General features: G+C 45.9%; 1 protein-coding gene across 4 annotated transcripts; it reads left to right on the forward strand.

The window, feature by feature from the left end:
* Positions 1–1,432: 1,432 nt before the first annotated feature.
* Positions 1,433–89,418, forward strand: CORO2A (coronin 2A). 4 transcript variants are annotated; one of them, XR_010309123.1, is made up of 13 exons: positions 1,433–1,495; positions 57,961–58,161; positions 65,373–65,489; positions 69,357–69,506; positions 70,043–70,222; positions 70,885–71,001; positions 72,681–72,785; positions 73,170–73,266; positions 81,871–81,983; positions 83,666–83,756; positions 84,046–84,317; positions 86,017–86,507; positions 88,434–88,515. XR_010309123.1 is itself a non-coding variant. In XM_064176702.1 (12 exons), exons 2-12 carry the CDS (start codon positions 57,961–57,963, stop codon positions 86,146–86,148), a joined length of 1,575 nt encoding a protein of 524 aa, XP_064032772.1. In that variant the 5' UTR covers positions 1,433–1,495; the 3' UTR covers positions 86,149–89,418. The 4 variants fall into 4 exon arrangements, 3 of the variants coding, with proteins under 3 accessions (XP_064032772.1, XP_064032773.1, XP_064032774.1); XM_064176702.1 differs by having other exon boundaries at positions 86,017–89,418; XM_064176703.1 differs by lacking the exon at positions 86,017–86,507 and having other exon boundaries at positions 88,434–89,412.
* The last annotated feature ends 40,959 nt before the right edge of the window (positions 89,419–130,377 follow it).

Genomic DNA, 130,377 nt, shown 5'->3' on the forward strand with positions numbered 1-130,377 from the left:
TACTGGAATGGGCTGCCTGGGGTGGTGGTGGAGTCGCCGTCCCTGGAGCTGTTCAAGGCAGGATTGGACGTGGCACTTGGTGCCATGGTCTAGCCTTGAGCTCTGTGGTAAAGGGTTGGACTCGATGATCTATGAGGTCTCTTCCAACCTTGGTGATACTGTGATACTGTGATTAAATCAAAGAGAAGGGAGCCAAGGTTGGCAACAATCCAAAGGTACAGGTACCATAGTCCTAATGGTTAAAAAATATTACACACTAACCAGATAAGCTTCAGCTTAACTTCCAGACTTAATTAGTAATCAATCAAGTTGAATTTGCCCCATATTTGTCACCGAAAATAAGATGTGATGGTTTGGGAGTTACCTCTCCTCTCCTCCCCTCCCCCCTACCAGTGAATTCACCCCAACTGGACTCAGCCAGCTGGAAGTTAAGGAATGAAGCTATATGTACAGCTTAGCACAATTACACAAGCAAATACTTGCAATATCAGAAATCAGAAACTCTGACAGATAGAGACTGTCTTATCTTGGATAATGGGTTTAAACTGGAAGAAGGGAGATTCAAATTAGATGTTAGGAAAGTTTCTTTACATTGAGGATGGCGAGACACTGGAACAGGTTGCCCATGGAGATTGTGGATGCTCCCTCCTTGTAGGTGTGCAAGGCTGGGTTGGATGAGGCCTTCAGTGAGCTGTTCTAATGGGAGGTGTCCTTCCCTATGTCAGGGGGTTAGAACTGGATGATCTTTGATGTCACTTCCAGCATAAACCATTCTATGATTCCATGATTCTATCTATGCTTATGTCCCTGCTTTTATGCATCTCAGCAAACCTGTGACTGAAGTAAACACCATCATTGTTTTATTTTCACACCCTACAATCTATTTTTTCTCATTAAAATATTCCAGTTAGCCTCAAACCAGCACAGGAGTAGCTAAGGGACCTGGGTTGTGCCTGGAGAAAAAGGGGGCTGAAGGCTCTCTAGAATCCCCTGAAAAGAGATCAGAGCCAAGGAGGTTAGAGCCAAGGAGGTGCTGATCTCTTCTTCCAAATAATAAGTGACAGACAAGAGTAAATGGATTCAAGTTGCACCAGCAAAAGTTTAAGTTGGACACTAGGAAAAAAAAATATTTATGGAAGGAGTGGTCAGGCACTGGAGCAGGCTGCCCAGGGGCGTGGTGGAATCACCATCCCTGAAGGTGTTCAAACAACGTGTAGTCATGTCACTTCGGGGCATGGTTTAGTGGCCGTGGTAGTGTGACGTTGATGGTTAGACTCCATGATCTTGGAGGTCTCTTCCAATAGAAACAATTCTGTGATTCACCCAGGGCACAGCGAGCATCCTTCGACTCTTCCTGGCTACGGGGAGCGGCGTGGGGGGCGGGCCGGGGCTGGGTTGGGCTGGGCTGGGTTATGCTGTGCTGTGCTAGCGCGGCACGGCACGGCTCCCATGCACACGCCCTCCGCGCTGCCGGATCCCCGCGGCCAGCGGCACGGTAAGAGACGGGGACCGCTGGTGGTGGGACGTGGTGGTGGTGATGTCGTGGGATCGGGACACGCGTGGGCAGGACTGGCCGAGGTGGGGGCACCTGCTACAGCCTGGGGCCTGTGGAGCCCGCCGGTGGCGGGAAGCGGACCGGGGCCGCGGGGGAACACTCTTGCCTTAGCCCTGCGCCTGAGGTGCCGCAGCCCCCTCCCTGGCCCCACCCAGCTTTGTGCAGAGCCGCCGCATCCATCCGCAGCCGCGGAGGCACAGGGAGCCAGTTCGCGGCGGCGGAGGCAGGTGGTGGAGCGCTCCCTGGGCGGGGTTCTCCTCGGGCTCCGCGGGCTGCTCCTGCGGGTAACTGCAGTGGGGTTTCCCGGTGCGGAGCGCGGCCAGAGCTCGATAGATCACCGGTCCGGCGGGGCTGGGTGGAGTAGGTGTGTGTCTTGCAGCTTGTCCGGGTCCTCCGGAGCAACAGGGCTTGTGGCCGGGGTGGAAGGCAGCATCACGGCTTCCTGCCAAGCCTGTTTGCCGGTGCGACGGGTGGCACAGGCTGGCATCTGTGTAATTTGGCTCAGAGTGCAGGGAGTAACCTTCTCAAGTGGCTCTTTGAGTTCGTGAGAGTGGTTGAACTTGTCCCCTTTGTGCTGGATTCACGGTGATTTTGGGTTCAGGACAGGTCACATCTTGAGCAAAGCATGATGACAACCTCGTAAATAGCATCCTCTGGTGTCTCTTGGTGCCAGTTCCCCTTTGAGGGCAAGCCCTTGACGGGATCTTACTTTCCACCAGCAGCCCAGCTTTAGAGGACTGCTTCTTCCTGTGGGTCTGGCTTTGATGCCACAGCTCTGTCAGGGGCGAAGGCAGGCTGCTGCCGAGGGATCTGTAGTGATGACAGCTCTTTGCAAACAGGTCCTCGGTGGCCTGGGGAGGCCAGCTTATGTGCAGTGTCTTGCTAAGCATACATTGTTCACCCTGCAGGGAGTGGTGCCCTCCTTGTTTTACACTCGGGAGTGTGGAAAAACAGCTCTGCAGCATCCTGGCTGTTCCTGATCCTCCATTTACACCTCCTAAGAAAGCGCTGTGTTTGCTACAGTCCCAGCAAAGAGAATTCACCTCGACAAGCTTAACCTCATCTGGCCTCTTGAGTGCTCGAGGGAGATGACCAGCAGAGGATTCAGAGAATGCTTAGGGGGAGACTTGATGTTAGTCGCCTTTTAAAGCTTCCCAACGCAGACTCACAGTGAGTTAACAAAGGATCAGGCTGTGTAGCCCTGTTGTTCCCTTTGTTCTCCCACTGGCTGTGCCCGCTTTGGAGAGCTCTGTTCTCTCCTGGTTTGATAAGAGATAGGGAGGGACTGATGGAGACAGGGAGGCAGTGCATGTTTTGGGAAACTCTAGAGCAAAGCTTTGAGGGGTGTGTGGGAGAGGGGGAGGACAGAGAGCAGCTGTTTGCTTTGTAGAGGCAAGGCAGAAAGGCGATGTTTTCATGTGTGCTGGGTGGTGTTGGGTGAATTGTCATTACTGCAGGCAAGCTATAACTCCATCAATAAGAAGTGATTCAAATTAATTCAATCCATTAGGCCATAGCAACAAATCAAACCCTGTCATCTCTGTAGAGCTAAAGTACACCTGGTGTAGTGGTTTGGGTGTTATCCCCCTCTTCCCCCCAACTTTGGAAATCACCCAGACTAGACTCAGTGGCTCTGGAAATTGAATGAAGCTTATTATTTACAGCTTAGCACAATATACAAGCAGATTTTTACAATATATATGCAGTCATATACAGAAATATACGAGTTAAAAGGTACTACAGAAACACAACAGTCCTCCCAGAAACCTGAGTCCCCAGGAGGGGCTCCCAATGATCCCACCCCTCAACCTTACCCCAGATGTTGCCTTGTGCCCAAGAAAGAATGGAGGGTTGGCCAGGGGGGTTAGGAAGCAAGTGAGTTAATCAGAGAGATGGTAGGTGAGGTTAGAGAGAAATGCAGCCCAGAGCACAGGCAGTGCCCAAATGCCTTATCTATGTTTGGATTCTTGCTCTTACACATCTCAGCAAGCCTATGAGTGAAGTGGACATCACCATTGTTTCCTTTTCACAGCCTGTAATCTAATTCTTCTCACCAAAACATTTAGCTAAGCTCAAACTAGTGCAATCCACCGTTATCTATTGCACTCAGAGTATTGCTGAGAACTATTCTGTCTAATCTAAAACAATATTTACACTAATGAATATTATAAGTTCCGTTCACACTTTGTTCCAGCTATCTCAGATGTAGGTGCTTCAAAAGCTTAGAAAACAGCAAACAGTTTGTCTCCTCACAGATGAGAAAAAAAAGGACTCCCAGGTGATGTTGGGTTTGTGCTTACATACTGTAGATTCTCTGGTAGAATCTATCTTTGGACACCAGGTAGTACCTAGAACAGAATAATCCTAAGAGCTTTGATTACACACTCTGAATTTAAACTCCCTCATTAAAGTTAAATTTTTCTGTAGAATACACTGGATTTCACCATTCTCTTGTTCATACCCATTAGGTATGAACAAGACCTTCAGCAGAAACCACCCCCTGGACAGCTTTCCCTTTGCAAAAAGGAGAAAATACCCAAACAGTTTTTCTTAACAGATTCTTTTCACATACAACAGGAACTTTATAATCAACTACTGTTGGTATCAAATTGGATTGTGCAGGTCCTGCTCTGTTTACTGAACCTCTACTATTTACCAACCAGGTTGCTTGTGCTAAATGCTTATCCCAGTTTTCCAGAGTCCCACCCCCCGCCATGGCTTTTGGGATGGTTTTCAGCAAATGGTTATAGTGCTCAATCTCCCCTGAAGCTGGAGCATAGTAGGGTATGTGGTAGATCCACTCAATACTGTGCTCTTGGCCCAGTTTTTCACCACATTGTTCTTGAAATGAGAGCTGTCGTCTGACTTGATTCTTTCTGGAGTTCCATGTCTCCACGTGATTTGTCTCCCCAAGCCAAGAATGGTGTTACGTGCAGTAGCATGTGGAACTGGATAGGTTTCCAGCCACCTGGTGCTTGCCTCTACCATCGTTAGCACATACTGCTTGCCAGAAGGAGATTGAGGTAAAGTGATGTAGTCAATCTGCCAGGCTTCACCATACTGGTATTTGACCATCTCTCACCATACCATAAGGGCTTGATTCACTTAGCCTGCTTAATAGCAGCACAAATGTCACAGTCATGAATGACTTGGGTGATAGCATCCATGGATAAGTCCATTGACCTATTGATTGTCCATCAGTAGGTTGCATCTCTGCCTTGATGTCCAGATGAATCATGGGCCCACCGAGCTAAGAACAGTTCACTGCAGTGTTTCCAATCAAGGTCAGGACCACAGTTTGTATCAACTTGAGAAATTTTAGCAGCTTGGTCTGCCTGCTGGTTGTGTTGGTGTTCCACGGTAGCTCTGCTCTTGGGCATGTGCAAGTCTACATGCTGTGCCTTCACTGGAATTCTCTTCAGTCGTGCATCAATGTCCTGCCATAGATCAGCACACCAAATAGGCTTTCCTTTCCTCTGCCAACCATTCTTTTTTCAGTCCTTTAGCCAACCCCATAGAGCATTGGCTGCCATCCATGAGTTAGTGTAGACGTAAAGGATAGGCCAATTTTCACATTCAGCCACATCAAGAGCAAGTTGGACAGTTTTTACCTCAGCGAAGTGACTTGATTCACCTTCACCATCTTTCACTTCGGTAACTCTCCTGGTAGGACTCCAGAGCGCTGACTTCCATCTCCGCTTGTTCCCAACAAGACAACAGGAACCATCTGTGAACAATGCATGGTTCTTTTCCTGATTAGAGAGATCACCATAAGGTGGATCTTCTTCATCACAGATTATTTTATCTTCTGGAGGTTTAGTACAGTTTGTGCCTTCTGGCCAGTTGGTGATCACCTCCACCAGACCAGGTAGATCAAGATTATCCATTCATGCTTGTTGGGTTATCAAAGCCATCCATTTAGACCAGGCATGTTGCGGTGATGAACATCCAGTTTAGAACAGGCAATCTAAGAGCTGAAAGCAATTGTGGTTCAGTTCCAATCACTTCAGAAGTGCTTTCACTCCTCCATAGGCTGCTAGTATCTCTTTCTCTGTTGGAGTGTAATTTGCCTCTGAACCTCTGTAGCCATGTCCCCAGAAACCAAGTGGACAACCACGTGTCTCATTTGGAGCTCTCTGCCAAAGGCTCCAAGTTGGACCATTGTCACTGGCAGCCATGTACAGAATGTTCTTAATGTCCGGACCAGATCGCACAGGTCCCAATCCCACTGCATGGACTACTTCTCATTTGATCTGATTAAAAGCTGCTTGTTGTTCAGGTCCCCACTCAAAATTGTTTCTCTTATGAGCCACATCATGCAGAGGTTTGCTGATTTGACTGAATCCAGGAATGTGTTGTCTCCAAAATCCCACTGCACCCAAGAAAGATAGAATTTCCTTCTTACTGGTGGGAACTGCCATGATAGAGACTTTCTGGATCACATCCTGTGGATCCTGCCACCACACTCCCAGAAACTGAATTTCTCTAGCAGGTCCTTTGACCTTGTCTCTCATTAATGGCAAAACCTGCTTGCAACAGAATGTCAGTGAATTTATTACCTTTCTCAAGGACTTCCTCAGCAGTTTGCCCCCACACAAAGGTGTTGTCGATGAACTGGATGTGCTCTGGAGCTTTACCTTTCTCCAGTGCATTGTGGATGACTGAGTGACAGATGGTTGAGCTGTGGTTCCACCCCTGAGGCAAACGGTTGAACTAGTACTGGATTCCTCTCCAGGTGAATGCAAACTGAGGCCTGCACTCCTTTGCTATGGGAATAGAGAAGAAAGCATTAGCAATGTCTATGGTTGCATACCATTTAGCCTCCTTCGATTCCAGCTCATACTGCAGTTCCAGCATGTCCAGCACAGCTGCACTCATGGGTGGCGTCACCTCGTTGAGGGCACAACAATCTATTGTCAGATGCCAATCTCTGTTAGGTTTATGCACAGGCCGGATGGGACTGCTGAAAGGTGAATGAGCTTTCTTGATGACAGCCTGACTCTCCAGTTGATAAATCAGCTGATGGATGGGCAACAAAGAGTCACAATACAGAAGTACTGCTTGTGATGCACAGTTTGAGTAGCAATTGGCACTTTGAGATCCTCTATGTCATGATGTCCCACAACTGCAGATTCATCTGAAAGTTCAGGTCTGATGGACGACTTCAATTTACCATCCTCATTCTCTATAGATGCTATTCCAAAAGCCCATTTGTGACCCTTAGGATCTTTGAAACAACCTTGTCTCAAAAAGTCAATTCCCAGAATGCAAGATGCATCAGGACCAGTTACGATAGTATGTGTCTTCCACTCTTTACCAGTTAAACTGATCTCAGCCTGCAACTTAGTTAACTCTTGAGATCTACCAATGATTCCAGAAATAGTTATGGACTCTGTCCCTTTACAATTAGATGGCAACAAAGTACACTGATCACCTGTGTCAACTAAAGCCCTGTATTTCCAAACTTTTGAACTGCCAGGACACCTAATGACTACATTCAAATATGTTCAGTTTTCTCCATTATCCTTTTCCTCCTCCTGCTGGCTGGAGGCAGGGCACCCCTAATGCTGAACATGGCATGTGGGGTGTGCAGAATGATTGGTGGTGTTGTGAGAGAAACTGCAATTGTTGGAATAATTGCAGTTGCTCTGGGGAGCTGAAAAAGTGAGAGCTACTTTTCTGGCATTGTTGCCTCTGTTTCTGCCACTCTGCTCACACAGGATTATCCACAGTGATGCACATGATTGGTGATGTCTAGGTGAAATTTGTCTCCTCCTGGGCTGGAATTACCTTGTAGGAGGCGGGTGTCTGTTCCTGATTGTAGAAACATGCTCCCATTCAGATGATGAAGGAATGGTATCCTTTCATAGATTGGAGATGAAGGTTTTAAATTCCTCCTTCAGTTCTTTCATGCTGTTCTTAATGCCATTCTCAATGCCATCTTTTATCTCTGTAGTCATAGTGTTTATGGCAGAGACTAGGGCAGAATGTGACAAGCTGTTCTCTATCTGCCTGAGGTGGTCAGTGAATTCACCAACAGTGAAAGACCTTCCAATGTCATTCCTTGATATAAACCTGCTAGCCCAGATGTTAGCATATGGTGAAGGAGCAAGCTTAATAAGCTTCCTCATGAGACCTGTTTGAAGTGGAATGTCATCAGGCTCATGTGTGCCATGATCACCATAGAGCACTTCCTTCACAGCAAACTCCTTCAGAAGCTTATTCCCTGCTCAATGGTGTTTCACTTCTTGGCTGCCCATGACAGATCATCTCGGGAAGGACATCTCATTGCCACAGCCAATAGCAGGCGTGTCCACAAGCTAACCTTACCAAGAGGACTTGGCTAGGTATTTGTGTACTCCACTCTCCTTTTTGAGTGGCCCTAGCTGCTTGGCATTCTTGTCTCCTACCTGTAGGGCATTGTCACCAACAACACAGCATGTCACCAGCCAGCTTAGGATTGGCTCTCCTGATTCTCTTGAGTATTCCTTTCTAACCTCCCTCACCTCTCTGAGGGGATCATTGGAATCCTGGATATCATCCTTCTCTTCTTCCTTGTGTCATTCTGGTTGTCCCTGGCCTAGAAACAGAACTTTCCTAAGAGCAGTCTTAAACTCCTCGGAACCATCCTCTTTCTTGGCAGCCAGTCTCACAGTGGTCCTCTTGTCAGAGTACTGAGATCTGAGTATGTTGGCCAAATCTCGAAGACTATACATCTCCTCTTCCTCCTGTTGTGCACCAGAGGTCCCCTCCCCTACATCCTCTTTTGAATTACTCTTTGTTAGATGTTTAATTTTAGCCTTTGCTTTGGCTGGCGTCTGGAAAAACTGGGCTGAGGCTCCCTCTAGCGGGTCTGAATTATTTGGGGTCTGCCCTGAGGCCTGTGAGTTCAAATCTGGCTTAGGGCTAGGGGTCTTTGCTGCCTGAGGAGTTGAATTAGCTGAAGAAACATCTTGGGCCTGAGCAGTTATCTCTGTTCCTGGGCTTTGTGCCATGTTATTGTTATTACCCAGGACATTGGCATCTTTCCCATAATCTATGGGAGGAGGTTCAGTGGTGGCCCCCTCTTGTTCTCCCTCTGAACTAGTACTGTTTACATTCTCTTGTTTATCTCTAGACAGAGATCACTGCCCCTTCTTTTGGCTTCTTAAAGACATCACACTCAAGTTTCTCATACATAATGTCAGAATTATTATAAAATCAAAATTATAAGACCTAAGTTCACAAACAACAGAAATACCACAGTCTCATGTGACTAAAATTCAGAGCAAGGGTTAGGCATCTGGGTCTTAGGCAAAATTACTCTTATTAAAGCTGTGGACAAAGCAGTATAATTTCCTGTAATGTTACTGGTAAAAGACTCAGTAATGTTAAATCCAACATACCCAAAAATACATCCCTAAAATTCTAAAAAATAGATGTAATTTTTTGTTTTATCTTCTTCAAAATTAGATTAAACAAAAGATAACCAATTTGGGCTTTGATACAGTTATAAACAAGAATCATAGAATCATAGAATCATAGAATCATAGAATCATAGAATCAACCAGGTTGGAAGAGACCTCCAAGATCATCCAGTCCAACCTAGCACCTAGCCCTAACCAATCAACTAGACCATGGCACTAAGTGCCTCATCCAGTCTTTTCTTGAAGACCCCCAGGGACGGTGCCTCCACCACCTCCCTGGGCAGCCCATTCCAATGGGAAATCACTCTCTCTGTGAAGAACTTCTTCCTAATATCCAGCCTATACCTACCCTGGCACAACTTGAGACTGTGTCCCCTTGTTCTATTGCTGGTTGCCTGGGAGAAGAGGCCACCCCCCACCTGGCTACAATGCCCCTTCAGGTAGTTGTAGAGAGTAATAAGATTACCCCTGAGCCTCCTCTTCTCCAGGCTAAACAGGCCCAGCTCCCTCAACCTCTATTCATAGGATTTGTGCTTCAGGCCCCTCACCAGCTTCGTTGCCCTTCTCTGGACATGTTCCAGCACCTCAACATCTTTCTTGAATTGAGGGGCCCAGAACTGGACACAGTACTCAAGGTGTGGCCTGACCAGTGTTGAGTACAGGGGAAGAATAACCTCCCTTGTCCTACTGGCCACACTGTTCCTGATGCAGGCCAGGATGCCATTGGCTCTCTTGGCCACCTGGGCACACTGCTGGCTCATCTTCAGCTTACTATCTATCAGTACCCCCAGGTCCCTTTCCTCCTGGCTGCTCTCCAGCCACTCAGTCCCCAGCCTATGGCGCTGCTTGGGGTTGTTGTGGCCAAAGTGCAGAACCCTGCAGAACATAAGCCACACAATAGCCCCCACTAAGTAAAATAGCTTCGTTAGCTTCATTCTGATTCCAGGGTTAATTAACAGTCACTCAAATTTAATTTGCCCCATGTTGGGCACCAAGATAAAAGGATGTAGTTGTTTGGATGTTACCCCCGCCCCACACAGACACACTTTGGAAGTCACCCAGACTAGACTCAGTGGCTCTGGAAATTGAACAAACAGTATATTTACAGCTGAACACAACATACAAGCAGATATTTACAATATATACACAGTTATATATAGAAATATTTTAGTTAAAAGGTAATACAGAAACACAACAGTCCTCCCAGAAACCTGAGTCCCCAGGAGGGGCTCACAACCACCCTTCCATCTTCTTTCCACCCCTCAACCTTATCCCAGAGTCTGTCTTACATGCAAGGTGATCTGGAAGGATCAGCAAGGGGGGTTAGAAGCAGAATGATTAGTTGAGTTGCACAGATCCAAGCAGAACAGCAGAAGCCCAGGGAGAAAACACAGACACCCAACTCAAAGAAATAGAGACTGTCTTATCTATGATTGTGTCCTTGCTTTTATACATCTAAGCAAAACTATGAGTAATGTAGACATCACCATTGTTTTCTTTTCACAGACTATAAGCTAATTCTTCTCAATAAAATATTCCAATTAGAATCAAACCAGCACAATTCACCCCTGTCTATTTCACTCAGAGTTTTGCTGAAAACTATATGTCTAATCTAAAACAATATTTACAATAATGAATATTCTAAGTTCAGTTCACACTTCATTCCAACTATCTCAGATGCAGGTGATTCAAAAAGCTCAGAAAACAGCAACCAGTTAGTCTCCTCACAGATGAGACAAAAATATATGAGTTAAAAGGTACTACAGAAACACAACAGTCCTCCCAGAAACCTGAGTCCCCAGGAGGGGCTCCCAATGATCCCACCCCTCAACCTTACCCCAGATGTTGCCTTGTGCCCAAGAAAGAATGGAGGGTTGGCCAGGGGGGTTAGGAAGCAAGTGAGTTAATCAGAGAGATGGTAGGTGAGGTTAGAGAGAAATGCAGCCCAGAGCACAGGCAGTGCCCAAATGCCTTATCTATGTTTGGATTCTTGCTCTTACACATCTCAGCAAGCCTATGAGTGAAGTGGACATCACCATTGTTTCCTTTTCACAGCCTGTAATCTAATTCTTCTCACCAAAACATTCTAGCTAGCTTCAAACTAGCACACCTGGGAAACATGAGAGTAGAACAAGTTACAGGATGGTTCCTCTGTGGGGACTCAGGAGCTAAGATGAGGGGCTAGATGGTTCAGGAAAAAAAAATGGAAGGGAGCAGTCTGTTCAAAACAAGGCTGTACATAATTTGTATTATTTTAATGCTCTGTCCATACTATAGTGTAGAAGTAGCTCTGGCTGCAAAGAAGGGGATTCTGCATGCCCTGGTAGGGTGCAGCCATGCTTTTCTACATGGCTAAGAGCTGGGAACCTAGTGCTGACTCTCATCTGGCTCTGAGCAGTCTGCAGAAGTTGCTGGAGCCTGAAGACTTTATTTGGTACAGAAAATCCCTATACACAGGTGTAATTTCATGAAGACATATAAGACAGTCAGAGAAAACTGCATATTCACTCAGGTGCAGTGTGGCTCAATGTGTCCTACTTAGTGCCTTTCTCTTCACTTTTTTTTTTTCATACAGTCTTTGTTTTTGCTGCCTAAGGCATGGAAACGGCATCCCAGGCTGCCTGGGCGGTATTATGTCAGGGGTTCAAATGCTGCTCTGACTCACAACTAGACTTCAAGGATTGTGCTACCTTTCCTTATTCTTCTTCTTTTAAAAATTATTTTATATTTTAATATTTTTCCTTTTATTAATTTCCTCCCTTTACACTGGTCTTGTGAAAAGATAAATATTGTCTGTATACATCTACAGTGTAGGTCTGTTCTTGAATACCTCATGCAAATCCAGCTTTCTGCAGCTCACTGAAGAGCTGGTAGTGCAGAGAAAGTAGAGAGGGAAAACTTGGAAAAGGTATGCCTGAAAAGGGACATGACATAGGCTCTTTGACATACAGTGGGATGATGGTATAGAGAGTTCACGTAAGGAGTGACTGTCCCTCTGTTTATCACTGCCCGGGAACTACAGGATGCTAATAAACAGTGGAACTCATTGGCACGGGATGTTTGGGATGTGGTTCAAGGAAAGTCATTAAATGATTCTGCAGGCAGAAAATCCATTATGGCTATATAAAGAGGCAGATGTCTGACTCAAAAAGTCCCTGAGGCACAGATGCCCAGGGCCAAGTCACAGAGAAAAGGTCAGCTTGTGGGCGAGGATATCAGGTCTGCTGGAGAAATAGGCTGGCAATGGTAGAAGGAGTGAGCCTGCAGCAGGGACCTTAGACGCGACTTGGAGGTTTTGTCAGGAGTGCTCCACAGCTGGAAAGGTTGGAGAGAGGGATGGTGCAGGAGAAGAAAGATGACCAGAACTCAAACTAGAGGAGACAGGCAAAAAGGCTGGCATAAATGAAGTATCTAGGAAATTACTACATGTGAGGAGAGGCTGATCTTCACCACTGATAGAAGGGAAGTGTGAAGACTGGGCCTGGTCACAGAGGAGAGTTGAACATCAGAGAGGGAGATGATCAGATGATCAGAGATGGAGAACACTCAATATCAGTGTAAGATAGCAGTAAATGGGAGAGGGGAGGTAAAGAAAATAGTCAATCTGAAGACAGGCAAGGCTGAAGGTCAAACAGAGAGGGATGTCTATGGAAAAGTGTCTGTGCAGTGATTGACCTCACCCCTCTGTTAACTGCAGTCACATTAACTGTGCAAGAGGAGTAGACCTCTGGAGCGAAAGAGGTGGTACCAGCACTTAATATCCACAGGCGTGTTGAGTGTCTTAATTTGGCTCAGCTAGTCCCATTTGCAGATGGAGTACACTGGAATGATTTTAGTTTCATAGAATCATAGAATCATAGAATCAACCAGGTTGGAAGAGACCTCCAAGATCATCAAGTCCAACCTAGCACCCAGCCCTAGCCAGTCAACTAGACCATGGCACTGAGTGCCTCATCCAGTCTTTTCTTGAAGACCCCCAGGGACGGTGCCTCCACCACCTCCCTGGGCAGCCCATTCCAATGGGAAATCACTCTCTCTGTGAAGAACTTCTTCCTAACATCCAGCCTATACCTACCCTGGCACAACTTGAGACTGTGTCCCCTTGTTCTATTGCTGGTTACCTGGGAGAAGAGGCCAACCCCCACCTGGCTACAATGCCCCTTCAGGTAGTTGTAGAGAGTAATAAGATCACCCCTGAGCCTCCTCTTCTCCAGGCTAAACAGGCCCAGCTCCCTCAACCTCTCCTCATAGGATTTGTGTTCCAGGCCCCTCACCAGCTTCGTTGCCCTTCTCTGGACATGTTCCAGCACCTCAATATCTTTCTTGAATTGAGGGGCCCAGAACTGGACACAGTACTCAAGGTGTGGCCTGACCAGTGTTGAGTACAGGGGAAGAATAACCTCCCTTGTCCTACTGGCCACACTGTTCCTGATGCAGGCCAGGATGCCATTGGCTCTCTTGGCCACCTGGGCACACTGCTGGCTCATCTTCAGCTTACTATCTATCAGTACCCCCAGGTCCCTTTCCTCCTGGCTGCTCTCCAGCCACTCAGTCCCCAGCCTATAGCGCTGCTTGGGGTTATTGTGGCCGAAGTGCAGAACCCTGCACTTGGCCTTGTTAAATCTCATCCCATTGGCCTCTGCCCACCCATCCAGCCTGTCCAGGTCCCTCTGCAGGGCTCTCCTACCCTCCAACAGATCAACACCTGCTCCTAGCTTGGTGTCATCTGCAAACTTACTGATGCTGGACTCAATGCCCTCGTCCAGATCATCAATAAAGATATTGAACAGGACTGGGCCCAGCACTGATCCTTGGGGAACACCACTTGTGACTGGCTGCCAACTGGATGTGGCACCATTCACCACCACTCTCTGAGCTCTGCCATCCAGCCAGTTCTTGATCCAGCACAGAGTGAATCTGTCCAAACCATGAGCTGCCAGCTTAGCTAGGAGCTTCTTGTGGCAGACAGTGTCAAAGGCTTTTCTGAAGTCCAAGTAGACTACATCCACAGCCTTCCTCACATTCACCAGGCGGGTAACCTGATCATAAAAGGAGATCAGGTTGGTGAGGCAGGACCTGCCCTTCCTAAACCCATGCTGGCTGGGCCTGATCCCTTGGCTATCCTGTAGGTGCTTTGTGATGGCACCCAAGATGACCTGTTCCATGACCTTGCCTGGAACTGAGGTCAGGCTCACAGGTCTGTAGTTTTCTGGCTCCTCCTTACGACCCTTCTTGTGTATGGGAATCACATTGGCCAGCTTCCAGTCTTCAGGGACCTCTCCAGTGAGCCAGGACTGCTGATAAATGATGGAGAGTGGCTTGGCCAGCTCAGCTGCCAGCTCTCTCAACACCCTAGGGTGGATCCCATCCGGTCCCATGGACTTGTGAGGATCCAAGTGACTTAGCAGATCCCTTACTGCTTCCTCATGGATTAGAGGGGGACTGTACTGGTCCCTGACTCCATCCACCACTTCAGGAGTCCAGCTGTCCTGGAGACAACCTGTCCCACTAGTGAAGATTGAGGCAAAGAAGGTGTTAAGCACCTCTGCCTTTTCCTCATCCTTTGTCACTATGTTCCCATCTCTATCTAGTAAGGACTGGAGGTTGTCCTTGGCCCTTCTCTTGCCATTCATATATTTAAAGAAACACTTTTTATTTTCTTTGGCAGCCGTGGCCAGCCTGAGCTCCAAGTGGGCTTTTGCCTCTCTAATTTTTCCTCTACAAGACCTAGCAACCTCCTTGAACTTCTCCTGGGACACCTCCCCTCTTTTCCAAAGGTGATACACTCTCTTTTTAATCTTTAATTCCTTCAGCAGCTCCCTGCCCATCCAGCCTGGCTGCCTCCCTCGTCGGCTCATCTTCCGGCTCAGTGGCACTGCCTGCTCCTGTGCCTTCAGGAGTTCTTTCTTGAAGCAGGTCCAACCTTCCTGGACCCCTTTGTTTCTAAGGGCTATTTCCCAAGGAACTTCCTGAATTAGTTCCTTAAATAGGCTGAAGTCTGCCCTTCGGAAGTCCAGCGTGGAGGTTCTGTTGATGCCCCTCCTGGTTTCTCCATGTATTGAAAACTCTATAATTTCATGGTCACTGGACCCCAGGCAGCCTCCAACCACCACATCCCCTACCAGCCCCTCTCTATTTGTGAGCAGCAGGTCAAGCAGGGCTGCCCCCCTGGTAGGCTCACGTAACAGCTGGGATAGGAAGTTGTCTTCCACACATTGCAGAAACCTTCTAGACTGCTTCTTCTCTGCAGTGTTTAAGTCCCAGCAGATGTCTGGTAGGTTAAAGTCGCCCACCAGAACAAGGGCAGGTGATCTTGAGGCAGCCTCCAGTTGCTTAAAGAGTAATGAATCAACCTCTTCTTCCTGGTTGGGTGGTCTGTAACAGACTCCAACCAGGATATCAGCCTTGTTGGCCTTCGCCTTAAGTCTCACCCATAATGACTCAACTTGAACATCTTTGATTTCTACCTCCACAACATCCAGAGCATCCCTAATATACAGAGCCACTCCCCCGCCCTTTCTCCCTTGCCTGTCTCTCCTGAAGAGTCTGTAGCCATTGATTACAGCACACCAATCATGTGAGCTATCCCACCACGTTTCAGTGATGGCGACAATATCATAGTTTTCCTCCAGCACCAGAGCTTCCAGCTCCTCTTGTTTGTTACCCATACTGCGTGCATTAGTGTACATGCACTTCAGCTGGGCTGCTGCTTTTACTCCTAGCTCTAGCCTACCATCCTCAATTCCCTTTGATTTATCTCTGGTGCTGTCATGTTTAACCCCCTCCCCCTGGAAGGAGTTCTTTCTGCATACTCCTGCATGTCTTTGCAATGCAATAAGGAGATCTGATTCAAAACTATGCTCCCAGCCTGCCTGAAAGACTACCTCTGCCTCTGCACCTATGGATTTGGTACAGAGGGATGTCACTGGCTTTCCAAAGACTCTGCATTTGCCAAGCCCAGGGAGTGAATGAATGAGCAGAGCATCTCATCACCCTGGCAGGGAAGGCACAGGTAGCCCTCCCACTTAGTCAGCATCAATTAAAGACACACTAAGAACCCAAAAGAGGAAAACTAAGCATGCTGTCTCTGCTCCAAATGGTGAATCAATCTTAGAATTCGTATAGCAGCAGAAGAAGGCATGGGCTGTTGTAACGCTTTGCCATGCTCTCCTGCTGGGTTGTTGAGCATCAGGTAAGTGGAACCTGCTGTTAAAGATCGCAGAGATGTGTTAGGAGTTTTCTGAAGAACAGAGAGATGTCAATGCTGATTTAACCAGACAGTCAAAAACAAAAGTTTGAAACTGGAGCCATGAAGCAATTCCACAGATCCTGCGTGGATGTGGGGCAGCTCCTCACACTCCTTGTTTCTGTGGGTCCAGTAAATGTTTTCTGTGTGCAGGTGATGCTGCCAAGGGAGGTGAAAGAAATTCACAGTCTGGGATTCAGAGGAGACCTCTGGTGCTGCCCACCACTATTCAAAGAACAAGGTCCTGCTGTTACTGTTCCCAGAAGGAATGGGACCTTTTGCCTTTGTTCCTGGCTCTTGACTACAAAACCCATATCTGGTCCTTCTCTAGTTCATGGCAGGAGGTACCTGTGTCTTTCACTGCCAATTCAATGTACTAACAGCAGGATACAACTCCTGGATGGACAGCCACAGAGCCAGATTCTTCTTGGCAGTGACCAGTAATGTAACAAGGAGAAAAGGATGCAGGCTGCAGCTAGAGAAAGCCTCATCCCCAGAAGGGAGATACAGCCCTTAGGACCAGGCAGGTGGAGCCTTTCATCACTGGGGAGTTTTGAAGGGTCCACATTTGTCCTGATTTAGAGATATGAGCAGGTTCACTGTGAGGCTGGACTGAAGGCCACCAGAGGTGAGTTGCCCTAAACTCAGTGGCCAGAATCTCATTATGCCCTGCAGCCATTCTAGCCTGTGGGCTGACTGGTGCACCAACCTTCAGTCATGGAGGAATGGGGTGCATTTGCTGCAAGTTCTGTATCTTCAGACCTTCAGGTGAGACATGTGGCCTCCAAATCTTCACAGAACTCAGGAAAAACACCTGCAGTTGGTGTATTTACACACCTTCATCATTCTGCTGCCCCCTCCCTGTAGGTGTTCAAGGTGAAGTTGGATGAGGCTTTGAGCAGCCTGGTCTAGTGGGAGGTGTCCCTGCCTGTGTTGGGGGGTGGGTGGAACTGGATGATCTTTGGAGTCCTTTCCACTCCAAACCATTCTGTGATTCTGTGATTCAGTTTTTCTCATGTAACTATGTTCTGCAGCTACAACTTCCAAGCCAAGGAGGCTCAGAAAGAACTCTGGCTTGCTCAGTGGGCTCCACTTGGGCTCTTGTGGACAACTTTCCAAGGTCTTTGAATTTCCTGAAAGTGGCCAAATCCTCCAAACCAGTGATGCTCAGCTTTTCTGCAAGGAAAGCTTTTTATACAGTAGCTGTTAGCAGAGATAACCCTGTCTGCCACAGTGGAACTAAGTGTATGAGAATCATAGAATGGTCCGAGTTGGAAGGGACCTTAAAGATCATCTAGTTCCAGCTCCTCTGCCCTGGGCAGGAACACCCTCCTCTAGACCAGGTTGATCCAGGCTTTGTTCATCCTGCCTTTGAGCACCTCCAGAGAGAGGGCAACATAGGATGTCCTTATCTTCCCAAACAACATGGTAGGATGCTAAGACCCAGATGCACCTTTTCAGCAGAGAGCTGAACTCTGGTTCCTGAAACTTAGAAGCCAGCTTGTCCTTGAACAGCAGGAATCCTCTTCATGTGAAATAGGAGGGTTGAAATCCTGGTACTCTGGTTTCAGGAAAAAATGTTGAGCTTGCAGAGGTTCAGATGATGATTTTTTTTCCCCCAAGGCTGCCTTCTGACAAGAAATATGGCAACATCTCTTAAACTTTGTGCGTTTCACCACCTCCTTTTTGTAATGATTTTTTTTCCTGGGAGTGTGTTTGCAGATGAGGCTTCCAGCTTTTATTGTTCGTTCAACTGGGATTGTTGTGTTTGCTCTAGGGTAGAACAACTCTGCAAGGTGGAATTTGCCCTCTCACTGAATTCAGAAGCACATTAGTACTCACAAGGAAGTTGATAAGCAATAATATTTTCTTTGCTGCCCAGGTAACCAGTGGAGTGAAAGAGGGTATTGTCTCCGGACAATGCATGCAAGCCAGCTTTATCTCTCTGCCAGAGTACATAGGTTATCTTGGAAAGCTGGAGGTGAACTGGGGGAAGGAGGGGCCCACCCCCAAAAAGGGCTGGGATGGCCCCATTACCTGCCTTGGTCATACTGCCTCCTGCCCTTCCTGGGAGCTCTGATAAACTGAATGAAACTGAGTTGAGTTTCAGGGTTATTTTGGGTTTTGCCAGCCTTTCACAGTCCCCCAGCCCACCAAGCTGTTGCTTAAAGGCCATGTTGACTGAAGTCAGTTGTGCCCTCACTGCTTCATCTTTATTTCTGTCAGAGCTTGTACAGTAGGGGCATCACATGAAGCAGAACATGTGGGGAAGGGGAAGGTTGATCTGCCAGAAAATGATGTTGTTAACAAGTGTGAGGTCATCCCTGGAGGATTCTCCTGTCCCTCCCGGGATGCACAAATTGCCTTTGCATTGTCAGAGCACAAGTTTCTTCACACTTGTGGGTGGGCGGACTGTGCTCTTCAGTTTGATTTCTAGGTGTCTGTTCACTTGAAAATATTCATGAAACAACTTCTTTTGTGGCCTTGGGGAATTCACATGCCATAAGGTGATGTTTCGCTCCATGATTGAGAGGTGTGAACTTTCAGTAAGTGTAGCTCCAGGCACCCTTGGCACAGTGTGCAGTGTTGCCCCAGGCTGCTTTGCTCCTGGGGGATCACTGGTTTCTCATGGGAAGAGTGATACTATTCTGGGCACTGCAGGGAGGTCTAGTCTGGCAACAGACTCTCCACGGGCCCTTCCTCAGCCTCTGAGCTTCCTAAGCAATCTTGAGGTTCCTAGGTTGCTTTAAGCTATTCATGAAGGGAAAAATATCATGAGCCCACTCATGAACTTTAGTAAAGATGAATGTCAACTTCTGCCCCTGATTAACAGCAGCTCTCTTTGATGGTGTCAGGCTGGCAAGAGAGCAAATCTTCAGTGAAGGCCATGAGGCTCCTGGTGGGTGGCAATTTTGACCAGAGATATTTGGGTTAACTTTGTAAGCCCTGCAGGCCAACTGCAGCCTGAGATCTTCCACAAGCCTGTGGGCAAGTGGAATTCCCAAGGAGGATGTGGGATTTCCATCCTTGAAGATCTTTCAGACATAACTGGACAATCCAAACAACATGGCCTGCCTTCATAGTGAGCTTTACTGAGGGCTGACAGGACTTGGGGCCTTTCTTGGGGCATTTCTAGTGCCTTCTGGCCCATGTTTTACTGTGTTTCTGTATGGTTTACTATTATAATTTCATTTTACTTCTCTCGCTTGCCCCAGGTATGGCTCAAGTACACATTTGGTATCATACTTGCAAGTGTCTCTAGCAGTAAAAATAGGAGAATGAGTGACCATTAAGGAAAATGGGCTTCCTATCTGGTCAGCTAATAGGAGAATGTGAGCTTCTTGGGAGCTGCCTGAGACTGTGATCTCTGCCAGATGGTCCCTTTGCTTTCTTTGCTGCTCCTTGGCTGCTGCTGCTGGCTGTGCTGGGCTGACACAGTTGAAAATAATCTGGCTGAGCTATTTTTGTGCTGCCTTGTCTGTCGTGCTGTGCTGGTGTGACAGAAGAACACAGCCATGGGGCATTATTGGATAGTGGAGATGTGGTATTACCATGAACAGGCGTCACCTGATTGGGGGAGTTTTTATGCTGGACCTCCTTGGGCCTCAAAGATTGCATTGTGATTTTAATTTTGAATACCAATGTAGGTGGGAAACCATCTGGGATGGCAATTGGATGTTTTCTGTCTTAGCCATGTCTTGTGATCTTGTTGCCCTCCTGGCAGCCCTAGCCTGCCCCAAATGTGCATGTGTTTGAAATTATTTTGAGGTTCACAACACTTGGTGTATCTTATAACATCAACAAAATTTACAGTGTGTGTTTTGACAAATCTGAGGCTTTAGCATGTGCTTGGCCCTTGATGGGCTGATTGCGGTTGGGGGGTGGGTGTCACTCATTAGAAAGATGCTCAGGGATGATGTGGTAGCAGCTGGTGGTGATGTCTGTGGAGGTGCAGTGGACTGCTGGAGTCCTGATGGTCAGCAGGGACGAGGTCTCTCTGCAATGTTTGTCTTTCCCAGCCCAGGTGCATATCTGAGAGAGACAAGGTATTTGAACTCTCTTTTTATTGTGGTCCAAGCAACTAATCTGTATTAGCAGAGAAGCTACTATCTCACTTCTTCTGGGCTTGTCTCCACCTACTATCCTCTGCCTAAGCACTGAGCTGCCAACATGGGGAGCCTGACACATCTCCTCCCAGGGACACATGAAAGAGCTCACTATCTGCTCTGGCCAGCACAGACCAAAAGCAAGAGGCAGGAGTAGATTACTGTACCTCTCCAGAGCAAGATTTTGGCCTCGTGGCTTTCTGGATGAAAAAATCAACTCAATTTAATCTTGAGCGATTCCTTCATTCCATGCTTCACATTCTTTGTGCTTGTGCAATGTTTACAGGCAGAGATGTATTTTCTCAACCACCTCTCTATCTTTGACGTGTTGGAGAACTGCAAATGTTGTGGAGTGTTATTGAGAGCTGGATTTTCTGATGAAAGGCAACGTCTCTACATCATCCTCTGAGATCTTGCTGAGGGACAATGTTTAGCACCATGTAGGGTTAGATAATGGCTGGGCTTGATGAAATCAAAGGTCCTTTCAACATAAATGATTCTTTGATTCTGTGATTCTTGCTCGCATTTTGGTCCCATATCAACTCTGCAGATTATAATCCATCTTTACCAGCCAGTGTCAAGCAGCTTGTGTTGCTAAACACAAGCTCCCACGGCTCTCAGTAGGCTGTCAAGGAGAAGAGACCTTTATGCTTCTGCAGAGAACTAATATTCAAACTGGTTGCTAGTGATGGGCAAACCACCACCATCACCTGCTTTGCCTGAGAAAATGCAGAGGTATGCCTGATGAAAGGTCTTTGCCGATACGCCCACACTGGGGAAGGGTGCTTGGATGGTGAGGCTGCTTTATGCCACAGGAGAGCCACGCAGCAGCATGTGGCTGCTGGGACTCCCTCATCCACCTCAGTAAGGAAAGAGTAGCTGGGCAGGCTGTGAGCTGCTGCTTTTTGAGGGGTGACACGTGTCTGTCTCCAAAAGTGGACTGAAATCTTAGGTTGAGCTCCCTTAATCTGAGCTGGTGAGAGTGGATCCTCCAGAAGCAAAAGACAAATAAAGGTGATTGATTAAAAATCATGGCTATTTCTAAAAAAGCTGTTCCCAACTGGCCAATTTAGAAGGCTTCCAGCTCTGGTAAATAATTGTGTTGTTTTTCCAAAGATATGCCTTTGAGCAGCTGTAAAAACATCCTGCTGTCTACTAGAAAAGCCTTGCTGAAAGACTTTTTTTTTGTTTAGTTGCTTTGGTTTGATTTTTTTTTTTTTTGGCTGCTGTGAATTGACTGGGGTACAGATGCTCTGGAAGACCAGCTGCATTATTAATGTGGTAGATACCTCTGCAAAAAGCTAATGCAGAGCCTGGAGCACTGTGAGAAGTGGTACAGTCCTTTGTGTGGTTTTGGTGATTCATTGGAGAGCGTCGATTGCTCATGTTTTTTTCTTTTATTTTTTTTCCCTGAATACTGAGGCTGATAAAGCAAATTGAGGAATGTGAGAACGCCTAGCTAATGGCTTTCCACCTCCTTTCCTGTTTGCCAACTTGCCTTTTTTTTTTTTTTTTTTTTTTTTGGTGATACATTATTCGTGGGAAACTGCTTGCTAGACAGGTCCTCTTTGTGAGATCTCACCAGTTTGTTATGTGGCACCAACTTCAGCTGCTTCTCTTCTGATGGACCTTAAGTGTCTGAGCTGCAGATGCACACCAACACATGGTTTGAACACCAAGCAGCCATCATGTCCCACCTCCATTCTCATTTAATGCATATTCAGTAGTCTTTCCCTTGAAGATTTGCACTGCTGAACATAGATGTTTGGACACCCACCACCAGCAGCTGGGCTGTGACAGACAGCTCCTGCAGTTCTGCCTGCTGGCAGTGGTTGGAGGACCTCATGCAGGGTTCAGGGTGCCATTTTCTGAGAGCAGGACTATCTTTTTGTGAGAAGAGGCACAACTGCAGCATGTGTGCTTGTGCCTGGACTACCTGAGCTCCCAGAGACCCCCCTAACAGCTGGCAGTGTGTGCTGCTGGCAGAGACAGTGTTCAATTATGCTGCAGACCCAAGAGCCAAGGTGGGAAATGCTTCTTCTGCTTCTGCATCACACGTGGTGAGGAGAAGATCTTGATGGACTCATCAAGGGCAGACTTTGTGTCCTGGTTGTGGCCCCTGACTGTAATGGCACTGTCGGCCAAATGCACAAGAAGCCATCATGGGAATGTGTTTCCTTCTGCAGCTCCTTTCCCTGTCTTTTAGCAACTGACTGTCAAGTGACACTGTCAAGGCCATGGTCCAATGGTCAGATTGTCCATATAGTGACTCTGAACTGACAAACCTCACCTACAAGCCAACATCCTTGTAGGCAGGATTTTTGCTTCTCAGTCTACAGTAGTGAAAGACACACCTGCCTCTGTTTGCCCTGCATTAGGTGGAACCAGGCTGTGAGCCAAGAGGTGGAAACCACCTTATCTGTGCAGTTTATTATTCCTGTAACAATAAATGTGTAGGCTCTGAGCTTGTGGTGTGATTTGAAATGACACAGGCAGATGGTATTTAAAGCTCTGGGTTACTGCATAACCATATTGCCTGGTCGACTTTGGATCCAGAGAAATTTATTACTGATAACTTCTCCTTGATGGTGTTATTACACAGCAGAAGTGGAATTTGGATGATGAGATCTGTCCCGGAGTGTATGACCCACTCTTTTGCAGGTGAACCTGGGGAAGTGTCCTCAGATTGGAGGGGTGTGAGACAGCAGAGAGTTGCCAGGATGCACAGCACTGTGAGCTTCCACAGTAGGAGCAGCAAGACTTTGTGCCGGCTCTGAAGATGTGCTGTGATGGCAAGTGTCCTGTGCTCACTGACTTTCAATTTGGACTTCTGGTTGTTGCTCCAGATTTCCAGTCACAGGTGAGACAAGAGCTCTCCTCTCACTGCAGATAAGACACTCTTCAGGTGCCCCACTCATAATACAGATTGTGTGCTGGACCTGGAGATCAATCTTCTGCAATGGGAAAACCTGCGTCCAAAGACCCCTGAGAACAAAACCTTGGAGATCCTGAAGAATTTGCCATCCTGGTAGGCTGTTATGAACAGAAAGCATTTTTCTGTCCCACATGCAGTCCAGTTCCCAGACCCTAGTGAGTACCAGGGTACTGATTGCTTGAGCACTGACTTGCCACCTAGAAGGCTTGGCATGCCCTATGATCATCCCAGCAGCACTGTCCTGGCTGGCAGGGCTCACAGCTTCCATATTGGTTTCATGAAGGGACAAATGCAGAGCGCTACTCAAATCCAGCCAAATTAATTCTTCTGCAAGAGCCAGAAGGAGTGAGCGGTATTTTGGGTTGCTGTGGTGAGGGTAGTCAGTGCTCATGGCAGATGTGTGGGGGCCTCAGCCAGCGTGGACTGGAGGACGCATGAACAACTGTCAGAAATTAACTTGAAGCAATTAACAGGTTGTCTCTGAGGACTCTGCAGAGAGTGGAGGATATTTCTGGTGGAGGAATAGCTTGAGCATTTCCATAAGAAGACTATGAGAACAAGTGGAACATGTGGCAGAAATAATGAGCTGAAAGAAGCAGAATGAGCATGGCAGAACCAATCATGTCAGCACATTCTGAATTCTTACTGCAAAGGAGCAGAAAGCCTGCAGAAGGACAGTGCTCTGGTTTGGAATTTCCTTGATGAGCTGAAGAAATGGCATGAGAAAACTAGAATGCAGTTCAGCAAGGAGAGGTAATGATACGGTACCATTAAAACCAGTGCAGTTCTTCAGAGAAGCATTTTGTGGCTACAGTTTGTTCCAGGCTGAACATGACCCAGTGATGTGCTGTGGCAAGAAAATGACAAATCTGAACAGGAGAGTGTCTGGTAAATTACAAAAGAAGCATGTGTTCATCCATTAGCAAATTAGATGGATGCCAGTTTTAGGCACAACTGCTCAGGTGCAACTACTCTGGAAAAATATAGATCTGCCAAAGAGAGGAGAAGTGAAGAGGACAAATTAATCAGCTGCTGAGAAAATATAGATGCCAGACGGAGACTGAGAAGAATTGGGAAGTTATGTGTCAGCTGTGGAGGAAATCTTGCTTAAAATGAAAGAAGCAAGGGATGTTGATTGCACTGAAGGAGATTCAAGTTTGAAAACATAGAACCAGTTCCAACCCTCCACCATAGGCAGGGACACCTCCCACTAGAACAGATTGCTCAAGGCCTCATCCAACCTGGCCTTGAACACCTCCAGAGAGAGAGCATCAACAACCTCCCTGGGCAACCTGTTCCAGTGTCACACCACCCTCACTGTAAAGAACCTTTTCCTAACACCTAGTTTGAGTTTCTCCTCTTCTAGTCTAAACCCTTTGCCCCTTGTCCTATTATTACAAGACCTTGTCAACAGTGCCTCCCCAGCCCTCCTGTAGGCCCCCTTCAGATACTGGAAGGCCACTATAAGGTCTCCTCTATGCCTTCTCTTCTCCAGCATGAAGAGCCCCAACTCTTGTAGCCTGTCCTCATAGCAGAGGAGCTCCAGCGCTCTGATCATCTTTGTGGCCCTCCTCTGGACTCGATCTAAGAGTTCAATGTCCTTCTTGTGTTGGGGGCTCCAGAACTGTACACAGTATCAGGGAACAGTTTTTGGCTGTAAAGGCAGCTGAATGCTGGGAGAAGTTTCACAGGAAGATGATGGTCGATCCATTACCAGAGAATGTTAGGAAGAGAACCTTAGAATCATAGAATGGTTTGGATTGGAAGAGACCTCCTTCAAGTACTGGGAGGCTGCTATTAGGTCTCCCTGGAACCTTCTCCAGCCTGAACAAGTGCAGCTCCCTCAGCCTGTCTTCACAGGAGAGGTGTTCCAGCCCTCTGATCACTTTTGTGGACCTCCTCTGGATCTACTTCATCAGATTGTGGTGACTGTTATATGATGGAAACATAAAATGGTTTGGGTTAGAAAGCATCTTAAAGATCATCATGTTCCACCCCCCCTGCCACAGGCAGGGTCACTTTCCACTTAGACTATGTTACTTAAGGCCATAGAATCATAGAATGGTCTAGGTTGGAAGGAGGAGATAGATGCATCTCCAGCCTCCCACCATATCTCACTTTTATCTGTGTATCTGCTAACTTTGTTCCATTTTTTAAAATCTTCTTTGATGTATTTTTCCTTGCCTTAGCCTTCTCTGGAAACCTTTCTTGCTTTCCTCATGTGGTTGGACTTTAAATGAGAGAGTGCTTACCTGTCTCAGGTTAAGAATTATAGGGTTAAAAATCATCTGGGGACTAAAAGACTGTTATTCAATCCCATAATTCTGCTATCTCTTTATAAACTCATGGCAAGGCCAGCTTGTTCTCCTTTCCTTCCTCACCTGCCCTGTGTGGAGTGGGAGCCGCTTTATTGTAAGCAGTAAGCAGTAGGCCTGTTTTGGGGCCTCCAGAGGCTTGTGTTTAGGCCTATGAATGGCAGAGGCATGGAGGGAGGAGGACTGGAGCACTAGGGATTATGGATTTAATTTTGGGCTGGGGGAAAATTCAAGGGGGTTTGCCATGACTCTTGCATCTGCTTCTGTAATTTATTTTCCATATCTCTGCAAATATAATTCTGTGCTTTTTCTCCAATTCATTTGAGAGCTTCATTTCTGTTTGCCCTCTTTAAAAAGCACAACAATACCATAGTGCTATGTTTGTTGCTTTCAGTTAGCTGGATAAATTGCTGCTCATTTTCTTTCCCCTGAGCATGGCTGGTCTAATGATTTCCTGGCAAGCAGTGCTGTGTAATGGGAACTTCTCTCATCTTCTTCATCCTGAATACACACAGAAAGTTCTGGTCTGCTTAGGCTGCTCTCCTTGGAGATTACTGTCCAGAATTTGAAGGGTCATAATTTGGCTGAGAGTGGAGAAGCCTCTGCAGGCTGTCTAGTTTGACTACCAGATCAAAGCCAGTTCACCTGCAGTAGAGTGCTCAGGACCTTGTTTGCTTTTAAGTATCTCTAAGGATGGAGACTCCTCAATCTCTTTCAGTGGCCTATACCAGTGTTTGACCACCCTGAAAGAAAGATGAAGCTGCCTGATCAAGCTCAGGTTGAACTTTTGTGCTTTTCTAGATCTTTTGTCTTGACCATATTGAAGATAAGGATGACATTTGCTTTCTTCCAGTTCTCAGGGCCATGCCCCAGCTACAATGACCTTCCAGAGAAAACCAAGAATAACCTTGCATCAACATGGGTCAGCTTCCTGGGCTCCTGTGGGCAATGCCATCAGACTCTTGTTCACGTCCAGTCTGTTTAAATGTTCCCTGGCTCAATCCTCCTCCACCAAGGGTGAGCCTTCCTTGCTGTGAACTTTCTACAGGTCTCAAGGTTCCAGGATAGCTATTCTTTCCAGTAAAGACCTAGGTGAAGAAGGCCTACAGTGCCTCAGCCTTTTTGTTGTCCTTTCTCACCAAGTCCCCATTCTTCCTCCTCAGCAGGTCCACATTTTCCATAGTTGTCCTTTTTCTGATGATGGACTGGTAGAAACCTGTCTTCTTGTCCTTCACATCCCTGTTCAGGTTCAGCTTCACTTGGGCTTTAGCTTTCCAGCTCTGTATCTTCGGACAGTGTCTCTCTATTCCTTCCAGGACACTTGTCCCTCCTTCCACATCCTATGTATATCCTTTTTATGGCTGAATTTTATGACAATATCCTGGTTTGTCCATACAGGTCTCATGCTTCCTCTGCTTGTTTAATTGCATTTTGGGATGGACCATTATGAGCTTGGAACAGGGGAACCTTGAAAGTTCTGCTGCATTTGTGCTCCAGAAACAATTTAGTGGCTTTTGTGCCATTTAGAAATTCTTCCTCATCCACTGGTTGTGAATTTTATGTTAAATCTGCTTAAATTCATGACCTCCTTTCTGTTGTCTTCATCTGACTGCAGGTCTAACCTGTCTTGTTCCCAGTGCAGTGCTCTTGAATATTTCCATGCCACCTGCAAAGAGTTAAACTATTTTATTTGCTTCTTCTATTGCTCCTTTGCAATAAGCTTCCTTATATGTGCTTGGAACAAGCTTCCTTATCTGTACTGGGCCAAAACAGAGTTGAAGTTAATGTTTGGGCTTTCTGCCTTCTCTGGGCAAAAGAAAAAGTTTCTATTTCCTTTAAGAAAGGATTGGAAATTCTGAAGATTTGTTATAATGCCTGTGTCTTCCTAGTGTGCCAGCAAGCCTTCTTAGGTACCAGAGGACTGAAGATGGCCTTGTGTCATACCACTGCCTGCTGTTGTTGGTGATTGTTTGGGATAGGACAACCTGTTAAATGGTCATCTCCTTGCCAGTTGTAAGCAGTATTTCCTCCACAGTGACCACAATGTGTTTCACACAGCCCTATCAGAACCCTTTCACACTGCAAGACAAGGAATACTTAAAATGGGAAAGAACAGCATAACCCTTTCAGCACAAGGTTTGGATGGCTGTGTGAGGGCTTGTTTTTTATTTCTTGATGTAAACTCTCTTGGGAAGAATTTGTTATGAATGAGGTATCACCATGCTGGAGAGGACAGGAGAGAAGAGCATTTGCCTTTGTGATAGAGCATGTCATCATGAGGAAGCAAATGCTGCTAAGAGGATGAGATGAGGATGGTCTCAAATCAGTGGAGCAGAAGAGTGTCTTGGCAAAGCCTCCGCCTTCTCTTGCAACAGTCTCACAGCTCAGTAATTCTGCTGGTGTTTGGGGGAGTCTCTTGTAGTTTTTTTGCAGGCTACAAACCCGAGGACCTCCTCTCTGTCTGCCTGGTGATGCATAGAACTTTGTGGTTATGAGTACACCAGTATCATTACTGACTCTGCCATAAAGAGTCTTACAAGACCAAGCCAGCAGGCCTGCCCCAGGCTGATGGCAATCCCTGAGAGCAGGAGGTGAGTGTCTCTGAAAGTACTCCCTGCTTAACTGGCTCTTCAGGCTGTGCATGTGGAGCCACAAGCAGAAGTGTCTAGGAGTAGTTCAACCTAGAGAGGGTGGTGAAGGACACCAGGAGAGTAATTGGGTCTCCCTCCTGGGGCTTTGCAAGGTACAACTGGTGAAAGCTGCAGCTATACTGATGTGTCAGTGGGGGTGGCTTTGCTCTAAGCCAGAAGATTGTTCGCTAACATCTGTGACAAACCTGTTCCTTGCTGCTCCTTCTGATGAAAGGGGAAGGAGGGGGATGGGAACAGGCTAAGGTGTGAAGAGGTAAAATGAAGTGGGAGTGATAGTTGTGTGTGGTGGGATCTGGCTGGACCACACCGTGCTGCAGTAGGCTGACTCCTCATGCTGAAGTCTGATTCATATTAGCATGATAGAATGTGTCCCCTCTGTTGTAGTCACTGTGTTCCCACCAGGGCTGCAGCCACCAGCCTTTTCTTTGTATAAGGCAGGAGGAAAGGATGAGAAATGCATGTGTAGTGATGTGGGTTGAAAGCTTTAAAGCCACCTGAAAATGAGAGGCTCCTCTGCAGACTCTTTTCAGTGCCTGTCTCTTTGAGTTGTTTAACTGCAAGAGCAGGATGTACTGATCTTGGAAAAAAGAGATCTTTCACTGTGGGAGAAAATATAATGATATAATTGTCTGTGCCAAAACTGCCCCAGCTTGGCTGAGTGTAACTGGGACTTGGCTAGTCAAGTGCTAAGAGCAGCCATTTCCATGGGGAGGCATTTGCATGTGAGTATTGTTGGTGTATGAGTTATGGGTGACATGTCTTCAGCTCAAGGTGTAAGAAACTCTGACTTTGCTGACTTGATACATATATTGAGCAGCTTCACAGCTATACCCTCCTACTAGCTGGATCGGAGGAGAAAGGCTTTAGTGCAGCCTGCTGCTCCGTAGTGCTGACATTCTGCAAGATAGAGCGAGAGACAAGCTGCAATCTGATCAGAAGAGGGGCTAACAGACAGCTTGAAGTGGAAACATTGAAACCAAGACGTTATGCCTGTATAAAGACTGGACAAGCCTAGGATGAGAGCAGGTAGCAATGACTTCTCCATAGTGACACTGTGTACTTCACGTAGCCCCACCATAAGACAGGGAATGCTTAAAATGAGAGTACGACATGCCCCTTTCAACACAAGGCTTGGATGGCAGTTGGAGTCTCTCAGTTTTTCTAACTCAACATGAATTTATTGTTGGCACAGCAGGGTGAGAAGAGGGGAAATATTGTTTATGCAGCTGTTCTCTACAGTCTGCTTTGTATGAAGACTTGTAATGAAATTTACAGCACGTGCAATTGTCTTCCAGGAAAAAAAAACCCAAGCAGTATTTAATGATATATTAGTTGCCTTATTTAAAATCATAGAATCATTTAGGCTGGAAAGGACCTTTAAGATCACTGTTTCCACAAGTCCTGAGGTACAGCGAATGGGAATGTCTCTCCTATTTTCCATGAACAGCTTGGTAGGGCAGTGCTGAAGGTGACTTCATGCACATCTTGCTTCTCATCGTCGCTAGCTCTAGGCATTAATCTAATTGCCTCTGTCAGAAACAAGATAGCTGAAAGGGCTCTTTGAGTTTCCCAGTTCTTCTCTTTTGTCAGCTAGTTACATTACTCATTTTGGATGGAGAGAGGTGATTTTTTTTCCCTGTTGGTCACTCTGCTTTTCCAGTGATTGCTAACTTTCATGAGGTTGCAACCTCAGAAATGTCCTTCAGAACTATATATTCTCTTGATTCCTTGCCAGTAAGAACAAGGGAGGAAGATAGTTCAATTACCTGGTGGGATCACCCACCATCTGAAGAGTTTTTCAGAGTGGCAGGTGTGCAGAGGTTGGAAACCTGCCTATGAACAACAGATTAAAATACAGGCATGCACAAGGATGAGGTCTCCAGGGGCATGGCTGGATTTCAGTCCATGCTTCCCAATATCAGGGCAGCTTTCACACAGGAGTGCAATGCATGCCACATGGAGAATGGGTTTCAGGGAAAAGAGAGGCTTCTTGCACAGAACTGAGGAAGGATAAAACTCATGTAACTATTATTAATTCACTGACATGTATTTGTGCCCTGCTCAGAGGTGAGAAGCACAATAGAATAGAAGACAATTGTCTAGTGGGGGGCATGAACCACCCATATTGCTGGTGATGAACTGGAAGGCTCTTAGCCCAGGCATGGGATAGAGGAGTGCTAGCATCATAGTACATACTTTGAAGATGAGAGAATGCAAGTCTGTCCCTTCAGGAGATGCTATTCCAGATGTGAGCTAAAGAACTCTGTGCTTTGTTCACTTGCAATAGTCCTGAGACCAGGGGCAGAGACAGACATTCTGCTCTCCCCTTGCTTACCTGAAGGCTGGAGAGCTTACTACTAGAGCTCACAAATTGTTACTTGCTCTAGAAATTCTGCATTGTCTGAACTGGGTGGAGCTTCTACAGACGCCGTGTTTCAATACCAGAATTGTAATAAAGAGGCCCATATCTAAAGGCAGTGACTTTCTGCTTGAACAGGCTTAGTTTGGATGAAACTTGTAAGAAAAGCTTTGAATAAGGGTGATCTTACAGCTGGTGGACTAGGAGGTCTGTTTGTGTCACTGGAGTCAGCCTCCTCCCTCTGCGGCCCTGACTCAGTGAAATGCTAACATGTGTTGGCACATCAGGACAGAAGGGGCCAAGGACTTGTGCGTCAGTGGATGTATGTTGGGTATATGCATGCTGGATGCTGCCAGGCTTCCACATGTGCTGTGCACAAAGAAGGAGAAAGGAGCTTAGATCATCTCTGGAGCCTGGTCCCACCAGGGAGAGGTGTTGGGATGGCAGTTCTGGGCATTTAGAGCCCCAGCTCTCTACAAACAGTGAGGTGGCTTCTAGCCTGGTTAGCTTTCTGAAAAACTTTCTAAAGCCTGAAACCTCAGACATCTCCCCTTTAGGAACTCCAGATGGCTTAGCCAAGAGATGTTTCTTATGCCCACCACTGGGCTTGTTCAACTCCTGTGTTCTCCAGAAACTGTTTTGTGTGCTTTGACTGTTTTCATGCCTTGGTTTTCTTTTTCATCTTCCATGAAGTTGTGTTACCTCTGCTTCTGATGGTCCCACAGTTTTGCTTGCCATCACCTTCAGCTCTGCACCTGGGTAGGATGGCTTCTTCCCTCTACAAGTCCTGTCTGCAGTTCCATAGAGTTGTGAAGCTTAATCTCAGGAGCCTACTTATTTACAGAAAGGCAGCTGCTTCATTAAACAAACTGAAATTGAACTTTTTGCTTTTGTATATCATTACATCTCTCTTAGTGGTGATCCTGAACAGTGGTGACACTCAGAAAGAGCCACTTTGACCTGTTAATGGCAGGAATGATACCCATTGCTCAGCAGCTTGGCTTGCAGCATGGTACCATCATTACATTGATTGTTTTGCAGTAGCTGTATCCAAATCAGCTGCTTTGCTCTGGATATTAAGAATTTTAATCCTGACATTAAGTATACAGCTTAAAATTGCTTCAAATGGAGATACTGGGCACCTTGCTTAGTGCAGCTGAGATGAGCAGGCATAGACCTGCTTTGCTCCAGATACAACAGGCTGGCTGCACATGAGTCCTCTGCTCCATCTCAGTGAGTCTGTATCCTGTCCAAGTCAGGGTCAGCTGTAGCTCTGTCATCATTGCTAGGCTGTTACCAAGACTGCCTGGGAAACACCACTGTTAGAGATTCACGCTCTACCACTCCTGTGCCTCCTAGGAAGTCCCACTGCTGCTGAACTAGATACTCTTATGCAGTCAAAACACAGTTTTTTTACTTTCCCTCCCCTAGGCTTTGAAAACAGAAGATTTATTCCTTTGTGTTTCAGCTCTTTCTGTGTTCCAAGCTTGCTGTCATGGCTTACCTCCATTATCTGCACCCTGAAGAGTTTAGGATTTCTTAGAAGGTCACACACCTCTTGTCACTGGTCTAGGCCACTCTAACTGTCTGGCACTATTCCTAAAAGCAGTGTCCAGGGCTGAAGTATTTTGTCTGATGTTCATGTTGCTGATGGTGGAAACAGAAGCCAAACTGACACCCCAGCAGTGGCATTTGGAGTGGAACAGGAGCACAAAGTCCAGGTTGTCCTCTCTGCACAACTGTGTATTAATAGATTCTGTCCTGGAAATACAGTCAACTCATGCCATGGCTAGACGTTTCAGCACAGAGCTGATCTATTTCATTCCTTGCTTGTGTTTCCAGAGGTACTTCCACATCTGAAAGGGAACACATGGAGATGATGGGCTTGCTCAGCCTTTCCCCTTGCGTAAAGCTGGTGGAAATATGTCACTGGCACCAAGCCAGTAGCTGAATCAGAATGGATGGCAGTGAACACCTTGGGTCCAGAAAGAGTCATGTATGCTTAGCCCCTGGCATCTGTTTGGAAGATGGGGCTATGGTAGCTGATAGTACTGCTCTGTGCACCTAGTAATCAGAAGTTGAGTGCCCTTCCTGGCAGCCAACAGTGGGATACATGGAGGTCCTGGCTTCTAGTGTCACCTGTCCCCATGCAGAGCAGGGATCTGCTGTTATGTTTTGTGCATGTGATATGATAGGAGATGCTGGTAGCAGATGGTGTGTGCTTTGGAGTGTTTTGATCTCTGGGGACTGGGAAAGAGCAGCAGGCTGGCTCACATTGAAGATTGTGGAATAAAGGAGATGGGTGTGCTAAGAGGGATTTCCTGTCCTCAAACTTCTTGTTCAGGTTACAAACTCACCTGACCCTGATGTAGCCTAAATTCTTTTCTGCTTCAACTGGATGTCACACAGCATGTGGAGATAGACATGCCTACTGACAGGGGAATGAGGCAAAGTCTGGTTCACGACTGCTTTTTCTTTCCTGGAGCAACACAGTCACACTGCCTGACTCTGGTCCTCTGGGTGATCTAAGGGGATCCCATCACTGCTAAGGAAACTCCAATTCCCTCTCCTTCGAACTGTGATTTCACTTCATCCCCACCAATTTGTGCTGTTTGACAGACCCCAGAATCTCAGCATAGTGGAGGTTGGAAAGTACCTCTGGGGATCATCTAGTCCAACCCCCCTAGCTCAAGCAGAGGCACCCAGAGTAGGTTGCTCAGAATCACGATCAGATGAGTTTTGAGAGTCTCCAGAGAAGGAGACTCCACAACCTCTCTGGGCAGTCTGCTCCAGGGCTGCAGCATCCTCATAAGAAACAAGTTTTTTCTTATGTTTAGGTGGAATGTCCTGAGTTTTAGTCTGCACCCATTGCCTCTTGTCCTGTTGCTGTGCACCACTGAATAGAGTATGGCTTCACTCTCTTGATGCTTTAGCTATTGATAAGATCCCCTCTCAGTCTTCTCCTGGCTAAAAAGGTCCAGATCTCTCAGCCTTTCCTACCAAGAAAGATGTTCCAGTACTCTCATCATTGTGGCCTTCCTCTGGACTCTCCTCAGTAGTTCCAGTAGATAATTTTTATGATCTGATTCTGCCCAAGTGCCTCATTCTGTTTTTTGGTGGTGTGGGGGTTTTTTTTGTTTGTTTGGTTGTTTGTTTTGTTTTTTTTTTTTTTTAAACCCCTCTCTCATCTTAATTTTCTGCTCTTTGAGCAAGAGAAAGCAGCTCATGGGTGGGATTGAAAACAGCAGAATACAAATAGGCCGAAAGTGTGTAATGGAGAAGTCAGCTCATAGCTGTATGGAGCCACACCCAAGAGTTGGTATGTCCAGGAGATAAGGTGTCAGTCTTCTTTCAACTTCCTGGCCTGTACACCTTCCACCTCCTGACACTGCCAATGCCAAGAAGCGCTGCCAATGTCTTGAGTTTTCTAGACTCTTGGGGCTGTCCTGTCTGCTGTGACTCACAAAATCCTGTGCAGCAGAGAAGATGCTCCCAGCTGGATCTGAATTAGACTATCACGTTTCTGGGTTTCCTCAGATGTACTTCACTTTTTCCATGTGGCTATTTTCTCCAGGAGCAAGAGAAGTTAGTGCAGAGTTCACAAATAGCATGCACAGTGCAGGCAAATCTGCAGTCCTAGGGTAGATGGGATGCTGCAGAGCAAGCACCAACATGCTGGCCTATGGTGAAGCACATGTTCAGTCAGCTGGACATGCTTCTTTCATCTGGCATTTCCTGGGGAATAGTAAATATGCCACAGCAGAGCTGTCCCCAGACTGCTTCTGTGCGCTGCAGAAATCCCCAGACTTCACAGCCCTTTTGGGAGCTCACAATTCTGGCAAAGGGCTTATGACTTCTGCTAATTACTCACAAACAACCTGGTAAAACCTGCTAATGCAGAGCAAAGTCCCTTCACTGCTGCTGCATGGTGTTTCTGAAGGCAAGTGGTGGACCTGAATTCTCCACCTTTAAGGGTCTGTTCTTCAGAAATCAAATCAAATAAGCATTTCTGCCTACATTTCTGGTAAGCATGAAAGGGCTGAGCAAGCTGTGCTTGAGGGTATCAAAGTACCCCAGAGGTTTTCTGGGCTCCTTTTCAGGTGTCAGTAAGAGGAATCCCACCTGTTCTGAGATTCTCTGGGCTGAGAATTGTTAAGGCTTTGCCCTTTTATCTTACGTCAGACCCAACTGCTGAGCCAAGGACAGTAGGACTTTATCTTAAAAAAAAAAAAAAGAGACAAAAGGTCCTGCAAGCATAAGACTTGCAGATCAGTTCTAGGTTGATTCCCTTCTGGTCTTCCTTGCATGAGCCACTGCTGACTGTGCTTGCTGCACCTGTGTGTGACACAGTGGGGCTAGTTGCAGGCCCATGTCTCAGTGAAGCCTGCACTCTGTGCTGCACATTGAAGACACATCCAGAGACCTCTCTCAATGCTCTTACTGGGCCAGTTCTCTGAATCTCTACTGCTTGCAAGGGGCTGGACCAGACACAGTTTTCACAAAGAGCTTAGGTTCTAGCAGGGTCTTACCAGATGTGACAAGCTGCAGCCATTACCTCATTTTCTCTACCTCCCTCTGCTGTATTCTGGACCTTGGATGCCAGATGTGGATCTTCTTACATTCTGAGATCATCTTGCTTGGAGGATCCTTAGCTCTGTGGTGGAGGGTCTCCATGTGATCATATCTGCCTCTCACAGCAGTTCATGTTGTGTCTTTTCAGGCTGCAGCCATGCACCCAAACTGTATGTTGTGTGAGGCTTTGGAGAATCAACAAAAAAATATCTGTATGTCCTTGTTGTGTCGCTTGCAGTTGCATTGTCCTGCTTAGAGAGTCAGAGGAGCTGTCTCCTCTGTCGATGCCATCACCAAGGATCTATGAAGCAAATGGGTGAATTTTGCTCTGTTTCGTGTAGAGCACTGTGTATTCCTTCATGATACCATGCTCCCTATGCTGGGGCTGTGCATCTCAATGGGCTGAAGCTGTCCAGGAAACATTGAATCTCTGTATCCTACTCCAGGACCTCTTAGCAGCTTCAGAAAAAAATTATCTCCTTCATGCTCTTTGTTGGATGTGGTAGGAATGATGACCACGAGGTCCCAGTGAGCTGAGTCAGGGAGGATAGTGCTAAAATCAGCAGTCAGGCAGGTCTGACTGCTAGCACAACCTGCAGTGTTTCCCTCCATCTCAGTGCTTCCTCCCCTCACAGTGAGACTGGTGACACTGGGCATTACATCAGGATGGTGGGGAGCAAAGGCAGGAGGCTGAGTCTTGGATGCAGCAGTGAAGACTATGCTGCCTTCCTCCTTTCTGCAGGATGCAGAGGGCTCTGTGCCCTGCTGACAGAGGACAAGAGGTCCTTCATCAGTCCCTGTCATGGCTTTTTGCCAGTTCAGCATTAGTCTCTGTGATGGGATAGTGTCCACCAGAGAGCTCTGAGCAGCAAATGAGCAGAGATCTGCTGCTTGACCAGATGTGAGGACTCAGACCTCATCTCCAGCTGCCTCTCAGAATGGACATATGCTGCTGCTGGGCTCTGCCCAGTGTGCAGGGATGATCTGCATGTCACTGCTGTGCTGACTCTGACTTCTTGCTGTCCCACAAGCAGGTGAAGTGAGCTAGGGATCCCTGACCTGTGGCTTCAGGCATCACCTGGTGCTGCACACCCAGGATTTTTGGGACCTTGGGCTTGAGTCACCCTACTCAGACATGGCTGTGCAAGGATGGACCCTCTGTGCCTTGAGACCATCCCTCCAGTGCAGGGAGAAAACTAATTCCATTATTCCTAAAAGACATCCAGGGAATGTATATACTTAAGGGATTACACAAAACATTTAATTTGGGGGAGTTAATACAATTCAATAATCTGACTTTTTTTTTTTTTTTCTATTTGAGGTGATGCTGCAAGTTTTATCAATGTAAAAACAGTTGTATCCTGCTGATAGAATCCTGGTGTATTTTCCCCCCACCCTTTCCCTTATACCAATTGCTGTACACACAGTATTGAGAATGGTTGCCCCTCCAAACAGCACTTTTCATGGAATGTCGCCATCACTCCTTGCTAGATGAATGGACTGGAGAGCTGAGCCTGAAAGACAAACCTCAGGTTTACTGGGTTGAAAGTCCACACCATATGGATGTTCATCTTGATATGTTGCCAGTGGCATTTTTATGGCAGTGGTGCGTGTGGCTGAGTTCTAGAGGCCACAGCATCATAGGACAGTTGAGCTTGGAAATGATCTCTTGAGATCATCTAGTACAACCCTCCTGCTCAAAGCAGGGTCAACACGGCAGGTTGCTCAGAACTGTTGTCTGGTCAGGTTTTAAGTATCTCCAAGACTGAAGACTCCACAACCAATTTGGGTAATCTGTGCAAGTGTTAGAATACCCTCAAAGAAAAGGAGAATCATAGAATGGTTTGGGTTGGTCATGTAGTCCAACCCCCTTGCAGTCAACAGGAAGATCCTCCACTAGATCAGGCTGCCCAGAGCTTTGTCGAGCCTCACCTTGGATAGCTCCAGGGATGGGGCCTCAACCACAGAATCAGAATCACAGAAACATTCAGGTTGGAAAGGACCTTCAGTATCACCAAGTCCAACTGACAGCCCTACTCTACAAGATTCACCCTAAACCATATCCCCAAACATCACATGCAGATGACCCAAACAACACATCCAAGGTTGGTGACTCAACCACATCCTTGGGCAACCCGTTGCAGTCTTCCACCACCCTCATGGTAAAGGACTTGTTCCTAACATCCAACCTAAATCTGCTCTTTGTTTTAAAGCCATTGCTACTCATCCTGTCACTGCAGGCCTTTGTAAGCAGCCTCTCTCCAGCCTTCTTGTAGGCCCCCTTGAGGTACTGGAAGGCTGCCATTAGATCTTCCCATACTCTTCTCTTCTCCAGCCTGAACAATCTCAACTCTCTCAGCCTTTCCTTGCATCAGAGGTATCCCAGCCCCCTGAGCATCTTTGTGACCTTCCTCAGGTCCGTGTCCTTCCTGGGTGGAGGGTTCCAGAGCTGGACACAATACTCCAGGTGAAGTCTCACCAGAGCAAAGTGGCAGAATCATCTCTCTCCATCTGCTGGCCATGCTGGTTTTGATGCAGCCCAGCCTACCACTGGCTTTCTGGGCTGCATGTGCACACCGTCTGCTCCTGTCCAGTGTTTCCTTGTAGTCAAATGGAGTTTCCTGATTTCAGTTTGTGCTCATTGCTTCTTGACCTATTGCTGAGCATCACTGAGGAGAGTCTGACAGTGTAGTTTTTATTCCTCCTCCCAAGGTATTTGTGGATGTTGATGACCATGTGTGAACAATCTCAGTTCCCTCAACTCTTCCCATGTGAGAGATTCTCAGAGTCCCATCATCACCTTCCTTCACCTTGACTGGAACAGGGTATCCATGTCTCTGCCATACTGGGGAGCCCAGAGCAGAACCCAGCATTCCAGATGTGTCTCACCCATGCAAAGTAAAGGGAAGGATTACTTCCCTCAACCTGCTGGCAACATTCTTTCTAGTGCAGGCCCAAGAGGTCACTGGCTCTGTCTGCTCCAAGAACACATTGCTGCCAGCTGCCACTTGTAGTCAATTTGCTGTCCAAAGGCACGTTACTGTCAGCTTGTGGTCACATTGTTGTCCTCTTGGACCCCACAGGTTGTTTTCTGCAAAGCTGTTTTCTGGACAGTTTTGAATGGAGTCATTCCTCCCTAGGTACATGACTTGGCTTTTTGCGTTGTTGAACCTCATGAAGTTCCTGTGAGCCTGTTTCTCCAGCTTGTCAAGGTCCCTCTGGTTTTGGCAGCATGGTGCTCTGGTGTAGCAGCCACTTCTCCCCTATTTGGGCCATCTGCAGACCCACTGAGCATACACTCTGCCTCATCTAGGTTATTAATGAAAACGTTAAGCAACACTGACCCCAGCGTCTACTCCTGGGGCACACCACTGGGCGCTGGCCTCCAGCTGGACTTTGTGCTGATGATAACAAGGCCTTGAGCCCAGTGGTTCAGCCACTTTACAGTCTGCTTCATGCCTGCTCCAGTCTGCAATTGATCATTTGTCTAGGAGGCAGTGCGACAACACCAAAAGCCCTGAGGTAAAGCACATCTGAATCTCCCTTGCCTTAGACTTTCCATAGGTCTCAGGGGCCTTAAGGACCAGCTCAGCAGTGTAGTGCGATGACCCTCTCTGGATGCCAAATACCCACCAGAGCTGCTTTATCATCACCCTCCTCAGAAGGACAGGAGAGAGAACATCTACCGACAGGCTCATGGATCAAGATAAGGACAGGGAGATCACTTAGCAACTCCTGCCACAGACAAAACAGATTTGATTTTGGGAACATTAGTTTAATTGTTTACCATCAAATCAGTGTAGGATAATGAGAAAGAAACTCAAATCTTCCCTCTATCCCTCCTGTCTTCCCAGACTCAACTTCACTCCTGATGCTTTCTATTTCCTCCTCTTCAGCAGCGCAGGAGGACATAGAATGGAGATTGCAGTTAGTTCATCACACATGTCTCTGCAGCTCCTTCCTTCTCAGGAGGAAGACTCCTCACATTTTCCCCTTCTCCAGCATGAGCCCCCTCACATGGGAGACAATCCTTACCAGTTTCTCCAATGTGAGTGCTTTCCATGGGCTGTAGTTCTCCAGAACTGCTTCAGCATGGGTCACTTCCATGGTGTGCAGCTCTTAATGAGCAGAGTGCTCCAGTGTGCACTCCTCCACAGCTGCTGGTGAATATCTACTTGAATCAGTGAGGGATAACCTGCTTCACTGCTGTCTTCACCATGGGCTGCAGGACAGTTTCTGCTCTGGTGCCTATAGCATCTCCTCCCCTCCTGTCCACGCCATCTGCAAAGCTGTTTCTGTCATGTATTCTGCCTCCTGTCTCTGGCTGCAGTTGCTGTAGCACAGTTTCCCACCCACCCATTCCCTTCTTAAATATAACATAAGTTCTGCCTCTATTGCTTGGGCTTGGGCATCACTGGGTCTGCCAGGGAGCTGGCTGGCATTGGCTCTATCCAACACGGGGGAAGCTTCTAGCAGATTCTGATGGAAGCCACCACGGCAATCTTCTGCAGCCAAATCCTTGCCATGCAAACCCAATCCAGGAGTAAAGACTGAGGTGAAAAAGACATTTCTGTTCCTCATTCTTTTCTGTGTCTTCTGTTATGACAGCTCCTGTCCCACTCCTACCACCTCATGTTTTTCCTAGTTATCCTTTTGTGGCCGTTTGAGCTGATCTTCTAGCTCAGACATAGGGGAGAGATGAACATTCCAGGGATAGGCCACATAAATGGCAACAATAGATAAATTAATATAATTTCATTGAAGCATCAAGAACTTAATGTCTAGAAGCCCAGTTTGTTCCCCCCTTCTCCCGCTGGCTTCTGCTGCTGCAGCTTCGCCTGTCTTCCCCGGCTGCTGTTTTGGCTACTGCTGTTTCTGCTGCTTCGCCACCGCTTGACCCCTTCCCCATCTCCCTTAAGGTTATTGCATTGTTTTTTTTCCTTCCTTCCTTCTCTAGTTATTATTTCTCTTTACATTGTTATACTTATATTATAAGAAAATACAATTTCATCTTTTCCCTGACTTTCAAAAAGTAGGGGGGTTTGTGTTGTGAATTTTCTTCCTGGGGGAGGGATCAGCCCAAACCCAGGACATTCGATTCCCCAGAAGGGGGGGATGTGTTGGTGGGGGTGGGTGTTGTGGTGCAGTGGTAGAATTCTCACCTGCCATGTGGGAAACCCAGGTTCGATTCCCCAGAGGGGGGGATGTGTTTGGTGGCCCAGGTTCGAGTCCTGGCCAATGCACCTAAGAAGGAGAGAAGTCTCTGTTTGGAAAAAGCGCCAAGAATTGATGTCCCGGGTTGGGGGAGGTGCCCCCCGGGGAGAAGTCGACTCAGCACAACACAAAACCCATCCTTTCATTAGCAGGCTTGATGGCGTTAGTGGGTTTGCCTTCCGAGGACCTCGCCGCCTCCCCCGGGACCGCTTCCAGTCCCCTGGTTGCAGGCGAAAGAATCTTTGCCTCAGCAGCCTCTCTGCTGGCAGAGGCTCTGGTGTCAGCGACCCTCCTACAGATCAAAACGTTCGAGCCGCATTTTCCACAAACCAGTTCCTCAACTTTATCTGTTCGAGGAACTTTGCCATAGCCCACACCGTCTGCAGCCAGATCTGCCGCCGCCGCAGCAGCCCTTTGTGACTGCACTTCTGCAGGGGTTCCATCGCCTCTACCTTTACTTTCCTCTGTTCTATTAGGTACGAATGGGAACCAGATTGTTTCCTGCCTCCATGCTTCAGGGTCAGTGGGGTACGGGCCATGTCCAACAATCTTTTCTCCTCTCAAAGGCTCCGAGGCAGGACGTTTCACTGCTCTGCGAGCAATCCGTCTGCCCGGTGCCGTGGCCCTCCCTCCCCCGCTTCGGTTGCAGACTGTTTCTTTAACCCTTAGCTCCCTACTATTGCCTCCGGAGAAGGTAAAAACCTCACTTACAGCCTGTTTATTCCTGCATTTCTCTCGTCTCCACATTATAACCAGACCTACAATAGCAGCCAAAAACATCAAGTTCACACATATTAGGCAGGCTACTGGGTAGCTCATCTCTTCCAAATAACTCCTAGTCTCTGACACCAATGTCACATACGGCACACCCTCAACGACATTCCTAAACCCTAAAATATTCCTAACAACATCTCCAACCTTCCTTAGCACAGCTTTTACTGAGTCCCAGACCATCTTAGCAAAGAATGAACACACCTGGTAGTGCACCATAGCTGTAAAACACTGCTGAACCGACAGAGTCAGAATTGAGGCAATAATAGGCCAGAATAGATCAAACAACTTCATTTTTCCCTGATGTTCTTATTCTGATTATAAATCAACAGGGGGAAAGGAAAAAAAAACAAAATAACAAGCCAAGATCGTGCCCCACGTTGGGTGCCAAAAGAGTCCTGTCCTGGGTTTGGGCTGATCCCTCCCCCAGGAAGAAAATTCACAACACAAACCCCCCTACTTTTTGAAAGTCAGGGAAAAGATGAAATTGTATTTTCTTATAATATAAGTATAACAATGTAAAGAGAAATAATAACTAGAGAAGGAAGGAAGGAAAAAAAACAATGCAATAACCTTAAGGGAGATGGGGAAGGGGTCAAGCGGTGGCGAAGCAGCAGAAACAGCAGTAGCCAAAACAGCAGCCGGGGAAGATAGGCGAAGCTGCAGCAGCAGAAGCCAGCGGGAGAAGGGGGGAACAAACTGGGCTTCTAGACATTAAGTTCTTGATGCTCCAATGAAATTATATTAATTTATCTATTGTCGCCATTTATGTGGCCTATCCCTGGAATGTTCATCTCTCCCCTATGTCTGAGCTAGAGGATCAGCTCAAACGGCCACACCTTTTGCTGATGTGTTGCCTGTAAGAACCTTTCTTGCTGCCCTTCACATCCCTTGTCAGACTCAACTCCAGGGAGGCTTTGGCTTGCATGTTTGGGTAGTGGTCATCTTCTGTCTGGCCTTCCTGTTTGTCTTTGTGGATGACAGTAAGGGGGAGGAAGCATGGGAAGAAATAAAATAACTGTGACTGGCAAAGCCTGAGGACAGAGAAGATGGATGTGAACATCTAAAGATGGGAAAGAAGGACAGATTCCACCACCATAGGATTGGCCTGGGGAGGTAGTGGGTTCCCAAGCCTGTGTTTGGTGCTGTGAGCAGAGAGGAAGCAGATGTGGCAGTGCTACTCTCAGGATCTTCTCACTGAGTTCTCTTTCCCTCTGAAAGTGGAAGGCTTTGTGACCAGGTCCAGAATGTGGTTGATGAGAAAGCGTGGTGAGGCCTTGAACTGGGTGAAAATAGTCTCAACAGGAACTGTGGAAGAACTGAGGAAAGTTATTTGTATACCAGAGTCTCCTGCTTGTCACAGAAAGATGGGGGAGCGTGGGGGGAGAGGAAGTGCCTCTGCCTTCTGCTCCAGGGTTAGTTTTGCATCTAGCTCCCTGTTGTAGTTCATGCAGTCATCCTGATGCTACTGTAGCCCCCCACTGCCCTGTGTCCCCCGCACTGAGAGGATCTGCCTCCCAATATTGGGGTGGTAGGCAAACATGGGGTATGGAAAGGATGAAATGAAAATGGAAATCTGTCATTGTGGAGCAGCTTGAGTGAACTAGTTTGATATGAAATTAGGTGGGGTGCAGGAGACGTCTGGAAGCTGAAAGACTTCTGTGGAGAACACAAGGGCTGCCCTGCTGCAAGCTTCACCTAAGATCAGAGAAGATTCAAGGTGGGCTTGCCTCCCACCTTGAGAGCCCCTCCTGGGGACTCAGGTGAATGGTGAGAAGTGCTGCTGGCGGCCCAGGTGGCCATCTCTGTTCACTGCCAGGAAGCTGTTTCCATTGCAAGGAAGCTGTTTTGAGCAACTACCAGTCCTGCAGGGGTGGAAATTACCAAAGGCAAGAGCAGTTACCTGTGCCTGGCACAAGAGTGCAGCAGGTGACACTGTTGTTCTTCCAGACAGGCACTCTGGAGCAGCTCAAGAACAGTCCTACAGAGAGGTGTTTTGGCCAGCAATTCTCATCTTCTTTTTCTGGGCTCTTATTTAGCTCTCAATGTATCTCACCACAGCTGTGTTCAGAAGTGGCATCTGGCACTTCTGCACTTTGGATGTGTCACAGCATTTAGGGCTACACTGCAACTCCTTCTTGGAGCAAGACATACATCAAAAATGGGCATCTTCTTGCACTTGTAAGCTGAGGAGATGCTCCTCTTCCACACATCATTCACAAAGCTGCCTTATCTGACACCTGTCTAAGGAGGCAAGCCCAGCTTTCTGTTAGCTGCACACGGCAGATTCTCTGAGCCTGGGATGGGAGATCAACCTGTTATCTACCCTTTCCTGGCCATGAGCATTTTTTTACTGAGCTCTACCTTCATTATTTCTGCTCTTTTTGTTGAGTGGAAGAATCAGAGATGCCTCTCCTCTCTCTGACCAGTCCTCCTTCTCCACCTTCAGCCCTGGAGAGTGGACATGGCACTCATTCAGGTTCTCTCCCAGAACAAATATGGTATTGCATCTAGCAGAACAAAGAGTGGAAGGTGATAGGAATACCAGATGAAGAGTGGATAACCCAATTATTTCCTTCCAGGAAGGCAGAAGTAGTAGGAGGAGAAGAAGTGACTGGAAAACTTGTTCCTTTATGAAAAAAATAGGAGACTTGTAGCTGTAGACTGTGGCCCATTCTGTCCTGCCACGCAAGCACAGGTGATGTGCAAAGAGGCTGGACCAGGACTGTTGTTGAAAAAGGGCTACCAGTGGCCTGTGATTTGTTTCCTACATTTTTCTGACAGCAGTGAAAGGCATATCTGGGCATGCTGCAGCTGCCTGGGGACTAAGACCATCTATAGTCCTTTTAGTACTTCTACACCCACCTATGCATTAGGTATTGGACATTTGGTACGTTGACAGCTCTGATGGCAAAATTTTGACCTCTTTCCTCCCCAGGGGATCTCTTGCAGGCATCATTAGACAGTCTTGCACTGTCTAATAGCTGGTATCTGTCAGTGCCTTGGCCATGCTGCTTTCATTAACAGCCAGATGGAAGACTGGCTGAGGTGTCTTGATCACCTCACACCTTGTAGCAGACAGGAGTGGCATATAAGGATATTTTTTACTTGTTGAAAATGTGATCTTTTCCAGCTGTAAATCTTAGGGTTTTGGTATGGTTTGGTGGCACCATGCCCTTGATTTTGCTGAGTTCAGTCTCCTGACCAGAGCAGGACTGTTATGAACAGTAGAATCAGAATTGTTCATGCTGGAAAAGATCACAAGAACACAGGATGTCAGGGATTGGAAGACACCCAAAGAGATCATTGAGTCCAACCCCCTTGCCAGAGCAGGACCATAATCTAGCTCAGGTCACAGAAGAATGCATCCAGATGGAGGAGACTCCACAGCCTCTCTGGGGAGCCTGTTCCAGTGCTCTATAACCTTTACAGTAAAGAAGTTCCCCCTTGTATTGAGGTGGAACCTCCTGTGCTGCAGCTTACATACATTGCTGCTTGTCCTATTGTGCTAGTTTGAAGCAGGGTATAATGTTTTGGTGAAAAGTAGATTACAGGCTGTGAAAGGAAAACAATGGTGATGTCTACTTCCCTCACAGTCTTGCTGAACAAGAAATGAAAACATTAGATAAGACTCTTGCCATTTTTTTCTCTCACTCTCGCTTGGGCTGCTGGCTGTGCAGCATCCTGCTCTCTAACCTCACCTTCCATTTGGACTAACCCACTTTGCTTCTTAACCTCTGGCCGAACCTCAATTCTTCCTTGGGACTGGGGTAAAGTTGAGAGGGATAGGGGGAAGGTGAAGGGGAGGTTGAGAGCCCCTCCTGGAGACTCAGGTTTCTGGGAGGGAAGTTGTGTTTCTGTATTACCTTTTACCTTGTGTATTTCTGTACATAACTGTATATACTGTAAAGATCTGCTTGTATATTTTGCTTGCTATAAATATAAGCTTCATTCATATTTCCAGAGCTGGCTGAGTCTTGGTGTGGCAGGGGCAGGTAACCCCCAAGCCATCACAAAATGTTTCTTCACTGGAAAAGTGGTTAAGCATTGGAGCAGGCTGCTCAGGGAAGTGGTGGAATCACCATCACTGGAAGTGTTAAACAAGTGTGTAGATGTAGCACTTCAGGACATAGTTAAGTGGTGGGGACTCCATGGTCTTCAAAGTCTTTTCCAACCTGAATGATTGTATGGTTCTGTGATTCTATGACCTGTCTCTGTACCCTTTGCACATGTCTCATGAAGAAAGGAGAGTGTAGGGGAGAAAAGGTGATTCTCTCTATTACCAGTCAGCTGGGCTGTGCATGAATCAGCAATCATTGTCACCAGGGCAAGGCCGCAAGTCAGCAAGTTTAAGAGGAGATGAATCCTGGTAGCTGAGTTCAGGAAGCAGGAAAGATCCAACACCTTGGTTGAGAAAAGACTGAAAGATGGTGAGTGAACGAGCCAGTCTGGATGCATGCTTTGTTTAGCCCTCGGATGGTTTAGGGCCAAAAACAAGTCTAAATTTTGTTCACATGAAGAGAAAAAACAAGAGGTGTGAGAGATCATAGGAATAGTTGCAGTCACCTGCTGCCATTTTTTCCGCTGACAAAGATTTTCTACATGTCTGGTTTATACCTGTGACACAGCCCTCTGACTGATGGCATTTTAGATGTTGAAATGAGACGCAACAAGCATGCTAAAGACAATGATACCATCCCACAGAAACCAGTGGTACTTCATGGAACTGATGCAACTGATAAAATAGGAAACTGTTAAGTCCTGCTCTTAACCACAAGACCTGGACAGCAAGAGGCATGTGGTGGCCATGGTGAGAAGATCTTACTGCCCCAAGCAAAAGAAACACAGATCAGCAAGAAGTTTATGGATGAAAGAGAGTCCTGCAGTATGGGCAAAAACTTGGAGTAGAAACTGGCTCATTTTTGACTGATATACCAATATGTTTGATGTGCATTTGGTGGATGGTATTAGTGATGGTGGATCAACAACATTGCATGTTGAGAGCGGAACCCAACCAAGCAGCTTTTGAGCTAGAGCAAGGCTTAGACCATTCACTCCTGTGAGGAGCAGGTGTCAGGCTGCCAAATGCATCATCACCTGACAAGCAGGGCCCTAAACAGTCCTAAACCACAACATCTTTGTTGTTGGCACGGTATTGAAGCCTCCTGGGATGACTATTAAGTGCCAGGAAACTGTACTGCTTGATCCTGGACAGTCCAGCTGGAGCTTTGCAAGCACCTGTCAACACAAAGATCCGCAAAGCTGGTGTTCCCACACCACACTAGAAGATCTGGGCTGTGAACAGTGCTGAGATACAGGTCCTGTCCTATTCCCTGCCTCTTCCCAGTCTACTGGCATAGCTCAGAGCCAAACCCACCTTGGACAAATACACATGCTTGTGAAAAAAATAAGTCCCATTCACCAGTTGCTTACAGAAAGATTTTTGCTGCTGGCTTATACCTTGGCATGTTTCCCCTTTGTGACCCCTGCATTTGTCCATATTCTTAGCTGATTTCAGAAAACTTGAGATGCAAAGGGTCTCTGTCACAGTGCACGATGCCCATCCCAAACAGAAACAGCTAAACTATGCAAGCCCTTGAAAAACAAAGCAGCAATCCTGGAAAGCTAACCTTGGAAACAGGGAATATCAGAGGCAGAAATATATACAGCTGGCTAGCTCTCCAAGCAGCCCCAGAGGTGCACCCTTTTCAAACAACTTCACACTCTTTACAGCTTCAGAAGTTAGATTTACTCACACTGGAGGAGAAAAACAGTCACTGTATTGCCTGAATGCAGCAGTTCCTTTGTACAGTAAGAATATTGTCTGTACAAAAGGAAACCAATTGCCTGGCTCCAATGAAATTCTAGCTAAACTGCACTTGAGGTAGGGCAGACTGTATGGTCTGGAGGTTCAAGGCTCCTCAAGCACAGGATCACAAAGCACGCAAGAGATATTAATTGTTGTGATACCACTCCTACAGAGAGCAGGAACACAGCAAGATCATAGTATCAGAATGGCTTGAGCTGGAAGGGACAGTAAAGATCATCCAGTTCCAACTGTCCTGTCATGAGTAGGGACATCTCCCACCAGACCAGGTTGCTCAAAGCCTCATCCAGCCTGATCACTTCCAGGGATGAGGCATCCACAACTTCTCTGAACAACCTACTTCAGTGTTCCACCACTCTCATAGTAAAGAACTTCTTCCTAATGTCCAATCTAAAGCTACCCTGCTCTAGTTTCAAACAATTGACCCTTGTCCTATCACCACAGGCCCTCACACATAGGCCCTCTCCAGCTTTCCTATATCCATCTTCAGGCACTGACATCCCATGCAGACAATCTGTAAAACACAAACAGCAAATATGGACTAACACCAATAAGAAGGATTAAATGTCCAATTTGGGATGGAGCTTAGGAAAGATGTCTCCTGTTTCAATTTTTAGAATTAACCAGTGCCACACAAATGGACTTCAAAGCACCTACAATTTGGATAGCAGGGCAAGAAGTTCACAAAACTGGGGAAGAATAATGAACTGCAACAATACAGGTTGGGAGGTGATCTGCTGGAGAGCAGCCCTGTGGAGAGGGACCTGGGAGTGCTGGTAGATAACAAGTCATCCATGGGACAGCAATGTGTCTTTGTTGCCAAGAAGCCAATGGGATCCTGGAGTGTATTAAATAGTGTGTCCAGCATATAAAGGGAGGTTCTCCTCCCCCTCTACTCTTCCCTGGTGAGACCCAGTCTTGAGTACTGGATTAACTTTTGGGCTCCCCAGTTTAAGAGGGACAGGGATCTGTTGGGAAAGGTCCAGCAGAGTGCTATGGGGATAATTAGGGGACTGAAATACTGCCTTGAGAGACTGAGAGACCTGGAGCTTTTTATTCTGGAAAAGAGAAGACTGAGAGGGATTTAATAAATGTTTATAAATATCGGGGTGGGGGGATACACAGGCTCTTCTCACTTGCTCCCTGTCTACTTCACTCAGAGTATTGCTGAGAACTATTTGAGTTAATCTACAACAGTATTTACACTAATAAATATTACAAGTTCAGCTCACACTTCATTCTGGCTCTCTCAGATGTAGCTGATTCAAAAGCTCAGCAGTTTGTCTCCTCATAGATGAGACGAGAACAAGGACTCCCAGGTGACACTGGGTTTGTGCTTTTGTACTGTAGATTCTCTCATAGATTCTTTCATTGTTGGACGCTGATGGTACCTAGAACAGAAAACTCCTAACAGCTTGTATTATACACTCTGAATTTAGAGTCTCTCAGCTAAGGTTGGATTTCTCTGTGGAATACACTGGATTTCACCATTCTCCTGCATTACCCTGTAGGTATGACCAGGACCTTCAGCAGACACCACCCCTCAGACAGGTTTCCCTTCGCCCAAAGGAGAAAATACTCAAACAGGTTTCCCTAACAGATTATCTTAACATACAACAAGGATTTTATCACTGTCTACTGTTTGGACCAAATCTGATTGTGAAGGTCCTGCTCTGTTTACTGAACCTCTACTATTTACCATCCAGGTAGCTTGTGCTAAATGTTTGTCCCAGGTTTTCAGAGTTCCACCCCCCATGGCCTTTAGGGTGGTTTTCAGCAAACCATTGTAGTGCTCAATCTTCCCTGAAGCTGATGCATAGTAGGGTATGTGGTAGATCCACTGAATACCGTGCTCTTTGGCCCAGTTTTTCACAAGATTGTTCTTGAAATGAGTGCCACTGTCTGACTCGATTCTCTCTGTAGTTCCATGTCTCCACATGACTTGTCTTTCCAAGCCAAGAATGGTGTTACATGCAGTAGCATGTACAACTGGATAGGTTTCCAACCATCCCGTGCTGGCCTCTACCACTGCTAGCACATACTGCTTGCCAGAATGAGATCAAGGTAAAGTGATGTAGTCAATCTGCCAGGCTTCATCATACTTGTACTTTGACCATCGCTCACCACACCATAAAGGCTTGATTCGCTTAGCCTGCTTAATAGCAGCACAGATGCCACAGTCATGGATGACTTGGGTGATAGCGTCCATGGATAAGTCAATTGACCTATCACATGCCCATCGGTATGTTGCATCTCTGCCTTGATGTCCAGATGAATCATGGGACCACCGAGCTAAGAACAGTTCACCGCAGTGTTTCCGAAAAAGGTCAAAACCACAGTTGGTGTCAGCTTGAAAAATCTTAGCTGCTGGATCTGCCTGCTGTTTGTGTTGGTGTTCCACGGTAGCTCTGCTCTTAGGCATGTGTGCATCTACGTGCCGCACCTTCACTGGAATTCTCTCCAATCGTGCATCAATGTCCTGTCACAGATCAGCACACCAAATAGGCTTTCATTTCCTCTGCCAACCATGCTTTTTCCAGTCTTTTAGTCAACTCCATAGAGCATTGGCTACCATCCATGAGTCAGTGTAGAGGTAAAGGATAGGCCAGTTTTCACATTCAGCCACATCAAGAGCAAGTTGGACACCTTTTACCTCAGCAAATAGGCTGGATTCTCCTTCTCCATCTCTCTCTTCAGTAACTCTCCTGGTAGGACTCCAGACTGCTGACTTCCATCTTTGCTTGTTCCCAACAAGACCACAGGAACCATCTGTGAACAAAGCATAGTTCTTTTCCAGATCAGAGAGATCACCACAGGGAGGAGCTTCCTCAGCATGGGTTATTTTCTACTCTGGAGGTTTGGTAGAGTTTGTGCCTTCCAGCCTGTTGGTGATCACCTTCACCAGACCAGGTTGATCAAGATTACCCATTAGTGCTTGTTGGTTATCAAAGTCATCCATTTAGACCAGGTTGCATCTGTGGCATGATGCAGTGATGAACTTTTGCCTTTGAACATCCAGTTTAGAACTGGCAATCTAGGAGCTAAAAGCAATTGTGACTCAGTTCCAATCACTTCAGAAGCTGCTTTCACTCCTTCATAGGCTGCTAGTATCTCTTTCTCTGTTGGAGTGTAATTTGCCTCCGAACCTCTGTAGCTACATCCCCAGAAGCCAAGTAGATGACCACGTGTCTCATTTGGAGCCCTTTGCCAAAGGCTCCAAGTTGGACCACTGTCACTGGCATCCGTGTACAGAATGTTCTTAATGTCTGGACCAGATCGCACAGGTCCCAAGCCCACTGCATGGACTACTTTTCGCTTGATCTGATCAAAGGCTGCTTGTTGTTCAGGTCCCCACTCAAAATTGTTTCTCTTACGAGTCACATCATGCAGAGGTTTGACAATTTGACTGAACCCAGGAATGTGCAGTCTCCAAAATCCCACTGCACCTAAGAAAGATGGAGTGTCCTTCTTATTGGTGGGAACTGCCATGGTGGAGACTTTGTTGATCACATCCTGTGGAATGTAACGGCAACCATCCTGCCACTGCACTCCCAGAAACTGAATTTCTCTGGCAGGTCCTTTGACCTTGTCTCTCTTAATGGCAAAACCTGCTTGCAACAGAATGTCAATGATTTTGTTACCTTTCTCAAAGACTTCCTCAGCAGTTTGGCCCCACACAATGATGTCGTCGATGAATTGGATGTGCTCTGGAGCTTTACCTTTCTCCAGTGCATTGTGGATCACTGAGTGACAGATCGTTGAGCTGTGGTTCCACCCCTGAGGCAAACGGTTGAACTGGTAGCAGGTTCCTCTTCAGGTCAATACAAACTGAGGCCTGCACTCCTTTGCTATGGGAATAGAGAAGAAAGCATTGGCAATGTCTATGGTAGCATACCATTTAGCCTCCTTCGATTCCAGCTCGTACTGGAGTTCCAGCATGTCCGGCACAGCTGTGCTCTTGGGTGGAGTCACCTCGTTGAGGGCACAACAATCTATTGTCAGATGCCAATCTCTGTTAGGTTTATGCACAGGCCAGATGGGACTGTTGAAAGGTGAATGAGCTTTCTCGATGACAGCCTGACTCTCCAGTTGACAAATCAGCTGATGAATGGGCAACAAAGAGTCACGGTTAGTTCTGTACTGCCTGTGGTGAACAGTTTGAGTAGCAATTGGCACTTTGAGATCCTCTATGTCATGATGTCCCACAACTGCAGATTCATCTGAAAGTTCAGGTCTAATGGACAATTTCAATTTACCATCCTCAATCTCTACAGATGCTATTCCAAAAGCCCATTTGTGACCCTTAGGATATTTGAAACAACCTTGTCTCAAAAAGTCAATTCCCAGAATGCAAGGCGCATCAGGACCAGTTACAATGGTATGTGTCTTCCACTCTTTACCAGTTAAACTGATCTCAGCCTGTATCTTGGTTAACTCTTGAGATCCACCAGTGATTCCAAAAATAGAAATGGACTCTGTCCCTTTGCAATTTGATGGTAATAAAGTACACTGATCACCTGTGTCAACTAAAGCCCCGTATTTCCAAACTTTTGAACTGCCAGGCCACCTCATGAATACATTCCAATAGATTCGGTTCTCTCCACTATCCCTTTCCTCCTGCTGGCTGGAGGCAGGGCACCCCTAATGCTGAACATGGAATGTGGGGAGTACACAATGGTTGGTGTTGTTGTGAGAGAAATTGCAATTGTTGGAATAATTGCAGTTGCTCTCGGGAGCTGAAGAAGTGACAGCTACTTTCCTGGCATTGTTGCCTTTATTTCTGCCACTCTGCAGTTCCCTGACTCTCTTTGAAAGAGCTGAAGTAGGCTGACCATCCCACTTGTTCATGTTCTCACCGTATTTGTCACGCAGAATTATCTGCAGTGACACACGTGATTGCTGATGTCTAGGTGGAATTTGTCTCCTCCTGGGCTGGAATTGCCTTGCAGGAGGTGGGCGTCTGTTCCTGATGGCAGAAACATGCACCCATTCAGATGATGCAGGAATGGTATCCTTTACCAGATTGGAAATTGAGGTTTTAAGATCCTCCTGCAGTTCTTTCATGCTGTCTTTCATCCCCTTTATCTCTGTAGTCATAATTTGTATGGCAGAGACTAGACCAGAATGTGACAAGCTGTCCTCTACCCGCCTCAGCTGGTCAGTGAATTAACCAACAGTGAAAGACCTTCCATTGTCACTCCTTGATAGAAATTTGCTAGCCAAGATCTTAGCACAGGATGCAGGAGCAAGCTTAATAAGCTTCTTCATGAGACCTGTTACAAGAGGAATGTCATCAGGCTCATGTGTGCCATGATCACCATAGAGCACTTCCTTCACAGCAAACTCCTTCAGAAGCTTAATTCCCTGCTCAATGGTGTTCCACTTCTTGGCAGCCCATGGCAAATCATTTTGGGAAGGATATCTCATAGCCACAGCCAACAGAAGGCGTGTCCACAAGCTAACCTTACCAAGAGGACTTGCTAGGTATTTGTCCACTCCACTCTCCTTTGTGAGTGGCCCTAGCTGCTTGGCATACTTGTCTCCTACCTGCAGGGCTTAGCACCAATGCTACGTCATCTCACTAGCCAGCTTAGGATTGGCTCTCTTGATTCCCTTGCATATTCCTTTCTAACTTCCCTGACCTCTCTGAGTGGATCATTGGAGTCCTGGATGTCATCCTCCTTGTCTTCCTCTTGTTGATCTGGTTGTCCCTGGCCTAGGAACAGAACCTTCCTCATAGCACTCTTAAACTCATTGGAACCATCCTCTTTCTTGGCAGCCAACCTCACAGCGCGCTTCTCATTTGAGTACTGCGATCTCAGCATGTTCGCTAGGTCCCAAAGACTAAATGCCTCCTCTTCCTCCTCTTGCTCACCAGAGGTCCCCTCTCTTACATCCTCCTTTGAATCACACTTTGTCAAAAGCTGTGTCTTGGCTTTTGCCTTAGCAGGTGCCAAAATGGCCGGCACAGCAACAGACTTTGACGTGTCTACTGGAGGATTTGAATCATTGGGGGTCTGGCCTGAGGTCTGTGAGTTCAGATCTGTCTTAGAGCTAACAGGTTTCTGGTGTGATGGCTGGGGATTTGGACTGATTGAGCTAGTATTACTAGTATTATTAGTATTATTTGCCTGTGCTCCTGGGACGCCTGCCAATCCTGCCACGTTATCTTTGTTATCATTCTAGCTAGGAGTGTTGGCAGTGTTCCCAGAATCTGAAGAGGGAGGTGTATTGACTGTCCCTTGTTGTGCACCTGAATTTTGCTTGGAGAGAGGTGGTGTTCCTGAGTTATCTTTGTTTTGGTTTGGTTGCAAAACTGTCCCTTTTAGTTTCTAGACAGAGACCTTCCAAGTTCTTACAGGCATTGCATTCGAATTTTTCACACATAATGCCAGAATTAATATGAAAATAAAAATTACAAGACATAAAATTACAGACACTACACATGCCATGGTTTGCCTTGCGTAAAATTCTAAACAAGGGTCTGGCATCTCAGTTCGGGGTTGAATCACTCTCATTAATGCAGTAGTTAAAGCAGTATTTTGATTGCTTGTAAAATTATTGGTAAATACCCCTGTAATGTTACTGGTAAGATTTTCAGTGACATTAAAACCAGCATACCCAAGAATGAGATCGCCTCAGGACCAGAAAATGGTTGTGAGTTTAGCTTTAGCCTTCGTATAAGCTACATTAAGAAAGTAATAAACAATTTGGGCTTTGATCCAATTGAATGCAAGAAAACAGAAAACAGACCACATGATAGCCCCCACCAAGTAAAACAGCTGCTTCATTAGCTTCATTCTGATTCCCAGAGCCAATTAACAATCACTCAAATGAATTTGCCCCAAGTTGGGGAAAGCCAAATAAAATTATGTGATGGTTTGGGTGTACCCTGCCCCCCCACACTTTAGAAGGTACCCAGACTAGTCTCAGCTGGCTCTGGGAATATAAATAAAGCTATTTATTTACAGCTAGCACAATATACAAGCATATATTTACAGTATATACAATTATATACAGAAATATACAAGGTAAAAGTAATACAGAAACACAACTCCCCTCCCAGAAACCTGAGTCCCCAGGAGGGGCTCTCAATCACCCCTGTACCTTCCCTCTGCCCCTCTCAACCTTACCCCAGTCCTAAGGAAGAATAGAAGTTCAGCCAAGAGGTTAAGAAGCAAAGGTGAGTGGCAGATGAGGTTAGGGAGATGCAGCTCAGTCAAAGCCCAGCCCGAGAGTGAAGACAAAATGGTGAGAGTGTTATCTAATGTTTACATGTCTCCTTCAGCGAGACTCTGAGAGAAGTAGACATCACCATTGTTTTCCTTTCACAGCCTATCATTTAGTTTCTCTCACCAAAACATTCTACCCTGCTTCAAACTAGCACAGTGACGCACATGATTGCTGATGTCTAGATGGAATTTGTCTCCTCCTGGGCTGGAAATGCCTTGCAGGAGGTGGGCATCTGTTCCTGATGGCAGAAACATGCACCTATTCAGATGATGCAGGGATGGTATCCTTTACCAGATTGGAAATGGGGGTTTTAAGATCCACCTTCAGTTCTCTCATGCTATCTTTAATGCCATCCTTAATGCTAATCTTAATGCCATTCTCAATGCTACCTTTCATCTCCTTTATCTCAGTAGTCATTGCTTTTATGGCAGAGACTATGGCAGAATGTGACAAGCTGTCCTCTATCTGCCTGAGCTGGTCAGTGAATTCACCAACAGTGAAAGACCTTCCATTATCATTTCTTGATATAAACCTGCTAGCCAAGATGTTAGCATACGGTGAAGGAGCAAGCTTAATAAGCTTCTTCATGAGACCTGTTCCAAGAGGAATGTCATCAGGCTCATGTGTGCCATGATCTCCATAAAGCACTTCCTTCACAGCAAACTCCTTCAGAAGCTTAATTCCCTGCTCAGTGGTGTTTCACATCTTGGCCCCCTATAGTCGATCATCTCGAGTAGGATATCTCATAGCCACAGCCAACAGAAGGCATGTCCACACCTTACCAAGAGGACTTGCTAGGTATTTGTGCACTCCACTCTCCTTGGTGAATGGCCCTAGCTGCTTGGCAGACTTGTCTTCTACCTGTAGGGCATTGGCACCAATAGTACGTCATCTCACCAGCCAGCTTAGGATTGGCTCTCCTGATTCCCTTGAGTATTCCTTCCTAACTTCCCTGACCTCTCTGAGGGGATCATTGGAATCCTGGAAGTCATCCTCCTCATCTTCCTCTTGTTGATCTGGTTGTCCCTGGCCCAGAAACAGAATTTTCCTAAGAGCACTCTTAAACTCCTCAGAACCTTCCTCTTTCTTGGCAGCCAACCTCACAGTGCTCCTCTCATCAGAGTATTGAGATCTAAGTATGTTTGCCAAATCTCGAAGACTAAATGTCTCCTCTTCGTCCTCTTGTGCACCAGAGGTCCCCTCTCCTAAGTCCTCTTTCGAATCACACTTTGTCAAATGTTTCATCTTAACTCGGACATGGCAGGTGCCAAGAGAACCTGCAGTGTGACAGATTTTGATGAGTCCACTAGTGGTTTTGAAGTGTCTGGCCTGAGACCTGTGAGTTCAAATCTGCCTTACAGCTAGGCTTTTTTTCTGCTGCCTGGGGAGTCGAACTGGCTGAATTAATATTATTAGTTGAAGGAACATCTTGAGTTTGGGTAGTTCCCTGTGTTCCTGGGCATCCTGCCGTGTTATCATTCTTGGTAGGAACACTGGCAGCTTTCCCAGAATCTGGGGGAGGAGGTGTAGTCGTGGACCGCCCTTGCTCTGTCCCTGAGTTATCAGTGTTTACACCTGCATTGGTACTTTGTTTACTTTTTGTATGGGACACTAGTCCCTTCTTTTTACTTCTTAAAGGCATCACACTCAAGTTTCTCACACATAATGTTAAAATTATTATAAAATCAAAAATTATAAGAGCTAAAATCACACGCACCAGAAATACCACAGTTTGACGTGAATAAAATTCTGAACAAGGGTCTGCCACCTTAATCTTATGTAGGATTACTCTCACTAGGGCTGTAGATAAAGCAGAAGAAGTAACACTTCCATTTCCTGTAATGTTACTGGCGAATGCCCCTGTAATGTTACTGGTAAAAGACTCAGTGACATTGAACCCAATATAGCCAAGGATGAAATCCCCCCAACTCCAAAAATTTGATGTAAGTTTAGCTTTGATCTTCTTCAAAGTTAGACTAAAAAAAAAGGAACCAATTTGTGCCTTGATCCAATTATAAACAAGAAAACAGAGGACAGGCCACACAATAGCCCCCACTAAGTAAAATAACTTCATTAGCTTCATTCTGATTCCCAGAGTTAATTAACAATCACTCAAAATTAATTTGCCCCACACTGGAGTCCCAAAACAAAGGATGTGATGGTTTGGGTGTTACCCACTCCCCCACCCCCCACTTTGAAAATCACCCAGACTAGACTCAGCTAGCTCTGGAAATTGAATGGAGCTTATTATTTACAGCTTAGCACAATATACAAGCAGATATTTACAGTATATGCAGTTATATACAGAAATATAAAAGGTAAAAGATAATACAGAAACACAACAGCCCTCTCATAAACCTGAGTCTCCAGGAGGGGCTCCCAACTGCCCTTTCACCTTCCCCCTACCCCACTCAAACTTACCTTTCTCAACCAAGATGTTGGATCTTTCCTGCTTCCTGAACTCAGCTACCAGGATTCATCTCCTCTTAAACTTGCTGACTTGCGGCCTTGCCCTGGTGACAATGGTTGCTGATTCATGCACAGCCCAGCTGACTGGTAATAGAGAGAACCACCTTTTCTCCCCTACACTCTCCTTTCTTCATGAGACATGTGCACAGGGTACAGAGACAGGTCATAGAATCACAGAACTATACAATCATTCAGGTTGGAAAAGACTTTGAAGACCATGGAGTCCCCACCACTTAACTATGTCCTGAAGTGCTACATCTACACACTTGTTTAACACTTCCAGTGATGGTGATTCCACCACTTCCCTGAGCAGCCTGCTCCAATGCTTAACCACTTTTCCAGTGAAGAAACATTTTGTGATGGCTTGGGGGTTACCTGCCCCTGCCACACCAAGACTCAGCCAGCTCTGGAAATATGAATGAAGCTTATATTTATAGCAAGCAAAATATACAAGCAGATCTTTACAGTATATACAGTTATGTACAGAAATACACAAGGTAAAAGGTAATACAGAAACACAACTTCCCTCCCAGAAACCTGAGTCCCCAGGAGGGGCTCTCAACCTCCCCTTCACCTTCCCCCTATCCCTCTCAACTTTACCCCAGTCCCAAGGAAGAATTGAGGTTCATCCAGGGGGTCAGGAAGCAAAGTGGATTAGTTCCAAAATGGAGGGTGAAGTTAGAGAGTTGCAAGATGCATCTCAGCCAGCATCCCAAGTAAGAGTGGTGCTGAATGTGTTATATATGTTTTGAATTATGTTTTTATACAACTCAGCGAGCCTATGAGGGAAGTAAACATCACCATTGTTTTGATTTCACAGCCTCTGATCTAGTCCTTCTCACGAAAACATTCTAGCTAGCTTCAAAATAGCACACATTTCTAACATCTAGTCCATCCTAACACCCAAGCAACATCCTGCTTCTTGTTGTCTAGGAGAATGTACTGACCCACACCTCTCCACAACCTCCTTTGAGGCAGTTGTAGAGAGTGAAAAGATCTCCCCATAGCCACTTTTTCATCCAGGCTAAACAACTCCAGTACCCTCAGCTGCTCTTCACAAGGCTTGTGCTCTAGACAATCTTGTTCTTTGGACGTGCTCTGGCAATTCAATGTCCTTCTTGTAGTGAGTGGCCAAAAAGGGCAGAGGGGTGAAAACATGCAGGAAAGCCTGTCTGAGGGTTGGTGTGAGCAGCACAAATGGGGATGGGGAGCCTGTGCTGAAGAGAGGGAGTGGGAATCTGCAAGCCTTGCTGGAAGGCCCAGTCCTTATGTCATGGGGCATTGTGTTTCTCCCCTTGCAGATGTCGTGGTACCCCCAATACCGCAGCTCCAAGTTCCGCCACGTGTACGGCAAGGCTGCCAGCAAGGAGAAGTGCTATGACTGCGTCCCCATCACACACAATGTCCATGACAACCACTTCTGTGCTGTGAACCCCTACTTCATTGCAGTGGTGACTGAGTGTGCAGGCGGAGGAGCCTTCCTCGTCATTCCCATCCACCAGGTGAGGCCCCCCAGGGCCAGCAGCCTGTCAAGAGCATGTAAGAGGGTGGAGGAGAGATGGGCTTCACAGATTACACAGGAAACTCAGCTAATGCTGTTGCCTGAGTTGCAGAATGATGGAGACATGGATATAATCAACTGAAGTTGGAAAAGACCTCTAAGATCATCATGTCCAACTTTCTACACAATACTTCTGTGACCACTATACCATGTCCCATCTACTCATATTTTGACTATTTTGGGGTTGTCTTACATTGCTGCTTGCAGTTTTTTTAATGCCTTCCTCTGCTTTGGTAAAACCTCACCCACAGTACTGCATCCAGCTCTGGAGCCCTCAAGACAGGAAGGACATGGATCTGATAGAATGGATCCAGAGGAGGGCCATGAAGATGATTAGGGGGGCTGGACAACCTCTGCTATGAGAGCAGGCTGAAGGTGCTGGGGTTGTTCTGCCTGGAGAGGAGAAGGCTCTGGGGAGACCCAATAGCAGCCTTCCAGTACCTGAAGGAGGTACTACAAGAAGGCTACAGAAGGACTGTTTACAAAAGCCTGCACAAGAAGCAATTAGAGAAGAGCAGATTTAGATTGGATGTTAGGAACAGGTTCTATACCATGAGGGTAGTGGAACACTGGAACAGGTTGCCCAGGAAAGTAGTTGAGGCCCCATTCCTGGAAATATTCAAGGTGAAGCTTGACAGGTCTTTGGGCAACCTGATCTAGTGGACGATGTCCCTGCTGACTGCAAAGGGGTTGGACTAGATGACCTTTGGAGGTCCCTTCCAACCTGAGCCATTCTATGATTCTGTGATTCTATTATTGCATACCCCATTTGGCTTTCTGGTACAATCACCAGGAACTGTGCTGTTAGATGTTTGCCTCCTAAGAGAACTTTGGAGTAAAAAAAAACCCAGTTGTTAGATATAGAGGGCAAAAATTGAAAGGTGCTGTAGTGGCATGGGTTCAGCTGAGACCAAAGGAGAACATGGTGGTTTACTTATCTTCTCCTTTGTGAAAGAATAGAATGATGGCTATCAAGCAATGAAGATCTTAAGCCTCAAGCTCTGACATGGGAGAAATTTCCATTTAGGAAGCAAATCCCAGGTTTATGGGTTTTGTTGACTTAGGAATCTGATAAGAGGGAGAAGCTGGCTGGCTGATGGATATTGCTTCAGAAAAATTAGGCATGCAATAAAGTGGATTAACTTCACAGAGAGTGATTTGCCATTTAAATGGGCTGCCCAGGGAGGTGGTGGAGTCGCTGTCCCTGGAGGTGTTAAAAAAAAACCTGGATGAGGCACTTAGTGCCATGGCCTAGTTGATTGGACAGGGCTGGATGATAGGTTGGAATGGATGATCTTGGAGATGTCTTCCAACCTGGTTGATTCTATGATTCTATGAACTTCAGTATGAGATTATGAGCTCTTTTGGAATCAAAGCAGAAAAAATGAAAGGCAAAAGTTCAGCCTTTAATTAAAAGTTATTAAAATAAAAAAATGGTATTATTGCAATGCCACTTTTCCAATGTATATTTGCCAAGCATAAAAGTGAACTGGCTGTCCTTGAAGAATCTAATGCAATTCCTGGTCCTTCTTCACTTTGTGCACTCATCTTCCTCTCCAGTGATGCTGCTCAGAGATGGTCCTTCCAAAATTAACCACTACCCTCTTCTTGAGTCACTTCTCTCTCAACCATGAACCTCTGAGGCTGAGGAAGATGTCTTTACCAGAGATCTGCACCTGTTGTTAGGCAGCTGGTGACTGTGAGACATGGGGTGGAGCCTACCTTTCAAAGTGTTGTCAAAAACAGATGAAGGCATTTCTATTGCTTACTTACAATTATTCCTCTTTCTTACCTCTTCTCAGCTTTGCAAGTCTTTAGCAGCAATTATTCCATTCTTAACACCTGCACAGATACTTCACCTGGATCTGAAATAGTGCTTGAAGAAGTCAAGGGCATGGTAGAACTAGAAGATACAGAAAAGGATAATTTAAGTGCATCAATGAAAATGTGAAATTGCTTTCACATGAAGAAAGACTGTGGGTTAGGTTTCAATGAGGCTAGGGGGAAAAAAACCAAATAAGCAAGATATATAAACTGTGAAGAGGATGACGAAGAAGTGAAAGAGGCTGTTGTTCTTGATTTGTGTGATAAAGGTGGTCCTGGAGAGCAAGGAGCAAGCTGTTAGCAGCAGATGTGAATGCTTCTGCAGTTCAGATGTGACACTGACTGGTCTAGATGCTGATGAACTTGGAAGAATTAAGAGGTTCGAAACAGGACAGAGTTATGGAGAGGAATTGGTTTACAAACTGTGTTCAGATGCAAGTCCTCTAGTTCAGGAAGTTGCTTGGGGGTTGACCTATGGTGATGAATCAAGGAAAGGATCTGTACTTGCTGAGCTCCAAACAGCTCTTCTCTGACCCATGGTGGAAAGCAGCCTCTGCCACCCACAAAAAGGGGTGGGGTTCCCTGAGCCTGTGGGCTATGATACCAGTTACTCTTCTTCATGATACATTTCCAAACAGGTCCCATGTGGTAAAATGCAGCATGTGCTCTTGGTGGTGGTATTTGTAGCTGTCATGTCCTTCTGTGATGATGATCCAGTGTTCCAGGTTCCTGTGGCCCTGTCTGCCAGGGCACCAAAGGCAGCCTGCTCGGCAGACAGCATTGCCCTCTCATGATGGACAGCTGATCTGTGGTTGCTTTTGATTGGATTCATAGGGAGAAGCCACATCCTGAGCATGCACAGCATGAAGGAAAAGCGCAAAAGACCTTTAGGCAATGTGGGAGATGGTAGCTGGGACAAGGAGGGGCTACACTTTCCAGGGAGAATAATCAATCTTCTTGGAGAGCTGCTCTTGCATCTCCAGTGCTTTTTTGGGTTAAATCTGTGTGTGCTACTGGAGAAGCTGCCTGCCTCAGGATGTTCTTGAATGCAGACTCAACCTTGCTCTGTTTAACTGTACCTCCTCGCTTGTTTGTTGTGCTCATCTCTAGTTGAGTCATGGACAGCAAGGTCTCTCATCTGTCCCGGAATAACTATCACTTTCTGTCTTCTGCACCAGTCCTTCTGTCTCAAAGCCTGAGGTAGGCTTGAAGGCAGCAGAGGTTACATAGAAAATTGGCTCTTTGCCTTAGACACCCTCCCTTCAGCAGGCATTTAACCTGAAGAGGAATTAATTGAGTATTTAACACCGCTTGGAGAATGGTCTTCTGTTGCAGCATGTGTCAGCTGGGTCATCAGGAAGATGTGCCATTGAGGCCAGCTAGGTGAAACAGCAGCACTTCTCACAAGAGTGGGAAGGGGCTGTGGCTACAGAGGCTGCCTGGTGCCCAAGACAGGCTGAATGCTTTTGCAAGTCATGCAAGTCCAAGGAGACACAGGCTAAGGACTGTAACTGGGAGATGAGCTGCTCTTCCACAGTGTGGCCTAACTGGGCATGAGTGTCTGGCACAGATGTGTTGGGGAAGTGCATGCACCTTGAGCTGAGGAGGGATTTTAAGTCAGAAAGTAATTTCTTGGCCTCCCTTTGACAGACGAAGGCCTGTCTTTCTCTGATGCCTAAACATAGTTCAGACTACAGCTGTCTCTCCCTTTGCAGCATAAGCAAAGGGATAGCAAAATGAGAACAAAGATCCAAGAGACAGGGAAATATTTCTGTCCAATTCTTTGCAGTCTGCAGTCTTTCAGCGTATCAGCACCAGATGTGAAAAGGGAGGGCATCTGCAGCTCTATAGACCTCCTAGACACAAACCCCACTCTTTTCTGTTTGGAGGTGAAGACTATGAAGTGAAATCTGTCATGACACCATACATGAGTCTTGTGCCATGATGTGATGACAAGGTGTGTTTGTGCCCTTTGAAGAACATCTGAGAGGTGGGGTTGACCCATCTCATGGTAGCGTATACCCTGTAGAAATCTGCCAAGAGAATTTTAACAGCTGTCCCACTGGAAGTGATTCTCATCAATGAACTCCTGTTTGGGCTACTTTTAAAAAATATTCTGTGAGTTTAGAAAGTGAGCAGTTGAAAAATTACTCATTTTCAAGTTCTGCAAGTAACAGTGCAAGTCAGATCCCTCAGCATGCATGACAACACATCCAGTTACAGAAATAGTTTTTGATCTGCAGAATGAAGAACACATAAAGAGCTTCACTTTCACTTGCGGATGCCCATCTGAGGCCAACAGCCCTACCTGTTATATATGCCTGTTTGGGGCCTGAAGATTCATATGTTGTAGTTCTTGCTCTGTCCCAGGGCTTCAGGCTTGCACTGGGGCAGGTGGGATGGCTTCGCAGGAGGGCAAAGATTCCTTTTCAAGGGCGAGATGAGTCTGCTGGGGGCATGGGTGTAGGAAAGCCTTGCAGGATGAGGCAGGCAGAGCAGACTCAGGGCAGGCAGGGAGTCTCTCGAAAGGAGTAGGAAGCAGACAGGCAGCCAGCTCTGGGATGGGATAGAGTTCCCGTAGGGGTGAAGGGATCCTGTGGAGCTGGCCACCTAGCCCATAGAGGTGCCAGCTTGAAACCAAGCCCTGAAGCATATGAAAGGACGCTATGGGTGGGGGAATGCTGCTTATTAAAGGTCTTTTATCTCTCCTTTTCCTTCCCAAATTACTTTGCATTGTCACTGTTATAAAAGGGAATTGGTTCAGGTTGTAGTTTTAAAAAGCAGTCTTACATTTCAGAGCCCTCTAGTTGTTCATTTTAAAGCAGGTTAGTCCCAGTCTATGTGACAAACTTTCCAGTGAAGCCAGAATAGCTATGCATTGTGTTCTGTTCTGCATTCCAAACCACACAAATTTTCAAGGTTGGGAAAAATGTGACATCCCTGCCACACGCAGGCTAGGGCCAGCTCTACTGCCCTCTGCTGTGCTCTACTTCTGTGGAGGTACAGGGAGCATACCAACAGAGTGTCTGCTTCCCACATGCATTGATTTTGATTTACAAATCTCCCAGGTATGATAAAAGTAAGCAGGTCAGTTCTCACAATCAATACAGGCTGGAGGATGAGGTGATAGAAAGCAGCCCTGTGGAAAAGGACTTGGGGGTGCTAATGGACAAGAAGATGCACATGAGCAAATAGTTTGCGCTTGCAGTCCAGAAGGCAAACCATGTCCTGGGCTTCATGAAAAACAGCATTGCCAGCAGATCCAGAGAGGTGATTCTGCCACTTTGCTCTGCTCTGGTGAAACCTGGCCTAGAGTACTGCACCCAGCTCTGGACCCCTCAATACAGGAAGGACATGGACCTTATGGTGTAGGTCCAGAGGGAGGCCATGAAAATGATCAGGAGTTAGAGCAGCTGTGCTAGGAAGACAGGCCGAGGGAGCTGGGGTTCAGCCTGGAGAAGAGGAGGCTCCAGGGAGACCTAATAGAAGCCTTCCAGTACCTGAAGTGGGATACAAGAAGGTTGCAGAGGGACTTTTTACAAAAGCTTGCAGTGATAGGATGAGGGGAAATAGCTTCAAACTAGAGAAGAGCAGATATAGATTGGATGTTAGGAACAGGTTCTATACCATGGGGCTGGTGGAACACTGGAACAGGTTTAGCAGGGAGGTGGATGAGGCCCCATCCCTGGAAATATTCAAGGTGAGGTTTGGCAGGGCTTTTGGCAACCTGATCTAATGGGGGATGTCCCTGCAGAGGGGTTGGACTAGATGACCTTTGGAGATCCCTTCCAATTCAGACCATTCTGTGATTCTGTAATCACTAGCCTGCCACCTTTCCTTAGGCAACTGATTTTTGCTAGTGGAGAAATGCAAGACGGGTCCTGAATTTCCCCATACTTTTGCTGCTCCTGTCAGGGAGAAGCAAATGCTTCCTCCAGCGTCAATAAATGCCCAGCACCAGTCCTAGAACATGATGAGTACTGTGATGTGACTGTGTAGCAGAGGCAGTGCCTGCGGTGTGGATTTATTGTGATGCAACACAATCACCACGTGGCGACATTTCTTAGATCACTTTGTCACAATGACCAGTTTTAGGTGTTGTTATGGGTTTGTGGGTTTTGTTTTGTTTTGTTTTTTAACACCAGTGACAATGCCACCCAAATGTGGATTTTTTTTTTTTTTTTGAGACTCTGGAATGCTAATTAAATCCGGTGACTGGCTGGATAGGAACATCATCAGAGACAAGCAGATAGCTTGTTGAAAGCAAATTAATTTGTAATTTGTATCACAAATGTCTTTTGTTCCTGAAGAATTAAAATAAATGCAATAAAATCTAAGAGATTCTGCATCCCCATTATAGAAAATGTCTTCATGAGAGACTTTGTTTTGTTTTGTTGTGGGGGGGTTTGTTCACCTGTTTGCTTGGTCTTCTCTTCTCTTCTCTTCTCTTCTCTTCTCTTCTCTTCTCTTCTCTTCTCTTCTCTTCTCTTCTCTTCTCTTCTCTTCTCTTCTCTTCTCTTCTCTTTTTAAATTTTCTTTCATTTTCTCCTCCCCACCCTGTTCTTTTATGTTCTTATTTTTCCCTTCCCTTCCCTTCCCTTCCCTTCCCTTCCCTTCCCTTCCCTTCCCTTCCCTTCCCTTCCCTTCCCTTCCCTTCCCTTCCCTTCCCTTCCCTTCCCTTCCCTTCCCTTCCCTTCCCTTCCCTTCCCTTCCCTTCCCTTCCCTTCCCTTCCCTTCCCTTCCCTTCCCTTCCCTTCCCTTCCCTTCCCTTCCCTTCCCTTCCCTTCCCTTCCCTTCCCTTCCCTTCCCTTCCCTTCCCTTCCCTTCCCTTCCCTTCCCTTCCCTTCCCTTCCCTTCCCTTCCCTTCCCTTCCCTTCCCTTCCCTTCCCTTATTAAATTTTCTTTTGTATTTTCTTTCCCCCCCTTATTTTCTATTTTTCTTTTCATTTATTCCCTGAAAGAGTTTTTTTTAAATGCAAGATTCATGAATTTTCTGTGTGTTTTCTCTCCAAATTTCATTCTGGTGTCTGCACCAAACAGTGTCTTCTAACTTCATCAGCCTCTGCTGCAGCACATGTGCAGATTTCTTATAGAAATGGGTATGTGGGAAGTCCAGAGCACTTCTTTAATTTCTTTCATTTGTGTTCCCATCCTCCAGGCTTGTCTTGCAGAGCAAAAGGTACAACAAAATCTCATTCTCAATAGCCAGAGAGCACCCAGAGCATTTGGAAAGTAAAAGGCAGAAAGACCTTGCTCCATTCTCCTGGGGAAATATCTCGGAATCCCATGGTTTACCGTACGTTTGATGACATTTGTGTTTTCTTCCAGACAGGCAAGCTTGACCCACACTATCCCAGAATATGTGGGCACAAAGGGAATGTTCTGGACATCAAGTGGAACCCATTCAATGACTTTGTAATAGCTTCCTGTTCAGAAGATGCCACAGTAAGTTTACCAGCTTGTGTTCCATGTCATCACCTGGGTAAGGTGCTTTTTGAGGATAGAAATCAGAAATAAGCCAAATGGCCTGTGGATGTGATGTGAAAGCATATATATACTTATAAAGGAAGTCAGGTAAGGGTAAGATCCCTTTCTCTTGAGATCATATCTGTGTGATCCTTTCCAGGTAACACACTAAAATCAGTGTTGAGAGGAAGATGTGTTGTGCATGGGGTTGAGGCTTTTTGGGAGTGTTTGCATGAGAAAAACAAAATCTGACTTTAAAAGTTTAATCTTTGTGAAATACTTTCTTCACTTTAGAACAAAACATTTAATACAACATAATCTCAAACAGCTGTTTCAGATTAAATCCCAGCAAAGCAAAATTGAGTTTATTCCTGCACTCAGCAGGAGCATTGTGGAGTGGAGTGATCTGTATCATGCTGTTGGGCAACAAGTAGTATAATTAAGATGCAGTCACATATTTTACTCTAGTGTAGATGAAGAATAGTTAATAGGAATTGAAAGGCAGAGTTTATGTAGGACAGAGAGAGTTTAGCCCATATTACCCACAGAAAGGCTGCATTCCCTGTCCTGTCAGAAATGCAATGTTGACTTCTGTGATAATGAGGACATTTGACTGACTACTGTGTTTTTTTTTTTCTCTCAGAGATTCCAGATTTGGTTTCTCCTACATGCTGTATTTGGCCCCTGCCACACATTATCAGAAAGGTTTCCCTTGTTTCCTCCAGCCCTGGCTTGGTGCCCATCATCTGTCATTTCAGCTCTGCCAAAAACTACTTCTGAAATGGAAATATAGGTTCTTGGAATTATTGCTCCAGTTTAGGGAGTTGCCTTTGCTTCTTTGGACATTCATGTCTTCTTTGCAGCCTTCCTTTGATTTCTGGGCTGCCTTTGAGGTTTTTATTTTATCTTCCAACCTCTATGGCAGGGTTTATACTGTCTCAGAAAGGACTTGTGGCAGGAAGACACTACCATGACCACTCTTTCCAGTTTCAGATGAGGAACACAGGCTTTAAAGCTTCCTGCTGCAATCACAGAACCATTTGTGTTGAAAGGGAGCTTGGGCAGTCTCTACCTCTACTTCTTGCGCAGGTTTGTGAAGCTGTCTTGAAAATCTCCGATGATGGAAATTTCACCTGCACTCTAGAAAACCTGTCCCTGTTCTTCACCACTCCAGAGGGAACTTTTTTCCCCTCATATGCAGTCAGACCCCCATCCTCCTGTAGTTTTCCCCTTCCTACTCTCTCAGCCCTGTTCCCCCGTTGATAACTGATAAGCTACAGAGTGTAATGCTTTACTGCTGCAGAGTTCATCTGGAGCCTACTGGCCTCACAGTCCTTAGGTTTCCAACAAATAAATTCCTCAATGGGCTAAGCACTGTTGTGAAGAGAGCTCACAATCTTTTCCAGGCAGGCTTCAGAATTTATACCTCTCCTTTTTTGGCTTAGAATGGTGTGATCCTTATCAGCCTCCTGAGTGGGAGACTTGAGCAGGTGTGGCTAATATCCATGAACTATCTTCCCTTTTCCTTGAGGCTAAGTCCTAGGAAAACCTATGACAAGCACAGTAATTTTCATTGAGCCACAGGGTCAATCCTCTGCTAGCTTCTCAGGTTGATGTGAGAAAGACTCTTTCATTTTGTCTGCATACGTTCAGGACTTTTGCAGTTTTCACAGAATCACAAAATGTTAGGGGTTGGAAGGGATCTCCAGAGATCATCCAACCCCCTGCCAAAGCAGGATCACCTAGGACAGCTCACTTAGGAACACATCCAGGTGGGTTTTGAATGTCTCCAGAGAAGAAGATTCCACAAGCTCTCTGGGAAGCCTGTTTCCGTGCTCCTTCACCTAAAGAAGTGTCTCCTCATGTTGAGCTGGTACCTCCTGTGTTCCATCTTGTTCCTTATCCTATCACTGGGCACCACTGAAAAGAACCTGGCACCTTTGTCTTGGTGCCCACCCCTCAGATATTTATAGGTACTAATAAGATCCCCTCTCAGCCTTCTCCTTTCCAGACTAAACAGCCCCAGGGCTTTCTTCACACCAGAGGTGTTCCTCTTCTTCCACTCCAGGAGGGCAAAGGACTTTTGTCTTCATGCACCACCATTCTATAAGAACACAGGGCTTGCAGGTAGACCTGTAATGAGACAGCACACTTCCAGCACTGAGTGACAGTGGTGCTGCTTAGTCCCTCTGCTCAGGGCTGGGGGGCCTCTCAGGTGGGCTTCTGTGTACTTTGACAAAAGGACTGCATCATTGCGTCATTTGAAAAGCACTTGGCACTGGTGCAGTTTTCTGTGGGATGAACAGAATGATAACTGCCACCTGACCAGGGCAGTTCTTTTTCACCAGGTATCGAGTGGATGACTGCTTGGATCAGTCACTGCTACAATATCTTCTGGGTCTCTTTGCTGAAGTTTATTTCAGATTTGCTTATTCTTGCTCAAAGTTCATTAGGAGGCAAGGTTCATAGATTCATAGAACCACAGAATGGTTTAGGTTGGAAGGGATCTTAAAGGTCCTATAGGCAGGAGCACCTTCCACTAGACCAGGTTACTCAGGGCTTCATCCAGCCTGGCCTTGAACACCTCCAGGGAGGGGGCATCCACAGGTTCTCTGGGCAACCTGTTGCAGTGTCTCACCACTACAACTGTAAAGAATTTCTTCCTCATCTCCAGTTTAAATCGGCCTTCTCAAGCTCAAATCCATTCCCTTTCACCCTATCATTACAAGCCCTTGTAAAAAGTTCCTTCTTGACTTTCTTGCAGGCCCCTTTCAAGTACTGGAAGGCTGCTGTAAGATCTTCCTGAAGCCTTTTCTTCTCCAGGCTGGATAGCTCCAACTCTATCACCTTATCCCCACAGAGGAGGTGCTCCAGCCTCTGATCACCTTTGCGGCCCTCCTCTGGGCCTGCTCCAGCAGCTCTACGTCCATCCTGTGCTGGGGGCCCTAGAACTGGATGCAGGACTCCAAGCGAGGTCTCAGCAGAGCTGAGTAGAGGGGCAGAATTCCCTCCTTCATCCTGCTGTTCTCACTGCTTTGGATGCAGCCCAGCACACAGCTGCCTGCTGGGCTGCCAGCGACCATTGATGTCTCATGTTGAGTTTTTCACCAACAGACACCCCCGAGTCCTTCTCCTTGAGACTGCTCTTGTACCACTCCTTGCCTAGCCTATATTTGTTATCTGTGGTTTACTTCTTCCCCTTGGAAAAAATTCCTTTGTAATGGTGCTGACAGCTTGGCCAAGTGTAAGGATTGAATTGCCAAGCTTTAACTGGTAGTGCTACTGGTTATAGAGAGGTTAAAGGGGAGTCCTCAGGCCCACAGAAAAGTAAAATATTAATTTAAAGAACTGCATTCATTAAATGCAGGAACATACTTTTTCACTACCCAGAGAATAATAATAATACCAGGGGAATAATAATTACTAACTTCCGAATTAGCTCCTTACAAGGAAAGACTGAGTGAGCTGAGGCTCTAGCTTGGAGGAGACTGAGAGGTCTCATCAATGTTTATCAATATATAAAGGGTGAGTGCCAAGAGGATGGAGTCAGGCTCTGCTGAGTGATGCCAAATGACAGCAGAAGGGGCAGTGGGTGGAAGCTGAGGCTTAGGAAGTTCTATGGAAACATGAGTGTGATGGAACACTGGAACAGGCTGTCCAGGGGTGTTGTGTAGTCTCCCTCTCTGGAAATATTCAAGACTCACCTGGGTGTGTTCCTATGTGATCTGGTATAGGTGATCCTGCTGTGGCAGGGGGGTTGGACTGCATGATCTTTCAAGGTCACTTCCAGCCCCTAACCTTCTGTGATTCTGTGAATCTCACACAGACTCACCCTGTGCCATTCAGGTTAAAATCTGGGACATCCCCAAGCACTTGCTGACAAGAAACATCACCACTCCGAAGAAGGAACTTCTTGGGCACGTTCGAAGAGTGGGCCTCATTGAATGGCATCCTACTGCTAACAACATCCTCTTCAGCTCTGGCTATGACTACAAGGTGGGTCTGTTCTCAGTGGACCCCTCCTCCTGGAACACTCTGTTCAACAGGGTGTTTTGAAGTTTTAATTCCAAGCTGAAAGTTAATACTAGAGAAGTCAGAAGCTTCTTCAGGGGGAAATTCCGTGGTGACCCCAGAGGCAAAAATTCAAAAGGATTTGCTTATTTTGCAGCATTCTGATGAACTTCAGTTTACTTTGCCCTTCTTCTTTCCTGGATTTGATACAATATGCAATGCCATGTACTGTAGTTTGGCTTCATTCTTCTGCTAGTGCAAATACCTTTACTGATGATGTCCATTTTATTACCTAAAATGTGACTGTGAAGGATATTAGAATAATGGACATTCTGAGCAGGTTCTGTGTCCTTCAGATATTGGTCTAAGTAGTAGGACTTCTTTTGAAATGCTGGAGAACAGCCAGTCATGAAGGTTAAGACACACACAGAGAAGAGAGAAGGAAGCAAATAGGGTACAAAAAGCCCCCAGTTTGTGAGGCAGCGAAGGGATGACTTTTTGTGGTTGTTCTTTTGCTCCAGATAATGATTTGGAACCTTGACTCCAAGGATGCTGTCATCTCAAACCCTGTGAAGATCCTCGATATTCACAAAGATGTGGTGCTTTCCATGTCATTCAACACAGATGGCAGTCTCCTCGCCACAGCCTGCAGGGACAGAAAGATACGTCTGATAGACCCTCGTGCAGGAACAGTCCTCCAAGTAGGTTGAGTTCAGAGGTTTGTGGTCCAGTTGATCTCACCCCTTGGAAGAATTTTATCTTCTGTGTCAACTCATTGCCATTTGTGGGCCTGTGCACCACCTCAGGCACAGGATGGAGTTAATTGCCTTCCACTTCCCATAGAATGCTTGCTGTCACTGAAGACAGGGTTTCTTCATCTTGATACTATGCCTCTTGCTCCCTGAAACCCTTCTTGAAGTGCACTGCTTTCATAGATCCCTTCTGCAGTCCTGTGGGATGCCTTGGGAGGACTTGTAGGCTCCTGGTGGATACAAAGGTACATTTGCACTACTGCTAGGGTTGTTCTTGCTGCCTGTACTTTGTGAGTGTTAGCAAGGCAAAGCTGCCTGTGCTTCACAGGTGTTTGCCCAGATTTGAACACAGAGAAAGTCCTGTCCACGAATAACAGGGATAGGAAACAGGTGAATCAATAGCTAGAGAGACTGGCTAGACTTCTGGGAATGGTTATGAAGATATTAGGCCACGTTTCTCAGATCACCCCTGAAATCCTGCTCGCTGCAGTTCATCCAGGCTGAGCAGGTCTTTCAGAGGTGAATGAATCAGAGGTCTTGGGTAACGTGAAATGTAGCAATGCAGCAGGTGTCTGTCTCTCATTCATGAAGTGTCCTTTCTCTTCCTATAGGAAGCCAGCTACAAGTCTCACAAAGTCAATAAAGTCTTGTTCCTTGGAAACATGAAAAAGCTGTTCTCTACTGGAACATCTCGGTGGAATAATAGGCAAATAGCATTATGGGATCAAGTGAGTTGGACCAGCAATCTTCACCATTCCAGCTTCAGTTTGGTGTCTTTTGCTGTCACCTTAACTTTTCCACCTGCCAAATACTCAAGAATCGGTTTGTTTCAGCAGTGACCTCTCAGATGCTTAGTAGGTGATCGATGTTTCTGCTATAATGCTGCTAACAGAGTATGACTTTCTGAAGAAGCTCTGACAGAAGAGCTTCGTCAAAGAAGTGGATAGAAATCCACTGTCACAAAGAGAATACTCTGCACACTGCAGGGAGAATTCATCCAAAGGACCTTTGGGTGGTCACTGTACTTCTGACTTAAAAGCAGCTCTTACTGCTCTTATTGGCAAATTGTTACTGGTACTAGGAAGGGAAATGACCCCTAGACACAACCAATTTAGGAGAAGCCCTCAATGAAGAGACATATGTGGGGTACTCTTGATTTCTGATGACTCCTGACAGCAGGCAGCACTGAGGTCACTTTGAGACAGGACCTATCACAATGGCTACTAGCCCTATGCAGCCCTGCTCTCCTCTAGCCCTCTCAGGTGCAATGAGATGCTTTTCCTTTGTCAGCATATAACTTTGTACCTCTCAGTCAACCACCTTGAAGCACAATCTTTTGCCTCTCAGTTGTGCTGTCACCCTTTGTACTAGACAAAGCTGGTAGAGCAGGTCTGTGATTTGCCATCTGGATGTGTTTGGACATGGCTTCTTTGCACGAGGCAGAGGCAGAGCACTGTGTCTCAAGTCTTCCCACAGAGCTGAGCAGTGCTCTTACACACCACAGGTGTCACTTCAGAGTTTCACTGCCTTCAGAGGTGCTGGAGGAGCTGGCCACACTTAGTTTGAGGACGCTGGCAAGGCCTGTGGGGCCAGGTATGTGCAGCCTACTTAGGGACAGGCACTGGCACAGGACCTGCCCAGCAGGCATCCTTCTGAGGCCTATGTCCATCCATGTCATCATCATATCTAAACATATGCTCTGGCTTTATGGAGCCTGCAGCTGAATGGTTTTGCAGGACAAAATATATATTAACCCTGTACTAAATACATACTTGTGTGATGGCAGCCAGAGTGGCAGCCATGGGACACTGCCGGACTCTGCCCTACTGAGGCTCCTGATGTTGCTCCCTTCAGCTGTGCAGGAGTAGCTCTGTGTAGTACATGCTGGCCTTGTGTAGAGAGTGGTGTTCCCTGTCCTCCTACATGGCTTGCTTGCTTTTGCACCTTTCCACCACGCGGTGTGGAGACTGCTTGCTTGATGCAGGCTGCTATTATGGTGGGTGGTGCATTACTGTGGACGTCCTGCCTTGACCAGAGGCACTGAGGGAACATGACTAAGTCACTATCTGATGCAGACAGGCATTGAAGGCCCCTCCATCTCCCTGATTCTGGTGGCCCACATCTAGGAAGGCAGTGTTTCCTATCATATCTACCCCTGAAATGTCATGAGGTGCCTGACATCTTCTAGTGATAGGAAGTGGTGTCCAGCACACCATCAAGAGCCAGGAACAGAGCACCCATTTCCCACCTACAGAGCTTTGAAGAAATCCCTCTGCTCAGCACAGCTGGCCAGGGCTTAGAATCATTATAGAGCTGTGCTCACATGTCACTGCCAGATGGTGCTCAGGTAAGGTGTCCCTGAACTGAGGGGACTGACAGCTGCCTGTTTTTACTGTGTCCTACACAGAATGACCTTTCTGTGCCTTTGCTGGAGGAGGATCTGGATGGCTCCTCAGGACTCCTGTTTCCTTTCTACGACTCAGACACACACATGCTTTATGTGGTAGGAAAAGTAAGTGCTTTCCACACCAGCAAATGCTGGCCTGTCTGATTATTCTCCTGGCCTGTGTTGCATCAGATAGAAGTCAAGGATGCACTTGAAGCACCTTAACCTCCTTACGTTAAGGTGCTTCAGGTGCATCCTTGACTTCTACCTGATGGGCTGACAGGATGGGTTCTGAGGGTGCTGCAGCATCAGGTCACATTTGCCACTGCAGACATCACACATTTACTATGGGGAAGTACACTGTAGAGCCCTAACCTCACCAGCATAGGAGTTTGGGGTTAAATATTTGGTTCGTTCTTGACTCTACATGGCTTCTAGGGCCAGGCATTCTTCCAAGACCCTCACACTGACCAGCAGAGCCTGGCTTATGTTAATTTTCTTTGCCTTTAGGGTGATGGAAATATTCGGTACTATGAGATAAGCCCTGAGAAACCATACCTGAACTACCTGATGGAATATCGTTCTCATCTACCACAGAAGGGAATTGGTGAGTGGCAGCATCTGTCCCACATTACAAGAGGATGGTGGATTCTTTGAGGCTGCCAGGGCCTAGGATTATCCAAACTATCATTTAGAAAAGAGTGTCTCAGATTCCAGTTGCCATCCAGGTTTACAAGTGTACAATAGTCAGCTCTGTCTTGCTGATCTATGTATCACAGGTGTCACAGCATGAAGGAGTTCCTTCTGACAAGCAGAGCATGGACTGGGAAGTGTTACCATCACTGCTGCATCCCCTCTCACATACCTGGCCAAGGCAGAAGATTCTCCTTTGCTTTTGTGAATCTTCACCAAGAACTTTGGCACCAAACTCCATTGACACTGTTTCCTCTCTGGGATTTCTCTGTTGATTTGTGCTCTGTATCGTCCTCATTGCTTTTCTACCTCCTTCTGCATTTCCCTTCTAGAGACAGACCTGCTGTGATTGGGTTACCTCTCCTCCACTGGAGAACCTTGCTTGTTAACCAGTGTCATTGCCAGCACACTGCTCACTGTATAAGTCATTCAAAAGACAGAATGTATCTTTCAGCCCTCAGATGCTATTGATAGCCCTTTATTGGCCCTTCTCCAGTCTAGCCTGTAAGCAAATTTTCCTCTGTAAAGGGGTTTAGTGCCATTCACCACCTGTCCACACTACCTGTGGACACTCCCATTCTTCCAGGACATTGGTAAGGAGATTTAGCAACAGTGGATTTTGTGACAGCAGGTGTCCCTCAAAACAAACAAACAAACAAACAAAAGGATTTCTTTTTGGTGATGAATAAATTATTTCAAACTTAACTGTAAGATTTTTCCATTACTCAGCTTTTATAGCCCTTCCAGCATGTAGCATCCTGATTTTACATTGTCATAGTCTCTTTAAAAGTAATTCCATGAAAAGGAAATGTTTTCAGGAGGTCTGAGTGAATCAAATCTACTTCCCTAACCTGATCTGTTCTGCTGATCAAGCACACTGCTAAGATTACAGTACAAAAGCTTCCTTCCCAATATAGCCAAAACAGAATACAATACAGAGCAGTGAAGTTTAGATTTGCATTTTAGGTGAGTGTGTAAATGTCAGAAGCAACAGTGTTTTACACAGAATCTACTCTTTAGTGGAGTCTTTTAGGATTAGTAGAAAACAAAGCTTCTGAAGCAAGGTGTACAAGGAGAATTTGATAAGGGAATCGACATGGTTGTAGGCTTTGGCCTGTACAAGCTCATGGGAGAGTTATAGGTACTTATATACCTTGTGTGGCTTAGCCAGTCCCTGAAATACAAAGAGTGCTGTCTGACAGAGTAGATGTTCACAGAATCACAGAACGTTAGAGTTTGAAAAGGACCTCCAGAGGTCATTGAGCCCAGTCCCCCTGCCAAAGCACAGGAATGCATCCAGGAATGCATCCAGGAGGATTTTGAAAGTCTCCAGAAAAGGAGACTCCACAATCTCTCTGAGCAGCCTGTTCCAGTGCTCAGTCAGCCTTACTGTAAAGAAGTTTCTCTTCATGTTGAGGTGAAACCTTCTGTGTTCCAGTTTGTACCTGTTGCTCTTTGACATATTGCTGCTGACCAGCAAAAAGAGATTGGCCCCATCCACTTGACACTCACCCCTCAGATGTTTATAAACACTGATCAGATCCCCTCACAGCCTTTTGTTCTCCAGACTAAACAGCCCCAGGGCTCTCAGTCTCTCTTCAGAGGGAAGATATTCAAGTCCCCCAGTCACCCTTGTGGCTCTCCACTGGACTCTCTCCAGCAGGTCCCAGTCTCAAACTCTCTGAAAGGAGATGAGAACAGGGACTCCCAGGTGATGTTGGGTTCATGCTCATGTACTGTAGACTCTATCTCGTAGATTCTTTCATTGGACACCGATGGTACCTAGAAGAGAAAACTCGTAACAGATTGTATTATGTACTCTGAATTTAGACTCTCTCAGCTAAAGTTAGATTTCTCTGTAGAATACACTGGATTTCACCATTCTCCTGCATTACCCAGTAGGTATGACCAGGACCTTCAGCTGACACCACCCTCGGACAGGTTTCCCTCCACCTGAAGGAGAAAATACCCAAACAGTTTTCCCTAACAGATTCTTTTCATGTACAACAGGAACTTTATCACCGTCTACCATTTGGACCATGTCTGATTGTGCAGGTCCTGCTCTGTTTACTGAACCTCTACTATTTACCAATCAGGTAGCTTGTGCTAAATGTTTGTCCCAGTTTTTCAGAGTTCCACCCCCCATGGCTTTTAGGGTGGTTTTCAGCGAACCGTTATAGCGCTCAATCTTCCCTGAAGCTGGTGCATTGTAGGGTATGTGATAGATGCACTCAATACTGTGCTGTTTGCCCCAGTTTTTCACAAGATTGTTCTTGAAATGAGTGCCACTGTCTGACTCGATTCTCTCTGGAATTCCATGTCTCTACATGATTTGTCTTTCCAAGCCAAGAATGGTGTTACGTGCAGCAGCATGTGGAACTGGATAGGTTTCCAGCCATCCGGTGCTGGCCTCTACCACTGCTAGCACATACTGCTTGCCAGAATGAGATCGAGGTAAAGTGATGTAGTCAAGCTGCCAGGCTTCTCCATACTTGTACTTTGACCATCGCTCACCACACCATAAAGGCTTGATTCGCTTAGCCTGCTTAATAGCAGCACAGATGTCACAGTCATGGATGACTTGGGTGATAGCGTCCATGGATAAGTCAATTGACCTATCACGTGCTCATCGGTATGTTGCATCTCTGCCTTGATGTCCAGATGAATCATTGGACCACCAAGCTAAGAACAGTTCACCGCAGTGTTTCCGAAAAAGGTCAAGACCACAGTTGGTATCAGCTTGAAAAATCTTAGCTGCTGGATCTGCCTGCTGTTTGTGTTGGTGTTCCACAGTAGCTCTGCTCTTAGGCATGTGTGCATCTATGTGCCGCACCTTCACATGAATTCTCTCCAGTCGTGCATCAATCAGCACACCAAATAGGCTTTCCTTTCCTCTGCTAATCATTCTTTTTCCAGTCTTTTAGCCAACCCCATAGAGCATTGGCTACCATCTATGAGTCGGTGTAGAGGTAAAGGATAGGCCAGTTTTCATGTTCAGCCTCATCAAGAGCAAGTTGGACAGCTTCTACCTCAGCAAATAGGCTGGATTCTCCTTCTCCATCTCTCCCTTCAGTAACTTTCCTGGTAGGGGTCCAGAGTGCTGACTTCCATCTTTGCTTGTTCCCAACAAGACCACAGGAACCATCTGTGAACAAAGTATAGTTCTTTTCCAGATCAGAGAGATCACCACAGGGAGGAGCTTCCTCAGCATGGGTTATTTTCTTCTCTGGAGGTTTGGTACAATCTGTGCCTTCCGGCCTGTTGGTGATCACCTCCACCAGACCAGGTCGGTCAAGATTACCCATTCGTGCTCGTTGGGTTATCAAAGCCATCCATTTAGACCAGTTTGCCTCTGTGGCATAATGTGGTGATGAACCTTTGTCTTTGAACATCCCGTTTAAAACTGGCAGTCTAGGAGCTAAAAGCAATTGTGACTCAGTTCCAATCACTTCAGAAGCTGCTTTCCCTCCTTCATAGGCTGCTAGTATCTCTTTCTCTGTTGGAGTGTAATTTGCCTCTGAACCTCTGTAGCTACATCCCCAGAAGCCAAGTAGACGACCACGTGTCTCATTTGGAGCCCTTTGCCAAAGACTCCCAAGTTGGACCATTGTCACTGGCAGCACTGTACAGAATGTTTTTAATATCCAGACCAGATGGCACAGGTCCCAATCCCACTGCATGGACTACTTTTCGCTTGATCTGATTAAAAGCTGCTTGTTGTTCAGGTCCCCACTCAAAATTGTTTCTCTTATGAGTCACATCGTGCAGAGGTTTGACAATTTGACTAAATCCCAGAATGTGTAGTCTCTGAAATCACACAGCACTCAAGAAAGATGGAGTGTCCTTCTTATTGGTGGGAACTGCCATGGTGGAGACTTTGTTGATCACATCCTGTGGAATGTGACAGCGACCATCCTGCCACCACACTCCCAGAAACTGAATTTCTCTGGCAGGTCCTTTGACCTTGTCTCTCTTAATGGCAAAACCTGCTTGCAACAGAATGTCAATGATTTTGTGGCCTTTCTCAAAGACTTCCTCAGCAATTTGGCCCTACAAATTGATGTCGTCAATGAATTGTAGGTGCTCTGGAGCTTTACCTTTCTCCAACGCATTGTGGGTCACTGAGTGACAAATTGCTGAGCTGCGTTTCCACCCCTGAGGCAAACGGTTGAACTGGTAGCAGGTTCCTCTTCAGGTGAATGCAAACTGAGGCCTGCACTCCTTTGCTATGGCAATAGAGAAGAAAGCATTAGCAATGTCTATGGTAGCATACCATTTAGCCTCCTTCGATTCCAGCTCGTACTGGAGTTCCAGCATGTCCGGCACAGCTGCGCTCATGGGTGGAGTCACTTCATTGAGGGCACAAAAATTAACTGTCAGTTGCCAGTCTCTGTTAGGCTTACACACAGGCCAGATGGGACTGTTGAAAGGTGAATGAGCTTTCTCAATGACAGCCTGACTCTCCAGTTGACAAATCAGCTGATGAATGGGCAACAAAGAGTCACGGTTAGTTCTGTACTGCCTGTGGTGAACAGTTTGAGTAGCAGTTGGCACTTTGAGATCCTCTATGTCATGATGTCCTACAACTGCAGATTCATCTGAAAGTTCAGGTCTAATGGACAATTTCAATTTACCATCCTCAATCTCTACAGATGCTATTCCAAAAGCCCATTTGTGACCCTTAGGATCTTTGAAACAACCTTGTCTCAAAAAGTCAATTCCCAGAATGCAAGGCGCATCAGGACCAGTTACAATGGTATGTTTCTTCCACTCTTTACCAGTTGAACTGATCTCATCCTGCACACCCCTAATGCTGAACATGGCATGTGGGGTGTGCACAATGATAGGTGTTGTTGTGAGAGAAACCGTAATTGTTGGAATAATTGCAGTTGCTCCGGGGAGCTGAAGAAGTGAAAGCTACTTTTCTGGCATTGTTGCCTCTGTTTCTGCCACTCTGCAGTTCCCTGACTCTCTTTGAAAGAGCTGAAGTAAGTTGACCATCTGACTTGTTCATGTTCTCACCAAATTGGTCATGCAGAGTTATCCACAGTGACACACATGATTGCTGATGTCTAGATGGAATTTGTCTCCTCCTAGGCTGGAAATGCCTTGCAGAAGGTGAATGTTTCTTCCTGATGGCAGAAACATGCACCCATTCAGATGATGCAGGGATTGTATCCTTTACCAGATTGGAAATAGAGGTTTTAAGATCCTCCTGCAGTTCTCTCATGCTGTCTTGCATCCCCTTTATCTCTGTAGTCATAGTGTTTATGGCAGAGACTATGGCAGAATGTGACAAGCTGTCTTCTATCTGCCTGAGCTGGTCAGTGAATTCACCAACAGTGAAAGACCTTCCATTATCACTCCTTGATAGAAACTTGCTGGACAAGATGTTAGCATAGAATGAAGGAGCAAGCTTAAAAAGCTTCTTCATGAGACCTGTTCCAAGAGGAATGTCATCAGGCTCATTTGTGCCATGATCTCCATAAAGCACTTCCTTCACAGCAAACTCCTTCAGAAGCTTAATTCCCTGCTCAATGGTGTTCCACTTCTTGGCCGCCTATGGCAGATCATCTCGGGAAGGATATCTCATAGCCACAGCCAACAGAAGGCATGTCTGCAAGCTAACCTTACCAAGAGGACTTACTAGGTATTTGTGCACTCCACTCTCCTTGGTGAATGGCCCTAGCTGCTTGGCATACTTGTCTCCTACCTGCAGGGCATTGGCACCAATTCTACGGCATCTCACCAGCCAGCTTAGGATTGATTCACCTGATTCTCTTGAGTATTCCTTCCTAACTTCCCTGACCTCTCTGAGGGGATCATTGGAATCCTGGATGTCATCCTTCTCCTCTTCCTCTTGTTGATCTGGATGTCCCTGGCCTAGAAACAGAATTTTCCTAAGAGCACTCTTAAACTCATTGGAACCATCCTCTTTCTTGGCAGCCAACCTCACAGCGCTCCTCTCATCAGAGTACTGGGATCTAAGCAAGTTTGCCAAATCCCGAAGACTATATGTCTCCTCTTTCTCCTCTTGCTCACCAGAGGTCCCCTCTCTTACGTCCTCTTTTGAATCACACTTTGTCAAATGTGGTGTCTTAGCTTCCGCCTTAGCAGGTGCCAAAAGGGCATGCTGCGCAGCAAGAGACTTTGACGTGTCTGCTGGTGGGTTTGAATCACTGGGGCTCTGGACTGAGGCCTGTGAGTTCAGATCTGCCTTAGAGGTAGAATGATTCTTGTTGTCTGCTCGCTGGGGATTCGAACTGGCTGAGTTAGTGTTATTAGTTGAGGGAACATCTGGGTTTTGATTGTTTCCCTGTACTCCTGGGAATCCTGCCAATCCTGCCGTGTTACCATTCTCACTAGTAACATTGGCAGCTTTCCCAGAATCTGGAGAGGGAGGTGTAGTGGCTTTCCCAGAATCCTGGGGAGGAGGTGTAATATTGCCTGTCCCTTGCTGTGCTCCTGCATTATCTTTGTTTTGGTTTACACTGGTACATTGTTTATGCAACACTGTCCCTTTAATCTTGGACACAGACAGCTTCCTAGTTCTTACAGGCATTGCCTTCAATTTTTTCTTACATAATGCCAGAATTAATATGAAAATCAAAATTACAAGACATAAATTCACACCCACAGTCTGATGTGAATAAAATTCTGAAAAAGGATCTGCCTGACTTTTAGGTAAGATAACTCTCATCAGGGCTGTAGATAAAGCAGAAGTACTTTCATTGCCTGTAATATTATTGGCAAATACCCCTGTAATATTACTGGTAAGACTTTCAGTGACATTAAATCCAGCATACCTGTGCTAGTTTGAAGCAAGCTAGAATGTTTTGGTAAAAGAACTAGATAACGGGCAGTGAAATGAAAACAATTGATGTCAACTTCTCTCACAGTCTCGCTGAGAGCTCTGGGAAGAAGAAGTAAACTTTCTCCATTTTGTCTCTCTCTTCAGCCTTTGCCTTCAGACCTGGTCACATCTCATTAACCTTGCTCCCACTAACCTTGCTCCCTAGCCTCTTGGCCGCACCTCTCTTCTTCCTGAGAACTTGGGTAAGGTTGAGAGGGACGGGGAGGTGTTGGGGTGGTTTGAGAGCCCCTCCTGGGGACTCAGGTTTCTGGGAGGGGAGTTGTGCTTCTGTATTGTTTATCCTTTGTATATTTCTGTATAGAATTGTATGTAACTGTATATATTGTAAATAGCTGCTTGTAAATTCTGCTAGCTGTAAATAAATTGCTTCATCTATATTCCCAGAGGCCATCTGAGTTAGCTGGGGCAAATACAAAGTGTGGGGGGGCGGGATAACCCCCAGACCATCACAATACCCAAGGATGAAATCCCCCCAAATTCCAGAAAATGGGTGTAAGTTTTGAGCTTCTTAAAAATTATAGTAAACAAGAAATAACCGATTTGGGCTTTGATCCAATTATACACAAGAAAACAGAAAATAGGCCACACAATAGCCCCCACTAAGTAAAATAGCTGCTTCATTAGCTTCATTCTGATTCCCAGAGTTAATTAATAATCACTCAAAATTAATTCGCCCCTCGTTGTAGTGCCAAACAAAAAGATGTGATGGTTTGGGTGTTCCCTGCCCTCCACACACTTTAGGAATCGCCTAAACTCGGTTGGCTCTGGAAATATGAATGAAGCTTATATTTACAGCTAGCACAATATACAAGCAGATATTTACAGTATATACAGTTATATACAGAAATATACAAGGTAAAATGTAAAACAGAAACACAACTCCCCTCCCAGAAACCTGACTTCCCAGGAAGGGCTCTCAACCACCCCTCACGTTCCCCCTGTCCCTCTCAACCTTACCCCAGTCCCAAGGAAGAATAGAGGTTCAGACAGAGGTTAAGAAGCAAAGTGGGTTAGTCCAAATGGAAGGTGAGGTTGGAGAGTAAGATGTTGCTCAGCCAGCAGCCCAAGCAAGAGTGAGAGAAAATGGCGAGAGTGTTATCTAATGTTTTCATTTCTTGTTCCCAAACTCCTCAGCAAGACTATGAGGGAAGTAGACATCACCGTTGTTTTCCTTTCACAGCCTGTAATCTACTTCTTCTCACCAAAACATTCTAGCTAGCTTCAAACTAGCACACATATATCTTACAAGACTGGAAGGACTTTCAGCCGGACTCATACAGCTATTCTGGTGTTGTTTAGGTGTCCTGAAATCCCTTCTTGTGATCCTGATTCTCAAATTCCATGGCATAACCTGCTAGACCCACTAGATTTTAGTCACTCTTACTTGCAGCTAATGAAAATGAATAAAGAACAGGAAGCTTAGCATGAAAATCACAGGCCTTGTGTGTAACTGCACACTCTGATAGCAAAAAAAATAGTCTTGTTACTTGTGCCACTGAGATGATTTTGTGTGCAGATATCAGTCCATTCTGCCATGGAGCTGATGGTGGGACTTGTTTTGTTTTGTGACCCTTTTCCCACAGTGGATGACATTACCTTTCTTAGAGAAATTTATACCCCCTGTTTTTCATGCTATCCCACCAGGAACGATGCCAAAGAGAGGGCTTGATGTGTCATCTTGTGAGATCTTTCGTTTCTACAAACTGATCCCAACTAAAAACCTGATTGAGCCCATCTCCATGATAGTGCCTCGACGGGTAAGTTAACCTCGGGTCATGGTCCTATCTGGAACAAGTATTGGTGAAAAAGAGGGAGGTGCCTCCTTTTTGTAACTCTCAGGGACAGAACAGTATGTAGAACAAGGGTTTTGCTCTCTCCTGGTCAATTTGTGGGCAGACCTGCTGACAATACATGGCTGAGTAACTCTAATAGAGTTAGGTCTCTGTAGAATGACTTTCCAAGACATGCTTACCCATCTGTTCATCTTGGGTGCAACAAGGTCAGATCTTAGTCTATCCCCCAGAACCTGTGCCTGTGTGAACATTGATTAAAATAAGTCACAGATGAGGGGCTGGTAAATTCTCATGTTACTGTGTGCTCTGTTCCATGGTCCCTAGCTGAATTAATGAATTACAGAAAAAACCATTCCAGACATCTAGAGGAGTCAGAGACAGAATATAATGTGGTGAGTTTCCCTTATGGAGGGGGAGATTAAATCCCATTAATTGAGGAAGAAGCAGGAGACTACTGGGCCCCTGAAGAACCACTGAATCTTGAGATGATAATCATTCATTAATTGCACAGGCTATTTCTTGGGCCAGCAGCTCTCTGGACCCATGGGAAGGAGGAGATCCTCTTGGTTTAAAATGACAAGTTCCTAGGATCTTTTGGCATCTATGCAAAAATCAGCCTGCTTACAAGTGATGTATGAGGGGGATGAATTCAGGGGGTCTTCAGTGTTAGTTCCTATTGACCTGCATGGTTAACCTCACTTTTCTACAGCCTCTCAGACAGCCTGAAGATGTATGTAGCTGATGTTCAGCATGGTACACAGGCTGATTAAGCTATGGGTGCTGTCATGGCTCTAGCACAGCCCCCACAACACAACCTGGAGTGCATGAGAAACTCCACTGGATTATGGGGATTGTATGGATTGGACTGGACAAGCTACAAGGAAAATTATTGAAACCACATGTCATACTCTTCAGGTTCAGACTGTTAAGACTGAGTCAGCTTTTAAATAAAAAATTGGTGAAGACCAAAATGATTTGGCACAGAGGCACCAGCAATGGCTGTACAGGAAAGCTGGGGAGAAGTCTCTGCAGCTTGAAAGTGGATTTACTTTTGTAAGCATACAAGAAGATAATAAATTATTTCATTTGATTCTGCTGACTTCTGTGCTTACTGCTGTAAAAAATATGTTAAAAGCTGCTGCTGCTGTAACCTGTCTATCATTTTAACTTTCTGAACCTCTGTCACTGCAAGTCCTTTTCAGGGCACTGAAACTGGCAAGCATAAAATTTTCCAAGCCATTTCAGTAGCAGTCCTAGGACTCTGAGACAGGCAGATGCCGGGATCTTACTCATAACATGATAAGGCCTCTTTTCAATAGTGCTCAGTGATGGGACAAGGGGCAATGGACCACAGTAAATTGCATTTAAACATGAGGAAATTTTTTGTCTTGTGAGAGTGATGGAGCACTGGAGCAGGTTGTCTCCTTCTCTGTAGATTTTCGAAGCCCATCTGAATGTGCTCCTATGTAGCCTGCCCTAGGTGATCGTGCTTTGGCAAGGGCTTGGACCTGGTGATCTCCAGAGGTTCCTTCTAACACGTACTATTCTATAATTCTGTGAAGGTGGAACAACTTTTCTCACCACAACTCAGTATGGTCTCCCTAAGCCCAAACTTCACTGACACAGTGACTTTTCTCTGCTTGCAGTCGGAGTCGTACCAGGAAGATATCTACCCCATGACCACAGGAGCCCAGCCAGCCCTGACAGCACAAGAATGGCTGAAGGGAGTTAACAAAGGTCAGCACATCGAGAGCTGCCCAGCCCTTCAGCTCCCCAGGGCTTGGGTAAGCTGCTGCTCCTGGCCCATTTGCTGCCAGAGAAAGAGGAAGGGAGGAAAAAGAGAGGCAAAACAAATGTGTCTGCAAGATAAAAAAAATTTGGTGGCTAATACACTCACCTCTGTGAACTCTGGAAACCAGTCAAGTACCTCAGTGTTTACCTCTGCAAGTTGTTTAAACTAGTTGCTTACAGCTGATCTCTGGGTGTGGTTTGTGAGCGCTAACCCCTTAAATACCTCCCTCCCCAGGGCCCGTCTTGGTATCCTTGAGACCAGGCTCTGGAGATGTGAATTCCTTACCACAGTTTTTTGAGCCAGAGCTAGTTGTGGAAATGCATGGCCTTAGCCAGAACCAGGGTGAAGGAGAAGAGATTCCAGCAGACAACACGCAGAAGCCAAGTGAGATTGCAGATGGCAGAAGACAGATTAAACTGGAGGAGAAATCACTTGAGAAGGAGCAAATGTGCCTCACCAATGGCTTTGACGTGTTTGAGCACCCACCACCAAAAACTGAAAGTGAGGTATGTCTGGGGTGACAGGTTGGTGCTGTGAGGGGAAGCCCAGAGTCAGCTGGCAAAATAATGCTGTTCACAAGGTGACAAAATCAAGGAAGGGTTTATTTTGCAGATCTGTGCCAGTGTGAGAGTTCTGCTCATTTTGAGGCAGAAGCTCTACATGCCCTGGTAGCCACACAAGAAGGAAAAATGTGACCCAGCAGCATACCAGCTGAGGAGGTCTTGAAAGGAGTGAGCAATCAGTATTCCCACTTCTTGGGCATTCTTGTGATACAGGCCTGCCTCATGGCTGCCTGGGGACAAAGAGGCCCCTGTGACCTTCAGGTTCTGGAGAGAGAAGGGATTTTGAGCAGTGTAACCCTTCTGTGGGAGCTGCACTTAAGAGAGTCTAGTGAGGCAGCAGCAATGCCTGTGGAAGTAGTGTATTTACCCTGCTAGGGGACAACTTGGTGGTGCAGTGTCATTGAGGCTAGATGCTGGTCAGAGCCTACTCCTGGGAGTGGCTCTGGAAGAGGTCCTGGCAGCTCTATCATATACCTTCAGTCATGACCAAAAACTCTTTCCTGTATAGTAACCAAAGCTTGTACAATGGTAGATCTCTGTGCAAGCTCAAGCTCCCCCCCCATCATGGACCGCTTAGGGACATTTTTAAGTAAATGCAGCTTGCTTGTTTTTAGGAACCTCAGAAGGATTTACTTCCTGTAGCTAGGCTTAAGTCTGATTTTTTGCACAGTGAGACTTTAGCATCTGCAGCTTGGTGGGGCAGGAATTCCCACAGCTTAGTTTCCCTGTGGTTCGAGAAAGGATATTTCTCTCTGTGTGCCCCAGGAATACAGAATCAGCCCTTGCAGAGCTGGGTGCTAGCCATGCTGGTCCCATCTGCAACTGACAAAGCATGATCAAAAGGAAGAAAGAAAAGTAAAAGGACTTGCCCAAAGTCAGAGTATGTGTGACATAACCATGAATTTACACTCCACTCTGTATCTAGGCTGTCTTTGAGTGATCAGTGATACGAAGGTGAAGTGATATGAAGTGAATGAAGGAGATGCAGCATTACTACATGGTGCTAAAGAACACTGTTGTGGTTTTTTAAAAGAGAGACAACAGAAATTAATCCCTCAAATCAAATTGGAGGGAAAATACAGAATCATATTTAGAGAGAGAAAATACAGTGAAAGACATTACAAAGCAATTACAGCTTTGAATTTTTCCCATCCCAAAAACTAAATCTAATACTCCCCAGTGCTCCAAACCTCGCCCTTCCTCCCGCCCCTCTCCACCCCCCCCCCCCCCCCCCCCCAAAGCCTCTACCATCCGAAGAGGCCTAAAGCCTCTGGAGGCCTACTGCTTACATGTCCTTCCTGATAAAGTGGCTCCTGCCACAGACACAGGGCAGGAGGAGGAGCCAAGGAGAACTGACTGACCTTGTTGTAAGCTTATAAAGAGATAGAAGAATTATGGGATTGAATAACAATCTTGTAGTCCCCAGAAAATTTTTTTAACCCTATAGCCTCAACCTGGGACAAACACCTGCACTCAGGCTAACAGACAGCAAGAGCATTGCTGCTGTTTGGTCTGTCAGTTGAAGGCCTTGGTCTGAGATTCTGTTTCTTTCAGAAGTGACGTGACAGGACTGGTAGCATCTGACAGGTTAAGTCTGTGTTTTCTTAGTGTAAGGGAAGTAAAAATGTGAGTTTTCTTACAGCTTTTGCAGATGCTTTATCGGCAACAGGATGAAATTCGTAGACTCCGTGAGCTGATAAACCAGAGAGACATCCAAATCAAACAGCTGCAACTGGAGCTCAGAAATGTCTACACGGACACAGGCAGATACTGAGAGTGCTGGCCTTCTTAGTTTTTTTTTTTTTTTTCCTGGGGGGAAACAACTGATCTTTTGGGCAGCATGCAATGGTTGCATTTCCCTGATGATCACCAGAAGACAGTTACTGATGGACTTGTGGCACTTCTTCAGGCCCCTCTTGCTTGCTTGCTCACTCATGTCAGAAGCTCATGCACTGATGCTAAGGAGAAACTGGAAGATCTTACGGTCCTGGAGAAGACACCTGTTAAACTCTAGGAGCAACCTGTTTTCCTGCCCTTCATATAACATGGATGGAGACTGAAGGCAGCTGTCAGCTTCTTTTCCCACCCTAGCACCCTATGTTGTGGCTCCTGTGGCAGCTGTCCTCTTGGCAGGTGGGGGTTGGTCTCTTCTCCCAGACAACCAGCAACAGAACGAGGAGACACAGTCTCAAGTTGTGCCGGGGGAAGTATAGGCTGGATGTTAGGAGGAAGTTCTTCCCAGAGAGAGTGATTGGCATTGGAATGGGCTGCTCAGGGAGGTGGTGGAGTCACCGTCCCTGGAGGTGTTCAAGAGAAGACTGGATGAGGCAGTTAGTGCCATGGTCTAGTTGATTGGATAGGGCTGGGTGCTAGGTTGGACTGGGTGATCTTGGAGGTTTCTTCCAACCTGGTTGATTCTATGACTATGACACCACTCTGCAGCTAAGTTTCAGAAGGCCCTCTAGCTCCACAGTATTCCTCCTGCAATCCTCTTGCCTCACATCTTGGCCCTGCAGTCAGGTGGGTAGGCAAAGCTGTGGCTGCCCTGACCTGGGGTGCTGGGGATAGTCCCTCTCTGAGTAGGAGGCTGCACTGAGGCTGCCAAGGGGCAGCACTTCTGTGGATAGGTAAAGGAGAGTTGGTGTTTGGAGGTCCCACTTTAAAGGAGGAGTGCTGTGGGCTGGTTCTCACCAGAGAAGCTGCAGGTGCAGCAGTAGTCTCTGGGTCCTTTGAGTCAGTGGCTTCCTTCCTTCCTTAGCTGGGGATCATGGTCCTGTGATGCTTACTAGAAAAGGGGGACATTTAAAGCTGCACACTCTTAGCAACAGAGGGCTTGCTAAGAGGGATTAAAAGGTAGAGAGAGGAGTGGGACCCCCAGTTCACTGCAGACCTTTCAGCAATGGTGCTAGAAAGCATGATGTCAAGCATGGGAGGATCATGAAACTGTGACTGGCCCTCCCTGGCTGCTAGGCTGTTGTTGCTCCTGGTGCACACAGCTGCTGCTTCCTTAGCTCCCAGGTGCCACCTCCTTGTCCCATGCCTGCAGCCACTTAGAGCTGCAAGATCCCTCTTCCTAGCTGTGTTCCCTGGCTCCCTGCCTCCTCTAGGGCTGCCCTATCTGCTCAAACCCTGCAGTTGCACACATCTGTGCTATTCTGCATCGCCTCTCTAGATCCTTGCCTTCCCCAGCCCTTTGCTTAGTATAAGAGCAACTGCAGGCTACAGGTCCCAGCTTTGGATTCAGGACTGGCAACTGTGGTCAGTTTCATGCAGTCTGCTTGCAAAGTGCAGAGCTGGACCAGCAGCAGCACTGAGGGAGCGTGCAGACCTGCCTGTCTTGTTAGTGCCTGGGGTTCTCTTATTTCTTTCTGTGGTGTGGGATAAGAGAGGGCAGAGATTTCCCAGGGCCTGAGCACAACAGCAGCAGGGTGGGGGGAACATCTTGCCTTGCCCCAAATGCAGAGCTTGTGGACATGTTCTAAATCCAAACAGCAAGCAACTACTGCTCAACCTGTAACTGTGCCCTTCTATTGTGACACGTGTATAAATGCTTACCATACCCTGACAGTTCCCTGAAGCCTGATGATTTTTTAGAGTCTAAATAAAATGTGTTCTGAAGTCAGAAATTGCCACAAGCAGGACTCCTTAGCAAAGGGAACTAAAGGCTGTGCACTGCCTGTGCTCAAGAGAGATGTCTCTCTGATTATCCCTGAAAGCAACAGCCATCAGGGAGCTCTTGGACACTGAACACTCTTACATGAGAAGCACACAAATCTTTGGCATCCTTTTGGGTCTGCTGCAAAGACTTCATATAGCCTTCAAAAAATACTTTGTTCATTTCTATGTAACAACAGCAGATGTTGATGCTTGAAGTCACGAATACTGTTGTTTTCTTCTGCAGCATTCAGAGATGGGGTAGTTGCTTATGTTCTCCAGAAAGAATCCTTTAGCATCAGTCACTGACAGTCACTTGTTTAACACTAGGAGTTTTTTGTAAAATATATATACACACACACATTTATAAATTAAAGTGTTGAAACAAACTTAATCTCATTTCAGATCCTCTGCTCTGTAGTTGCCTGCAAAAGCAGCTCACCCCAGATATGGAACTTTAATCCAAACACATCAATCTGACAGCAGAAGTAGCCAGGCTTTCGCACCAAAGAGAAGAGCTGAGTAAGATAGTGAGAAGCTCACAGTTTTTCAGCCACGTCTACAGGCCTGACATCTTCAAAGCTATTTTCACAGAGACTAGACCCAGGGATGTGACACTGGTTTTCAAGCTATCATTATCAGGAGAGAGAGCACTTAACATAGCCTCAGCAGTCCAGGGGATACAGTACTTTCCTTGCCACTAATTGTGTTTTGTTTGCTGGATTTTTTCCCCTTCTGCTGCCTCTCCCTCCCCCTCCCCCCCCCCCCCTCCCCCCTTATTTTCTTACAGAATAAATTATTTAAATTATTTCCAAGTTAGAGTAATTTTCCCCAGAAGATTAAAAAACCCTCTTGTGAACTGTTTCTTTGGTATCCTATGACTGACTAGCATAGCAAATTGTCACCCTCCCTCCACCATCCCCCATGGTTCTTAGGCTTGTGTTGATTTTAGCATTTCTGGAAAAGAAGTTGCTTTCATTTAGGCTTTGCTGGCACCATTTGATAAGGTGGTACTATTTAATCAAAACTTCCTTTTTTGTTTTTTGACAGTATGCCCATAAAAGTGTAGACCGTGATATGTATTTCAATTTGGAAATCTAAATGCAACCATAAAAAACGTGGAGGAAATGGAGTTATGTGTTAATTAACTGTGCCCAAATAGACCTAAGTAATCACTTGAACAGTTTCTAAAATTCCTAGGAGCTTTGTAAAAAAAACAAAACACAAAACAAAATTGTAAAACATGGGGATAAAATCCAAATTTGTGCAATGAAAAGCAAATATAACTGAATAATAAATATATTTAGAGTTTTACATTTTGATACATGAAAGGTTGTTGGCTTCTTATTGTTGTTGTATTGTTGAAGCAGCTGAAAAAAGCAAGCTTGACCAAGGATCAGAAAGGAGTATCAACTGCTGTATCTTCTGCTTGCATGAAGTGCTGACCTTGCATGAAGTAGTAGGCAGGTTGTACACAGCCTCATGCACATGGACCTGCCTATTTACACCCTTCCCATCAGCCCTTGATGCAACAAACTAATAGATAACTGTCTTAAACCAAGCCCCTCTGGAGATGCATACTGCATGGTGAAGTGCTTCCTGACCATGCTGCCTTGCAGTCCTGGTGTTTGTCTTGTCCAACACGTTCTGACCGGGCTCTTTTACATATTCCTCATGAGGACTTTAATGTGTTAATATTAAATTGAAGGTGTTTGATGTTAGACAGGATCTTGATTTAGTGGAGTGAAGAAGCAACCAAAATTCAAGCACAGTGCAGCAGCTGCAGCATCTGGCTGGACCACAACACAAAATTGCCATTACTGTTCTCTGTGTGCTTAATATAGTGACATGAGGTGTCTCTAATAACTAGGGAAAACCCACACAGATTGAAGCCAGCTCAAGCCTGGCTCTTCAAAGTTAATTTTTTTGGTGGCTCACTTTTTATGTTTTTTGTTGGGCTGAACCCCATGATGGTCAGGCTGGCACAGGAAGACGCACACATCTTGATTAGTTCAGGTCACTTACACAACCTGTGGCCTGAACCTACACACAACCAGCCAACTGATAAGACAATTGACTTAAACCAAACCCCACTCTCTGCTCCCTTTGCTGTTGGAGCATATTCAGTTTTCTTTACAACAGCTGTTGTTCCTCCTTGTATTCTTCCTTGAACATAATGAGTACATCACCTGTGCTCATCTCTTCTGCTTCCTTCCACAATAAAGGGTTTGTTGATCAGTCACAGCTTTGGGCATGGAGATATTCACAGCTGCATTCAGGATGTGACTTTTATTTGACAAAACATATTTTAGTCCAGGGCTAGGAAAAACAAGGTGGAAATCACTGGAGGAAGTCTGTGCTGGGAACCTTGTGTACCAGCCATGCAATCAGGGATTGTGACCTCCTGACCTTTCTGGCTCCTACAGGATCTTGGTCTTGGGAGGTGGGTGAGGCAGTCACTGTCCCTCCTTTAGTGCTGACACAGGCTCACTGCTCTGAGAAAAGCCTAGGGAAGGGCAGGAGTGGGCAGCTTGATGTGGGAAGCAGAGGAGCACCTTCCAACACCTTTGATGTCCTGTGGTTGCAGCTACTGAACAACAGAGAGAGAAGCACAACCCTGCAGTGTTACTTGCTGGATTTAGAGACACAGCACGTCACATCTTCACCTTCTACTCCTGGCCAGCTGCCGATTGTGAAATAAAGTCCACTCAAACATAAATTGGGATTGTTTATTCTGGAGGACTCTGAGAGGAGATCTCATTGCTCTCAACCATTCCCTGAAAGGAGACTGGAGTAAGATGGGGGTTGTTCTCTTCTGCATCTAGTAACCACTCCCCTAAGTAACTAGGAATAGGACAAGAGAAAATGGCCTCGATTTGCACCAGGGGAGGTCTATATTTGATATTAGGAAAAAATCCATTTCTGAAAGAAAGATCAGGGCTTATAAGACTGCCTGTGGTAGTGGTAGAGTCATCATCTCTGCAGGTGTTCAGAAAACCTGTAGACATTGCATACTGGGCATAGTGGTGTTGGGTTGACTTGATGATTCAAGAGGTCTTTTCCAACCTTAATGATTCTATGATTCTGTACACAACAGAGGGTATTCTTATTTTGTTTCCCACCACGTGTACCTTGGTGTACCCGTGGTGCGCTCAAGGAACTGTGAGCAGAACAGAATGTGGAGCTAAAACTCCCTTGCTTGCCCTGCAGGTAGATGCAGTAGTTCATTGCTGTTGGCTCTGGGCTGATCAATATCCATCACTGGCAGCAGGACAGCTGCAAGCTGCAGGAATTGCCACTTGGGCATGCTGCAGCACCACTTCAGAGCATAATCTCAGAGCCTGTAATAGGTCACTCCATTCTCACCACAATTTGCTTTTACTGGGCAATTCAGAACCTCCTTTAACAGCCCTTCACGAGTAGCCTCACCAGTACTGAGGGAAGGTGAAGGATGACTTCCCTTGACCTGCTAGCCATGTTCCTTTGCATACAGCCCAGGATACTGCTGGCCATTTTCATAGAGAGGCCCCACTGCCAGCTTAAGATCAGCTTGTCCAAAAGAAGCTTGAGGAACTTCTCAGCAAAGCTGCTTCCCTGTTGCACAGCCCCCACCATGGGGTTACTACTCCCCAGATATAAGACTGTGCAGTTGTCCTTGCTGAGCTTTATCACTCTTCGCCCAGTTCTGCGTTTCTCTTGTCAAAGTCCCCCTGAAGGGCAGCACACCACTTGTTCCACTTTTGTGTGGAACTGTGACATGTACAACTGCCTTGAAAAATGCAAAAAGCCTGACGAAGGGCCAGGGCTTGCTAGGAGCTGATAAAGATCTGCTTGATGCCCCGCAGACATTAACTGCATCCCCAGGCTCAGAAGTTCTGACCTTGCTTTTGTGTTATTTGGAGGACTCAGCCTTCCAACTGTTTAAGACCTTGACTGCCATGCACCCTCGACAGGGTCTAAATGAAGTCCTGCTATGGAGACTTGAAAGTTGGTCTCCATGCAGCAAGCAGCCTGGCAGTTGGATATTCTCCCCTTAGACTGGGACCTTATCTAAGGATTCCTTACTTCTGCTTTGGTGAGTGTATGCATTTTGGGTACCCATTGGGAGATTTTTTTCCCTTCCCATGTAAATTATTACACATTTTGGTTCATCTCCTCCAAGGCAGCTTAACCAGTCCTGACTGACATCTGAACATGTAATTTTATTGTGCCGGAAGGAGTGCCAAGGAATTGCAATAAATCCACCTTTTCAGATGGCTGTTGCTGTCTGTTCTGTGGTGCCTCCCAGACATTCCCAAAAGCAGGCTGGTTATTAATTTTGAGGAGTTTCTAATTTTGGGAGTACATCTCTTGAAGCAGCATCTTTGAGATCTCAGGGTAGAAAAGGTTGGCTGCTGCCCAGTTTTCTGATAAAGTTTGCTATGTTTGTTTACAGCCAATTATCAAACCAATCAAGCACACAAAAAACACAAAACAAGCTTATTTGCTTTTTTCTGTCTACTTAGCTAGAAGGCAGCCTGCACAGTCTCTGGGGAAGTTCTTCAATGGACATTCAAAGTTCACTGAATAAAACTTTCTGGTGTTTAGCAAAGACTTGGATTTACTGGATTACAGGCTTTAGAGTCAGTCTTGGATTTACAGCTTTCATTCTCCCTGGTTCCATGTGAAACTCCACTGAGTGGCACTCTTGCCTTCCAGTAGTGAACCTCTATTTCAGGCTTTGTGGCAGCTGGTTCTGACCATTTGTGCTGACATTGGTGGAAAGCATAGCGATGTGGTCAAGGCACCTGATTTAGTTGGAATTAATTGGCTGAGGTAGGAACTACAAAAATATAGAGGGTTTTTTTTTATTTTCTGGAAAAGCCCCACCTCTAAACCATATTCAAACTAGTTAATTTTTATTTACAGATTCTAATTCAGTTGGGAATATTTACGAGGATGCTTCTGGGCAATTTTAGTAATTTAAGAAAGCCAGAAAATGTAAAAGACTAAGCTACAAGATGACTTTACCCCACTTGTAAATCAGGCTGAGCAGAGAACCTAGGGAATAGCAGATTTTACTTACAGAAGTGAAGTAGAATTTTAGAGACAATGCCTGCTGAATCTCTGTGGCAGCCTCTGAAACTGCAAACTATAATCCAGTCATGGATCCATGCAGCACTAAGTCCAATGCAAATAAAACCCGTCAAAGTCCAAAGTGTCTGTAGACACAGCTTCCATGAGGCAAAGATGATGGAGAGGCGCTGCCTTACCAGTGCAAGGAGAAGCTGAACATATGCAATGTTCCCCAGCTCAGGGTAGCAAGCAAGCAGGACACCGTCAGGATGCACTGGTCTGAGAAAAGCCAGGTCCAGGTGTCACTGGCAGCTCTCTCTCGAATAGACCTAAGGACTTGCTGAACTTGAAGACTTGTGGGATAGCAAAATGAACTGTGCAAGAGCAGGACTGAAGTGGAACTGCTCAGAATGATGCAAAAGTGGGAACTGTGCACATATGTCCTCACTCTGCTTTTAAGTACAGAATAATGTATCATAGAATTATTTATGTTGGAAGGGATGTCAAAGATCATCCAGTTCCAGCCCTCTGACATAGTCAGGGACACCTCCCACTAGTACAGGTCATTCAAGGCCTCATCCAACACGGCCTTGAACACTTCCAGGGAAGGAGCAGCCACAACCTCCCTGGGCAACCCCTTCAAACGTCTCACTACCCTCGCTGTAAAGAACATTTTCCTAACATCTAGTTTGAATCTCCCCTCTTCCAGTCTAAACCCATTGCCTTTCATCCTGTCATTACAAGACCTTGTCAATAGTCCCACCCCAGCCTTCCTGTAGGCCCCCTTCAGATATTTGAAGGCTACTACAAGGTCTCCTTGATGCCTTCTCCAGACTTCAAAGCCCCAACTCTGTCCTCATAGCAGAGGAGTTCCAGCCCTCTGATCATCTTTGTGGCCCTCGTCTGGACTCACTCTAACAGTTCGATGTCCTTCTTATGTTGGGGCCTCCAGAACTGTACACAGTACTCCAGATGGAGTCTCACAAGAGCAGAGTAAAGGGCGAGTTAATGTTCCTAGACATGTGTCTGGTGTCATATATACACTGGGTGCAAAGAATCAAGCCAATCACCATCTGATTCCAATAAGGGCTTTCCCACGAGTCAGTACACATGTGGAAAACGGCACATTTTGCTGTTCCCCACTTCAAGCCTGCAAGGGGAGTAAAACAGTTTTGCACCTTCTTCTTCCCCCATTCAAACCTCTGGAGATGGAGGCCTCCTGAGCTATGAAACACCTTGCAGTCCCACCATCCCACAAAAAAGCATTTTGTTTGGCTTGCACAGTGTATGCTGTTCAAAGCAAGTAGGAAGCACTATCTCCCCAGACCTTGGGTAAGCAAGGGCTGTAGGGTGGAAGAGCATGGACATGGCTGTGAGAGGAAAGAGAAGGATGAGTTCTGAACATACACAGGTTTACTTTCCTGGTAGACTGGGGTGTCATTTTGGAGGCAAGGGCACCCCATGGCTCTCTTGTCTCCCCAAGTCTGGATGCTTTCTCCTGAATCTTCTACAAAGAAAAAATGTCAGACAGCATCCTTGGGAGTGAGAGCTGATAAGTGGGATGTGATGTCCCCATCATTTGTGCTGCATCTGGAAGATGGAGAGCATTTTGTTAGGGGTGCACAGTCTATGTGTCTGGTGCAAATCAAGGGTAGTAGGCTAGAGCACTCAGGATGTCTTGCCTCCTTGGGCTGTGGGCAAGCGAGGGTCATGGGGTAGGCAAAGGACAAGAATAAGGGGAAGGGGAGGGAGAAGAAGAAAGGGAAAGATGAGGAGAAGGAGATGGAGATGGAGATGGAGATGGAAATGAAATGGGCATGCACAGTCTCCTTATATAGGGGGAGGGGATGTTTTTGATGCAACATCCTTTCACTGCCATCAGCAACACTGAAGTAGCATGGTGGTCAGCAGGAAAGTGATGTTTCACAGACAGCTCTTCTTTGTGGGAAGCAGTTATAGGAGACTGTGGGCAAAGCTTACACAGACCAATATGACCCGAGCAATGCCACATGGACTCCACACAATTCAATGTGAATTCCACCGGAGACCTTTATTGATCGTTCTGGCTCCAATTATATAGTCTTGAGCATAGAGCACACACCTACACATTTGCATAATCTAAGCAAGAACAACCCAGTCTTTTACGTACTCCATGCCTTGTTTTTTCTCATTAACTAGATGTCCACCTATCTGTCCTTTCCCCAGATAAGCTATTCTGAAGCTGTGGGAACCAAGGTGTCCTGGAGTCCTGTATACCCCAAAATTCCTCTCCCTCTGTGGTTTGAATGGGAGAGGAGAAGGTGCAAAAAGACCTCGTTTCCCCCCCCCTGCCCTGCAGGCATGAAGGGAGGGAGCAAGGGGCCCTTCCGGCATGAGGGCTGCCCCATGCAGATGCCCGCGCTGGAATTGGGCTGGGGATTGGCTGTGGTCTTTGCGCCTAGGAAGTGGTAACTCTGCTCTTTGTCTAGGAAGGGTATAAATATTGGGGGACTTCCTGCCTTGGGGTTCCCACCTTAGAGTTCTCCCCCTTGCCTGGATAGATTCTGCAAGAAAGAGTCCCCTGGTGCTCCTAAGGACAAGCTCCTGAGGGACAGGACCGTCTGCATTGGATGGCTTCCACCATAAGCACCCTTTATGCAGGCTTGATAGCCCTTAACAATCTTTGGACCGCTTCTGAAAGAGAGCGAAGGGACAAGCGTCTGGACCACTCTTCCTTTCAGCCAGCCTGACTCACCTGTGAGTAAACCTTTGGCTCAGCCTTATTAATAGTGGGGGGTACTATGTTTAATAGCTTAGCCTTTTCCAACTTCTGACTTCCAACATAGTCAAAATTAGATATGGTATCCTTGTAGATCTTCTCAATCTGACTGAATCTGCTAATTAAAACTAAATTAATTTCTGTGCTAGTTTGAAGCAGGCTAGAATGTTTTGGTGAGAAAAAGTAGATAATTAGCTGTGAAAAGGAAAACAATTGTGATGTCAACTTCCCTCACAGTCTCGCTGAGAGGTATGGGAACAAGAAGGGTAAACACTAGATAACACTTTCTCCATTTTGTCTTCACTCACTCTGCTTCTGGCTTCGGACGGAGCTACATCTCCCTAACCTCTCCTGCCACTAACCTTGCTGCTTAACCTCTTGGCTGAACCTCTATTCTTCCTTAGGACTGGGGTAAGGTTGAGAGGGGCAGGGGGGAGGTGCAGGGGTGGTTGAGAGCCCCTCCTGGGGACTCAGGTTTCTGGCAGGGGAGTTGTGTTTCTGTATTACTTTTACTTTGTATATTTCTGAATATAGCTGTATATACTGTAAATAGTTGCTTGTATATTGTGCTAGCTGTAAATAAATAGCTTCATTTATATTCCCAGCACTGGATGAGTCTAGTTTGGGTACCTTCTAAAGTGTGGGGGGGTGGGGTACATCCAAACCACCACATATATTTTTATTTGGCTTCCCCATCGTGGGGCAAATTCATTTGAGTGACTGTTAATTAACTCTGGGAAGCAGAATGAAGCTAATACAGCAGCTACTGTACTTGGTGGGGGCTTTGATGTGGTCTGGTCTCTATTTTCTTGCATTCAATTGGATAAAAGCCCAAATTGTTGCTTACTTTCTTAATGTAGCTTATATGAAGGCTAAAGCTAAAGTCACAACCATTTTCTGATCCTGAGGTGATTTCATTCTTGGGTATGCTGGTTTTAATGTCACTGAAAATCTTACCAGCAATATTACAGGGGTATTTGCCAAAAATATTACAAGCAATCAAAATACTGCTTTAACTACAGCCCTTATGAGGGTAATTTACCCCCAGACTGAGATGCTGGACCCTTTCAAAGATTTTTACTCAAAACAAATTGTGGCAGGTCTGGTGTGTATTATCCTGGCTCGTATAGTTTTAATTTTCATATTAATTCTGGCATTATGTGTGAAAAATTCAAATGCAGTGCCTATAAAAACTAGGAAAATTTCTGTCTTGAAAGCAAATGGCTCAGTGTCTCAGAAACAGTGTACTAGTGGAAATCAAAATAATTCAGGAACACCACCTCTTTCCCAGCAAAATTCAGGGTCACAACAAGGAGCACCACCTCCTTCACAACAGGGAGCTACTATTACAGTCCCTGTACCTCCTTCTTCAGATTCTGGGAAAACTGCCAATGTTCCTAACAATAATGACAACAAAGATAACAACAATGACAACAAACAAGGTTTGGCAGGCATCCCAGGAGTACAGGCTCAAAATCAGAATGTTCCTAATAATACTGATAACACCAGCTCAGCCAGTTTGAATCCCCAAGCAGCAGTCCAGAAAGCTGTTAATTCTAAGGCAGATCTGAACTCACAGACCTCAGGCCAGACCCCCAATGATTCAAATCCTCCAGCAGACATGTCTAAGTCTGTTGCTGTGCAGGCCTTTTTGGCACCTGCTAAGGCAAAAGCCAAGACACAGCTTTTGACAAAGTGTGATTCAAAGGAGGATGTAAGAGAGGGGACCTCTGGTGAGCAAGAGGAGGAAGAGGAGGCATTTAGTCTTTGGGACCTAGCGAACATGCTGAGATCGCAGTACTCAAATGAGAAGCGCACTGTGAGGTTGGCTGCCAAGAAAGAGGATGGTTCCAATGAGTTTAAGAGTGCTATGAGGAAGGTTCTGTTCCTAGGCCAGGGACAACCAGATCAACAAGAGGAAGACAAGGAGGATGACATCCAGGACTCCAATGATCCACTCAGAGAGGTCAGGGAAGTTAGAAAGGAATATGCAAGGGAATCAAGAGAGCCAATCCTAAGCTGGCTAGTGAGATGACGTAGCATTGGTGCTAAGCCCTGCAGGTAGGAGACAAGTATGCCAAGCAGCTAGGGCCACTCACAAAGGAGAGTGGAGTGGACAAATACCTAGCAAGTCCTCTTGGTAAGGTTAGCTTGTGGACACGCCTTCTGTTGGCTGTGGCTATGAGATATCCTTCCCAAAATGATTTGCCATGGGCTGCCAAGAAGTGGAACACCATTGAGCAGGGAATTAAGCTTCTGAAGGAGTTTGCTGTGAAGGAAGTGCTCTATGGTGATCATGGCACACATGAGCCTGATGACATTCCTCTTGTAACAGGTCTCATGAAGAAGCTTATTAAGCTTGCTCCTGCATCCTGTGCTAAGATCTTGGCTAGCAAATTTCTATCAAGGAGTGACAATGGAAGGTCTTTCACTGTTGGTTAATTCACTGACCAGCTGAGGCGGGTAGAGGACAGCTTGTCACATTCTGCCATAGTCTCTGCCATACAAATTATGACTACAGAGATAAAGGGGATGAAAGACAGCATGAAAGAACTGCAGGAGGATCTTAAAACCTCAATTTCCAATCTGGTAAAGGATACCATTCCTGCATCATCTGAATGGGTGCATGTTTCTGCCATCAGGAACAGACGCCCACCTCCTGCAAGGCAATTCCAGCCCAGGAGGAGACAAATTCCACCTAGACATCAGCAATCACGTGTGTCACTGCAGATAATTCTGCGTGACAAATACGGTGAGAACATGAACAAGTGGGATGGTCAGCCTACTTCAGCTCTTTCAAAGAGAGTCAGGGAACTGCAGAGTGGCAGAAATAAAGGCAACAATGCCAGGAAAGTAGCTGTCACTTCTTCAGCTCCCGAGAGCAACTGCAATTATTCCAACAATTGCAATTTCTCTCACAACAACACCAACCATTGTGTACTCCCCACATTCCATGTTCAGCATTAGGGGTGCCCTGCCTCCAGCCAGCAGGAGGAAAGGGATAGTGGAGAGAACCGAATCTATTGGAATGTATTCATGAGGTGGCCTGGCAGTTCAAAAGTTTGGAAATACGGGGCTTTAGTTGACACAGGTGATCAGTGTACTTTATTACCATCAAATTGCAAAGGGACAGAGTCCATTTCTATTTTTGGAATCACTGGTGGATCTCAAGAGTTAACCAAGATACAGGCTGAGATCAGTTTAACTGGTAAAGAGTGGAAGACACATACCATTGTAACTGGTCCTGATGCGCCTTGCATTCTGGGAATTGACTTTTTGAGACAAGGTTGTTTCAAAGATCCTAAGGGTCACAAATGGGCTTTTGGAATAGCATCTGTAGAGATTGAGGATGGTAAATTGAAGTCGTCCATCAGACCTGAACTTTCAGATGAATCTGCAGTTGTGGGACATCATGACATAGAGGATCTCAAAGTGCCAATTGCTACTCAAACTGTGCACCACAGGCAGTACAGAACTAACCGTGACTCTTTGTTGCCCATTCATCATCTGATTTGTCAACTGGAGAGTCAGGCTGTCATCGAGAAAGCTCATTCACCTTTCAACAGTTCCATCTGGCCTGTGCATAAACCTAACAGAGATTGGCATCTGACAATAGATTGTTGTGCCCTCAACGAGGTGACTCCACCCATGAGCGCAGCTGTGCCGGACATGCTGGAACTCCAGTATGAGCTGGAATCGAAGGAGGCTAAATGGTATGCTACCATAGACATTGCCAATGCTTTCTTCTCTATTGCCATAGCAAAGGAGTGCAGGCCTCAGTTTGCATTCACCTGGAGAGGAATCCAGTACCAGTTCAACCGTTTGCCTCAGGGGTGGAAACACAGCTCAACCATCTGTCACTCAGTCATCCACAATGCACTGGAGAAAGGTAAAGCTCAAGAGCACATCCAATTCATCGACGACATCATTGTGTGGGACCAAACTGCTGAGGAAGTCTTCGAGAAAGGTAACAAAATCACTGACATTCTGTTGCAAGCAGGTTTTGCCATTAAGAGAGACAAGGTCAAAGGACCTGCCAGAGAAATTCAGTTTCTGGGAGTGCAGTGGCAGGATGGTTGCCGTTACATTCCTCAGGATGTGATCAACAAAGTCTCCACCATGGCAGTTCCCACCAGTAAGAAGGACACCCTTTCTTTCCTTGGTGTGGTGGGATTTTGGAGACTACACATTCCTGGGTTCAGTCAGATTGTCAAACCTCGGCACGATGTGACTCATAAAAGAAACAATTTTGAGTGGGGACTCGAACAACAAGCAGCCTTTGATCAGATCAAGCGAAAAGTAGTCCATGCAGTGGGCTTGAGACCTGTGCGATCTGGTCCGGACATTAAGAACATTCTGTACACGGCTGCCAGTGACAGTGGTCCAACTTGGAGCCTTTGGCAGAGAGCTCCAAATGAGACACGTGGTCGTCCACTTGGTTTCTGGGGACGTATCTACAGAGGTTCAGAGGCAAATTACACTCCAACAGAGAAAGAGATACTAGCAGCCTATGAAAGAATGAAAGCAGCTTCTGAAGTGATTGGAACTGAGTCACAATTGCTTTTAGCTCCTAGACTGCCAGTTCTAAACTGGATGTTCAAAGGCAAAGGTTCATCACTGCATCATGCCACAGATGCAACCGGATCTAAATGGATGGCTTTGATAACCCAATGAGCACGAATGCGTGATCTTGATCGACCTGGTCTGGTGGAGATGATCACCAACTGGCCGGAAGGCACAGACTGTACCAAACCTCCAGAGGAGAAAATAACCCATGCTGAAGAAGCTCCTCCCTGTGGTGATCTCTCTGATCAGGAAAAGAACCATGCTTTGTTCACAGATGGTTCCTGTCATCTTGTTGGGAACAAACGAAGATGGAAGTCAGCAGTCTGGAGTCCTACCAGGAGAGTTACTGAAGAGAGAGATGGAGAAGGAGAATCCAGTCAATTCACTGAGGTTAAAGCTGTCCAAATTGCTCTTGATGTGACTGAATGTGAAAATTGGCCTATCCTTTACCTCTACACTGACTCATGGATGGTAGCCAATGCTCTATGGGGTTGTCTAAAGGACTGGAAGAAGAATGGTTGGCAGAGGAAAGGAAAGCCTATTTGGTGTGCTGATCTATGGCAGGACATTGATGCACGGCTGGAGAGAATTCCAGTGAAGGTGCGGCACATAGACTCACACATGCCTAAGAACAGAGCTACTGAGGAACATCACCACAACCAGCAGGCAGACCAAGCTGCTAAGATTTCTCAACTTGATACCAACTCTGATCTTGACCTTGATTGGAAACACTGAGGTGAACTGTTCTTAGTTTGATGGGCCCATGATTCATCTGGACATGAAGGCAGAGATGCAACATACCAATGGGCATGCAATATGTCAATTGACTTATCTGTGGACACTGTTACCCAAGTCATCCATGACTGTGACATCTGTGCTGCTATTAAGCAGGCTAAGCGAATCAAGCCCTTGTGGTATGGTGAGTGATGGTCAAAGTACAAAGATGGTGAAGCCTGGCAGATTGACTACATCACTTTACCTCGATCTCGTTCTGGCAAGCAGTATGTGCTAATGATGGTAGAGGCCAGCACTGGATGGCTGGAAACCTATCCAGTTCCACATGCTACTACACGTAACACCATTCTTGGCTTGGAAAGACAAATCATGTGGAGACATGGAACTCCAGAGAGAATCGAGTCAGACAGTGGCACTCATTTCAAGAACAATCTTGTGAAAAACTGGGGCAAAGAGCATGAAATTGAGTGGATCTACCACATACCCTACTGTGCACCAGCTTCAGGGAAGATTGAGAGCTACAATGGTTTGCTGAAAACCACCCTAAAAGCCATGGGGGTGGGACTCTGAAAACCTGGGACAAACATTTAGCACAAGCTACCTGGTTGGTAAATAGTAGAGGTTCAGTAAACAGAGCAGGACCTGCACAATCAGACTTGGTCCAAACAGTAGACGGTGATAAAGTTCCTGTTGTACGTGAAAAGAATCTGTTAGGTAAAATTGTTTGGGTATTTTCTCCTTCAGGCAAAGGGAATCCTGTCTGAGGGGTGGTGTCTGCTGAAGGTCCTGGTCACACCTACTGGGTGATGCAGGAGAATGGTGAAATCCAGTGTATTCTACAGAGAAATCTAACCTTAGCTGAGAGAGTCTAAATTCAGAGTGTGTAATACAAGCTGTTAGGAGTTTCCTGTTCTAGATACCATCGGCGTCCAACACTGAAAGAATCTACAAGAGAATCTACAGTATGTGAGCACGAACCCAATGTCACCTGGGAGTCCCTGTTCTCATCCCACCTGTGAGGAGACAAATTGTTCTGAGCTTTTGAATCACCTACATCTGAGAGAGCCAGAATGAAGTGTGAACTGAACTTGTAATATTCATTAGTGTAAATATTGGTTTAGATTAGATCAGACAATTCTCAGTGATACTCCGAGTGAAGTAGACAGGGGTGGATTGTGCTAGTTTGAAGCAAGGTAGAATGTTTTGGTGAGAAAAAGTAGATAATTAGCTGTGAAAAGGAAAACAATTGTGATGTCAACTTCCCTCACAGTCTCGCTGAGAGGTATGGGAACAAGAAGGGTAAACACTAGTTAACACTTTTGCCGTTTTGTCTTCACTCACTCTGCTTCTGGCTTCGGACTGAGCTACATCTCTCTAACCTCTCCTGCCACTAACCTTGCTGCTTAACCTCTTGGCTGAACCTCTATTCTTCCTTAGGACTGGGGTAAGGTTGAGAGGGGCAGGGGGGAGGTGCAGGGGTGATTGAGAGCCCCTCCTGGGGACTCAGGTTTCTGGCAGGGGAGTTGTGTTTCTGTATTACTTCTACTTTGTATATTTCTGCATATAACTGTATATACTGTAAATAGCTGCTTGTATATTGTGCTAGCTGTAAATAAATAGTTTCATTTATATTCCCAGAACCAGCTGAGTCTAGTTTGGGTACCTTCTAAAGTGTGGGGGGGCGGGGTACATCCAAACCACCACAATTTGTGTATATAGTTTTGGTGGCAGGTTTTCAGGAAAATAACTATATTTTTCTATAAATTCCTGACTCGGCCGCATTAATTTCCTGCCTCCACAACACAAGGTCAGAGTGCTTTGTTTGCTTGTTATTATTCCTTCTCACATTGCACTCCCACAGGGCTCAATGCCTCTTGGAGCACTTCAGGAGGCCAACCTGTAGGTTTGTGTACTCTGAAGCCCTGCATATTGCCTACCACCTAAGGAAAGGCTGTTTAAAAGGTAGAGCTCCTTCACTCTCTGGCCACACTGGAGACCCTGCCACACTCTGCGTGAAAGACCTCCCCATCCTGGGGGCTGCCCTGATCTCAAGGCCTGGCCTATATCCCATATCTCCACAGCAATCTGCACCAGAAAGCCTTTCCCTGCATGACCATTCAGAGGAAAGCAGGATGCAGCAAGGCAGGATGACAGACAAGGTAGGCCCTCTCATCTGTTCCTATCCTTTGCATTTCTCTAGGCACGAGACCTCTGTTGAGGTTGTCGGGTTTTTCAGGCTGTCCTTGCTAGCTGAGGCAGAATTGTGGAGGTCTGTGAAGCAAGGCTTGCAGCGTGAAATCACCTGCATGTGTTGTTCTGGAGGGGACCTTGGTACCATCCGTTTGCAAAATTGACTCTGTTGCTACCATTCATCACCAGCAGGAGGTTCTTCAGATGTTTCTGCTCTTCCTCACAATGTACTTTACTCTTCTGGGCTGCTTTTTGCAAACAAAAGTCTGGTACCTGAGAGAGAAGAAAAGGTAGTTTCAGATGCCTATGCTCCTTTGCAAATTAGTTTTCTAATGCTTTGCTTGAGGTGGAGATGAGGATTGGTGTCTTTGAGGGCCATTTTGTTCCATGAATTTGGGCCTTTGATATTTTTCTGCCTTATTTCTTTTATCTAGATCGAAGGCTTCTCTTATAATGTAAAGTTGTTTAATTAGGGGAAAACCCTAATAATCCAAACCCTCAGTAAACATTAACAGGAATTCTGTTCTGCAGTGGTTTCCTTTCAGTAAGTGCAACATTTCCTCAGTCCAAAAGGGGACTACTGTTTCATGCATGGCATGAAAATAGTTCAGAAAACATTCACAGTATCACCAAGGTTGGAAGAGACCTCACAGATCATCCAGTCCAACCCTTTACCACAGAGCTCAAGGCTAGACCATGGCACCAAGTGCCACATCCAACCTTGCCTTGAACCGCCCCAGGGACAGCAACTCCACCACCTCCCCGGGCAGCCCATTCCAGTCGCCAATGACTCTCTCAGTGAAGAACTTTCTCCTCATCTCAAGCCTAAATTTCCCCTGGCGTAGCTTGAGGCTGTGTCCTCTCATTCTGGTGCTGGCCACATGAGAGAAGAGAGCAACCTCCTCCTGGCTACAACCACCCTTCATGTCACCCCTGAGCCTCCTCTTCTCCAGGCTAAACAATCCCAGCTCCCTCAGCCTCTCCTCATAGGGCTTGTGCTCAAGGCCTCTCACCAGCCTCGTCGCCCTTCTCTGGACATGCTCATGTGCGGTGAGGCAGATCTCGCGGAGAAGGGCTAATCTCAAATATGCAAGGACACCGCACAATCCAATGTGGATCAAAAGCGAGTGACAACTTTATTTAGTAGCCGCACGCTTATATGTGTTACAGATAATATATGCATACATGTAAAGAGCTAAATGGCTGAATCTCTAAATACCCCATTTGCATGGTGCACCTACTTGCTACGTGCAGCTGCAAGCAGCAAACTACTTCTTATCTTATTCAGAGTTAGCTGTATCCTGCTCTGCTTGGGTTGTCCGCCGCCTCATCAAGGACAGTGCCTCCCTAGCTGACTGTATTAAATGCTGCCTTTGTTTATTCAATATGTCTTTGTTTCTTCAATGTGGCCTTTGTTTCAGTGTGGCCTAGCACAGCCTTAATTTAGTTCCATATACTCATCCTGCTTGCCCACCTCTAAGTCATGTCCATTTTCCTTGAGCCATTCTGCAACACTCATGCATGTCAATGTCCCTCCTAAACTGGGGGGCCCAGAACTGAACACAGTACTCAACGTGTGGTCTAACCAGTGCAGAGTACAGGGGCAGAATGCTCCTGCTGACCACACCATTCCTGATGCAGGCCAGGATGCCATTGGCCCTCTCGGCCACCTGGGCACACTGCTGGCTCATGTTCAGGCGGATATCGATCAGCAGCCCCAGATCCCTTTCTGTTTGGCTGCTCTCCAGCCACTCTGACCCCAGCCTGTATCTCTGCATGGGGTTGTTGTGGCCAAAGTGCAGCACTGGCACTTGGACTTATTGAACGCCATCCCATTGGACTCTACCCATCTGTGCAGGTGGTCAAGGTCCCACTGCAGAGCCCTTCTGCCCTCCAACCCAGCCACATCTGCCCCCAGCTTGGTGTCATCTGCAAACTTGCTGATGACTGACTCCATGCCCTCATCCAGATCATCTATGAAGATGTTCTTGGGTAATTCCAGACAAAAACAGTGGGACAGATTGGGTTGTTGTGGCTAAAGGGCAGAACTCAGCACTTAGCTTTGTTAAATCTCATGGTATTGGACTGTGCCCATCTGTCCAGCCTGTCCAGATCCCTCTGCAGAGCTCTCCTACCCTCTAACAGATCAACACTTGCTCTCAACTTGGTGTTGTCTGCAAACTTACTGATGGTAGACTCAATGCCCTCATCCAGATCATCAGTGAAGATATTTGAACAGGACTGAGCCCGGTACTTAACCCTGCGAGACACACTAGTGACTGGTTGCCAGCTGGATGTTGCACCATTCACCACCACTCTCTGGGCCTGGTCATCCAGCCAGTTCTTAGCCCAGCACAGAGTACCCCTGTCCAAGCTATGGCCTGCCAGCTTGGCCAGGTGTTTGCTATGGCAGACAGTGTCAAAGGCCTTTCTGAAGTCCAGGTAAACTACATCCACAGGCTTCCCCATGTCCACCTGCCAGGTCACCTCATTATAAAAAGAGATCAGGTTGGTCATGCAGGACCTGCCCCTCCTAAATTCATGCTGGCTGGTGCCGGGGTCAAACAGTTCATGCAGAGACTGGTATGACGAGTTTGACACCAATGTCATGCATAAGTAAAACCTTTACTGTAGCTAAAGGCAATGCTTATACAGAGAGTCAGTATAACATGTATAATTCTGGTAGGTTACATAGCAGAGTACAGGCTGTCCACATGCCTAGAAACAAATCTGACTGACCGGCCCCCTTTAGTCCCCCTCACACAGCCAACTTTGCAGCTTCTCTGCTAGCTTTCTCAAAGATATTTTCCCTGCAGCTGCACTCCTTATCTCTCTGTCCTAATGTTACCCTATTTCAGATCACTCAGCACTGCCCAAACCCCAACATCTCCCCCTTTTTTTTAAATGTTGCTAAAAGTGCACTCCTGATCATGTCTTGTGCACATTGTGCTATACATGGTAAAAACACAATGATCATCAAGAAAACAACAAGTGCATACACAATCTTTTTTACCAGGCTTCTAAACCATCCTGTTAGTCCTCATTCTCCAAAGATCTTGTCAAGCCAATACCATCTATCCTCCTCTTGGAGCCTTGATACACCATCTGTCAAGCACTGGATACTGGCATGTATTGATTCTGAGTGATCAGACAAGTACATACAACACAAACCCTCAAAATCTTCACACCTGTGGCCTTGTACTAGAAGCAGAAAATCTATAGCAGCTCTGTTTTGCAAAGTCATATGTCAAACGCTGTCAATGTCCAATAGTAAACCTGATAGAGCTTTGCTAGTAGCATTAGTTTGTTCAGCAAGCCAACAAACAAGCTTATCTAACAGTCCTAAAGCTTTTCCAGCTGCTACCCCTGGTGCTAAGAAATTGGTGGTGAATCATTGTCCAAAAGACCAAAAATCCAGATGATCATCACCATGATGGGAGAATGCATGTGTGTTACATTTTCATGGGGCTCTGTGTGGTAATTAGTGCTGTAGGACTGTGGATGTATTTGGGGTTAGCAGAGAGAGATGCCCTAAGCTACAGGGTCCTCCACTTATATGTGAAGGAATAGCAGGCCAGGCTCTATCCCCACAGATAAAAAGTACTCCTGATGGCAGTCGCAGAGGAACACTAGCTGATTCTGAGATGTTACTGGTTATATAGTTGTACCACACACTCTCATTTTGCAAATAGGGTGGGCAAGAGAAACATCCGAGGCTCTAGACTGATTTTTCCCTGTATATCTGAATTTGACATAATAATCCATTCTTGTAGATCCTGCAGCTCTAAATCACCTGGTGGCAAACAGGAAGCCCACATGTCCCACACATCCATGAGTCCTCTTCCGTTAGCAATGAGCTTATGAGCCATCAGGAGAGGCCAGTTGCCTATTGGCACCTCTACGAGGCAGATAGAGAAAGGATTTCTTGGGTCAGTGGTAGCTAGGCATATTGTGTCCTGTCCAGTCAGATTCACCACGTGACCCAGACATTTTGTTCGGGGAAAAAGAAGAAAGGGAAGACATGAGTCTCCATTCAATCCCTTCTCATAACCATGGATAGTCAACACCGTTAGGATGGAAAAAAATTTTAAAAGCCCTGATGTGCCCCTGCTATCCATGATACTTGCCCAGTTTCCCAATACTTTTTCTCAGACTCCCACCATTTTGGATTCACCCTGTAATTCCCAGGAATCTTGATGTTTTCACCACACTCCCTTGCCATGATCTGCTTCTGTTGTCTATTGTGCTTAAGAGCTGCTAATTTCTGAATATGATACAGAAGATATGCCCTATATCTTTTACACTTTCTATTAAGCTTAGTGCATTCATCCAGTGCTCGTGCACTACAAATAGCCTTAAAGCATTAGGATTATTTTCTGCTCCTGGCAATTCTGATAAAGGTTTTCCCAGAAATGCCTCAAAATGCTGTTCTAATCCCCAATTTTCTATACAGTCTTGATAAATCTGGCACTGCCAGTACAGATCCTGCTCAAATTTATTTACCCTTTTCCACCCCTTGTAATTGCAGTGCCTACAGTGTAATAGTACTCATGACTGACAAGTGGACCTGTGGGTGTCACAGCACCATTTGTTCAGACTCCATCCATATAGACCTAAGCATAGAGCACACACATACACATTAGAATAACCCAGGCAAGAACAACTCAGTCTTTTACATACACCATGCCTTGTCTTCCTCATTAATTAGATGTCCACTTATCTATCCTTCTCCCCAGGCAAGATATTTGCAGCTATGGGAACCAAGATTGAGGTTTACTTGTTAATATTCCTTCTCACATTGCATTCCCAAAGTTCCTCTTTTTGTTTTAAGATGAAGGCAGCATTTCTTATCCATTGCAGGGCTCTTGTAAAAGATAACAACACAACACCTTAAACATTGTGTGAGAAATATATAGAATCATATGTTTGATCCGATCAATTCATGGCAAGAGGTCACAGACAAGGAGGAAGGGGGGGGGGTTGAATGTAACTGCATTCCTGCTTGCACCACCATCTCAATAAGCTTAAAGATAAGAGTAATTAGATTGGTGAAGGAGGGGGGCATGTGGAAGAGACAGTCGTTTGCATATTTAAATGGAAATGCATTCCTCCTGGTGCCACCTTTCCTGTATGAGCAAATAGAAGAACCAGGACTTTGAAGTTCATGAGGAAGACACTTAAGCAAGACCCCTTACTTCATCAAAGATTACCAGAGGGACCACCAGATGAAAGGAGACCTGTGTGGAAGAGACATCTCACATTCCTAAGAACTGATAAAGAAAACCCAACCTTTTCTTAGAACTTAGTAAATATGTAATAGAATAGGGTATAAAAGGAGAAAACTGAAGGCAAAGGATGTGCGTTGGGGTAGATCAGAATCTCTCCTCGCACCCAGGCCTGTACATTGCTTGATTCCTGCAACTTTATTAAAGCCTTAACTTGCATGAACACCAGTTTGTGCCTGTTAATTATGACAATTGCTAACAAAAATAACTGTTCCCTCATTTTGCAAATGAGTGGGCCTAGCCCTAGCTCTATTTTGCAGTTGCCCATTCATTAAACAGAATTGCTGAAAGCTTGTGAAATACCTAAATCAAAGCATGGTCAAAGCCTATGCGCACAATCATATCTCAGTATACATTTCAATTTCTTGCCACAGTATCTGCACAGCCATCCGAGTAAGACTTCTGCTCACTGCCAAAGGCAGACTGGACATAACAACCTGGTATCCATCAAAGACCTGTGAGAATACATAAACAAATGCAAAAAAAACAGGTGCAAATATACAAACACATTAATTCCCTAGGCTAACAAATCTATCAGCCTTCTCTAGGGTGAATTTATTCGTGTGAAGTAACTAACGAATTTTCAAATTTTCCTTCTCTCTCTCCTTTTCTCTTTCTTTCTTTCTTTCTTTCTTTCTTTCTTTCTTTCTTTCTTTCTTTCTTTCTTTCTTTCTTTCTTTCTTTCTTTCTTTCTTTCTTTCTTTCTTTCTTTCTTTCTTTCTTTCTTTCTTTCTTTCTTTCTTTCTTTCTTTCTTTCTTTCTTTCTTTCTTTCTTTCTTTTTCTTTCTTTTCTGTTTTGTTTAATTCCATGGTGTTAAATCAGCATAAGCAGGTGTCATAGTTTTTTTAAAGAGAGATGACAGAGATTAAACTCTAAAATCAAATTGGAGAGAAAATATAGAATTATATTTAGAGAGAATACAGCGATAGACATTACAAAGCAGTTATCATGGCAAACCCCCTTGAAGATTCCTCCATCCCCAAAAAACTAAATCTACACTCCCCAGTGCTTCAATCCTCCCACCCCCCAACGCCTCAGCCATCCAAGAGGCCTACTGCTTGCATGTTCCAAATAAATTGACTCCTGCCACACACACAGGGCAGGAGGAGGAGGATGAAAGGAGAGCAAACTGACCTTGTTGTGAGTCTATAAAGAGATAGCAGAATTATAGGATTGAATAGTCCTCAGAATTTTTTTTTAACCCTGTAGCCTCAACCTGGGACAGCAGGTGTTAAGCACTACTTTGCTTGTAAAATTATGTATATCATGTGCTGTGTAGGCAGGTCCCTTGCCTGTTTTAATATCTGAACACACAACTGCATAAGTATGTATACTTATGCATGTAGTCTAATCACAATAGTTGCAGTGGCCTATCACAAGCCATCTTTCGAAGTGTGACCTCATTTTATGTATATGCTGCAGAAAAACAGTGCCTAACTTGGCATGCTGCAAGTGAAATCTCAATGTTTACATGAAAACTGAATCTGTTAATCTTTGCTGTATTGACTTTGTCAGTGTGTCATAACAAGAACTGTTACTTCTCCTTTTTCGACATGATCCTTATCCGATAACATTCCTATTATAAACTCTTGGCCTTAACTATATTATCTGTCAAATAAAAGAAAAGTTAAATGATTGATCATAACTGAGAAATCCAAGAAGATGTTACATTCATGGAGCTCCTTGAAAATACCATGGTATCCAGAAAAAGACCTTAAATCAATCATCACAAAAAAAGAATAATTAACTTATACACTCACAAAACAACTTCTTGCCGTAATATTCCATTATATTAAGCATTGATCATGTTCAGTTACCAATTACTTAACATATTCTATTTTAATTACTTGAGCCATATCATGATTACCCTGCTAGAACGACTCCAAACTTATTCCAATTATAATATCATTTTACAATTTACAACTACTTAACATTTCAAACTCTAAGGTCTATTACAATTAAAAGCTAAAAACATCAGGATTTTAGTTTGCAAAAAGCTATCATAAATGCACACTGGCACTTTAACAGTGGAAACACTTCTCCACCGAAGCTGCAAGGAAAAAAAAGGAAGGAAAAAGGAGGAAGGTGGACTGGGCCCTGCCACACTGGCAGGCGGCAGGGGGGTACTGCGGGCGAATCTTGTGAAGGATGCCCCTCCCATGGCCCCACCACCGAATCGGTTTCTCCCTTGGCTTGCAACCTTCCCATGTAGACTCAACAGATTCACTGCTTTGTCCTCCGAATCCTCCATTTTAACTCTCTAGGAAGACGAATTTGAGTCGCAAATGCCTCAGGGGACGGCAATTAAGTACTCAGCACTTCTATAGCTTTTGGCTCATCAGTGGCTGTTAACATGAGCCTCTGGTTGAGATTACTCAAATTCTTTGCATAGCTTGCCGATGGAACAGCAGACTGAATTCCGTCATCTTTCCTCCGGAAAATGAGAGCCTTTTGAGGAAGGTCCAGTCCTCTCCTTAAAGGCATTTGTGGCTTTGGAGCCCTGGTGTCTTTCATCACTCAGGGTTTTTCCCATCACATCCCAGGTGGTTAAAGATCATTCTTTTGCCTAGCAAAAGTAGAGCCTTTTAAAAGTTTAACTACGGTAGGATACATCTCTCAAAGAGAGAAAAGGTTTGGAGATGTTTTTACCACTGTTTCTTCCTCACCGAGTGTGGATCTCCCCTTTCTCACCCTCTAGCAGATTGGAGCAAGTTCCCTTTGCCTCCCCAATGGCTACAGCCTCCTATAAATCTTTTCCTATCTTTTTGCCAGACCTTGCTGCTGAACAGCTGACTTAATTCTCTTAAATATCCCCCACCTTTAACTCCATAACTAAAGTTTTTGCCAAGTCCATTCCTTTAGAGACACTTCTCTCTTTGGAGCAAGCTGCAACGAAGTTTTTGCAGCTGCTCTTTCTTTTTGCTGATACAGCAAAACGCCATCCCGCTACTCTTCATGGATCCACTTCTGCCTCTCTCGGACACTCTGGGTTACCTCTTCACCGGATGGCGGGATGCCCTGCCTTCTCCAGTCATCCGTGTCCTGACTCTCCCATATCGAGATCATGTTGGAGAGTCACCAGATGCTGGGGTCACCCAGTTTGTGCAGAGACTGGTACGATGAGTTTGACACCAATGTCATGCATAGGTCAAACCTTCATTGCACTTGTGAGAAATATATATAGAATCATATGTTTGATCCGATCAATTCGTGGCAAGAGGTCACAGACAAGGAGGAAGGGGGGGGGTTTGAATAAAACTGCATTCCTGCTTGCACCACCATCGCAAAGGTATGCAATAAGCTTAAGATAAGAGTAATTAGATTGGCAAAGGAGGGAGGCATGTGGAAGAGATAGTCTTTTGCATATTTAAATGGAAATGCATTCCTCCTGGTGCCACCTTTCTGTATGAGCAAACAGAAGAATCAGGACTTCGAAGTCCATGAGGAAGACACTTAAGCTGGGCCTGTTTAGCCTGGAGAAGAGGAGGCTCAGGGGTGATCTTATTACTGTCTACAACTACCTGAAGGGGCACTGTAGCCAGGTGGGGGGTGGCCTCTTCGCCCAGGCAACCAGCAATAGAACAAGGGGACACAGTCTCAAGTTGTGCCAGGGTAGGTATAGGCTGGATGTTAGGAAGAAGTTCTTCACAGAAAGAGTGATTTCCCTTTGGAATGGGCTGCCCAGGGAGGTGGTGGAGGCACCATTGCTGGGGGTCTTCAAGAAAAGACTGGATGAGGCACCTAGTGCCATGGTCTAGTTGATTGGTTAGGGCTAGGTGATAGGTTGGACTGGATGATCTTGGAGGTCTCTTCCAACCTGGTTGATTCTATGATTCTATGATTCTAAGCAAGACCCCTTACTTCATCAAAGATTACCAGAGGGACCACCGGATAAAAGGAGACATGTGTGGAAGAGACATCTCACATTCCTAACAAAAATGATAAAGAAAACCCAATCTTTTCTTAGAACTTAGTAAATATGTAATAGAATAGGGTACAAAAAGAGAAAACTGAAGGCAAAGGGTGTGCGTTGGGGTAGAGCAGAGTCTCCCCTCATACCCAGGCCTGTACATTGCTTGATTCCTGCAACTCTATTAAAGCCTTAACTTGTATGAATGCCAGTTTATGCCTGTTATTTATGACACACTTAAAGGCAATGCTTATACAGAGAGTCAGTACAATGTGTATAATTCTGATAGGTTACATAGCAGAGTATGGGCTGTCCACACGCCCAGAAGCAAATCTGACTGACCGGCCCTCTTTAGTCCTCCTTGCACAGCTAACTTTGCAGCTTCACTCCTAGCTTTCTCAAGGATATTTTCCCTGCAGCTGTGCTCCTTATCTCTCTGTCCTAATATTAAACTATTTCAGATCACTCAGCGCTGCCCAAACCCCAACAGGCTGGGTCATTCTGTAAGTGCTGTGTGATTGCACTCAAGACGATCTGTTCCATAATCTTGGATGGTACTGAGGTCAGGCTGACAGACTGTAATTTCCTGGGTCCTCCTGGCCCTTCTTGTGGATGGGCACTGCACTGGCCAGCTTCCAGTCTTCAGGGACCTCTCCAGTGAGCCAGGAGTGTTGATTAATGATAGACAGTGGCTTGGCAAGCTCATCTGCCAGCTCTCTCTTCACCCTTGGATGGATCCCATCTGTTTCAGACTTGTAATGATCCAAGCGGCTCAGCACATCTCTAACTGCTTCCTCCTGGATTACGGGGTGGCTATTCTGCTCTCTGACCCCATCTACTAGCTCAGGAGGCAAAACTGAAAATTGAAAATAGAGGCAAAATCAGTGTTTAGTACCTATGCCTTTTCCTCATCTTTAGTTACTATGTTCTCCTCCACACTCAATAAAGTGTGACAGTTATCCTTGCCTCTCTTTTTGCCATTAATGTATTTATTAAAAAAAGAAACCAACAAAAAATCTTCACACAAACCAAATTGTTTTCTGTAGAAACTGGACTAAATGCATTTTCCAAGAAGCTTTAGCTTCTAGGGAAGCCTCTGAACAACAAGAAATAACCTAAGCACATAGTTCCATGGAGTGGCCTTGCTGAGCAAATAGTTGTGGTAAACTCGAGAGTTCTGTGTGCTTGCAGCTTTACCATGTGCTTCAAAGATGATGTAGTAGGCAAGATCAGTGTGTGGGGAGGTATAGGCTGGATGTTACGAGGAAGTTCTTCACAGAGAGAGTGATTTGCCATTGGAATGGGCTGCCCAGGGAGGTGCTGGAGGCACCATCCCTGGAGATGTTCAAGAAAAGATGGAATGAGGCACTTAGTGCCATGGTCTAGTTGACTGGATAGGGTGGGGTGATAGGTTGGACTGGATGATCTTGGAGGTCTCTTCCAACCTGGTCAATTCTATGATTCTAATATAATCTCATCAATAGAACCCTTGATGCAGTGTACACATATTGGCCTTGCAATGTATTTCTAGAGCAGACCCAATACAAGGACATGGCGCCTGTATCATCTCTCATCTGAAACCTCAGACTGACTTCTAGGCCGTGGAGAAAACCCCTCTGCAACAAGTCATAATGGGGATTTCCATGAACAACAGTGGGACTGTTTCTCCTGCAATGACAGCAAGCCGTGTGAAAGCTAAGTGGAAGGCTGGGCTGTGCTTACACACCTGAGAGGGCTGCCCCTAGGTGAACACCAAATGTGCTCCTTCAGGCATCTAATGTAGATCATTTCAGCTGTGTGGCTGCACAGGACGGACGAAGATGAGAGAGAATGAGGGAGAGGGTGTGGGTGGCAGGCCAGCAAAATCACGACAAACAGCATAAAGCCGCAGGGCTGAAAGCATCCGTGGGGGCTCCACAGCCAGAGCTACATCGCTGCTCCCGTGCCGGGGGACAGGCGCTTGGCGTGCTGATTGGATAAGCTCCAGGCAGGGCTTCTGCGCCCCGACTGGATGAACGCCCCTGAGGGGGCGGAGCGAGGGGATGTGCAAAGCTCGGGGCGGGCTGGGCAGAACAGTGCCGGAGAGCAGGGGGGAGGAGTTTGGCACACAAAGGTAGCTCCTGGACTGTGGCTGGATGCTGGCACGTTTCTGTGTGAGGTGGGCTGTGTGTGGCCGAGGAAATGCAGGACTCAGTGAGACGTGTGTCCATCCCTTGGCAGCGGAGCTGGCAATAAACGCGAGATGGGGACTCTCACTGGCAGTCTGGCCTGAAGGTATTCCCGCTGTGTTCGGCAGAGTGAAAAGTGCTTCAGCAGCGCTGAGCGGTGAAGATGGTGGGCAGTGGGCACGTGGGGAGTGCTTAGGAGTACCTTGAAGTGGCCGACCATGAGATGGTGTAAAGTTGTGGAGCTTGGGGTTTTTTGCTAAGGAGTCTCAGGGTGTCGTCAAGTGGGTGAATGTAGCCGCACTGGGTTAGAGCACCAGCCTGTATTTTAAAGCCCATCCTGCATCTGTGGCACCTAGACAAGGTGTGAACTGTTCTCTGGAAGCTGTGGGAAGAGGGGCCCCTAAGTGCTGTGCAATAAGGAATCTGTGACTTCGGTACGCCTTTGGTACTTTGTCAAAGGAAAACAAGAACCTCATGCAGCAGCTGTCCAGAGTATGTTGAAATGCATTCGAGCCCTGTGGAATGGAGGGGTTAATGCAACTCGACGTGAACTCGGCTGTCTTTTTAAAAGCAGATAGGAATTTCTGGTGTCTTGGAACCTGTTTTCTATAGGTGCCTCCCCTGTCAGTGGAATGAGTTGACAGTGAGTCTTTTGTTCCTGAACTGAAACATTTGCAAAACTGCCTGAAAATTGAGTACCCTACAAAAGTGGTTTTCAGAATAGTCATCTCCCTGCTTTCTTCATAGTAAAACCTGAGAGAAAGTATTGCCTCAGCACCTCACCACCATGTAGCATTAAACCACGAGCTTCCTGGAGGGCTCTGAGAGACTTGCACTAGCTGTGTTAGGAGCGTATGTACTGCAATGAGAGCAAACGCTGAAAGCTATGAGGGGCAGAGAAACCAAAGGGTCTAAAAGAATCACAGAGCTACTTGCTTTTTGAGAAAGAAGTGGCAATCATTTTAAAATGAAAGTTCTGATGGAAGATTGAGTTGTGCACTGAGTCTGTAAATAAGTTTCCATTTTTGATAATATGGATGGCATCAGCGTCCTGAGGGAACACAACGTTTCTGTTGTGTGTTGACACGTACTGGTGCCTGTAGTGGGCGTGAAGAAACTGCCAGCCCGTGCAATAGCTTGTGGTGGAGAATTTTGAGGAAGTAATATAAAGCAATTTTACATTTTGAAGATCAATCTGTGTAAATGCTAATTTAAGCCAAACCTAAATTTTGCTGTAATATGTGTATTAAATGTTTGTGAACAATTCTGGCAGACATTAGAGACTGAATGAAAATTAGTTTCCCATAGAGAAAACGATGGAATTTGCAGGAAATAGCTCCTGTAACTATCAATTTCAAGTATGTCAGGACAGTTATGTTCAGGAGAGATGCATTCAGATGTGCTTTGACACTGACTACCACTGCATTTGCAGTTTAATAAGCAACTGATAGTTGTATAACCTGGTTCTCAACGCAGTGTATTCCAGGTAGTTGTAAGCAGTCTTAAAACACAAAAACATTGCTTCTGGGGAACCAAAGGAATTTTGGAAGATGTGTTTTCAAAACTATTTGATAAAAAAGACATCTCCACTGTGACAGTTGAGCAAAGAATGCAAATTACTTTTTCTGTAATACAGAAATCACACTGTTAGTTTGCTGTCTTCTTTCCCTAAGGAACATTGTCCCAGGTTGAGAATTATAGGGTTAAAAAAATCTTCTGAGGACTATAAGATTGTTATTCAATTCCATAATTCTGCTATCCCTTTATAAACTCACAACAAGGTCAGTTCGTTCTCCTTTCCTCCTCCTCCTGCCCTGTATGTGGCAGGAGCCACTTCATTGGGAAGAACATGTAAGCAGTAGACCTGTTTTGGGGCCTCCAGAGGCTTGTTTAGGCCTCTTGGATCTCAGAGGCATTGGTGGGGGCAGGATTGGAGCACTGGGGAGTATAGATTTAGATTTTTGGGTTGGGGGAAAATTCAAGGGGGTTTGCCAGGGATGTGGTAATTGCTTTGTAATTGTATTTCTCTCTAAATATAATTCTCTCTGTATTTATCTCTAAATATAATTCTGTATTTTTTCTCCAATTTCATTTGAGAGCTTAATTTCTGTTGGCTACCTTAAAAACCATGACAAACATACATTCATATTCTCCTTTTCTCAACCCAAGTGTGTGTCTTCAGCTGTTGTAAGGGATCTCTGCAAACTGAGACCTTGTTTGTGTTTCTTCATCAGCTTGTAGTTTCCCTGTTTATAAATGAGATGCCTTGAACTTTTAAGAACAAGTGACTGTATGTAAAAGAAATGAAAGAAAATGAAACTTGACAAATAGAAATTAAAATGGGAAAAATGAAGAGGAAAATTACCAAATGAAGTGAGAATTCTGGAAAAGCCCTGGGCAGCAGCAGTACAGGAGCAGTACTAGGATGGCCCAGGGGAGCACTCACTCATTCTTCCTGGAAAGAAAACTAAAAGACAGTTGTTGGGATGAGATTGAAAAACTACTAAAAAATCCTCTTTTATAGTAATTTCTTGGGGTGTTTGGAATGGATCTGATAATTTTTTTGTAAGAATAGGGATGGCATTGCTAAAACAGTCTCTTGTTTGGCAAATTAAAATATGTGGAAATGGAAACTTTAGGAATAATGGAATAATTCCTGAATTTTCACACAAAGCCTGATGTAAGTGCAGTGATGTTTTAAGTACTGTTTATAAATGCATGAAAGCACTTGGAGCGGACAAAAATGGCAGTGTACTCATGGAATTGAATCTCACTTTTGGAAAACCCTCTAACTTGTGAAATAGTGTAGAGTGGTCATCACATGAGGCAGATGCAAGGAATCAATTCCTGATTTACCTGAGCAAATAGTTGTAATAAGTAATCTAGTACATTGTTTGAATAAATGTAGTTTCTAGAAGTCTTTCACATAGAACTAGACAAAGAGTATTTAATCAAGGTGAATAATGTCAGTGCTTGTAGGGTGATTCGTACATTGTACAGGATCATGTGTGTGTGTTTAAAGCATGCAGTAAAACAGGCATAAGTGAGCAGTTTTGTGACAGCATCTCTCTGGCAACTGCAATTGGTTGCTAAACTTTCAGTCAGTCTTCCTCTAACAAACAGTTGTGTTTTCTGTACATGTCTGCAGCCTAACAAATCTGCAGTTCTTGTTTCTGCTGGTGGCTCATAGATACAATAGTATTGCACTGACAACAGCATGAGGTCATTATCTCCTTGGGATCCAGAATGGCAAATAGAGACAGTGTAGCTATCCTATATTTTGGGTTTCTACTAAAAGAAGGTGATTATTTATTGTAAAAGTCCAACTTTTGAAGAATGAGAAATGCTTAAATTGAAGTGGGTTTTGTGATTTTTTTTTTTCCTTTGATGTGCTAGGACAACTTTGGCATATTTTTCCTTTGTTAATATTTATTCAGATTTGGAGTGAAGATTGTGCTGGTGTCTACATTTGCAGTCCTTTATTCAGTTTCATCCCTCCCACTCTGAATTGGCCAAGCCTGCTTAGCTGAGACAAAAGTATAGTGTCTGGGGAGTGTTTTGCTAATGCTCCAGTGTGGGTCTCTTCCATCGAGTAGAGATGCTCAGGAACAGCCTTCTCCCATGTGGGTCTCATCTGTGAGGTGTAGTCCTCCCATCAACAGGCTGCTCTAGTGTGGGCATCTTTTGACATTATGGCCTTCCTCAATTGCAGCCACCTGTTCCAGTATGGGATACTCCATGGGTCACAGATGGATATCTGCTCCGCTGTGGACCTTCATGGGTTGTAAGGGGACAGCCTCCCTCAGCACAGTCTTCAGCAGAGGCTGCAGGGGAGCTTCTGCTCCACTGTTAATCTGCATGGGCTGCAGGGGTCAGTCTCCTGTCTCAGCAGATCTGTGCTCCAGTGCATCTCCCCACCTCCCTCCACACTGGCCTTGCTGTCCACACAGTTATTCCTCCCAAATGCCCCTGGTCTCCAAGATCTTACCCAGCAGGGGTTTTTCTCCCTTAGATATCCCAGAGGCACTTCCACCATGGCTGATTGGCTCAGCCTTGCCCAGGTCTGGATTTCACTTGCATACAGGGGAGCTTCAGGAAGCTGTTGAGACAGTCGACACCTGTAGCTCCTCTCCTACTAGAGCCTAGCAACCTACATTGTCTGCTCTTGTGATGTAGCAGGCTGTTAGCACACAACAGCAGGTGTCAGGCCTCAAAGTGTAGAGCAGTCTGTCTGCAACACCTGCTCTTTCCAGGAAAGTTCCTTTGATTTAGGCATTTTCCCTTGAATGTGTACAGTCTGGGAAACTGCCATGTGCTGCTGCAAGCATGGCAGAATGAGTTAGTGCTGCAGATAGCTTTTTTTTTAAGTTGGCCAATTCTTTCAGCTACTTGCTGGACAAACCCTGGCTAGTGACAGTTGTTAGCAAGTGAAGTAGGAGTTCTCACTAGACAGAGCAGCAAACCTGGCTTGCATATTGCTGTGTTCTTTTGGTATTCCTTAATAAGCGAGTTGATTGTTAACAAGAGTGCCACTAAAGTATGACTGGTTTGGTAAAGCTCCTGTCAACAGCTTCAGCTCCTAAGGGCTTGTCTCTGCCCAATAGGCTGTGGACAGCATTTGTAATTTAACCTACAGGGTTTCGGCTCCCTACACGTGAGAGTCTGTGCCGGTGGAGTCTGTCATTCCCTCAGTTTGCTGGTTCAGCCAGTACAGCAGCTTCCAAAGTGCACAAGGTGAGTGCTTCTCCAAGGTCCTCTGGAAACTGTGCTGCTCTCTCCAGAGTTTCCTAGTATTGCTCCTCACTTGAGGACAAGCTTCTTTTCTCTAAATTCCATAGTGACAAGATTCGACTGTCTCATGGGATACTTAATATCTGGTAAAACATCAACATACCAAAAGGAATCTGTCTTGGTTCTAATTTAAATTCCCAGAGAATCTAATAAATTTGATAGAACCAATAACAATTTGTAGAGTGCCTTTCCCTCTGCTCCCTCCTTTCCCAAAAGAAAGGAGTTAGAAGTAGAGAGGAAAGGTAAGCACACCCAAATAAATCAATCTCACTTGATTTGGAAGTTAAAAAGAAAAGTTTAACAATACCTTAAAAGGGGGTATCTGAGGTAGGGAGGTTTACAAAAGGTATAGGGAAGGGAAAACAGCAAAAATACAAAATGTATAAATATGACCCGAGTTTGTGATGGTGGCTTTTGTCTGCCACGTGGTATGGTGGTATGCAGGGAGCGGAGTGATGCAGAGAGATGGAGAGAGAGATGAAGAGAGCAGTACAGAGAGAGGAACAGGAAGTACCCCTGCTTTTATGGGACAGGAAGGGGGGGAGTGGGCTAACCATCACCTGGTGGTGGTCAGACCCACCCCTAGGGAGGAGTCAAGACCCCTAGGGTCAGGTTCAGAGTTACTCCCCCTGGAGTGTTAACCCTATACAGAATCTTTTGTGAGGGAATGCCAGATTTGAAACAGTTGGAGTGTGCTCCTGAGCTCGGGAGCAGTTGCTTTCTTTGCATGGTACTGTAGAATCAACCAGGTTGGAAGAGACCTCCAAGATCATCCAGTCCGACCTAGCACCCAGCCCTATCCAGTCAACTAGACCATGGCACTAAGTGCCTCATCCAGGCTTTGCTTGAACACCCCCAGCAATGGTGACTCCACCACCTCCCTGAGCAGCCCATTCCAATGCCAAATCACTCTCTCTGTGAAGAACTTCCTCCTAACATCCAGCCTATACTTCCCCCAGCACAACTTGAGACTGTGTCCCCTTGTTCTATTGGTGCTTGCCTGGGAGAAGAGACCAACCCCCACCTGGCTACAACCTCCCTTCAGGTAGTTGTAGACAGCAATGAGGTCACCCCTGAGACTCCTATTCTGCAGGCTAAACAACCCCAGCTGCCTTAGCCTCTCCTCATAGGGTTTGTGTTCCAGGCCTCTCACCAGCTTTGTCGCCCTTCTCTGGACATGTTCCAGCACCTCTACATCTCTCCTGAATTGAGGGGCCCAGAACTGGCCACAGTACTCAAGGTGTGGCCTGACCAGTGTTGAGTACAGGGGAAGAATAACCTCCCTTGTCCTACTGGCCAGACTGTTCCTGATACAGGCCAGGATGCCATTGCCTTTCTTGGCCACCTCGGCACACTGCTGGCTCATCTTCAGCCTACTATCTACCAGTACTTTGCTGTATGGAAGCAGAGCTGCCATGGCTAAGGGGGAGATTTTGGGGCAACTTTGATAGGGAAACATTTCCACCAGCTAAAGAGAATCAATGCATAATATAAGTTACTTAAAGGAAAAAACAAACCAACCAAACATGCAAAAAAGCTGCTTTATTAGCTCTGGTGCAGAACAGGAGCACTGACTGTTAAAGAACAACTTGTGCTTGTTTGCCCAACTCTCTGTTTACTTAATTTCCTGGCAAAAGAGGGCAAAATATGGACACAAGAAATTGTAGAAAAGCTGATCTAATATTGCTCTGTTCTCTTGTTTGCTGTGTACAATCACTGTTGCTTCTGGAAGGATGTTGTGAAAGAAAGATGCCATCTCTTTGTCTGTAGCTGTTCTGTGGGATTCCTGACACCAGGCATCTGATTAATTTTCCCTTGCACATTGCAGGTGACATCAGCTGTGGATTCAGAGAAGCCCATCCTTTGGTAAGTGTGAATGGTCCTTTTACTGACAGAGTGGAGCACACTGTCCAGCTTGTGTTGAGAATGTTTGATGTGTCATTGCCTACTTAGGCTGCATCAGCAGCCTCTCATCTTGCTGCTGAGGGGGCTGCAGTCCCCCAGATCACTGCTGCGGTGAGAAACAGGCAAACCCTAGCACCATCCATGTGCTAAGTTCTGGTCCGGTAAAGAGGAGGATGGTGATAAAAAAGGAGCTACTAGACAGGGAAAATCAGCAATGTGGAAAACAGGCCATATGATCACCCCATGGGTAAAAGAGCAAAGAAACACACAACCTTTGTTTCCACAGCCAAATAGCCATCCAGAGAAACAAGGAGGCTTTTGCACTTGGAGCTGCCAGAGAAGGCACCATTAGCTCCAAGTGCTATAGTGGTGACTGTCACTCATGCTGCACAGTCTGTCTTCCCACAGAACATGGCATCAGGATCAGAACCCCTGCTAGCTTCCTCAGTGTCCTGATTAAGAGGATGACAAAAAGAAGGTGAAGGAAGAAGAGGAGGAGGAAGGAGAGAAGGCGGGAGGAGAAAGTAGAAGTGAAGGAAGGTGGAGGAAAAGGAGGAGGAGGAGAAGAAGAAGAAAGATGGAGGAGGAGAAGAGATGGAGGAGGACGAAGATGAAGAAGAAGATGGGGAGGTTAAGGACGAGGAGGATGAGGAAGAAGAAGATGATAAAGGCATCCTAGAGATAGTATGTATTTCTTATCTGAGAAAGCAGTGCACTGTGTGCATGTCTCAGGATTACAAGTACCAAATGTACCTCCTCAGCTGAGTGTCAAGAGTCACTCACAAGTTCCTGCACAAGATGTAACTGTGATGGAGGAGGCAGGAGAGCCTCTGAGGGCAGCTGTGACTGGGCTGGCTTTGTCTGGGCTTCCTTCTAAGGCATAGGCCAAAGCAGAGATTGTTTCTGGTTGAACAGGAGGCTGTGACCTGATCTGCTGCATTCTCAAGTGAGCATCTTTCATTTTGTTTCTCTCAGGGAGCATTGTAAGCATGTCATTCCCTGATGAGAAATACTTACAAATGGAAGAGCTTGACCAAGGGTAAGGTCCAAGCACAGTCCACTTGTACAAAAAACAAGGGACAGGCCTTTTGCCTGATGGCAGTATGTAGCAGGAAGTTCAGCAAACTGCAGACATGTCCCAGAGACTGGCTTTAGGCTCTGCTGTCTCGGTGCTGGTAGAATTTAGAACTGTGGTCAGAAGGGCTATCAAAGACAGCTTGGTGCAGGCAATGTTTTGTCTGCAGGAAGACACAGGACCTGAAGTTGTAATGTCCCTCAGATGTGTGGCACCTGTTTACTTATCTCCTTTGAAGAGAACCTGTATGAATGTCTCAAAATAATATGGCTATGCTAAAGAAAAGAGAGTAAACATTGTTGCTGCCCCCATGAGAATATGACCATGACCCTCAGGATCTTCTGGCAGTGCTAGGAGGGAGCTTGTACAAAGGTGCCTCAAGAACTAGTGGAAAGAGAAGTAGCTAATATCTGGCCTAAAAGGGTAGCTGAACTGGTTTCCTCCCAGCTCTTAGCAGAGCCTGAAAAATTGCACCCACTTATTATAGAGGAGTGAGTGTGCTGCTGTAGCCTGTTCAGAGGTGTGATGCTTCATGTCAGTTTAGAGTGATGGGGAAAGATCCTGTGGGAGAAATAATCATAAAGGTCATCAAAGAGGATAGTCTAGAGAATTGGGCTGCTGCAGCAGCCCTTTTTTTTTCCTATTGGAATTAGATTTGGTCCTGGACAGCCTGTATGGCAGAGGGCTGGTGGGCTGCTGCACTGTGCATGGCAGGCTGAAGGAGTGGATGAGCACAGGGGATTTATAAATGCTGTAGGCAATGTAGATTTCTTGTCTGGGCTTGCTGTCACTCACATAGACGAAACTGCTTCTCATTTCTTTGCTGCTGTTCTGTTTCTAGGGGATATGGAATGGTTTATTACTCCCTGGAATTCACCACAGGACAAGTAGTAAGTGTCAGGAGCAAGACTAGACAGAGGAAGCATCTGCCCAAATTGGGTGGGGAGAGGCCACCTAAATTGGGTGTGTCTGAGGACAGACTTCAAAAACCCACAGGCCACATCTAACCACACCCCACTGCAGAGAGATACAGGATGGGTAGGAGAGTGTTTTGGGACCACTGGGGAAGATGTATTTGTAGGAGTGCTTGAGCTGAGCTGAGCTAGAAGGTAGAGAAAGGTAGGGCTGAGCCTAGAGGGACAAATCAGAGAAAGCAGGCTCAGCAAGGAGGCTGGCATTAAAAACTCAAGTGGAGCTGCTCAGGGGATGCCGGGAGTGGGCAATGGAGCCAGGACAAAACACAGAAAGGAGCATTGCAGTGGTTCGGACCAAAAGAGGTAATGAACAGAGCAGGTGGTATTGTTGAGAGTTGCTCTTTGGGCATACAGCTGCTAATTTCTGATTTGTCATTTCTGGCTGACAGCAAAGACACCTGAATCTTAGAGGAGTTTCTCATCCACTTGCAGTGCTGCACTTTGTAACTGCTATTGGAGATCTGCAGGGAAGCTTAAAGCCCTGACCCCTGCTTTTAACCCTGGGCATATCCATCAAATTCCATAGATTGGAGTGTGTTGTTTACACCTAGACAATGTTTGCAAATCTGAGCCATGATGAAGGATGCTATTTAAAGCTGTGAAAAGGAAAGTTATGAAGTGCTAGGATTGCATTTATTTTGTGCAGCCTTAATGGTCGTCTCAGTACAGCATTTTGTCTGTAAATTACACTTGAATTTCCTTTCTGTTCAGCAATCAAGTCAAGAATAGCAGTTGCTAAATAATGATCAAAAATGGTCACATTGCTAAAGTATTCCCAGCTGGATCAGTGTTTGGAGAGTAACAAAATCCCCTCCTGCTTGCAAACAGTGCATGAATCATAGTAATGGTGAGAAACTAAGACCATTACAGGCTACTGTAGACACAGAGTGTTGATAGAAATTTGTGGTTGAACATTTGAAGAGCATTCTTACATATGTGACAGGGCCTTGTGTCCTGTACCTAGCCACCAAGGCAGCAGAGAACTGGGGGGTTGTCAGGTAAGGCTCCTGTGTATAACAAGACAGTCTAGCACATCTCAGCTAGTGCGCTCCACAAGCACTCTCTGCATGTTCATCCTGATCCTATGCAACTGACTACAGTTCAAGTTTTTCAGTGTCATTTCAGGTAGCCATAAAGCACATCAAGATCAAAACCCAGCCTAAAGACTTCCTGCTAAATGAAATCCTCATCATGAGGAGAAATAGGAACCACAATATCATGAAATATTTAGACAGGTAAGTAGTTCTGTTATTCTCATGTGTTCATCTTCATACTGCAAGCCAAGGACTCACTGGCATGGTGTTCTTTTCTCAGCTATGTGGTTGCTCATGAGCTCTGGCTTGTTATGGACTACCTGGATGGAGGCATATTAGGTGATGTGTTTCAGGAGGAGGATGGATGAAGGAGAGACAGCAGCTGTCTGCTAGGAGGTAAGGGATGCTGTGTATGCTGCTGACTGGACAGGGTGGTGAGAATGTGAGCCATGTCATGTGGCTAGAAGCTGCCAGTGTTGGAGCAGCAGAGTTATTAATTGTTACCATTTTATGGGCTATCTCTGGCATGTTCACCTCTTCATTCAGTGACTCAAATACTTTTCCATTTTACCTAAGTTTCTCAGTTCCTATTTTTTATGTCCAAGATAGAAATCTAGCTCAAATGGCCACACAAGCCTATCACAAATTCATCACAGTGATTTGAAGACAAAGATGCAGCAATAACGTTAGAAGAGCATGACATCCACATAAGATTGTTAAATATGTATGACAACCAGTTCACCACCCACTGCACAGATCACCTACCTAGTTTGTAACATGCCAGTTTCCCGAAGAGGAGGCTGTGGGGGACCACGACAAAAGCCTTGGACAAGTCCACGTAGACAATGTCAGTGACTCATTCTGCATCAACCAAGCGAGTTGCTTTTTCATAGAAGGCACAGCCTAGGCACAGTGTTCCTGATCCAAGCCCTGTACTTACCAACAAAATTCCTTCTCCACATTTGTAGGCTGTAAAAAATCACAAAGGAGGGGAAAATTCTGTCTCAGGACTCCCCTAAAACCACAGAAGTCCTGTGTTACTTGTGACAAAGACAGTTTCCTTTCTTGAAGTGGGTTTGATCACAATAAGAACTTCTCCAGTAAAAATAATCCACTTGCAAAATGCTTTGAGGCACATGGACCACTGTTGCCACTATTCTGATTAGGACAACTTGTGCAAAGAAGGTGCACTTGTAAAGCAGTAAAGTCAGTGGCAACTGTAGGCTGTCCAGCTGTTCTCAAACATCACCAAAGACCTGTCTGCCTGGGACACACAGAGCTGTAGTGGACCTCTGCTTTGGTCACCAGACCCTCTCTCAAGTATATTCCTGTTCCTCTGAACTATGGAGCCCAGAACTGGATTCCAGGTGGTACCTCACTAGGGCAAAGCACAGGGGGAGGAAAACCTCCCTTGATCTGCTGGACATATTCTTCTTAATACACCCCAGGATACCATTGGTCTACTTGGCCATAAGGGCACACTGCTGTCCCATGGATAACTTGTTGTCCACCAGGACTCTGGTCTTTCTGCACAGGGCTGCTCTCTAGCAGATCACCTCCTGACCTGTATTGGTGCAGCTTATTATTCCTTCCCAAGTGCAGGAATCTGTCTTTGCCCACTTCTCCAGTCTGTCCAAGTCTTGCAAAATGGCTACACAGCCTTTGGGTTGCGGTGAGGCAGATCTCGCAGAGAAGGGCTAATCTCACTATGCAAGGACACCGCACAATCCAATGTGGATCAAAGCGAGTGCTTATATGTGTTACAGATAATATATGCATACATGTAAAAAGCTAAATGGCTGAATCTCTAAATACCCCATTTGCATGGTGCACCTACTTGCTATGTGCAGCTGCAAGCAGCAAACTACTTCTTATCTTGTTCAGAGTTAGCTGGATTCTGCTCTGCTTGAGCTGTCTGCTGACTTGTCAAGGACAGTGTCTCCCTAGCTAGTTATATTAAATGCTGCCTTTGTTTCTTCAATGCTGCCTTTGTTTCAGTGTGGCCTAGCACAGCCTTAATTTAGTTCTATATACTCATCCTGCTTGCCCACCTCTAAGTCATGTCCATTTTCCTTTAGCTATTCTGCAACATTGGGTGTATCAGCAAAGCCTCCCAGTTTCTTATAGTCAGCCTGAGTATCTTGGTTCTAATTTAAATTTCCAGAGACTCAAATAAATTTGATAGAACCAAATAACAATTTATAGAGTGCCCTTCCCTTTTCCGCCTTCTTTCCCAAAAGAAAGGAATTGGATGTAGAGAGAGGAAAAGGTAAGCACACTCAAATAAACAAAATCTCACTTGATTTGGAAGTTAAAACAATAAATTAAAAAGGTATCTGGGGTAGGGAAATTACAAAGGTATAGGGAAGGGAAAACAAATACAAAAGGTGTAAATACAACTCCATTTTGATGGTGACGGATTTGTCTGCCTCATGGGTGATGGCCACGTGGTGGAACAAAGAGAAACAGGAACAAGATTGTGATGCTGGTAAGCAGGGAGGCAGGGCGTGCAGAGAGAGAGAGACAGGAAGTCCCCCTGCTTTTATGGATCTTTAGACAGGAAGGGGGAGTGGGCTAACCATCACCTGGTAGTGTGCAGACCCACCCCTGGGGAGGGGTCAAGACCACCTAGGGTCAGATTCAAAGTTGTTGAACAGGACTGGAAGCAGCACTGATCCCTAGGGGACTCCACTAGTTACAGGTCTTCAGCTATACTTAGCACCATTGATCACCACTCTTTGCACTCTACTGTGTAACCAGTTCCTAATCCATCTCACTGTCTGTTCTTGTATTCCACATTTCTTGAGCTTGCTCACAAGGATGTTACGGCACACAGTGTCCAAAGCCTTGCTAAGGTCAAGGTAGACTATATCGATTGGTCTTCCTGCATTCAGCTGTGAGATCAGAGAATACTATCAGATTAGTCAAGCATGATTTCCTCTTGGTAAATCCATGCTGACTACTCCTGATAACCTGATAACTAATACTACTCATAACAAAAATAATTCTGTACACTGAAGTCAAAATAACATAATTACAACACTGACAAATCTGGGAAATTCACATACGCTCCACAACTTTTGTCATGTGGCTCAAAGGACCACATTTTGGCACACAATAAACATCTCCATCTTCCTGCATTACCCATCAGGAGCATCCTGGTCCTTCGGCAAAAGCAATCCTAAGAGTGCATTTTCCTTTACCTGGAGCAGGGATAACCCCTACCTTCTTCCCTAAAATCATCTTCATGTGTACCATAGGAACTTTATCACATTCTATAGCATGTGGCAGATTGGATTGGGCAGGGATGGCCCAGTTAATAGATCTTCTAGGATTCCTGGGTGGTTTGGGCTCCCTTTTTGAGCTCATTGTGTTATCAATGAGAGACTCCGCTCCATGTTGCATCATGGGTAGAAAAACATCCAGCCTAGCACTGGTAGTTGGGGTGTTAAGGAGAAGTAATTAATGCAAGATGATATTTTTCCAAAATTAATATTGTTTATTAATTTTGATATTCAGAACTCTTGCCACCCCCAACCACTTATTTTAATAATAATGAGTTCTTCACATGGTCATGGAAATGTTATAAAAAGGAACAACTAGATCTGGTAATAACTACCAAAAATACATAACATTAATTGAACTCAATTGAACTTCAAGAGAATATTCCTGTGGTCAATATACTGCTTGTCCAGTAGATAGATTCAAGAAGCGTCTTTCTGCTTATGGCAGAAGGCTATGGTGAATTACAAGAGGCTTTAAGTATTTGCTCACAAAAACTATCTCCTGTCTCACGGGGCTAGCTACAGCTCCAGACAATACCCAAATGCTTTCAGGGAATTCTGTCACTGTCTTGTCAGACACACAGGCTTCTGATTCTTCCCAGGCTTGACAGAGTGCTGGGAAAGGAGGCACACAATCTCTGACCTGGTCCTGTGTGATCTGTGCATCCAGGGCTTCCTGTCTTGGCAGGAGACTTGCAGGTGTAGGCAGGATGTCTTGTGATGTGCTGTCTTATCACAATGTCATGCTGGCTATGCAGGCCAATTGCATGGAAGCATTTAGAGCCTTTTCCTGGTAAACACAAAGCAGGCAGTTTCCAGGCAAACAAATCCCAAGTATCAGGTTTTGTTATTTTGTGGCAGAGCTAGCTTATAGCTTAGCATAGCATGGCAGCAGGCAAGCAAGCACAAATACAATGGCAGAGCACACTATGTTACCTGCTCAACTCTTTATCAACACAGCCCCAGACTAATGGGCCTTTGGACACAGAATAGCCAATTGGAATGGCAGTTATTCACAGTATCACAGTATGATCAGGGTTGGAAGAGACCTCACAGATCATCAAGTCCAACCCTTTACCACAGAGCTCAAGGCTAGACCATGGCACCAAGTGCCACGTCCAACCTTGCCTTGAAGTGCCCCAGGGACGGCGACTCCACCACCTCCCCGGGCAGCCCATTCCAGTGTCCAACGACTCTCTCAGTGAAGAACTTTCTCCTCACCTCAAGCCTAAATCTCCCCTGGCGCAGCCTGAGGCTGTGTCCTCTCGTTCTGGCGCTGGCCACCTGAGAGAAGAGAGCAAACCCGTCCTGGCCACAACCACCCCTCAGGTAGTTGTAGACAGCAAGCTTGACTAGGTGAAATCATAGTCTTGCTTTACCCAAATTTGGGAAAAAAATGCCTGGGCAAGCCAGGACATGTATAAGCCCATTTTTGGCCTATCAGGTTGTCATGGAAGGCCTATAGGCACGAAAATAGGCTTATTTATGCCTTGCCCTGCCTGGACATCTTTTTTCTGCCTAAAGCAGAGGTAAACACATTAAATGGATAAAAGGGGCACAACAGACATGTTGCCATGAAGTCTAGCACTCAGGACCCGTGGTTGTATAAGGTGGTTGTAAACATGTTGTTGTCCTGGAGTCCTGTATACCCCTAAATTCCTCTCCTGCCGTGGCTTGAATGGGAGGGGGAAAGCCGCCTGGTTCCTCCCCCACCTCGCCCGCCCTGCAGGCATGAAGGGGGTGAGCAAAGGGGTCCTGCCTGCACGAGGAGTGCTCCGTGCAGTGCCCGCGCTAGAATCGGGCTGGGATTGGCTGTGCCCTTTTGCGCCTTAGGAAGTGGTAACTCTGCCCTTTGTCTAGAGAGGGTATAAATATTGGGGGCTTCCCGCCTTTGGGGGTTCCTGCCTTGGAGTTCGTCCCCGCTTGGAGTTCTTTACTGCCTGAACCTTCATGCTTGCCTGAGAGTTCTCCCCCGCCCCTCGCTCACCTAAGCTGGATACAGAAAGCTTCAAAGGACTGCTACAGCCATTGACACCCTTTGTAAGCTTAACGACCCTTAATGGTCCACCTGGAGCTGCTGAAAGGGAACGAGAGAGAGACAGACCTCGAGAGACAGACCGCAGGAGGAAGTCAGCCTGATTGTGAGTTATTTTGACTCAACTTTATTAGTAAGAAAATGCTATTAATTAATAGCTAAAGCCTTTTCCAACTTCTGACTTCCAAAATAGTCAGATTATCGATGGCATTCCTGTAGATATTCTCAAGCAACTGAATCTGTTAATTAAACTAAATCAATCTTTGTATATATAGTTTTGGGAGCGGGTTTTGGGAAAATAAAATAACTCTATTTTTGTATAAAATTCCTGACTCAGCCACATATTAATTCCCTGCCTCCACAACAGTTGTGTAAGCCCCACATGCTCAGCTCATGTCTGCCTAGTGTAGGCCCATGTGATCCCCATATTTGGGGAAGGTCCAGGCCTGTGGCTTTTGCCTATTATGGTAAGGTTTGGCTGACTGCCAACCTGATTGGTCATTCTAGTGGCCAAGGGGCCATTAATTTCGTCCCACATTCAATAAATAGGGGTACACAGGTAAACAACATGCTTGGACTCCCC

Source organism: Pogoniulus pusillus, chromosome Z (assembly GCF_015220805.1).
Source record: "Pogoniulus pusillus isolate bPogPus1 chromosome Z, bPogPus1.pri, whole genome shotgun sequence".
Classification (NCBI taxonomy): domain Eukaryota; kingdom Metazoa; phylum Chordata; class Aves; order Piciformes; family Lybiidae; genus Pogoniulus; species Pogoniulus pusillus.

What these genes read in the sequence shown, in the direction of transcription:
- CORO2A (XM_064176702.1), top strand. Translation starts at nt 57,961, where the DNA reads ATGTCGTGGTACCCCCAATACCGCAGCTCCAAGTTCCGCCACGTGTAC. An exon ending in TGCTTTATGTGGTAGGAAAA is followed by an intron (nt 72,786 to 73,169) that starts GTAAGTGCTTTC and finishes CTTTGCCTTTAG; the next exon opens with GGTGATGGAAATATTCGGTA. An exon ending in CACCAAAAACTGAAAGTGAG is followed by an intron (nt 84,318 to 86,016) that starts GTATGTCTGGGG and finishes GTTTTCTTACAG; the next exon opens with CTTTTGCAGATGCTTTATCG.